The sequence below is a fragment of the Amblyomma maculatum genome, chromosome 9 (assembly GCF_055883805.1).
Source record: "Amblyomma maculatum isolate TAMU_Amacu chromosome 9, ASM5588380v1, whole genome shotgun sequence".
NCBI lineage: Eukaryota > Metazoa > Arthropoda > Arachnida > Ixodida > Ixodidae > Amblyomma > Amblyomma maculatum.
Genome location: NC_139352.1, coordinates 539,928 through 671,471, shown reverse-complemented (window position 1 = coordinate 671,471; position 131,544 = coordinate 539,928). Strand labels below are relative to the sequence as shown.

Here is a 131,544-nt window from a genome sequence, read left to right as displayed (position 1 = left end):
AATATACACGGTCAGCAGTAGGACGGTGTACATTGGACCTGTGTTGGCAGTCACTTTTCCAGAATTGCAGCGTTGGAACCAAGGACCATATGGCCTGCATGCATGACAACACAACAAAAACAGGACATAACTCCACCTAACAGACAGGATTAAAATCTCCATGCAGGCCTTGTGCTCAACACATCACTAAAGGCAACAAGCACTGTTTGCCATGTCAGTCACAGCAATGGTTCTAGCAAAACTACTTTCGCTGTGTAGTGTTTAATATTTTTAACAGTGCAAATTTACGCTGTTTTGTTACTCTTGCAATGATTTATGTCCATATACCTTTTTTATCCCATAGCTGCAGTTGGCTATCATGACATACGGAGTATTTTGTAACCACCCGAGGGTATTGTATGACCTGAAATCGAGATGCATGTGTGCATTTTGACACTACACAACTAATATGCAGTCAGCAATAAATGTTCCGTCTTGCGCTGGCAAGCAGACTGCTTAGATCTTTGAAGATGCAACACATCATTAGCATGATTGTGTGAAACAATATGAAGGGATATCAGTCCATATTGTTGCAGCTTTCACAGCTGGCCTGTTTTCCCTAAGGCAGAGTAAATAATTACTTGGCAAACTTTGTTTTTGGTGCATGCTGCAACTAGTCGCAAGGGCAATGACTGGACAAAGATGGAATCACGAACGCAGCACTGTTTATTTATTGTTTTAACACTAGTCTACATGCTTGTCTACAATGATAAGCACAACAGGGCAGGTAGAAATAACATCGATCGAATAGGACGTCATGGGATGTTTTCTGAGACAAAAAAAAAAAAAAAAATAAAAAAAAAATACAGGAATTAGATACAAGAACTGTCTAGAGCTAGAGCAGCTGGAAGATAAATACTGTGCAAAAATACCAGGACTTTCACTGCTTGCGCTTCGAGCCTTTAACTTTAGGAGCAAAACTAGAGGCAGGACTGCGTCGGGAGATGTCGAGAGCATTTTTTCTTTACGCGGGCGGTCTACCTCCTGGCACTCCTAAGCACAGAAGTTTACTTGAAAATATACCTGGATTCCACGGTTGCATGACTAGTCCAGTAGGCCGGCAGCAAGTCGCTTGAGAGCTGTGATGAATAGCTGGCCTTCCCGGTTGAGGTTCTATTTCCCGGTTAGTCCCGGGCTGGCTACCGCACCGGAGCTTCATAATAGATTAGCTGTGCCAAGCTGCCTGCATCAATTGGACACCGAGTTCCGTGTTTGTACATCCGATAAAGGCAACGAAAATGGCAAAACAATTGCCCTGCGGATACACTAACCGACCTCTTGAAATCCAGGATAGAGACGCAATTTCGTACAAATTACAGGCTCCAACCGGCCTTTTTATACTGGTATTTTCAGGTGATTAAAGTTTACCACTGCTACTAAATAGTGGTGTCGAAGTCGAGGACAACGATAAAAATGACAGCGAGATTCCATGTTTTTTCGCATCCCATGTGTTGCGTAACTTGCGCTGTACACCTCAGTCCGATTGTATACGTACTTTCGGATGATCCAAAGGCAGTGACTCGTATAAATTTCGAGAAATGCAAGTAAGTATATGGAATGCTGAATACACCAGTTACTTGCAACATACTGCAGGCATGTATCATCGACAAGGGCGGGCTGACACGCATTGCAGAACTAGCGTCGCAGAGTCCACAGGTCGGAGACGGTGCTATCTGTAAACTAATAGAACGCATGGGAATATCACAGCATGCCGCTTTACGAACAGCAGTACGCGAGGCCGAAGCTCAAGGAGTATTATAACAAGTGGAAAGGAACACCTGGGAACACGGCCACACACGGATTCAAACTACGATGCCAAGAAACCCGTCCGCCACCATCGCCACAGTCAAGTCCGGCTTGCGAGCGATCACGGACTCGGAGCCGGCGACACATGGCGACCATCTGTCGGCCTATCGCTAGAAACGGCGACGAGAAGCGGCAGACATTTTACAAACAAAACATAAAACAAGTTTTACGTCACGTCCGGCAAGTTATTCCTCCTCACTTCTTTCAGCTGGCGCATGCGCAGAAGCGACGGAGCATTCCAATAAAGATGGTCTGGTTCCCAGTATGTCTTGCGAAAGCACGTGACTTCCGACGCCTTACGCCATAGAGGGAAAGCTGAAGGCGCTGCTATAGTGCTCTAGAAGATTGGGCAGTGTGTCGACCGCGCCGCGAAATGCATGGGAGCGGGGGGCCGCTTTTGCGATGACGGAGGCGCCGCAGCGCAGAGGGCGCCACCAGCAACTGGTGTGTCAGCCGTCCGTGCGCACGCGTATGCGCGCTGTGCAGCAGGGTGGATACCGCGCGCACTGTACGTTCTTGTTTGCTTGTGCATCGTCTCGAGCTGTTCGCGACAAGATTTTATAAATATGCCGGTTAATGGGGCTCAGTACTGTTAGCAATCGCCTAATTTATTTTCCCTTTTGGCCGTCGACATCACCTCGCGGAAGCAACATGCACAGGAGCTGGGCTCCGAAGAAAACAGCTTGGAGAGGGCGTACAAATTCAGACTCGCACACCACGCTTCACTCGCCGTACAACTTGCTTTACCATTCCTGAAGCACCTAATTGACGTCCAGAAATGCACTCGTTTTGAAATGAGGGCAGTGTGGAGACAGGAGGTATGAAGAAGTCAAACATATGCAACATGTGCGTTCGAGCGCTGACTAAAGCTGGCCACAGTAACCCCATTATCAAAACAGTCAAAAATAGTATATTCCGTTGTTTCACGCGCAGACTATGCCGACTACAGTAAGTTACCTGAAGCCACAAGAAAAGTCGGCATTCAGTTCGAATGAATTAAATATGGACTACCCCGCAGAGAGACATGAAAAACGAACGACACTAGGTAAACGGCTACTAAATAACTAAACACAGTGGGTCAGGAAAGCTGGAAGAAGTGGGAAGTAAAGGATGCACAGAAAAAAAGAAAAGAAACGTGTCGCCTACAAGGGAGGGAGAAAGGAGGCACGCAGCGCCGTGAAAAGAGCGACCGCGAATGTGAACAAACGTTTGGAATTGTCGTGCGGCGCAGCAAACGCACGACGGAGAAGAAAGCAGGCAGCTAAAGACGAAGAAAAATGGAGAAATATGACAGCAATAAAAAAAGGGAAACAATCGAGCTTAAGAACCAAATGGAGGCCTGGGAATCAAGAAGAAAGCACACAAAAAGGCTGCAATCGAACGCGTAGAATTAAGCGTCGAAATTTAAGTCAACAGCTTCGTAAAACTGTACACTAACATAAGAACAAACCATTTCATTTTCTTTCCATAAATTGGAACATTGGTGTAACGGGTAGCTTTAAGTACCCAGAGATGCGCGCTATACTTAAGACATTTAATCTCAATGCATTATAGTTTGACAATGACCTAATTGTTCCAGAAAATGTTTTCATTCTAGGTAGCTTTTATTCTGCGTGCTCAAGCAACCGATAATATGTAAGTCATTGACCCCAGAAGATCGCTCTAGTCCTGTTTTGGTGCACATATAAAATGAAAAAAAAAAAAAAAGAATAGCTTTGAAAAAAAAAAAAAAAAAGAACGATGGAAAATAGAGGACGCAGAGGCTATAGTGTACGCCTAATTCGCTTCCGCTACATAATTCTTCAGCGAAAGAGCGGTTGTGAGGTCGGCACGGTTTTTCGCCACGAACATAAACTGCGCCATAGGCTCTAAGCTATAGTCGCAATTTACCCAAAAATTTGGCTCGGGTGTACAATCCTTTTGGACGCCTTTGCACTTGAGATTTTGCAACCTTCATCTAAAATGTGGAGGTTCAAAAATGTTACCTATTAGAGCACCAGAAAGCTCACACTTGAAATAATGAAAGTTCATGTGTTTTTGCGGCTTCGCTCTTTGCGAAGTAGCGAACCACGACAAGAGTTCTCAAAGGGAAAATAATTGAATTCCCTTGGAGTATTCCACGTGTAATATCAACCTTGTTAACAATTATAGCCTGATTAGTTTTGCAAAGAGTACCCGCGGCAAGTAGCCCGATTATAGTCCCGCAAGCAGTAGTTGGCGAGTTTATCCAGTCGATTACCCACATTTCATACCACACACTCGAAGAATAAACACGAATTAGTGTCCGCATCTGAATTCAGCCTTATACTAATTGCATGTGCATTTGGTGCCCGTCACCGTTTTCGCATTTTTCGTTTTCTTGAGGTGCGCGCCAAGAACTGCATCATATCTTCTAATACGACGCGCAATTATAAGTGTGTGTGTGTGTGTTCTTTTTTTTTTTTTTTTTTTGCTCTGTACCATTTGATGCCAATAAAGCGTCCGCTCTCAAGTGCCCACTATGAACGTATTCCCTCGTATACGTATGTGACAGGTTTAATTTTTCATATTTTGTCTGAAGTATTGTCCTAGCTGTACTTGACATTTTTTAAATCTAAACAGCTGGTTCACCCTTTGGTCAGCGGCACGTAAACAAATGTCCGCGATATATGTATTTGTTCATCACGAACAGAGAATAAATGCTTGAGTCATGTATATTTTCCTTTGTTTTCTTTTTGCCGCTAAATACCGCAGTGCTTTACATTAGAACGGTAATAAATAAATGTGTTTTGCTCGCACACTGTATTTGTAATTTCTATAAGCGGTGATTATAGGGCACATAAAGAACACCTATTAAAGAGATATATTACAAATTACTGACGATTTAAGATAAACGTTGTTATGTATTAATAAGCACAAACAGAAAAATGTAAGCAGGTGTTCGTAAATAAGGTTCGTAAAAAATAAGCTCGTCCTAAAAGACCTTACGAAGCACAAGAATTCGCATGTATACTGTTATTCTCCGCGTGTTAATAGCGCTCCTCGGCAGTAGCCTTTATTCCCTTACTGGAAGAACGAATGCAAAACATCACGCTTCGTTGAAAACATTAAGTACAAGCTCATCTGGACGATTTATGGCTGTCCGCAGGAAGAAATGTTGAAAGAGTTTGAAATAGCGATTAAAACATCGCGCGCTGCTCCGTAGGACTGCCCAAGCGAGCACGGCGTCTCCAGATTAACGTAATGGAATGGCAGGGATGAGTTTAAGACTTGCAATAAGTAGCCCCTTTATTAAATATCGCACCATTTGCGTAGCGTGTCAAAATAGCTCCAAAGAGAACTGCGCCCCTCCTCTGTACCCCCGCTATCCCCGCGTCCGCTACGCGCCGAGCGGCGAACGTGGCACCCCTGTTGCACGTCGCGCCCTCTCGCGGTAGTCGGTTCCTGTCATCGCAAAAGCGGCCCGCTCTCCGGCGCCGGTCGTCACACTGCCCGATATTCTAGAGCACTATAGCGCTGCTCTCCCAGATGTGGTTGTAGCAACAACATGGTAGCCATATGTAGCCAAATCGAAGTTGGTATGAGGTGTACGTGCGAGGTGCAAGATGTATGATGCTGCATGCGTGAAATGTGAAATTACAAAGAATAGTACAGTGGCAGGAATAGTGCCTAAATTGGGTGATATACTACGTGATGGCATGATGATAGGTTTACGTGAGTTGGACCGCGGCAGGGTGGCAAGCACGACTAGAGCGCAAGCGCATGTAATCGCGGTGTTGACGGCCAGCCCGCGGCCATTTGGTCCTCGTTATCATGTGGATTAACGTCTACGACGGTCGTTATGTAGTTATTTAGTTTTGATTCTTCAAAGTTTCCTCACTTCCATTTTTGATGAGATGCGTCACGTAACGCATCGCTTTCTGCTCGCATTGAGGTTTGTTGCTGCAAGTTCTACGTAGTACATATACAAGCGGCGCTGAAAAAGCCAACGTTTGAAAAAGCTGGGTGCCGCCGGCGTGTCTCTAGCCCAAGCATCGCGTCATTCGTGTTTGTTGGAGGTGTGGTTTGTGCTTACCGTGAGATGCTGTGATGTACGGATTACGTCCTACTAGAGTGCTGTGTGAGACTACGAAGAGTGCTGTGATGAGTGCGCCGATGTCCGGACGGACATCAGTGTGTCCGTTTATGATCGGCGATGTTGCACGTGCATGTCAGTGTTTATTAGGTGCAGTGGTAATTTATTTACACGCGCTGTGCAACAATCAGACGAAAATAAGTCATCGACAATTTGTTAGCCTGCACTACAGAGCTCAAAACTCGGAAAATGGGAATGCACATGATGCAGTTTTCGCATGTTGGAGTGGACCGAAAAATAAGTGCCCAGCCCACACCGCCGGGATGCGCATTACTACAGGTGAAATGGTTCAGGATTCTGTAAAATAGCTCCCTGGCACAGCACCTTCCTAAATGTTCAGGCTTTGTACTATTGTTGAAGGCCACTTTATCATAATAAAGGAACGAATATGCTTTATGTGTCAATGACTAGTGCTTTTTCAACATATGTTCATTTTTTTTTTTCGTTTTTCCTTAGTTTCCTTTGTTTTTCATGCTAGACAAACACAAATAGTACACTTTTAAACTTGTCAGTCCAAAGCTGAACATGAATATCTGCCATGCATGTGACAGCTTTAATGCTAGAAAGGTTGACGTGTATAGCATGCACGTAGACGCTGCGACATCTTAGTGGCAAGTTCGGCTACTTGCCCCAAGGTCGTGATGTTTAATGCCAGTGATGGCAGTTGCACTTTGGTGCAGGTGAAATGCAAATGCTTCTGTTTCCTGCAAGATATCAACGCAAAGTACAAAGCCCGGGCAGTCAAATTAGTCTGGAGCTCTCCACTACGGTATTTTTCATAGCTACATATGTCACTTTAGGATGTGAAACCCTACATGCCACAGGTAGGCTGCATTGTTCTTTAGATTTTGTAACCTCTCATCTATGTTTCGCAACATTTGGCTAATTTTAGTTCTCAAACAGTTGTTAAAGATGAAACCGAAGCAGTTCTTGGCATGGTTTCCTGCTTGGATTAATTTGCTAATTGCAGTTCCTTGAAACTTGCATCAATGCTGGACAGTTCAAATAGCAGGCAGTTGAATTACAGAAATGATGTGGATCGTGCATTTCAGTTCTGACAAATGGAAAGTAACGGTCCTCTCCTTGCATGCATAGGTGCCCTTAGACAAATACATACTCGGGTGTGTGATTGTGACGCATATCAAGGGTCAACAGAAGGCCATGTGGAGCCAGTGTGATATTCTTCATGAAGGCTAAAGTAAAATTGTACAACAGCTGCTGTACCATGCAGAAAAAAATTGATCATTTAGTGTATCATTAACTGACATAGCATCTTACTTGGAGTATGATGTGATATATATCTAGTTTAGCATCCCAAAATAACTACGGCTATGAGGAACACAATAGTTGAGGGCTCCGGTATAATTTCGACCACCTGGGGTTCTTTTACATGCACTGACACTGCACGGTGCATGACGGGCTATTGTTTCGCCTCTATTGAAATGCCCCTGCTGTGGCTGGAACCAAATCTGCACCTTTCGGTTCAGCAGCCAAGCACTCTAACTACTGAGCCAACACAACGGGGCCAAGTATCAAAATGCATGCTATTACATTTCCTTCTAGCCGGTGGTTTTCTTCACAGAACTAATGTTTACAATGAAAATTAAATAGCAAGAAAACACTAGTTTTATTGCACATTATATTCACATTTCAGCAAACATTCTCTAGGAAAAAAATTTCTCATAATGTTTGCATGGAAACCATGAATATCTTACAAAAACAAAACAATGCACTTACTCCACTCCAATTATTAATGGGCAAGGTCGCATCTATGCTACTACACTGCACTTATCACAAAACCACAAGCCCCATCTGCTTTGGCCAATCACTTGATAAAACTAATGGAGACAGATGTCGCACACCACAGACTGGTCGTCTCACAACATATCTCTGCATATGTTGCATTTCAATTTCATGCCTTTCCACTTAGCTTCAACTGTTGCCAGCATTACTAGTCACCCATCTTTTCTGAAGTTCCTTTTTACGCTGTTGGGATCAGCATCCTTGTTAACGATGGTCTCTGGAATTTTCGATGCTATCATTTTCACATCTTCCTCATCTGGAAGAACGGAGGAAATGACAAGCTTTCAGCAGAAAAAAAATTAGGGAGACTCCTAATCTCCACCTGTAAGGGGATGGTGCGCCAGCGTTAATGGTTCTTGTCTGCAGATCCCACTGTGGATTCCCGTTAATTTACATGCCCTTTGCTACAAACATAATTACTAATTCCTTAATTCATGTCTCTGTTATCTCAGATATACTCATTAGCATACGGTCGTAGGCTGCCCGGTTAGGTGATAGACAACCTGGCATAGACCTCTGTAAGCCTCAACCTTTCTTAATTGGAGCTGAAACCTCCCAGAACATATTTCAAATATAACTGTAAACTTGACTTAACAGCTCCTGCCATGTCGTGTGGCCTCATGACATTTGGCTCGTGGCACTTTTGGCTTGTACACAGGGGTCATCTGTTAAATACTGGTTAACATGCATGAAAAATACATTTTCACACAAATTGGTGGCAAATGGTCAAGTGGTGCACTGCAGATTCTGAAATGTATACCTATATGCATGCAAGAATCGCATCATCACATAACATGATCAAGAGTTCTATCAGTACCTGTAGTTACATAGCATTTCAATGCCCATTAAAGGACCACCTTAGACAATGGTTGTTGTTACCACAAGACCTGTTCTAACAGCGTACTGACACCATTCCACTGAGCGATGGACATGTATATGCATACCCTAGATAGCTCATGATTGTGGATCTCATTTATTTCTATGACTTCCAAGGAGTTCCTGTCGTCAGAAACCCTACACTTTATGAAATCGGGACAGTTGTCTTGAAAGGTGATGAAAAAAAAATAACCAGGTTACCTTGACGCAATGCTAAATTACAGAGGGTGAATATGCTGCATGAAGATACCAAGAAGCTTGTACAAAGAAAAGTGAGAGGGAAATGGCAGGATTTTTGAAACATTGAAATAAACTAGAAACTATACTTGTCAAACCTGTCATTAAGGAATGGAAATCATGCAGTAATCAAAAACGCAGCATGGAGGCCATTTTAGGTCATCTTCACGAAACACATACCCATACCTCACACACAGCTTCATACTTATGAAAGAGGACAAACCAATATGCAAGGAGTGTGGAGATGAACTAACAATAAACCATATCTTACACGTGCGCCAGAGTCGAGAAAATAAGAGGAAACATTTTGTACAATTTTGCAACAGATCCCTTTCCATCCCAGCATGATCCTAGGAGAGACGTGCAAATTTCCTGCATTCTTGTTTTCCTAAAATGTTCCTAAACAAGCTAAATCCTAAAGAACATTTTAGTCATTACACACAAAATAAATACATTAAACCTTGTTCTTGGCGCATGGCAGCATTAGTCGCTTATGCACCATAAAAATCAACACAATGCTGTAAGGTATACCTTGGTTAGCTATGTTATATGAGACAAGCTTTCGGTCTGGTGTGGTCCTTATTCACGTGACAGCGCTGTCATGAGGGTCTATGTCCCAGCGATCGGAAAGTGACCTATTCCAATAATTTTACAAACTGAAGGCGATTCTACAGACTTCTAAAGACTGGAGTGCTCAAATGTTTTATCAACGTCCGCCTGCTTTGACAGCCTGGAGTGAAACTGTTGAAGAGAATACATTTCTGAACATTTAATGCGTTTCTGAAGGTGTTGCTTTCAATTACGGGGCCCACAAAAAGCAGCTGAATGTCAAACGCCGCCTAGGTGGGCTTTCTAGCAAGACAGCGGTGTAGCGTGGAAAATCGCTCCTCCGGTCCATCGCTGGCGCCGCTGACTTGAAAGGCGAACTGTTCAAACTTATAGCTAGTGACCACACCTGAAACACTGAATTGTGCATGATCAAGGCAGAATTTTTCTAACACTGAGCACTGGTAGCTATCGATTTCGCGCCCAATATTGTGAAAATCCGTCCTCTCTTCGATTATTGATACATCCACGGTTGAACATTTATGCGCCTCGGGGTAGGCCAGCCGTGGGAACATAGATGCGTGGTTGTAGCAATGATCACTTGCATGGCACACTCTGCAAAATTCCAAGAGTCAGCTTCTGCAACGAAATGTGCAGCGCACATTTTCTACCGCGTACCTAAGTCCGGCCGGCGATGCATATGCATATCGACCCCGATCGTTTCAAAGCTGCGCGGCCGTTCAGTCGGGTCACGCTAACCTCGAGCATGCGGGGGTTTAAACTACATGTACGCAAAATTCAACGACAAGAAAAAGATGCAGGCTAAGCACTTTAGTCTAGTCTTCCCCTAAATACCAAAGAACATTGCCGTTCACAGGGAATTCGGATCATTCGCGCTTCCGGCTTTCCGGTTGTGCACTCTTGCGGTGCGGTGCAGTAGGTCTTCGCCTCGACGAGTCGATGTGCAGCTCGCCGCAGTAGCAGCGCAGGCCTCTAGTAGATTCGGCATGTCTTCTGCCACGGCTCTGAGGTAGAATTTAAACGAAGAATTTAGCTAGAAACATCCTGTTTCCTCGGTCTGGATGTGAGGAACGAGCATAATGCCATTTCACATACATACTTTGGACTGCCGAATGTTCTGCACGGCGAGGTGTGTGTGTGTGTTGTGCCGACGCTAGATCTTCGGAGGTCGATGCAGGACTTAAGACAGCGTAAATGCTAGGAATAGCTCGCTCGCATTACGGGCAGATCGAGGTGATAGTTTAGTGCGAAGCGAAAGCTGCTCGTGAATGTGCGTGAGCTTACGTAGCATCGCCTGCAGCTATATGCGTGACAGCGATGCTTGCCGTACACAACAGTGAAGACCGTGATTTATGTTAGAACGGATGCACTCTTCGTAGCACCTCATCGAGAGTCGCGGCTAGCTGATATCATAGAGGATAAGATTCATTCACGCGTAGCAAGCGGCGTTCGACGTGCATATAGCCATGAGCCTGTATATCGACGTCCGCCGTATCTTTACGAGAATCAAATGGATACGTCGGACGTACCTTTAGACACTTCGTTTAAAAATACTTTCACTATCTGTTCTAGGATGTTCATAGTTGCTTTGTACCAAATAACGACATCATAGGCGCTCTCTGAAATGAGAAAACTGAAATGAAATCTTTCGCTTCCATATACAGGGACTTGAATATTTGGGGGCTGGGATTTAAAAAATTTCTATGCAAAATCTACTAGCCCATTCCAGCTGAAATAACGTTCAAAAAGTAGCAAAATATCGTCTACGTTATCTGATAAGTGATTCAACATCGGCACTTGACTAGATTTTCCGAAATCGAGAAAAAACTGCTCTCGGCGGCGTGCAAAATTTTCGCAGAAGAGAGTCGAAAAGCTATTTTGACATGATGCGTCATCTGTTGGGCAGCGAGGCAAGCGCGCCAGCGGCCGGGATGGAGCTTGTCTCACTGCTCGACAGATGACGCATCATGTCAAAATAGCTTTTCAACTCTCTTCTGCGAAAATTTTGCAGGCCGCCGAGAGCAGTTCTTTCTCAATTTCGGAAAATCTAGTCAAGTGCCGATGTTGAATCACTTATCAGATAACGTAGACGATATTTTGCTACTTTGTGAACGTTATTTCAGCTGGAATGGGCTAGTAGATTTTGCATAGGAAGTTTTTAAATCCCAGCCCCCAAATATTCAAGTCCCTGTATTGCTATGGGCGCTAAGCCTATTTTTCACCCCCAGTCGGCTGCAACGCCGCGAGCGCCCCCTTTGTTTGTAAACACGGTGCTGGTCTATAAATGGTTTCTGTTTGCCGAAATGCCACTAAAACCTTCATTAAGTGATTGCATAACCATTAATATTTTTATAACGTTTTTATATTTCAAAGTTTGCCTATTAAGTGCGAAATATTGGTATTTGGGAGAAAGAGCCATCGCTTATATTGGATACATCTCACTCTGACATGCTGTTTCTCTCTCTTTTTGCAATTTATAGTCACAATATTCAATCTTAGGACATTATTTACGCTAAAACAACGTTTATCTTTGCATTAGTTTTGGCCAAAAGTTGTAGTTCTGCATTCGGTAGCTCTCCGGCCCATGATGCTTTGAGCGTCCATGGTGGCTGAACGGCTGAACCATGGTAGAAGCTGAACTGGCAACTGGCAGCACAGCCTTGCGCAGCACGTAAACATCGGACCATCGGACCACGGCGTGCATCGGACTGTGCTATAGCCGAATTGCTAGCGTGCCTTCCTTCACGTTGAATTTCTTGCGTGTGGAGCCCAGTATAGAAGCATACCAAGTGCCGCTGTACAGAACCTACGAGTCCGTGATGATGCATTTGCCCTCAGCAGCAAGCGAGTAATTACGGGAATCGCCTGATGCAGACTTCAATGACGGTAACAGCGGGCGTACTGCTGAACGCCGTCTCCTTGGCTCTTGCCACCTACGAGGCAAACTGCAGTGCACTCCTCATGGGGCAGTACTCCTGCGCGGCTCCCGAAATCGACCCGGCCACTCAGCAGCCCAAGACGTGCGGTCCTGACGACCAAGCCCGCGTCATTTGCACCGCAGCCGACGGCATTGTGTGCAAGAACGGCACCGGCGTAGGCCGGGACACCTTCGAGAGGACTATTCCATGCCGTTACACTAACGGCTACTCCTTTGAGACCGCGCTGCTGCTCTCCGTGTTTCTCGGCATGTTCGGAGCAGATCGCTTCTATCTAGGTTACCCCGCCATCGGCCTGGCCAAGTTCTGCACGCTGGGATTCATGTTCCTTGGTCAGTTGGTGGACATCATTTTGATTTCGATGCAGGTTGTGGGCCCCGCCGATGGTTCTCATTATGTGATAAGTTACTTTGGCCCCTGCCTTCAATTCCTGGGACTCGACAACGAGACCTACGTTTTACCGCAGGACGATTGGTGATTTTTGAACCACTACCACGGCGCGCGTATAACGGTTACAATGAACTGAAAAGTTACTAGCTTTTATATAGTGTTCCTATTGTTTCACTTACTGTGATGTGAAATGGGCGAGGTTCGTATTTTTTTTATTCATTTTGTTGACTATTCGCTGCCGGAAAGCAACGTAATGCAGACAACGGACATGCTACGCATGTTCAACACATCCAATTACACGTGGGATAACTGTGTTCCCCATGACTGACTGTTCAAATACATGAACACTGGATGATTTTGCTGAAGGCAGTACTGTAGAGAGTAATGACGAATATTTGCAAAATGTAAAATGGTGCCAGACAATGCCTTGAAGATACTGATACATATAAATGCACACACACAAAAAATAAAGCCATTGAAAAATTGCAGCTCGAAGCAGTCGTGCACAATGCAATTGCTTATGCCATGACCAAAGTTTCATTTCACATGTGATCCTTCTATTATTTGCTGTAATGAATGACGGTGAAAATATGTATGGAAAACATGTATATGTATGGACACAAGAAGCAGTTAAAACACACATTATAGGTTCCCAGCTTTTATTTTAATCAGAACTCGGAAATAAAATAGAAAACAAATGTCGAGCAGCTTGTATAAGGCCTCAATACACTGGAACATTTGTCATTTGGCACATGTTAAAACTTGAAATGTGCATCTATGGAGCAAAAGCTTTTACCAGCAATGCTTAATGTATGTGTGTATGTACACACACGCACACACAATATACAATGGTGGTTCCTTGCCAATCTCTCCAGTCAAGCCTGTCACCTGTACACAACATCTTGTCAGCAGACTGTTCACCACATATGAAGGAATAACAAAACCATTAGCTCCTACTTTTGAAAAACAGGGCCACAGTAACAGACTGAGCTAAATGCAAGACATCGCTCTAGATTCACAGGTGAGCACTCTGATGTTCAGTCATTATGCAGTGCATAAGAAAGATAAGATCGTAACATTACAATATTACACCAGCAAAAAAGTAATAAATTAATAAAAACAGTGATGTGAAGCCAACTGCGAAAGAATGCAGCAAAGGGATTAAGTGATGGACACTCTCGAGGCATCTGTGGATGGTTCATCTCCCATCCTACTGCTTAAGGATGATGATGTTTGGGATGGCAAGCTTTCGCTATGATTCGTTCCAGCTGACTCGGGCCAGAGGAAGGTGCTGAAGTTTAGCGCCTCTGAGGGCATGGGACAATTCATCTGGTACCTTGACAGGTGGCGGTCCTTCAATGCTGAAAATACATGAAAAGTCGATCAGACACTGTTCAGAACAAAGTCGATAAGACACTGCTCCTCAGGAAATGGCTGGAGGTGCTTGAATGATGCATTGTGGACTGTGATTACCGAGTCAGTCGCGCAATGAGGCATTATTCAATGTTAAAATACCTCTCCCCTATGGCAAGTATACCAATGCAGTAGGCAGCTTTAATAACTGCTCCAAGGCCATCAAGCATATGCAACTATGGTGAATTTGCAAGGCAACTAGATGCATTAAACAAAAGCTGCACGAGTCCATCAAGGGGTTCGATGTTTGCACTTGAAAAAGACTGTGAGGACAAATCGAAGCATCGACAGGCCACTACGTTCTGATCACGAAGTGACAACTGAAACCGAAAACTGAGCTCTGTATGGCCGAAAACTAAAATGTACGCGTTGCCATTACCAGCCCGCAAGTAAAATGCCTGCGTTGACACCAAATTCTGGGCGTGGAGTTTACGCTACACCGCCACTCACCTCGAAGTGCTAGCGACCAGTCTTTTTTAACTCGCAAGTTTGAATCGACTGGTGAAAGGATCATAAGTCCAATTTTCTTCACGACAACTATGTCATCTGCTGCTAGACTGCCAAAGACTCAATTTTCACTCTGAATAGCAAATGCATGGAGCTGTCCTCATTTGTAAATGCAATCTTGAGATAAAACAAATTGCTTTTATATATGGTTTAATATGACCCCTCCCCCCCACTTCCCACTGCTTTACATATGATAGTACAGCAAATGCTTAAATTTTTTTTTTATCTTGGTGGAAAGCTGGGCCAAGTAGAAAATATGCTACTCTCAACATAATAATCCTGCTATGTAGTACTGATGGTACTGATGAGAACTTAAGCTGCATCCATCAACACAAAACATTTTGAGTTAAATTGCAGTAAGCCAAGGTCATCCTCAGCAGCACAGTAAGGAACACCTGAACGATGCTTAATGACGATTTCCACTGTTTGCATAGGAGCAGGTTTCCTTGCTCCAGGATTATGAGTTTAAATTCCACTAGTCGACCTAGGTAGGTTGCATGTATTCCACTGGGAATTTGGAGCAACTTGGAGTGATTTTCTACGGAACTGAAGAGTGCAAACAGAAGACAGTCCACAGAGAAGAAAAAGAAAACACAAGGACAGGCGCTAATGGCTGAACTTGACCGTTGCCAAGTTTAGCGCCTGTCCTTGTGTTCTCTTTCTTTTCTGTCGATTGTCTTCTGTATGCGCTCTTCAGTTCTGTAGAAAATCATGAACCAACAAGGCCCAACTGAAGTTTTATTGAACTTGGAGTGCTCTAGCTCAATCTGCCGACCGGAGTCTGATTTCACCAGACGTTACAGTTATAAAACGTCATCACTTCCAGAGGTTGTGGGATTTTTCTAGCTGTCTTTAGCAGTTTCAGAAATATCGGCAGAAAACAGTAGGCACTGCCATTTTTCTTTCTGCACGTGTATATCAAAGTGCGTTTATTGAAAAATGCCTGCAGCATGCTTCTAAGCACACCAAAGCAAGTTGCAGACTGCACTCCTCTCCACTTATCAATCACAACACATTTTGGCGCCAGGACACGACCCCAACTTTCGGAACTGGTCTAGCATTACTTGAGCTGCGCGCTCCACATGTTCCGCTGGTCGGCCAAGGCTCTGTAGGGATTTGGGTCGCTCTGTTCCGATTCAGGCACCCAGATATAATCGAACAATGGAAATCGTAGTAGGTGAAATGTAGCCACATTTAAAAGCACCTTCTGCAGTGTCTGGAACTGCTGAGGCTCGATAGCAAAAGGCTGGCCTTAAGCGAAGCAAATGGGAGAGCAGGTGGTCAGTCGGTGAGTTGAAAATATGCAGAGAGGCAATGCCATGCACAAGCACAGGCGAAGCAAAACGAAAACAGAAGCAGATTGTGCTCGCGAAGAGAAATGCTCATAAGTTTGTACCTTGGGCTGCTCATGGCATCCGAGAGCCAGGCTGTGACATTCCACAGAGTGGTGTGCGTGTGTGCATATTTGATGAGGCAGCGGTGCAGATTTCATGGCGATTTTATTGTTTTTTGTTTGGTTTCCCAGCAGTTGCAGTCCGTGAGAGAGACGAGAGATAGATAGTGGGAAGAGGAAGAGAAAAAATAAAGAAAGCAGAAGAGAAGTGTACAGGAAGTGGCAGAAACAAAATGAAGCAACGCAAATATAAACAGTGTTACTGAGTGGGGTTAGACAGTATGAGCTGCTGGAACACACATGTACGCACAGAGCACTTGAGGGCCAACACAGAAATCTGACATGAGTGCAGCACAGTTTCGGACCTTACTTGCTGCATGCAACTTTAACAAGCGTTTCCGGAAAGCTATATCCATTGCAATCTGTGGCAACTTGCACGGTCAGAAATATTGCTGCAGTTGTGAGCAAAGCTGATCCTGAGTGCCTGCAGTGAACATTTTTGCAAGAGCTGCGAGCACCTGAAAACCCCCAGCAAAAGAAGTGAGCAATTCCACTATTTCTGGCACAGTAAAAAAACACCTTACAGCCCAGTTTAAAAAAGCAAGCAAGAAAATCAGAGGGACACTTAAGCTCCCCCTCTAGAGGTATGACGTGGTGGTGTCAAAGACTCCCATCTGCAACCTGCCTTTGTGTATCCTTGCTCATTGTGTGTGTCTTCAAGTGTACCGTCCTTTTTATGCTGTCCTTTCATCAAAACGATTCTCGTTTGTATACATGCATTTTGGCACTTGCCTAATCACTAATCACTTAAAATTGTGCCTATATTACCTGATGCACACTATTTAGAATACAGTCATAAGTGACCACACCATGTGACAGACCACCAGACATAGATATAAAGCCACACAAAAAGGCAAACAATGAGGAAGAGCGGAAAGGAACGTACACAGCAAACTGACGGTCAACTAACTAAAGCCTTGTATACACGAGCCCGACGCAAGCGGGTCAGGTAGGGGGGAGCCGGTTGTCGAGCTGAGCTAGCCCGACCCGTCCGGGTTTACATGAGCTCGTTTCTGTCGGGCAAAGATCGCTGCTACACCGTGCGTCGAGCAAGTGAACCAGGCGCAGGCCCGACGCGTCAGCGTATACATGCTGCTCCCCCATCGGCCAGGTTCGAGCCAACCCACCCCCTGCAGTCGGGCTGGCAGGACCCGACCAGACGGTCGTTTAGCTCGACCCTCTAGCGTATACATGAGCCCGATAGCCGGTTTTCAGCCTGACAGGCCTCCCCGATCGGACTTTGTCAGTCTCATGTAAACCCCCTGCAAGAAAGACCCCGAAAGAAGGGAACCGGGATTTCTGGGTGCAGCGGCAGCGCCGCAACGAGAGGCCGCAGTCGGGAAAACAGCAACATGTGGTCGCAATAAATTCTGCTGAACGTGAACAGAGAGGCCGGCAAAAGTGTAAGAAAGAAAGACAAAAGTGGGGGTGGGAACTGAGTTTTTCTATCCCAGAACACAAAGTGCGTTCCATGAAGCCGTTAACGCTTTTCGGTCAGGGTTAAGACACACTCGCGAAGTAGAGCGACAAAAGAAAGGCAACAAGCACACAACCAGGGCCGGGCGTTCAGTCCTGCATGGATGCCCTTCCTTCGCATGCTCCTGGTTTTCGTCACTGTTACGCTGCCGAACTGCCACATTTTGCACCCCAGGCGGTCCGCATGTTGGTTTTGCCTTGAGTCAACGATACGGCCTTGACAAGGTCCGAGCTCTTCCTAGTCGGCCTGCCGTCGTTCTAAACTGTACTTCAGCTTGCAGTGTTTGTTTCATAGGAACACATACAAACGACACAGGAAAGGGCTGCTCGATAACCCTCTGTATAGTAGCCTGCCAACTTAACTCCCTCGCTTCCTTACAGACACAGAAATAAGGCAAAAAAAGAGAGAATCAGAAGAACGGAAAGGCAGAGAGGTCATAGGCAAAAAGAGTGCAAAAAATCGGGAGCCTGTAACTCTCAACTTTAGTCTGACTTTTGGCATGGCGGGAGTTAAACACAAGAGAATGGAGCTGAACTTAGGCGCGAAGCGGGAAATCTGTGAATACAAGCGGCAAAAGCCATCTCAATCAATCCAAACCGTGAGGGACAGGACCCAAGTTCAACTAGGCCTCAGCCTCGCCAGGTCGACGGTAGCGTCTATACTACAGGACTCCTATAAATGACTCAACGTCAGCATCGCAGCGTCAGCCACAGTCCGACAGCGCCCAACACAGTTCGAAGAAATTGAGTCAGCCTTGTTGATGTGGTTCGGGAATGTGCGTGCGAATGGTGCCACCGTGACCGATGAAATGCTTCAAGAGGAGGCTCACTGACTCGGCAACATTATGGGTGTGTACCGTTCTTTCTCCTCCGTCTTGATAGGTTTTACCTGTGATGACTTACGGAATTTTTGTTTAGTAAAACAGGGTAATGTTTACTGAGAAATATTATTCTATGCTCTGTCTAGGCATTACTGACTTTAGCTACTCAAGAGGATAGCTGACAAGGTTTAAAAACAGACATGACGTTTCGGGTCGACGGATTCATGGAGAAGGGGTTAGCATCGACAGCGCGGCTGTTTTTAATTACAAATTTAATTAAAAAGCAGCCATTAATTACAAATGTTCTCTGAATTATATACTTTTCGTTTTAATCATGACTCGTTATTATAAATGACACGCTTTATGGACAGTTTTGGTCGGAAACCAAAGCGTCCATACTAACGAGGCACCACTATATTCCTATTTTTTCCTAATTTAATGTATTCGGTCGCAAGACAATGCACAGTGTATTAAAAAGAAAGCGTGGCAATCATCAATTTTTTTTCGAATTAGGAAAAAGCATATCGTCATTGTTGTCATCGTCAATAGGGTCAACAGCATTTGTCTTTTCAGTATGTAGTAAGAACTGGCTTGTTTTATTTCTAATATGAATATTATTCACGTGGGTCGAATGGGATAAACTCTTTGTAATTGCATTATGGGCCTATGCGTAGGAACGTGGAACCCATGTAGGCCTTAGAATGAAACCGACCACGAAAGGGTAGGCGAGGAGAGGGAGAGGATTGCCACTTTAGTGCAGAGTTGGACATGTAGTTACCCGAGTTTTTCTGCTTTTTTCCGGGATATTAATTGTTGTATAAAATTAAGAGTAAAATACAGCTTTCATATGACAAAATTCTGGCTTGCCTATATATCCCAGGATTGCCGAGAAATGTATATTTGCTTTAAGTTAGAGTTTAATTTAATGATTTTTTTTTTTTTGAGGTCGTGCGCCCGACCTCAACTTCACATTTTGAGTTTGAGGTGAGGTTGAGTGAGGTCGCCAAATATTTTTTGAGTTTGAGGTGAGGTCGAGGTTTTCGAGGTCAAATGCCCACCTCTTAGTGTGACAGATACTGTGCCTCTACCTTCTTGTGAACCAATTAAATTAAAAGGTATTATACTACAGTCTATATACATTTCAAATTATTGCATTTTTACTTTGTTCCTTTTAGATCACCTTGCAGATGTTACTATTAGCAGGCAGTAATGTGCCCACACTCAAGCCAGGTTTAGAGAAGAGAGTAACCAAAGCCTTACCTGTCTGTAGGGTGGCCACAATCTGGCGAAACTTGCCATGAACTGCAACAAATTTGCCAAAAGATGGGTGGGTCAGCTGGCTGCCAGCCTGTACGCGCCATGAGCATTTGGCAAGCTCGGATTGGAAGAACAGCATCGTTTTCAAGGCCTCGCGCAGCAGCTTGTAGACAGGCGTCGCCCTGCGGCCTAGCAGCAATCTGAGCACAATAACAAAAAACAACAATAATAAAAACAAATAATTGCAGGTGAAGTGGGATGAACCATTTTATGTATTGAAAGCATACTGATGGCAGACTGAAGTCTAGCTACAAAAATACTGACATGCGTCCTACTTTTGAGCACGAACTCATAGCCTGTAAATCCAGCCGTGCATGCTGACTTTACAGCTCACAGCCATCTGTCCTATTGTAATCTACACGCTTTCTTTATGTGATCAACTCTCTTGCTTCTACTGCATACTCCCAACATCTGCTACACTAAGAATTTCCATTTTCCTAGCAAAGTGAACCGTTGTTAATTTGAACTCGTCTGATTATTCAAACTGAATTTTGTTTCCATCAGTATAAAGCATATTAAGAAGGTCCCTGTACAGTCAGCTTGTTTGTCTGTTTTCACATACTGCAGCTAGACAATGGTGACAGCAGGCACAGAGGGAATTAAATACAGTTAAACCTCGTTATAATGAACAGTTAAAGAATCAGAAAATAGTTCGCTCTATCCATAATTCGTAATATAAAATTTCGTAGAAAATACATACAAGAGCAGCAAAATTCAATCAGAGAAGGCACAGCAACTCGGAGGGTGCCTACTTGGGTCACGTTCATTTATTTACGCGCAAAAAACTGCGTTATCGCGGCCTGCTTTTTTGTGTTGATCGCGTTCCCTATCACGACACGCCCTGTTCCACCGTTTGCAAACACTCAACAAGGGCAAACCCACTGCTCTCAATAGCACTGCAGTGGCGGCGCAGTATATCCAATGCAGCAAGCTGAAGTCGGAATGTTCTCATCGTCTGCAGGGTCAGCCTGAGCTTCGTCTGTGGGATGTTTAGAAACTTCCGCAGCGATTTCGGCGTCCGTTAGTACAGCCGTGGTCGCCGCAATGTCGTCGCCGCCTACAAAGTCCTCTACAGTCATTGTTGCGGGCATGTCACCAACAAAACGCGAAAAATCGTTCCAGGCTCATCGAGCTCGCGGAGCTCTGCTTCTGCTTCGTCGGGATCGTCCCCATCGTCACTTGATGCACGGGCCTCTGCTGGAACAAAACCTGCGTGCCGAAAGTAGTTGGCAATCGTTTCGCCTTTCACGCTGTCCGATGCCGCTTCAATGCTCCCAGCAAGTCGATCTTCAAGTCCTGCTTCATAAGAAGCTTCACGAGAAGTGTGTCAATCAGTCTCCTCTTGTAAACTGCCTTGAAGGCCCTGATTTTATCTTGAGCTTGGTCTTTAACGTCAGTGCTGCTCCTTTTTTTTTTCGCATTCAACGCCATCACAGCACTACGCACACCCGCGCACCACACTCGACACGATGACCGACGCAGCCTCCGCCGAACGGTACGACGGCCACGCCGCGACGCCGCTGCTAGCACTAAAAATGCGAAAGACGCAAAAACCAAAAAGGCAAAAGCAACCTTCGATCGCGCCGCTGCCGCCGCTGCTGAAGTGGCGCTGTCAGCGATTGTGAGATGCGAACGATTTCTTATGGCCTCCGAGATTACCCCCGCGCGCCTGTTTGTGCGCGCGGGGGTAATCTCGGAGGCCATAGATTTCTTTGGCTGTCAACTCCCAATGCTGTCGTGGAATCTGTGGCGCTGTCAGCGCCTGCGAGGTAATCCTGAACGTTTGCTGCGCCGCACAACACACATGTAGTGCAACGAAGCCTGCCTCCTGCTATTAAAGTAAGGTAGTGCTTGGTGTCGTAAAGTTCGTAATATCCGTTTTATGCCGAACCGCATTCGCTATGGGAAGTTAAAAATATATGTGTTTGACCAAATAATTTCGGAAGAGTTCGATATATTCAATAATTCGTAATATGCGTGTTCGTTATATCGAGGTTTGACTGTATAAGCAAAAAGCGTAAGCAGGAGATAAAACAAACAAACACATCAAACAGTTAAGTTCAAGAATCAACGCAAACTAGAAATGAAACAAATTTCTTGTTCTCCTCAAGTTTCGATTCTGTACCTCACCAGATCTCAGTTTCAACCAATGAATGGATCGAATAATATTACTCATCACTGCAATTAAACCCTGCCTGTAAGCTTTGGGCTCAGCTACGTTCTCCTTGAATGACGTCACTGCTTCGCATGACACCCTCCTTCACCAAGCAAACCCACTGTCCACTACAACACTTTTACTTTCAACACAAAACAGCCATCTTTATGACGCAACATATTTCTCCACCATAAAAATCCCCTTGTTCACAGCATAACAATGCAGTACTACAAATACCGTTGGCTGAGCCGCTTCAGGAATGCCAGGTGGACGTTGCGGAGGTCATCGACGGTCCGTGTCTTTCCCATGAGCTCGGTCTGCAACTCTGTGAGTGACGCCTGCATCACCTGACCACTCACGTACGACTGGACCAGGTTCACAAAGTGCAGCATCTCGTGCCTGCGTCAATAGAGGAGGACAGCTTTTCTCTCTACAAATGCGTCACCAGATCAGGGATTTCACAACTATCCTTCCTTACACCCGTATTTCCGAGACTGACCATGGTGCAATTGATAGAACCAGGTTATGCTTCACTCCACAGCCAGTCACTATTAATTGAACCTGACCATTTTATTGAGGGGCCAAGCATCTACCTGTTATGTTCCAACTCTCAACGTGAGGACCCTGTTCGTGTTGACCAGTTGTGTTATAATGATGATCCTTAAGCCCCAGCGTGGATGCGTTCTTTGCAGAAAGGCCCGCGTTAGGAGCCAGATCTTCGCCCAATAACATAACTGGATAGTGTCTCCTTGTTCTTCCCAGTCAGATGGGATTCCGTCCGAGCCTCGACATCATCTCTCTGGACTGGTGAGATTCTAGGCTCAAGTACTGAACCCAGTAGCTGGACAGTCTAGTAAAAGGATAACCATGCACCAGCCTGCCTGGTTTATTCCACCTATTCTCCAACAGCTGCAGTGCTATTAATGCTGAAGCTCTGCCCAAATTCGGCTTCCCATGGAACATAGCAATACGAGTGGCACAACAAAAGTACCATCCATGCCTTTCTGTGCAGTTTCGCCATCATTAAGGCCCCTAACCTTTGTTTAAATTCTTGTGAGCTTAGCCTCCGCAGGAGAGAGCAAGTAATTAGCTTTTTAAAACAGGCTTCGCATATTGCAAACATAGGTCCAATGAAACCAAAGGTGGCTGCTGCAGGTCAGCGTTAGGACCTTCTTTCCTCTTTATAAAAACAAAAAGAAAGCACTTGTTTGATATGCTTTTACTCCCAAACTTTTCCTGAAATTTGAGAGGTGTATATGCTCAGAAAAAACATGAAGCAGCAGAAATAGTACACAAAGCAAGTTGATCCAATGCAGCAGAACAGCGTTAATAATTTTCCGGTTCAAAGATTTCCCGTTTCATACACTCAAAATTGCGGGCAGAAAAACATCTCCCATATTGTTGCACTATTTTTCTTCTGGTTAACATGTTCCCGGATAACACGATTTCCCGGTTACTAAGTTTGAAATTTTGACAAACTGTGGTCGTATAACACGTTTTGCGATGAACTGGACGTGCGATGACGAGCGTTCGCAACATAAAAAACTGATCAGAGGCACTTGCCGCAGTTGCTTTCCTGCAGTGCCTAGGTGCAACGAAGCGAAGCAGCAAAAAAAAAAATAAAAAAGCCAATGGGCCAACTTACGAAGCGCGAGCACCTGTGGAAACATGAATTTGTGAGAAGAAATATAGTGGCTATTTTTTGCGATCATTAGGGGCATAGGAGCAAACCACTTCATAACTACAACTGTTCGCTTGAATACGAGCAGGCCGGGTTTGGGGGACGCAGCATAAGCAAAAGCACGGAGACTTTAAGCCATTGCGATTGCTTCTCCACATGCCACTGGTGTAAGAAGGCGAAGTATGTGGAAGCAACCAAGGAAGCAATCCCGACTTTTCAATTATAGCCTTCTATGATATGGAGATGTTGACCTCTTCCACACTTAGGACAACGTAAAAGCGGACTTAGTTCTGTGAGAGCTAAAAATGCAGCTGTGCATACTTGATGCCTATAAATGCTAATCTACACTTTTATGCAGTGAAAGTCTCAATTCTGAATACCTTTGCATCTCGTTCAAGAGTTATTTTCACAATCAGGCAACTCAGATCATACGTTTTCTCGGATAATACGATTAAGAAAGAACCTTGCATATATGCAGCAGGCATTCGAGGCTATCTGTGTAAAGGCCCAGCCAAAGATTCACCAAGTTCCAAATTCACTTTTTTGCTTTCTGCACTCGGTGCATCCTTTCAAGCTTGAATGTGAGCCAACTTAGAATCATTACGCAGGACGGTATCACTCACCTCATCAACTGCAGCTTTCGATACTCGGGTGATGAGTGTGGGTCTCTGGGGAGCGCTGTAAAAGCGGAGTTTGAGACAAGGTTATTGTGACATCGAGAACAACTTTCGTTTTTTTGGTCCACGTTTCTTACTGAAATATTTCTACAAAATGCTAAAATCGTGAAAATAAGCTTGGAAACCCAGAGCACAGCATGACAAATTAACTATGAGCCATTTTTAATTTTTGCTTTTGGTTGGCACCAGCACACCACATGCTGGCAAGTAAAACTGTCAGGTTCTGCACCGTCAATTTCCGACAGACAGACAAAGACATCACAATGACTCTTCAGCTCGAAATACATGTCACACAATGCCAATTTCTGCGCACAAGGAATGCTGTGTTTAAAATTACATTAACTGACATTCCATCCAATGCTTGCAGCTGAAACTTGCTAGATAACATTCCTACATGCTCAGGAAACAAAGTATCCTTTGTTCATCTTTAAAATTTATTCTCTGTACTTTCTCCAAATTCAAAATGTCCGAGGTGTTGACAGAAAATCACACATTTTGTCTATCAAACTCTCAAAAATCCTTCAGAAGGCGAGGTTCTAGACACCATGTATTGAGTAGACGGGCAATAGAGGAGAATCCCATCAAGCGCTAAGTCATGGAAAATTTGTTCACATATTGGAAGGTATCAACCAGACCATACTCCCTAGAACATACTCCCTCTCTAAACTTAAATAATTTCAGCCATATCACCCCCTTCAGTGAAACAAAACAAAAAAGAGAGACTGAATTTGCAAGCCCTTCAGTTAAACGCAGTTCTCCGTTTGCTGACCAGACGGCTTGAGGTGACTCCACATGTCCGACAGGGCCCACATGGACCGCCTAAGGTTGAGCAGGAAGCTGAAGATCCGGTTGTAACGAACGAGGCAGGCCTTGGTGATCACCACATTGAGCGGCCACTCCACCTGGTCAAGAAAAAGGAGGTTGCAAAAAAGAAAAATACACAATAGTTATAGACCAAAGTCAAGAAAAATCAACTGAAGTTTCAGGTCCCATATAGGAATCTCATTCTGCATAGAATTTTCTGAGCTAGTAAAATGAGCAATAAAATGTGTTATATATAGCCTCACGAAACTCAACAGTGACTTGACATAGACCTGTAAAAAGTAAAACTTTCTGATGAGCTAGTTAGTACATGATACTTAAGAATTGCTGCGTGCTTAAAGGCTGATCACCGAAAGGGATGCTAAAAATGACTTCGCAGATGGTCCCTTTGATTTCAGTATTCCTGATAAACCGCACACAAGTTGGAAACCTTTCTTAAACACTGCTGCAAAGGACTCTGCTGACCAGGGCAATATAAATCAGGCTGACTATTGTTTCACAGCAAGAGAGTCCTTCAAGAGGCAGAGGAAATGAAAGCTGTGCACTGAAAGCTTACCTGATAGTTCATTGAAAGGCAGTTTAAGATGTTTTGTCCTGTTTAGAGGCAAAGAAGAAGAAAAGCAGTTTAAGACAAAACGAACAGGCATAACAAGTACTAATTCCTCAGATGCCATGACAAAATCTTTATGCTGACAAGCAAAAACAGGCAAGAAGCTCATCAAGCAGCTCTCAGCAGCAGTTTTTGTTCCCATCTTGGCATTTATTCCGTCATAAATGAAACAATGCTGAACAGGGACTGATTATAAATGTCAATGCTGATTAAGGCACAATGCTGCTTGTGATAAGCTGAGGGCCTTTGCCTCCCCATTCAGGTGAATTTTCAGTTGTGTCCCATGCCCTGTAGTACTACCAACACTACAAAACTATCGAGAAACAATGCAAGCAAAGATAAGTCGTGACAGTATAGCCAAAGATAACAGAGGCGTTCTGGGTAAAAAAAAAAAAGACCATCATTGTCAAAGCATAGAAACGCTGTGCCTGTGTCTAACTGTATTCCACCTTTCTCAGTACCCAGCATTTGTCAGTTCTGCCACGTCTCACCAGGAAGGATGATGGAGGGGATGCGGCGAGCATCCAGGGTCAGGTTGGAAGCCTCCGGACGGTCTCCGTGCAGCGATGAGCTCAGGGCATGGGCGAGAACAGAGTTCAGAGTCCTCGGATTGAGAAACTCCAGAGGCGAACATGTGGGTGACTTCAGCTGCATACCCAGGAGAGGTCCACTTTGCACTCCACGTCACAATAGCCTCTCTTCAAGCACACCCACTCTGCCTTGCATCTTGACCTACCCCACTTCGCTAGTACTACAACTACTCTTCTGCATTTCTGATATCAGGTAGTATATAAAGACGAGGTCACATGATGAGATCATGTCATGATTGACAATGCCTGTGTTGTGTTATTCTCATTTAGCTGTTGCATGATTGTCACTTTCTTTATGTGTGTGCTGCAAAGGAAATGGCCCACAACCGATTAGGCCATCTGGTTCATCATGACTCACAAAGTGACACGAGCCCAACCAAAACCAGAGAGACTTTGATCAGAAAACTCGCCACAACCGCTGTACTAGACTAGCTCTTGCCAATAGTTCTACAATGATGGAAACACAGTGCAGCCAACTCAATGAAAAAAGTAAGGGCTCCTTCGAAGTGTTAAGCAGAACGAGGGGCGGAAGGGGAGCCTTGGGCTGTTGGCCAACGTCCCTGACCTCATCTGTCTATACCTCAGGTAACTCAACGAGGCGTGCAAGCCTACCTCGTGGCAGATGGCATCACACAGAGCCTGTCCAAACTCGCCATCCTGGAAGCAGTAGTAGCTGACGAGAGCCTCCAGGTGGTCGTAGAGTCGCAACTCGGTCACAAAATGTGACACGCAGACTTGATTCAGCAGCTTCATCCTGAAACGAAACAAGGAACAGGAAAGTGAGGATGAAATCTGCATGGCAACGAACAAGCTTAGGGCAGAGCCTCGTTCTTGGAATGTACGGCTGATAGCGATACGTGTGAAACAACACAGATATTGTGTGAAGTGCAAACCATGCAAAGCATCTGTGCATTCAAAGCAAAAAAAAAAAAAAAAAAATGTTGGCCTCTCACAGAAAAAGTGTTAGCAATACAGCTGGAGGAGCTCTAGGCTCTGCAGACTACTTTCGCGGAATTGCAGAGCAAACAACATGAGGGAACACTCACTGGGCTGTCAAGGGGGGCAGCAGAGAGCGCCGCAGGGCCACCTCGAGCGGAAGCCGACATAGTCCACCCTTAAGGCTCCAGTCCAAAGAGTCACAGCTGGCAGTGCCATCATCCGCATCACCGGATGAAAAATATGACAACCTGGTGAACTCCAGTGGCTCTTGAGCTGAGAAAAATTAACAATTTGAAATGGCCACACCCTTTTGGTGACGTTAGCCAAAGCAAAAAAAAAAAAAAAAAAAAAAAAAGTCAAATAAGTTCGGCAGATGCGTTTAAGACTGCCTATGAGAGAGAGAGTGCGAAAGCATTTTATGACGAGTCATGACTACGCACAGTGCTTGTATGTACTCTAAACCTTAACAATATGCTATTTGTGCCGAGTAATGGTACGTTGAACAATGTATATGGGTCATGACTATATAGAATGTTGCGTTCCATCATTCATGGCAATATATATGTCTTCTTACATATGTTGTAGAGGTGAAACGAAGAGGCGTCATGTGCTGTGCGATGCCAGCGCATGTTAAAGATCCCCAGGTGGTCGAAATTCGTCTCTCTTTCTCTCCCACCATCCTTCCTCCCTTTATGGCGCGGTTCAGGTGTCCACATAGCAAGTGTGACAGATACTTCACCTTTCCTTTCCTGTGAACCAATTATTATTATTATTATTTTTACATATGTCGTGGCATTGACATGGTGACGTCATCCAAATTTCGTGCCTTGGATGCTACTGAATTTCATACATGGATGCCACATCATTAGTTTGAGTGCTAATGGCATATGCAATGCTTTTGCATTGATATATACTACACCAGCTAGTTAGATGACAAACAGGGCACAACAAGCTCAAAAATAAAATGGTGGCTGGCTAGTCTCACCATAATCAGTTTGAGCTGAGAAGTTAAGAAAGTTATTCCTCTTCTGGGACTCTACTCTGGCTTGGCCTGTATTGCTCTCACACTGCGTTTCGCCTTCGTGTTACGCTTACCTATACGTAGCAACAACCAGCGACCAACTCGTATCACAAGTGCAATCATTACGTACACGCATACAACCCAACATTGCACAAGCATGGGCACCAGCAAGCAGACCTTTCCCATAGCAAGCAGGATGTTGGCAGGCTTCCTAATGATGACACCAGCCCTTATTTCTCCACCTCTGCATGCATAACAGTTCCACATTGTGTTATTCCATAAAACATATGTCACCCAGCATACAGCACTGAGAAATATAAATGTGCAATATAAGTAGAAACCTTGACTTGTCATATAACTTCAATTTCGTCTAAAATGAACCAGTCGAGACAACTGAGTTCTAAATATATCTAAAGACAGTCACTATACTCACACATAATCTTGGAATATGTGGAATATGATTTAGCAATACATTCAGGCACGTTTCCAAGGATGGTTGCGTGAGGTTCTGTATGGACTTCCAATATGCTCGTGTCTCCACAACCATTTTCAGTTGGTAGCGTGTCACAGAAACCGTGGTCAGCGAGCCAGTTCTCCAGTGTCTCAAATTGGTCTCCGCCAGCTACTTTTGGCTCTCTCTTGCAAGCCTCACTTTTGTGTCTGGTCTTGCACTCTTCTCCGCTGTCACTTTCCGAAGAATGTTTGGATACCAGTGGCAATAAAGCGGGGTTACTGGTTGGAGACGACATCAGCTCACCATCAATCCCATCATCCCCAGAAGGTACTTCAATGACCTCCCCATCAGAATCCAACGCCCCATCTGCCACCTCGAGTATTGAAGCGGGTTCGTTGGTACAAACAGCAGCTTCATTCCCGGACTTGGCTTCTGTGCTTTCTGCACTGCCGTCCTCTGCGGTACAATCACCTTCATTCGTGATTGTCGCAACAGTGTCAGGATAGAGGATGCTGCTCAGCTGGGAGTCGGAGGCATGACCAAAGACGTTGCGCTGCACACCTCTGCCGTATGTCCCGGAGGCCTCGCAGTAGAGGCCCGTGGCCTGTTTCGTTGGCTCTGCAACGTGGTCGCCAGACTTGCCAGTTACTCTCATGTGTGTGCCAGTGGTCACCGAGTAAAGCAGGTCTTCCTGTGGCTGGACGAATGGTGCTACATGCAGAGGGGTTGAAGCAGCCTCAGAGCTAGGCGAGAACAGCCTGGCGGTGTTTGCACTGGGGGATCTGCACAAACAGGAAAAATCGAAGCAGGCACATTTCGAATCACTAGTAATCGCAATAATCTATACACGCTTGCTTAGAAGCACTGTTAAAGACGCCAGGTTTGCCTCGGCTATCAGAGAGCCTTAGTCTGCAAGGTCTGGCGGTCAACAAACAAAATTTGGTCATAAAACTGCACCAAAGAAAAATCGTAAAAACAAATTGTTATAGCACTAACCGTTCTTGGTGCACAGGTTCCCATGGATATAAGCCACTTTGTGCTGCCTTTACTGGCAATAATTTTGTGAAATCTTCTTGCAACAGCTGAACATACAGTTCATTATTTCATCCATCTCTCTGCATAGCTGTGTAGACTAGTAGGAATTGCTTTGTAGCTTCCATAATTTTGTTGCGAAAGCAACACTACGCCAGCCAGCTCGGCTCGTCGCATACGCTCCTATGCCGTAGCTGCAAATGGCAAGGCTGCCAACTTGGGTCTCTCGTCTCACATGGGATGGTTGTCAGAATCAGCCTGCTAGGATCCTGGCATTTACGTTACCCCTATAGGCCACTAAGGCACGCTTATACGGCTTGGTTAAAGCGGGGTTTGATATGTGGGCTGGTAGCCTATGCTATCGCGTCATACCCTTAAAGGCGGGAGTTAAGTGTCCCCCATATTTAGGTGCAATAAACGCCTTTACCACTACCAACTAGAATGCCGGTGAAATTTGATGCGTTCAACGGAAAGCTGGTTGTGTTCGATGCAACGCTTGGTCGCCCGCAGCAAAAGCTTTCGATCCATACTCATATGCCGTATGGATGAAGAGCGCGCGCTGCAAATCTCAAGAAAATAAGAAAGAGGGCTTTGGACGGTTCGATCGTTGAGCCTGGAGACGTTGAAGGTGGTCGGTTCACAGACTTTGCACACAGAGTGGGCGAGCATGAGTCGGCCACGCGAGAGTTTCACCACCGCTTCATGAACAACCCCTTTGCAAGTGTGTGTTCTGTGTGCGACCAGCTGTGGCATAAAAATGATCTAACACCGGTGAGTGAGCTTATGCATCCAACTCTTCATTTGGCCACAAGCATAGCCATGCACCTGTTGCTTTCGCAATTCAACTAGGGTTAACCATAGCTAAACCACAGACAACTTTTTAATTTCATTGGTGCCAAGATTGAAGGCTATGTTTGCCTGACTGACTACATTGCCAGTTCAAATTACCTTAAACATTGAATAACTACTACTACTAGTTACTATACTTTGAAAAGTGGTAGATCGGCCCAGATGCCAACTCAAAGGTCATGTCAAGGTCATGTCCAAGATAGTGGGTAAGCTATGTACAGCCTTTGTCAAAAGTGTAGAGCCCAGGGGGTCTGCTTCCAAGCCGTGTAGTGGCGCTGATTTAGCATTAATAGAGGTCTTTCCTATTGGAGGGGGTAGGGCAAAAAATCTTCTAACCATAAAAATATTATGAAACACTGGAGATCCATTACAAGCTGCACGAAGTGGCCCAGAACCAGACCCCTTGGGCTCTACATTTTTGACTACACCAGATTATACCTTACTGTCACTTGGAGCTACTCTGCTCCTATGCTGTGCTTCTTAAGGTTGAATCAAGATCAAAGCAGACATCCCGGTGAGCTACCGTTTGTGTTAAGTAAAGCTATCGCTCTAAATATTCTCCTCAGAACCTGTTTCACGTGTCCTTTGGTTAAGACTAATATTTGGCAGCAGCCGCAATCCACAGTGGCCCCGTGCAACAGCACTCTCTGGGCATATGTGCGGCACTATCATCAAGGAAATAAAAAATATATAAAATGCTTCTATGGCAAGAAACCGCACTTCGACAAGATAACGTCCACATTCCACCACGTAAAACTTTCATGTAACATATATATAGACATACCTACCATGCTCACATAGTATCTTTTTTAGCAGCACTTCTGTTAAAACCAACTTCTGATAAAGCGTACAAATATTCTGGTCCCTTCAAGCTTGTCTACTGTGTATGGGTACTTGCTATTCAATTTGAAGTGCCCAATACCGCATGTGCCACCTAGAGATACCAGTACATATTAACCTTGCTTATGGATGACTGTAGGACAAGTAGGTTGCACACAGTATGAGGCAAGATGAAGGAAAAATGAAGCACAACACAAAGCAGTACATACAGAGTGCACAATCAGTACGTTTTAAATAGAGTGAAAACAATTTATTCAACACAAGCAGTCTGCAATGCTTGCCAAAGATACGTACCGAGGAATAACAAAAGGCAGGCGACTTTTAGCGCTGGCTTGCTCCTCTTGCGCTCTGATCCAGTCCTGTGGTACTAGAAAAAACAAAAACAAAGAGCCTCTCACACTGTGCAGCTACTGACAAATGCACGGTAAAATATATATATTTTTCTTTACCGGAGAAAATTATTTTGAACAATCAATTGCACAATTATTGGAAAATAATGCTGCATCATTGCCATTTGTTCCTTCCTGTGTCGCAAATGCACAGCGCGGACTTCTCTGAATACCTCGGAGACAGAACCCTTGAACAAGGCCGTGGAACTGGTTGGCCATCTTAAACCCTTTGAGTGGTTTTGCCGTATGGATACCTTGGCCGAATTCTGTACCACGGGGTTTTTGCCGTATGCGCTGAGCGTGCGTTTGAAATTAGAAGTATATTGACTATGCTAACATCTTGCGGAGGTAAAGAAAACTCATCGTGCCCGTCGTGTTGCGCTCTCTTTGCAGCGGTGCACCCTCGCGATTTCGGTTTCTCTGCACGATTGCAACAGACGTAAAAACTTTGATTTTGATCTTTGCTAGGATGCTAGTGGAAGCCCATGAAGACCTTCTAGGACTTGTGTTGTAAAATTTGTTTATGCTACCATCTTGCAACAGCAACAACAAAAAAAAAAAAAAAAACTAAAAAAACTAAAAACCAACTGTGATCTTCGGTGCTACATGTGGTTTGCGGCAACTCACCCCAATCGTTTCATTTTTGCGTGATCGCAACAGAAAAGCGAAAGCCGATCTCTATGCTTGTTGGGACGCTGGCGGAGGACCGTGAACGCTGACTTTTATCCCTGTTTGCTTTCTCGGCTTGTCGACACTCATGAGGTGCCATTGCTCTCCAATTTAGTTTCATTAATGCTATGACTAATACTTTTCCTCCATACTTTCCCCCCTATTTCTCTGGACTATCACAATTTCGTTTGTTTAAAATCAGCAATGAGAAAATTTGACACCGGGGGTAAATTTTTTTTTCAAAAATGATTGACACTCAAGAGATTAAATCACCTTCCACATGGGGGGAGATAAGGCCTAGGGAGGGCTCGGGCAGGGGTGCCAGGTTCAGCTCCCGCTCCAGAGCGAGGGTGTAGCGCTCGGCCGAGGCCTCAATCTCCTCCAACTGACGGCTGCCAAAGGCCAGTGTGAGCAGGGGGCGCCGGTGTTGGGTCCACAGGACAGGTGTCTGTGTCACCAAAGACATCTTGGATGTAATCAGCTGGTACGGTATGGTGTACATCACCTCACAGCACGGCGTCCATGTTTCCGGAGGCCGGTTTTCACACTTTTTCCCTCGAGGCATATACATAGCCCTGCTTTCAGAAAATCAGTGAAGGTACTTTACTGCACAATGTTTCACAGTCCTTCACTGCTCACGATGGCCAATGTGAAGTAATTTCAAGCACAAACAAGAATGGAGTAAAGTAAGCCAGACTGGCTGAATCTACCCAAGCCGCAGTGAAGAACAGCTTAAAACCGCAAGGTTAATGACATGGCAAGAACGGGTCCAAGGAGTTTAGGAGTAAAGTGTCTCTGTGTCCGTTTATAACTGGTTCAGACACTATGCTTTTCAAGGTTTCACAGCTGCCTCTCGTCTGAATGGAGACTACTCGTTACCTTAGGCTTGCAGACCTTAAGCAGCATAGCTGTCTTGGCACTGGTGAAGACGTCTTCAAGCAAGTGGGCAACAAACGGAGCCGCCGTGACCAAAAGCATGAATCCATTTTCCCAGAAGTGTTCATCTAGAAGAAAAGAAAAACAAGCACTAGTACCATAATATGGCAACCCCTAGCAGGGCCAGGTAGAACAGAGACAGCAGCCCTTTTTTTTCCCCCCTCGTGACGCCGACCAGGAAGCTCACCCCGCATTTCCACTTGCTCACGGTTGATCTGGATGGGGAACTCTCGGTGTGGGTCGTTGAAGCGTCCCTCGTACAGCCACTCCTTCAGAAACCTGAAAGACGGGAAAATGCCCATCAAAAAAGGCACCGCAGCCAGGCCCCGGGTAGAGCGTTCTATCAATGGGCCATTCCAGAGCACACTACGAACACAGGGCCCCGCTCTCGTTGTTGGTCATTGTTGTCTTCCCATATAGGGCGTAAAAAATTTGAATTTTTTTTCCCCTCGCATATCAACACACCACCAATATTACCACCGCGACAGTCGTCTGCTAGTAGTAGCAAGTGCCATCTTTGGAGCGCTGCTGAACCTAGCTGGCCTAGTTGTGTGCGCGCGCTACCAGGCAGCAATAGCGTGCTTGGGTAGATCATCATCATCATCATAGGTTATGCTAGTAGTCGTTGCCATGTTGAGAGGTGTCTCCGCGTCTTGTTGTCACTGTTCCTTCGTTATGTCCGTGTTACCTGCTTTGTTCCACTGTCTACCGTGTTCTTGGTGCCGCATCGTGATGGGGCATTACGCAAGCTGTACAGTTGCTTTTAAGCTGAAAGCTTTTGAGTATGGGCTACAGCATGGCAACCGCGCTGCCAGCAGGCACTTCGGCATCAACGAGTTCTGCATAGTACATTACTGGAGACCGATTGCAGGGTCAACACAGACTCAGATCAAGTCTCTGATCAAGAGTAGAACTGTACGGTCTGCTGTGAACATTATACCATGAAACGCGGGGAGTGATGATGAGGCTGCGTGCAGCAAATAAAGTGCTTTTGGTGACCCTGCACTTTTATAACAAAGGTGAATTCTGCTTGAAAGTAATGTTTTCGTTATATTGTTACGTGGCGGCAAGCGATGACAACAGGAGAACAGAGGACAGAGAGAAGATGCTCGATGGTCGTGAGATGACATTTTATGAACCTGTGTGCGGGCCTAGCGCGCGCGCTCCTGCCCGCGCCACAGCCCTCTTTTTCCTCCTTCGTCCGTAACATGACCCGAGGCCACCGAGCGATCATCCTGATTGTAGACGAGGAAGTTTACCGATGATAATTCCATGGCATGATGATGGGCGTGTCTGGATGCTTGAAGGAGAGGAAGAAGTAAGAATAGAAAGGCTTGCCGGATGTCTGATGCGTGGATGATCCGCCTCCCCTGAAGCTCTCAACCATCTGTCACCAGAGTCCATGGGACCGATGGCTCGAGGTCACGTCGGACGGCTTGGGCGGAGGTTGCGTGTTCGTGTTCATCGGTTCCTTCGGGTCGTTCGGGTTCTTCGTCTCGGTTCTGGTTGGTGTGTCTGTTCTTGTCTTCAGGTCCGGGCTGGGGGCTGGGCAGTGGTAGTTGGTCAGGTCTGGGCTTGAAGAGCTGGGGCGAAGCTGCTCAGCGATGTCCCTGGGCCCTCGGTCGATGGTCCCGGCTTACAGATGGCGTCGATGCTCCAAGGCGAGGATGGGGATGACGTACGCCGCACCTCCAAGTAAATGTTACGTGGCAGCAAGCGTTGACAACAGGAGAACAGAGGACAGAGAGAAGATGCTCGATGGCCGTGAGATGACGTTTTATGAACCTGTGTGCGGGCCTAGCGTGCGCGCTCCTGCCCGCGCCACAGCCCTCTTCTTCCTCCTTTATCCGTAACAATATTTACAAAAGCTGACCTAAGATTCCTGATTCACACCTATTTAAATTTGCTTTTAGCGCTCCAAAACATTTGCTCGAAAATTTTCCCTGCATAATTATCGCATCCCCCAACTTCGCATCAATTTTCCACGAAAAGAAGTGTGAGCATTACGCTAGTAAATACGGTAATAATAACAATAATAATAATAATTGGTTCACAGGAAGCAAAATGCACAGTATATGTTACACTTCCTCTGTGGACACCTAAACTGTGCCATAATGAAAGGGAGGGAAAGTGGAAAGAAAGAAAGAGGAGCCATAATGGAAGGCTACGGCTTCTCTTTCTCTCTTTACCCTTTCAAGCTAATGTCAGTTCTATAGTAGAGCCGTGCTTGGAAGTCTATGTGACTATAAGGACACTGCGGTGCCGCGTGAACACTTTTACGGCAGGCAAAAGACATGCTCACCTGAGGTAAGGTTGGCAGGTATGCCAAAGCAGGAAGGTTGCAGTAGATGCCTCCTCCTGACCCCAAGATCTCTCGGCATACCGCTGGAGAGTGTGCAGCAGTTCCATGCTCTGGGGTACACAAAGGAAAAGTGCACCCAGTTTGAAGCAGTTCCCCTCTGAAGCTTGTGACATGTGCCTCAAAAACCTCTCCCTTTGGAGGCGGGATCGGTGAACACACCGATCTTATCACCTGTTACTGAGCCCACACAACACTGGCCCAGAGGAAGCCAGTAGGTGCTGCGGACATCAGTCGACACCAAACGGCAACTGTGGCTAGAAATGCAGGCTTCAAAAGCAAACAACGGGTTTGGTGACCAAAGACAGCGCACATATATATAACCCCCTTCTTGAAGAAGTTTCACCTTGACCGGAAAAAACCTTGTGCAAGACTTGTCCTCCCATCTAGCTCCCGCAAAATACTCGCCAAATGTGACGCATTTGTAACTTACAGGGCAGTCTCTTGAGACTTGTGGCACAAAGAACATCTGGGAAGAGTGCTGACAAATTAAACTCTCCAATAAAACGAAGGGTTTCTCCTTATAAGCAGGCATCTGTGGCCCATGGCATCTGTCTAAAATTAGCCTCAAGCCTAAGTAAAAGACAGTGTACTTTATGATATTACAGTAAAACCTCATTTATCTGGATCTCTGTAACTCAGAAATTCGGTTAACTCGGACTCGCTGCGTGGTCCCGGCAAGACTATGCATAGTTCAATGGCGGAAGATGCTTATTATCTCGGAGGCATTTAGCCCGTACATCGGTTAACTCGGAGTAGGATGAGGGCTACCAACTTCCCTGCGTTACCGTGCGATACAGCATGGATGTGCATCCACAGCGGGTGGGCAATGGGAAACCTACGTGAGGCGAGTCGGTCTGCGCACTGTTTAATAAAAACGAAATACAGGGGGGGGAAAGGCTGAAGGGCACGAAATGTGGTGATGATGATAGCGGATTATATGAGCAGTGGCTAGGTGGCACCGGTGAGAGTGCGCTTCAAAGGGAGAAGCCTTATCATCATCGTCAGGGTGGCGAGACTCTGTATTTTGCTGCTAAATGACTGCCACTGCTGTCCCGTGGCTGCGATGGCTGCACTGACTGCACGTCTTGATTTCTTTGTCCCGATTGCTTGTGATATGATGGTGACGGTGCGCAAATCATGAAAATAAGCGCCTGTTGCTCTGTTCGACTATGTTTGGGGCCTATTGCCGTTGCGCTCCACAACGATGGCGACCGCCACTCCAGTGGAGAAACGACAATGTTGCCATCGTTGACATGTTGACCATGACGACACGTTATCGGAAGTTCTCGATGAAGACGGACATTGTTCAGGAGATGAAAGTCATGAGCAGCCGCTGCCGCGATGTCGCACTGTGCAAGAGGCCGCCGAGGCTCTCGCTGTACTGGGGGAGTTATGCGTCGGATCACGCGACAATGAGCGTGCGCACCACAACTTGATGGGACTGAAAAAAATTATCGCGCAAATTCCGATGAAGAAACAAACAAAAATAACGCAGTTTTTCATGAAATAAAGGTACAGTTGAAGCCGGATATATCGAACTCGAAGGGGATCGCGAAATAGTTCGTTATATCGATAATTCAATATACAGAAATCAGTTTGTGACGGCACTTACGATGCGGAAAAACGATACCGTATTTGTCGCGTAACCAACCCACTCGCATAATGAACCCACCCTCCACTTTTGCACCAGAGAATTTGAAAAAAAAAAATCGTTAAGGCCAGCTCGCCCACATGCAAGCGATTCAGCAATCTCAGCGATGAGCGGCAGCGACAGAGTGGCCGCTTGAGCCACCGCGACAGCTCAAAACGAGGTTTCTGTGTCGCCGCGGCAGAAATCGCGAGCGTTTTCGCTTGCATGTCGATGGCGCGCGTCACTCCATTTCGGTCGTCTCATCTACAGCTCATTTCTTGGCAGCGTGCCAAGATGCTGCGCAGCGATAACATCCGGGTGCGTTTATCTTTTGATAGCTCCTGCGGTGGCCAGGAGCGAACTTGGCAGAGTGCCCGTGATGGCTTGATTGCACAAGCCTGGTTCGATTTATCACATGCTTATCAGCGTGCTTACGTTGATTCATACATGCAAAGATAAACGACTCCCGCCAAAAAAAAAAAAAAGGAACCTGCCGCTTCTTAACGTCCGAACATCACAACGATAAGAAAGGATAACTCACAAAAAAAAAAAAAGAGAGAGAGCTGCCGCTTCTTAACGTCCGCGGGCGCCGTAGCCACGTCAGCCGCCGTGCGCAGAGGGTTCACAACAGACGCTGGAGAAAGCGTCCAACGTCTGTCTGATAACGGGCTGAGCTGGCCTGGCGTATGCGTAGCGCGTGCTGAAGGAGAGCTCGGCAAAAGAATGGGCACACCCACGCACATGGCTTGCAAACGTCATGTGTTGGCGCGCGGGAAACGACAAATGCAGATGTGCGCGCCTTTGGGGAATGGGCGCGGCGCTGCCCAGACCAGCCGTCGCCGAACTGTCCCCTCTCATTCCTTCCGTGCGTGGCTTGAAAATGTCACGCGGCAAACGGCCAAGGGTGATGCAATATCATCTTTGGGGAAGGCAAACTTTCCAGTGCGTGGTGCGGAGTTCGATATATCGAACGACCGGTAAAATTAAGTTCGATATATGAAACGGCTTTCCTATACTTTTACATGGGATTTTCAAGGGGATATTCCGTGAGTTCGATATAACCAAAATTCGATATATCCGGGTTCGACTGTATGTGCGTGCCCAGTAAATTGTTTTCATTGTAAATTCGATAATCCGGAATTCGGTTAACTCAGACATTTTTGCCGGTCCCTTGCGATCCGGATTAACGAGGTTTTATTGTATTTTGTCTTACGACCCAATGACTTTCATCTTGGTCGGATTGGGAGATCAATTACTACTTGAGATCAACTGCTCGTAGTCAACACAACAGGACATAAAATAAAGTCTACCACCACACATAAAACTTCAGCAAAAAGAATGCGGCCACCGCTGATAGGCATTGAAATGCAAGAGTGTAAGCTGTTATCCATCGTAATGTCATTCTGCATAGATCTTGCGAGACGAACCGTTTGATACCATCCGCACGTCTGTATCTAAGACCAGTGGTTTGCCAGATACGCGCTCCCCAGCAAACGCGAACTCTGACCGTTTTGGAGAGTCAAAGGTCAATGGTGCGACTCTCCCATCAAAAGGAGAATAGATTTATAATTGCAGTTTTAAGCGCACAAACCCTACTAATCGTTAGACACCACTCCGAAGTCTCTGCCACCATCCATAGGGCCATAATTTCAGCGTAATGACATATTTATATATAAATTTGAGCGCACCACCGATTGGCGTTTGATTGAAGAGCATTAGCTGTCCAAAGCGGTTTCCCACTCAGTGGTAGGCATGTTTGAATTTCACTCCTAGATTCCATATTCGGGTATGAACATGTTAAACACGTAATGACTATTTATATTGTACCACCCGCGTCCTCCTGCTGCTACTGATTCGCCCGCCACACCCGCCACGGTGGCTTAGTGGTTAAAGTGCCTGGCCCCTGAATCGAAGTACCTGGGTTCGATCCCGGCCGCAGTGGCTGCATTTTTATGGAGGCGAAATGCAAAGGCGTCCATGTTCTCTGCAATGTCAGCGCATGATAAAGACTCCCAGGTGGTCGAAATTGTTCTGAAGCCCTCCCATGCGGCACCTCTTCCTCTCTTTCTTATTTGATGCCCACCTTCCTGCCTTCCCTTACAGTGCAGTTCAGGTGTCCACAGAAACAAGTGTGACAGATACTGCGCCTTTCCCTTCCTGTGAATCAGTTTAACAATTTATCACTATGGCCTATGGAAGTTAGACCCCATTACAGTTGCAATGACCAGAGGTCGCCGGTATGACTACGTAAAACATTTTAAAGCTCGATTTGACTAACATTTTTGTGTGCATTGATCCAACGAACCGTTAGCTCTGGTCCGAACCTCAGACACTGGGCTGGACACCATCTTAGATTGCTAAGGTGGCACACCGCCATGATGAACACTGCTTCGGACTTGGAGAAAATTGAAGCCACGGACAAACCAACAGGAATCGGCAAATGTGAAAAGCAAGAGCTTACGCTCTTAAAGTGTTCCTTCAGATATAACGACGATTCCAGTGCAGAGGCCACAATACCTGCATTTCTTGTGAGGAACTGCTCTGAATCTTCACTGCACCCCGGCTAATGCTGGCAATGCACCTGCAGGGAGAGTGGCACAAAAAGAAAAGCTGAGTTAGCTAGGTAATCATGCACGCTACATCATCACTGCATGCTTCTCTTTTCTCATATGATCGACAGCTACGTACGACTCAAACATTCGTAAACCCTTGACTTTGCAAAAATGTGGTTTACCGAACGCTTGCCAATACTCTAACTGCACAAGAACATGGCCAACTAAAGTCAGATGATTTTTACTAACACATAATCCACTGACAAACCAGTGCCCGAAAGACCAATGTTTTAACAGCATTAATTCCTTCCGAAAAAAAAAAAAAAGAAAAGAAAAAAAAAACACGAACTGTAAAGCTAGAAAACATAGACATAACCAGGTGAGAAAACTGCCAATCCTGACCATATAGGGAAAAAGAAAATTTCGAGGACACTTTGGCGACTAAAGTGATGAAAGGCGAAAGACTGAGTGCTAAATTCTGCTACGCGACTGTTGCGCATGTAGCGATGAATGCTGTTACGAGTAAATCAAGCGACTACTCTTTCACATTCTGTGAGTGCATTTATTCAGTGAATTCTCCTTGGCATGCGACAAGATTGCACTCCTTGTATCTTCGCAATAGTTCTACGTTTACTGTTGTGTGGTTGATTTACTGGGTGTGTGACATTAATTAGCAATGAACTAATTATACAACTGACACTAATTAGTAATTATTAATTATTGGGGCATTGATTAGTAATCAGTAATAAGTCCTGAATTAGTAATTATATAGTAAACATTACTAATTTATTAGTCATTAGTAGTTAACTATTTATTTATTAAGGAATTAGTAATTGATCATTGATTGGCATATGGCCATATAAGGTACGCATTCGCGCATACTGTGGTAGTGCTCTGTGATTGGTCGAGACCTCCATGACGTCATCCCGTCTCGACCAATCAGAGCTGCCGCAAAAGGGTGACACTTTTGCTGACGAGGCAACAAAGGCTTTCGCCTTAAAAAAAAAAGGACCTGTGATAGTTTTTTAATATCCTATTAACCTCTCAATTATACTTTTTGGGGCATCGATTGAAGGTGGAAGCTTTTCTTTACAGCAGGACAGTGCAGCTCACCTCGCATGGTCCACGAGGTAGCTCACAGTGTGGGACAGCTCGAGCACGGAAAGTGTGTCAGCGCGACTCGCCGCGTGCACAACACAGCCGTAGAAGAAGTGCACGTAACGTCTCAGCCCGCCCACAAAGGCCTGCCATGTCAGGGCTGAAAAGATAACGTCATGACTGTTGACTTCTTTTTTTTTTTTTGATCATTTAGTTTCTCTCAACGATATTAAAAGCCGGCATTTTATCGGAGAACCCCCATGAATCATCCTGCTCTGGTTGCTCAAGGCACACCAGAGACGGCATCGCCATGGTTGAATGCACGCACATACATACTTCTGCAAATGACTTTCTAAAAATGAGATTTCACATGAGACTGAACAATGAGCAAGTGCGCACTAGTTAAACTTAGAGAAAACTCTTTCCTGAGCGAATGCTGAGTGTCCCAATATTTTTTGTGCAGCACGCCATCTACTTTCTCAATACACACGTAAACCAACGACTAGTCACAAAAGTGAAGAGAGCTTTCGTATCAACCGCAAATCATTCAATACTGCTACTCCTCAACCGGGGAACAAAACAGGCAGGCTGTCCAGAGCCTGACACTGTTCATGCTGACGAAAAAAAGACCCTCGTGCATATATGAATACACGTGATACAAGAAATTTCGTTTCAGAGTATTGTTAGCTTTGCATAAAAAAAGAAACATGGACTCATCTCGCCTCAATAGATCCTTTGCAATACTCTGGAAGTCAGCTTCTCTGCAGAATGAGAAAACCTCTCACAATGGTGGACAAACCCGGTTTTGGGAAACAAGTTTGCTGAAGTATTGGTTCTTTTGTGACAGTCATGGGCAGTATCGAAGATACATGTATCTTCGATACTATCTTTAGATACATTTTGTGTATCAGTATTAGGTATCGTGTGCTGAAAATGAAGATACAGCCGAACCCGGATATATCGAACTCGAAGGAGATCGCGAAATAGTTCGATATATCGATAATTCGATATACAGAAATCGGCTTGAGACGCCCCTTGGGATCGTGAAAAATGATACGGTATTTGTCGCGTAATCAACCCAGTCGCAATATGAACCCACCCCCCACTTTTGCCCCCGAGAATAGAAAAAAAAAAAGGGAACGCTCGAAGGCGTGTCCCTTCGTTTCGACCGTCGCATCCACAGCTCATTTATCGGCAGCACGCCAAGATGCTATGCAGCGATACCGTCACGGTGTGTTCATCTTTTGACTATACTTTTGATGGATCCTGCTGTGTCAGGGAGCGAACTTGGCAGAGTGCCCGTGATGGCTTGATTGCACAAGCCTGGTTCGATTTATCATGCTGCGCTTATCATGCCGCGCTGCCACTGGCTGAGCTGGATTGTCCGCGCATGTATAGTGCGTGCTGCTGCGAACGAAGACCGGGTAAGAGAGAGGAAGCGGAGAGATAAAGCTGGGCAGAAGAGTGGGCACATCCTTGCGCTTCGCTCTATCGCGTTTTTCCCCTCTCCTGAACACTACTGCATTGGCTCCCTCTCGTTCCTTCAGGCACATGTCTTGCAAACGTCACATGCTGGCGCGTAGCAGCGATCACCGCAGATGCGGGCGCCTTTGGGGAAAGGACGCGGCGCTGCCCTAGACCAGTCGTCGCCAAACTGTGCCCTCTCGTTGCTTCCGCGCGTGGCTTGAAAACGTCACGCGACAAACAGCCGATGATGCGATCGTCTTTGGGAAAAGAGCGCCGTTCAATGCGTGATGCGGAGTTCGATATATCGCACGACCGCTGAAATTGAGTTCGATATACAATGCAGCTTTCCTATACTTTTATATGGGATTTTCAAGGGGATATTCCGTGAGTTCGATATAACCAAAATTCGAAATATCTGGGTTCGACTGTATTGGAGTATCGGTATCGAAAACATTTTTAAAGTATCGTGTATTTTAAAGAAAGATGATATCAAAAAAAACTTCAAATATTGAAACCACTGTGAGACTTCGGGTTTACAGCGCTCGCTCAGACGAGTACAGGCCCTGAGACAGCTCGGCTTGTAGTACCACGTGAGTTCCCTACAAATGCCCCGACCCCTCAATGTTAACCACATTTCCAGATTCTCTTATCTTAAAAACTGAAGGGGGCAATGGTAAGTAGGTGCTAACGAGGTGCTTTACTTTTGAGCACAGAGTGCGTACCACGAAGTTGCGAAGCCGTTAACAGACACACAGAAAGATATGAACAAAGCAACGCAAGGAAGGCAAACGCAGTAGGGGTCATGCACACTGCTGTACCCCTGGCCGCTCTTCCACCCTTTGCCATCACCCTCCTCCCCCCTCTGTCCGTCCGTCTCTGCGGCATCTGGTTATCGTCAGGCAGCGTCCTCAGTGTGCTGTCGGACGCAGTAACTTATGCCCAACCCTTCCCCAAACCCCTGGGCTCCGTGTGCCGGCTCTGCTTGGCGCCAAGAACACAAGCTTCTAAGGCCTCAGTCTGCCATGATGCAGTCGGCTAACCACCGTTCTTGCAGTTACTGCGTTTGACTGAAAACAAATCCATCTTTTGTAACTGCGCAGGGAAGAGGCTTCCACTAGACTGTCTTTTGTGGAAAAAATATTACGTCATAATGTTTTGAAATGCACGACGTGAATGCTATGAATGCAATTTTTCAGCACAGTTTGAATAAGAAATTATATATTGTCAACCATTTCCTTGAATAAAACTTGTAAAGATACTACCTCTGTCTCAAAAAAAAAAAGAAAAAAAAAAGCCTTACTTTTTGAAATGCGAATTGATTGACACTATATTAGTCGCTTTCTGTTAAAAAAAAAAAAAAAAAAAAAAGACCTATTTTTTCTACAACCAGCAACAGTTCTCCAGCGACGCTAGTGAACCTCGAATTTCCTGACTACCTCCAGGATGCTTGAGTCAACACAGCTATGGTTCACTCTTACACGCTGATAAAAGGCATCTTCATCTAATCACTGCAGTGTGTTCGTGTGCATTTGTAGAGAGGGTTTTCTCATTTGCGTCACTTTTAGCACGCCCACATTGCGCTCTTCCAGGACTAAATAACGTTCAGCAATTTTATTTTTCTTGTTTTCTTTCTAGCTTTTAACAATATGCAGAGCTTCAAAAGTTTGTTATCGCACTAATGACGATATAACTGCTCAGTTCTGCAAACACAGGCAGGTTGCACGTTTTAGCACAGAAAATTTACGCAGGGGTCACCGTGTAAATAATGTGTAGTATGAAATGAAAAGCAACAGAATTAACAAAAAAAAAATTCAGATGTATTTGTATGTATAGCCAAGTGCTCACAGGTCGGTTCGCATCAACAGCATTAGTTCAAAGATATTTTTCGCTAGGTTGCTTATGGAAGCAATCGCTTCATTGCAACCATGGCTTCAATTCAATGTGAAGTTCTGACAAGGACAGCTGCCCAAACAGAGGAGCTTCACCAACTCCTAGCTGGCGTATTCGTTTAAACCCTTTCAGAAAAACTACGCTATAGCAGGGCTCTAAAAATTCCAGAAAGCATGGTACAATTTCCTGATGTCGCTAATCGTATTACCACTTTTATTATGTTGGGACTGTATCGAAGTATCGACGACACAGTACCGAGTATCTGTATCGAAACTTGATTTCGATTCTGTATCTTGTATCAGCATCAAAAATACAATTTTTCAGGGTATTGAGTATCTGTATCGAAGATACTTTTTACAAGTATCTTGCCCAGCCCTGTTTTGTGACAACAATGCCTTGTCCATGCCCTACTTTGCCTGTTCAGTCGAGCTGCAAGGAATGAAGACTCACTGGGCTTGATGTTCGTTGGGAGAGCATTGGAGACCAGGTCTTCTAAAAAGCGCATGTCACTGCCGCACTCCAGGAGGCGCGACAGCAACGCGGCGAGAGCCTCCGACGACATGCCTTTCAGCCGCGTCCCATCTCTGATGCTGAACTGCCGCGACACCTGAAAACGATTTTCATTTCATCCACTTGACCACACGTCACCATACTGGCGGATTGCACACACTACGAAACTATGCAGCTGCTCCCGTGACGACTATTCCCGCAGCACCAGAACAGAGTGATCACATGTGCTCACAGAGTGACCACATCCCCGGCACGACGTTCACATGTCCCTAACATGTCCTTTCCATGTCCCCAACTGTCAGTACTGGAGCTTACCTAAAGGGTAGGATTGTGCGAATATTTGAAATTTTGAATATGGATTGAATATCTTGTTATTCGAATCGTATTTGAAGAACTATTATTTGGAATTTTCAAATATTCCAAAATATTTCCGAATACACCGAAAAGTTTTTGAATTCACCGCAGTTGCACCGCGCTGCGCGTTCCGCCGCAACGCTTGAATGCATGGACTGTGCAGTGAAGCACCTTCAAAGCACAACGGGGCCATTTTGTGAGGAGGGAACTTCCCTTTTGTGGGGAGGGCCTTCCCGACAGTGTACGCAGACTGAAGCACTTGAAGAAACTGGGAAAGAATTGGCAGTGGTTCAGCTCCGGTTAAACCTAGTTGAGTTGTGAAAGCAACTGCTGCATGGTAACACTAGCTCTCTTACTCTCATTCCTTCTGTTATCGGCAGCCACCAACCAGGCAACCACCTCGGGATCGAATGAGTTTAACTTCTCTGCTCTTCTGCACCGCTGAACAGTGGCTGGGCTCTCCTCCATAGTTGGTCGATTCTGGCCGGGCGCTCCTAGCTATATATACACCACACACACCTCTCCTCTGCACAACAAACGGAGAGAGTGATGCGCAGCTGGCGCTGGCTGTGGTTATGACGTCACTTCTACGGCACCATTGAAGCGCGGCCGCGACGGCAGCTCCGACACACCAGCTGCTGCCTCTGATGTCATGCAGCTCCTTGCGCATGAGCAGCTTGGCCCACGCTGTGCCATGCGAAATGCCTCGACGACTAGCGTAGTGTTAAAAAACATCGCTCTCACTTGGATTTCATTCCAAATGCAGACGACCGTCGTGCAGGTGTTCATCACATAAAATTACTGAGATGCTAATGATTTTCAACAGATTTTTTTTCAAGCCCATTCGATAATTTGAGCTTTAAATTAATTGAAACGATTTTTCTGGTCCCTTGAATTAGTGAGGGTCTACTGTAATCAGCAGTAATCTGACAGTGCCCCCCGATTTCATGCAGGTCCATCCTATGCAGAAAGCCACTAAACGGAATCTTGTATGAAATGTATATACTGCATTTTTCAGTAGGGAGTATGCCGCTGTGCAATTCGTTTCATTTTGTTTCAAAATACTAAGTAAATTTTGAAATAAAAAATTAACAATGTTTGCTATTAATTTTCCATTCTTTTCAATTCAGTATTCGATTCGATATTCAAAAGCATTTTTTTGCCAAATTCGTATTCAATTCATATTTGAAAATTTCAATATTCACGCATCCCTACTAATGAGTAATACACACCCTGAGGTGCTTGCAAGAATATCCAGAGTCATAATCTAAACAAAATGCTGACTGAATAAAAAACGAGCTGCGATGAAAAGATAACAGTGGTACTACACTCGAACCCAGATAATTCGAATTTTGGTTATATAGAACTCGCGAAATATCCTCTCAAAAATCCCATGTAAAAGTATAGGAAAGCTGTGTCGTATATCGAACTCAATTTCACTGGTCGTTCGATATATCGGACTCCGTACCACGCATTAGATGGTGCACCTTCCCCAAAGGCGCCCACATCGGCCGTTTGCCGCATGACTTTTTCAAGCCACGCATGGAAGGAACGAGAGAGCACAGTTCGGCGACGGCTAGTGTAGGGCAGCACCATGCCCTTTCCCCAAAGGTGCCCACATCTGCCGTGATCGTTGCCGTGCGTCAGCACATAACATTCAGAAGCCAAGTGCGTGAAGGAACAAGAAGGAACCAATGCAGCCGTGGTGTTCGGGAGAGGAAAAAAATGCGATAGAGCGAAGCGCAAGGGTGTGCCCACTCTTCTGCCGAGCTTTATCTCTCCCGTTCCTTCCTCTCTCTTTCCTAAGTCTTCGTTCGCAGTAGCACGAACTACGCATGCGCGGACAAGCTAGCTCAGCCCGTGGCAGACTCTTTCTCCAGTGTTTGTTGTGAACGCTCGGTGCGCTGCGACTGACGTGCGATGCGCGGCTCATGTCGTTATGCTGCACGTGCGTAAGCTACGGCGGCTGCGGACGCTAAGCGGCAGTTTTTCGTTCTTTTTTGCAGGAGTCGTTTATTTCTACCGTCGTGCTGAACGTGCGGCGCAGCGTAAGCCATGCGGCTGGAAGTGGCAGGCTTTTTTTTTTGCGGGAGTCGTCCATTCTTACATCTATAAATCAACGAAAGCACGCAGTCAGCTGCAATCATGACACCGACTTTTAGCATTGTTCGCTTCAAACGGCATTTGCAGCTATCACGCTTTCAATGATTTTGTGGACTACGCCCGCCCCAAGCGCAACGTGATAAATCGAACCAGGCTTTTGCAATCAAGCCATCACGGGCACACTGCCAAGTTCGCTCCCTGCCACCGCAGGATTGCAAAAGCCGTGACGCTATCACTGTGTAGCATCTTAGCGCAATCAGCTGTGGATGTGAGGGTCGAAACGGAAGGACGCACCCCCGAATGCCTTTTTTTTTTTTTTTTCGAATTATTGTGTTCAAAAGTGGGGGGTGGTTCACTATGCGAGTGGGCTAATTACGCAACAAATATGGTATCATTTTTCACGATCGCAAATGGCGTCTCTAGCCGATTTATTTATATCGAATTATTGATACATATATCGAACTATTTTGCGATCTCTTTCGAGTTTGATATATGTATCCAGGTTCGACTGCTGTGGTTCAAAGGTTGAAGTTGGCTTTAAATAATGTGCAGCATGGCAACTAACACATGCAGGTTTTGTAAATACAGTCAAACCTCGATATAATGAACACGCATGTTATGAATTATTGAATATATCGAACTCTTCCGAAATTATTTTGTCAAACACATGTATTTTTAACTTCCCATAGCGAACGCAGTTCGGCATAAAACGGATATTACGAACTTCGCAACGCCAAGCACTACCTCACTTTAATAGCAGGAGGCAGGCTTCGTTGTATTATATGTGTGTTGTGCGGCGCAGCAAAGGTTCAGGACTACCTCACAGGCGCTGACAGCGCCACAGATGCCACGACGGCATTGGGAGTTGACAGCCAAAGAAATCTATGGCCTCCGAGATTACCCCCGCGCGCCTGTTTGTGCGCATGGAGGTGACCTCGAAGGCCATAAGAAATCGTTCGCATCTCACAATCGCTGGCAGCGGCGCTTCAGCAGCGGCGGCAGTGGCGCTATCGAAGGTTGCTTTTGCCTTTTTGGTTTTTGCATCTTTCGCGTTTTTAGTGTTAGTAGCGCTGTCGTGGTGTGGCCGTCGTAGCGTTCGGCGGAGGCTGCGTCGGTCGTCGTGTCGAGTGGGGTGCGCGGGTGTGCGTAGTGCTGTGATGGCAGTGAACATGAAAAAAAAAGAGCAGCACTGACGTTAAAGACCAAGCTCAAGATAAAATCACGGCCTTCAAGGCAGTTTACAAGAGGAGACTGATTGACACACTTCTCGTGAAGCTTCTTATGAAGCAGGACTTGGAGATCGACTTGCTGGGAGTATTGAAGCGGCATTGGACAGCGTGAAAGGCGAAACGATTGCCAACTACTTTCGGCACGCAGGTTTTGTTCCAGCAGAGGCCCGTGCATCAAGTGACGATGGGGACGATCCCGACGAAGCAGAAGCAGAGCTCCGTGAGCTCGATGAGCCTGGAACGATTTTTCGCGTTTTGTTGGTGACATGCCCGCAACAATGACTGTAGAGGACTTTGTAGGCGGCGACGACATCGCGGCGACCACGGCTGTACTGACGGACGCCGAAATCGCTGCGGAAGTTTCTGAACATCCCGCAGATGAAGCTCAGGCTGACCCTGCAGACGATGAGAACATTCCGACTTCAGCTTGCTGCGTTTGAATTTACTGCACCGCCACTGCAGTGCTATTGAGAGCAATGGGTTTGCCCTTGTTGAGAGTTTGCAAACGGTGGAACAGGGCGTGTCGTGATACGGAACGCGATCAACACAAAAAAGCAAGCCGCGATAACGCAGTTCTTTGCGTGTAAATAAATGGACGTGACCCAAGTAGGCACCCTCCGAGTTGCTGTGCCTTCTCTGATTGAATTTCGCTTCTCTTGCGTGTATTTTCTATAAAATTTTATATTACGAATTATGGATAGAGCGAACTATTTTCCGATTTTTTAACTGTTCGTTATAATGAGGTTTAACTGTATCAACCATTGTACAGCTCAATGGGTCACCAATGTATCTGGCAATTTTCTTTACTGCTTACAGATTTTATATTTTACAAGCTACGAGTGACACTTCGGTGCGGTCTGTGCAGCAAGCTGGACGTTATGCATGTCACAGAACCTAATGTACAAATGATTAATTAACTAAACACCTTTTATATCTTCTATGTTTAGGAGCAGTAATAATTATAAAACTGAAGGCCATCAACATAAAAGCTGATTTCACTTTTTATATTTTCTTAAACAGCAAAGTAAAAATAGAAAAGTTAAATAAGCTAATTTCAGGTAAATAATTGTTTAATTATAAAGCTCTATAACACACATAACGCCTACTTTGCTGCACAGCACATCTACACAGACCATACTGAAGTATATCTCCCGTAGTTCTCAAAACCTAAGTCTGCAAACAGTTAAAAAAAAAAAAAAATCACTTGGTATATACACCACCCTTCCACAGAAGACAGCAGAATAAACAGCAAAGCACGACAGCACGGCTCAGTCTAGGCAGAAATGTTTGGCAGCTAACTGCGGCCAGTCAAAACATGAGCGAAAAACTCAATTTTTTGCTAGCACACCTGATTATCTTCCATTTTATACGATAGTTACTGGCAAACATGAAAGAATGAATGCCACAAGTACAACAGCCAAAAATAACATTATGGTAGCTTCATCTTTCCACGTCTGCTTTGATTGACTTTTGTGGATGTTCGACCCGGTTAAAGTAAGTGTGGCCACTCCATTTTTACTGAACCGGGAAAACTTGACGCCAAGCATAACTGGATACTACAATCACAACAGTAGGCCTTGTTTTTCGGCCTTTTATCAAGTTGAAAAGTTCCGGATGAGGCAGCAGAGGAAGCGACCATAGCACTCACAATTACAGAGGAAAACACTGAAAGACAGGCCCTAACAATTCTCACAAACTCCAAGCAAGCATGTACAAATTACATGCGGAGAAGAGTTAGTAAACTCGCCAAGAGAATACCAGCATTTGTTGCGCACACCTCAGGTGCAATTAAGGTGAAGAATTTCTAGTTGCGTCCCACATTCCACATTTTCCTTTTAAATTGCTTGTTTTCCCCGAGTCTTCGTTAATTTGCCCAAAAACGCTTTTGTGAGTAGCACTGTCGAATGTTTCTGTCCAAAGGAACATAAACACTAATGAAACAAACACAAGAGAGCAGAATGCCTTACAAGTCCTCCACAGATGCTTTAGCTCTCCTTTCAGCCTTGCAGCTTATGGCAGGCATAGCTTGTTATGGGCCCAATACACATTCGCCGCAATACTAAATAAGCATCGGCTCAGCGTTAACAAGATGTGGGTCGATCAAACACATGCACAAGGTTTCTTTGTTCCCTGTCGGCAACATTCTATATATGAGGTCTGAAAGCAACTTACTGAATCATAAGGAAAGCAGTCCGATGGGACGCCAACCAGTAGCAGCAGCATCTTCCTCACCAGCTCCTTTTGCACGACAAACGAAGCAGCGGCTTGTTTGCCCCCCGTGAGACAAGTGAAGCTCTGAGTCCGGAGTTGGCACACAATTTCTGCTACATCTACGCCAGCCTCAGTCACGTACGGTTTCTCTTTCGGGCTCGAAACGCTGCATGTCAGAACACAGCCACAGAGTGGGAAACAAAGCTTGAGTTTGCACATATAAAAGCCACGAGAAATCCACGAGAAAGTTGTCCCTTTGAAGCACACATTTCAGACAGCTAAAGTTGTCAGTGATGAGATCCCAGATTTATTCACTTCTTTTTGATATCTATGCTGTCTAGGAGTCGCATAATTACTCAGGTGCAGCCAGTGCTAAGTATTAATTACTGCAATAAATAGTTATACTTATTTTAATCAGGTAGATCAATAATTAGCCTATATAGCTAATTGGTAGAGACAGCTAAAGTTGTCAGTGATGAGATCAGACAGTTTTATTCACTTCTTGGCGATATCTATGCTGTCTAGGAGTCACATAATTACTCTGGTGCAGCCAGCGCTAAGTATTAATTACTGCAATAAATAGTTATACTTATTTTAATCAGGTAGATCAATAATTAGGCTATATACTTAATTGGTAGAGACAGCTAAAGTTGTCAGTGATGAGATCAGACAGTTTTATTCACTTGTTGGCGATATCTATACTGACAAGGAGTCACAATTACTTTGGTGCAGCCACTAGTAAGTACTAATGATTGAAATAATTATTTTTATATTAATTTTAATTAGGTAAATCAAATAAATAGGCTATATAGTTAACAGAGTACAGACACGAACATTTTCTGTTTCGGGATTTTCGCTTTAAACAATCCACGATGGTTCAAAACAGAGGGACTGCGACCTAAAAAGCCCTAACACTCCTCAATTAATTAATTATCAGGGCATTTATCAGGACCAGTTTCGGTTTTGAGCTCTCCGAGGCCGAGCGCAATGACGTCAAAGATGCAAACGAGCGCCACACGAGCGCCTCCTGCTGGCAAGACTGGCGACACGTAAACACGCAATCTAATAACCCACATGAGTAGCGTTTTTCGTCTGCTTGCAATCACATGTGCAAGGAAATATAGTTGTCGAGTAGTGTTTCAGCGTAGCATAATTAGTTTTCCAATGTTGCTTCGCCCGAAGGCGCGGATGTTATTGACATTGCCGAGCACGTTGATTTCGACCCGCTCGCCAGCGACTCAAGTGAAAAAGCAGGAACCAACATCAGCTACGAAAGCTTGGGGGTTGGCGTGCTGGAAATGTGTGCTGGTTATACATGTTGAGCAAAGGTACTGGTTACTGTGAAGATGCTGCTCTCTCAGTCTAGTTTGCCAGCTCTGCGAGCTCCAATCTGGCGTCTTAAAGAAAAAATTGTTTTAGCAGTAAAAAAAGCATGGCCCGATCATACATCAGCCACCGTGACTAGCGCGACTCCCATGCTTCCCATGCTCACGCGATGATTGATCCCGACGCAGCAGGCCTTAGTGGTGCCGTCCAAGCATGTGGCGCCATCTGGCGCTGTAAAAGCAACCTGGACATGCAAAGCCGTGGCCGCCGCGACCGGCTCCGATAGCCTCCGCTATCGGTAATCTCTCGCGGATCACTGTTTATTCGCATGCATAACAGCTCCATACAAAAGACTATGAGTAACCAATGAACTGGGAGGATTGTTTGACCAATACTAAGGTACTGGTAGAGTGATTACAGCGATACAAGTGAGCTTTTTTTCTACATCCACTTTGCTGCTGCTGTCCGGTGCGACTTGCCTGGCGTCTGCTAGCTCCGCTGCTGAAGGTGTCTTGCGAATCAAGAATGCTGAAGGTGTCTTCCGAATCAAGAATGTATCTTTGTATAGGCTTCTTAGTAAAGCGGCACGAAAGTCATTTATTACAGCGTTAACCCATTCCAAAGCGCCGTCCACTGCCACTTCAACATGAAACCAGCTAGGCCAAGTGACGTCTAGGGCAGGCGGGGAGCGGCAACAGTTCACGTCTCCGGCGTGCTAGCGGGCGGCGCCGCTGCCGAAAGCTGTACACTTGTGCAGGAATGCTGGTGGGACCCGAGTACATCAGGCAGCTTTAATGTACGCCAGGTTCAAGTTGCACGAGTCGGCATCAATGAAGCAGGTAAATAAATTGTACTTCCCCTTTTCGGAGTTCGATCTATGTGTCCATGCAAGCGCACAAAGTATACCCAAGCATTGAAAAGCACGCCAACTGTGAAATCGATGCCAAGTGAAGTAATTGTAACATGCAGCAATAAAGACAGTGTGAAAAGCCATTGAGTCAAGCGAGCAGAAGCGCAGAGCTTTCCCCTGGGGTGCCCAGTCGATACGGACAGGGCAGACACGGTGAGCTATCCTGTGTCGTCACCGCTCTTTGCTCTGCTGACTCCACGTCACAGTTGTTTGATGACGTCATGTTGTTTACCTATGTACACGCTTTCGTCACGAAGGTGTCACTGTCACTGGGTTTTGAAAAATGGAGTCTCTGCCTAGCTAGTATTTAAAATCAAATTAAAGGTCCCCAGAAAGGGGTCACAAAGAAGAGTAAACAACGCCATAACACTGATAGTTATTGAACCACCCATCATTCTCCCGCAAAAATTTTCGATCTAGCTTCTGCAACACCAGAGATATCGGCGATTAAAAATGACCCTTCCAATTTTCCCTCTCAACTCGTATGCTGAAGGGAGCCATAAAAAAACAAAGAATACAAGCAAGTTCAAAGCTCCGCCCAGACATACGTCACTTCGACGAACTTCCGGTTGCCGCGCGCTCGCTCGCTGGCGTACTCGCGCCAACCCCCACCCGTCCTCCCTCGCACACGCCCGAGGAGTTCGCCAGTTCGCGCAGCGACAGTTAGTGTAACCGCGAACCCGTGGTTATCCTATGTTACACGGCGGACCAAACCATGGTTGCACCACTAACCGCGGTTACCGCGGTTAACCGAGGTTATGACGGCGTCTGTTGACGGAAGCTACTCGTCGGCGCCCGAGTGCGCGAAACGTACGAGCAGGTCTGCTTCACAAAGTTATTCATTTGCCCACTGTATCACTTTTAAAGATCGATGTATAGATTATGATGCCGCCCGACGTCTTCGATTACGGCCGACAGCGCAGCGACTGCGTACTGAAGCCTTGTCTTGCCTACAGTATCGTTTGAACGGCTTGTTGCTGAGCAGAACGTCAAAAAATACGCGGCCTTAGCTATGAAAGTACACGAGTTTGCAACGCTTGCAGCACGGGATGCCGCGAGCAGGCTGAGGTACGTTGCACAATTACCGCGGGGTGGAACGTGCGAGCGCGGCGAACGCCGGCGCCGTGCGTGACCGTCCCTAGTCGTCGCTAGGCCTACTGTTTCGCTTCGAAGCCGCGGCGGTCGACGCTTTGGAACATGATCAACGCTGTTGTAAATCGTCTACTTATGAAACTGCCTTATAGTCATTCCTATCCTGCCATAGTAAAATAATTATAGGATTAACTCTGCCGACGCATTAATCGCAGAGCTAGTACGAGCAGATTGGATCAGCCGAAATGCACCAGCGGCAGCTGGCTTGAGCAGAAACTAGCTTGTATCACGGCTATCGCTCTTACCAGCAATTTGCTGCTGGTCAGCGATCCTCACGAGGGCTTCATACTTGATATTCGGCTCAGTATTCCAGACGCCAACAAATTTTAGCACGCTTTATTTCGGACATCGGTGCTAACGATCCACCGTGGCGTTCGCGAACGGTATGTGGGAGGAGGGGCCACAACGGCGGTGTTTACGGCGGTCGAGGAGGTGCTGCCATCGTGCGGTGCTTGACCGTGCTGTTGACGCCTCGTCGGACGACACTCCGATACTCCTGAAACCACGTTATATAAATAAGATATTTGTAAATGCAGCTTCGTTCTGCCGATCCCTGCGTCGCTTCGGTTGTTGCACTTAATGGGCAATGGCCACCTAACCGATAAGGGCGGCGAGCTGTGTAACAGCCCGCACAGAGTTCGAGCAGCGCACGAGCAGACGACTTTCGCAGCTACCGGAAGTGCGTCCGTGACGTCATGGTTGCAGTGGCCGCAGCGAATGGCAGCTTCTAGCAAGCCTTGCCAGTCAACCGACCCGTGACGTCACGGGACTAGGAAATAGTTCCATGCGACACCGCCAAGCGACAATCTCTCTGCCCGCGAATTTCAAAAAACGCTGTTTTTAAAAATTAATAATAAATCGCTGGCTTTGTTCCAAGGAGTTATACTTTGCGTTTGCGTTAAAAAGGATGTGTTCTACACACTGAACACGTTTATCAGTGGTTTCTTGGGGGCAGTTTCCGTGGACCTTTAAAATATGTTCGCGGCAAACTGAGAGTTTGGGATTACTTGGGGAGCATCTCTGTATAGCCAGGAAAGCAACCATATTCCTTCCGACGCTTCGAAAATTGGTCTATACTCCTTTAATTGGTAGACAACCTGTTGTCAGGAGGCTTGTGAAAGGGCCACTGATTTGTTCATAGGCAAATTTACTTCTCTCACTCCTCCTCTCTGCGGACGACGTCACGTCAACGCCGAGACTCAAGGCACTAACAGCTGTCGCTGTACGACCAGCACACAGGGGAATCCCTCAATGTAAAGCTAAAAGAAGTCAGCAGGAGGATGTCAAGCTGAATCCAGCGAGAATGCGAGCTGAAAAACGGGTGGAGAAAAGACAGCACTCACCGGCCAATGCTCTCCCAGGTGAAATACCTCCTCTTGTCTGCATGTATGGCATGCAGCCAATCATCCAAAGTTGGTGCGTTAGGAAGCGCAGTGCTCTGAGATAGCTGCTGAGCAGGCTGGGATTTGACCTGCTTGGATGTTCGAGCAGTCACGGACAAGGGCTGCAAAGCGTTAGCCAAATAGCTTCAGGCCCTACCCCCAACACAAGGCAGGAGAAAGGTGCATTAGGCACAATGAAATGCACATTTCTTTTTTCTTTTTTTCTCTCCAGCTACAAAATTTGCTCTGAATAAGCAAGGTGCTGCAAATGCAGTAGCCATTAAAGCCAGTACAACATTTTGAATTTGTTCCGGAGGAGCCAATGTTAATTCCTCATGAAGCAGTTTCACAGGCAAACATGAAGGGTATGTTGGGCCAAGCTATTACAAAAAAATGATATATGTATTTAAAAAAAAGAAGCTTTTTCGATAACCACCAACTTCTCGGAAATAGTCTTGACAAACCAGCAAGATTACATGTTTCACTATAGAGACTGCTCCTATTTCTGGTGTATATAATGATGCAGCATCGGATGACCTTAACCTGAGTCAGAGTTCATAAGACTTCCAACATAAACTATAACTGTTGCATTGCTCAAAGAAAAATGAAAAAAAAAAAAAAAGCCTCGGCCTAACCACTCACTTTTTGGGCCCAAATTTAACAACAGAGATAGTATTTAGTGGTGATACACCTGTTTTAAATTATGTTTGGTTGGGAGAGCAACTTGACTGATACGGTTAGAATCAATAAATAAACCTTCCGCAGCCCATGCGATAGCAGACCAAAGCGACAAACTTTTGCAGTAGTACTGATAATGTCATCTCGCACAGATAAAGAAAACAATTTCGTTTATTCGTAATGCAACAGAGAGGCCTGATCTTCCCGTCTTAGTACACACTCGGTCTCCACGGTGGACCACTAAGATTACAAATCTGCACACTTACAGGCACAGTCAACATGCGACACCCAGTAAAGTGCGCCTAATTAGAACAAAAGCTCTTTGAGAGGAAAGCTAGATGTCAAAGTTTCACTGGATCAGCTGAACCACACCGCAGTCAGGTCATGAGTAAGAGGAGAGAGAAACGGCCATTTAAATAGGAACAGAAAGGGAGGAAATGGGTTCAAAGAAGTACACAGCCTGGTGTCGGGCCTTAACTGTTTGCCCGCGCATGAGCTGCCAACTGTTGCCCAATCGCCTGCCAATGAACGGCTCTATGCCACTTGCCAGGCATTGGCAAACGTAGCAGTTGGCCTACCATGGCCCAGAGCTGGCCTGTATTAGTTTGGCCGAGCACGTCGGCTGCCGATTCAAAATCGGCGACTTGCCAGCCACCGGCCGTCGACCAATTCCCCTTGGGAAGGTGCGTACACCAGGAGCCTTCTGGCAAGCAACTCAGCTCTGAAGTACTGCCATGTTCACAACACCGTGGGAAGCTTTTCAATGAGCATGTCAGAGGAATGCTTACCTCAAGCTTGGCTGGGCCCCTGGACAGCTTGGTGAGGAGCCTGCACAGATAGGAGCAGATACCCCAAAACATGCCCATTCAAACCAACACGAAGAATGCACACATAATGCACTCGTGTACGCTTAACAGAGTGGATTCACAGTAAAGTGCAATCTCATTGATTCATTCTCGTTGGGCAAGTAAATATTAAGATGAATTATCTGAAAATCATATTATCCAAAACCGGCCCAAAAATGTCAATAATGAAACATACCCGGCACAGAACTTTCATCTACTAACGCGCTTTGAATAACCTGTCGTGTTGCTTTGGACATTTTGTTTGTCTGCAATGTCTGCTCTGAAACTAGTAGAAATGAGTTGAGTCGCAGTTTCATCGCTTAGTTCCACACCTCTGCCACTTGGCGCTCTGCCAACTTCACTGAGAGGGTCGCCCCCACGGGAGATCCTATCAAAAGATGCAGGCTGCCAAGGTCAGTTCTGCAGACTGCCACAGCGAGATTGCAAAAACTGAGGGACTCGGTACGAAAATTTAAAAAAGAAAAGTAAATTCTCAACGACACAAGTGGGAGGGTTCAGTAAGCGAGAATATAATACTGAAACATCAGCCACAGGAGTTGGTGTAACTGCAGCGACTTCATTTGAGTAACCTGGGCACAGACTTCAACGTACAATATCGCGAGAGAAGCCAAGCAACTGAGTCCTGACCTGTCCCTCGTGAATGCATTCAGTGAAGGCACTTTTGGTGGACCACCGTCCGAGAGTGGCCGGGGACGGGAAGGTCCAGGTGGACTTCTCTGGCCACCAAGGCTGAACAGGGGGTTCCCATTGAGGTCGAATCCCGGTTCAGCTTTGTATGACTGCGAGAAGCAAATAGCATTCACATTCGCAGGTTAGGAAATGGGAACTTACAATGTTTGGCACGGTCTCCCAATGAATAAGAAACCATCCCTGACATACTATGACTCCGTTTTGCCTTAAAAGTCTGCTTAGCTAAATATTTAAGGCAGCACCAAGTGGTGACAAAATGTAAAAGAGCAGATGACATGGAACAGTTGAAGCACTAACCAACAGGCACGTTTACTGCGGAACAAATATCAAATGAAAAAGAAAAAATTCCGCAGGGTGAAAACAAGCAAAGTAACCGACTAAGGGCAGTATGTACTAGTAGCTCACCAAAATTTGTGGTGATAGAATTTAAACCTCAGAGAGAATGAAACATACACTTTTCAATCAAACCATACAACTGCTTTTAACTACACAGAAAAAATTCGACACAAAGTTTCTACTGCAAATAATAAGTCTGGCCCAGTTATGCTGGTTCACTTGTGCATGTGTGCACAAAAGTAACATGAAAAGAAAAAGGGCCATAAACTACAGCTACAGCTCTGTGCAAGCACTATGTCCTTTTATGTTTTGATGTGCATCCTTGTCCCATTCACTGAGAAAAACTGAAAACGCTGCAGTAGAGTACGAACAACTCTGCAATACTACCTGTCCTATAGATGAATCACAAACATAAACACCCCTAAAATAGCTTCAAGCAGGCAATGCACTCACTCCTAGCAGAGGATATGGGCTGCCTTGATCGTCCGAAGCCTCCAAGTCACTGTCTATGCACTCAAAGGACTCCCTGCAAGAGATAAATTAAATTTACAGCAACAACAGCATGCTGTTGAACACAGGTGGCTCTAAACCTGAGATGGAGGCAAATAAAGAAAAAAAAAAAACACTGCAGATGACGGCCTGAAGTGTGCTGGGATTGAGTGTGTCCACCGCATGCTGGTGTATAATTCTGAGAGATACACAAACTTTCCCAATCCTTAAGACCTCCGCACTGCAACACTTAGTGTAGATAAGCTTACACCTTTCCTCTCCAAGTTTTTCTCCACGAAGATGTCTGCCGCTATTCTCTCCCGAGACACCACTCTAACAACTATTTACCACTCCACTATAAGAAATCTTAAAATCTAATTTTGGCATTAAGAGCTCAAAGTCTTCACAAGGACATTAGAGTGGCTATGTCTGACCCAGGACAGGGATTACTGGGCGTGGCGACCTCGATAAACCACTGTTGCACAGCGACAATGTGGATTCTCGGGACGAATACCTGGTGCTTTTACTACTGGAAGGAAAGATGGACAAAACCCAATATCTTCCTAATAATGTGACTTCTTTTGACAGGGTTCATTCTCCCAGATCGCTGCTTCTGAGGCGAAAAATCCGAATGTCACCCTTTACTCCAGATCACAGAGCAAAGGAAAGTACCTAATTGCCCAAACTAAGAAAAATATATATATATCCTGAAAGAAAACCGTAAGCGAAGTCATGGATTATTGTAGGCTGGTAAAAGTATGCTAAGGACTCCGTTAAAAACGGGTTACTGAACACATAGTTTGTGCGACACTCTGTTCATACACTGTAAAATTTTAGGGGACATTTTTATCCCATTACGTGTTAGAAATGTGACAGCGGCTGAGTGTGAAGTCCGCTCAGCCTGCTTTTCCTTCTCAGTCGTTTGCTACTCGCTGAATATGCTGCTCGGCTGCCGATATTCCATCTTCAGTGACATGATTCCGTGGTGGCCCCTTTGCAAATTTTAAGACTACCTATGCTGCATTCCTTCTGTGATGAGGTATCTAATGCTGCAGCATCAAGGAGTGATTTCAATTCTGCTGCCCACAAATAAAGATATATAAGGTCTCTGATTTCTTTTGCTCCCACACTCCCCTACCCACCATATGGAAAATCAGTGTCTAAAAAAAAGGCACATGGGATCTTCTTGACTCTCGGTAAATTAGAGAAAAACTTGGCGAATTGAGCAAAAATAAAACTGTATGACCTCGCAAGCAGTTGGCGACACCATGTGCTGATACTATATTATGGATACACGGCTCTACAACAGTGTGCACCACACGTACCTTCCAAATTACAAGTTGCTATGCACAATCGTCATACTGGCTGTGTAGGCAGCATTCAAAGGCAGCAGCTCTTTAGACCACCATGTTCATCGGCACACAATACGCTTATCCTACCGCAGCAGAACTAACACGTCAAACCAGTGTTGCAAAGTGATTAACCAATCATGGCTGGAGAAGAATGCACACGAAAGAGCCCAATCACCCTCAATATGCATAGGGTGTCCCTGCAAGTCTCAGTCTTGTATGACTTCCTGGCTTAAAAAGGCTTTTTTCTAAGTAAAATTGACCTAGCTGCTATCTTGAAACAGTGATGTATTTCACTTGACTATGTATTCATACGTATAAACCCATCAGGCACTGGTGTTAGGCAGCAATGCTCTTGTCTTGTACTTTAAATTTTTTAAGAGAAGCAAATATCCTAAACAAACTGTAGATCGGAACAATTTCAACACATAAATACAAAAAAATAGATATTTCATCTCGTGTTTGGTGTACGATAGCCTCAGTTGCTTATGTGCCATTAAAACCAACACAACACATGTATAAAACATGTATCTTTTTAACAAACTGGCACCCAAACCTAGCCTGTCTGGCTCTTTTAACCTCGCGCAAACATGAAATGAGGCGGTTTGAAGCCCATGTTTACCGTTCACTAAGCAGGGCGCAAAGATAGCTCCTTCAAAAGCATGAGGCACGGCTGCTAGTGTAGACTTTCTCAGCTCACCTTGAGTATTCTGGAAAAGCAGGGACACCAGGAACTAGACATACTGGAATCAGGCCCTGGAGAAAGCAAAAAAAAGAAAAGAGAGAAAAACAAGAAAGCAACTGTCCCGATCAGACTCCAAACAACTTGAACAAGAGAACAAGAAAATTGTCTGGTTAGGTACAGAATTTAATTTCAGTCAGAAAATAAGGTCCAATCAGGGCCCCTTACAATTTCCAGTATCTCAACCGCAGCGGTGGCGCCAGAATATTTGCAGTGAGGTGGAGTGGACAACAGGGGGTCTGCTGCTCTCATTGTTTAAAATAGGTATGTTGTATTGCCCCCGATAAAGGTAAATGAAACAAAGTTTAAAATGTGGCAGTGAAAGCTTCACGTTGTTGTTCACAAGCAAAATCACCTAGTATAAGCCACACTATCAGAAAAAGTTTTTCTCTCAGTGTCAGAAATCAGCACATTGCATAAAACTGGCATCACTCAAACAATGTTTGTAGTGATGCCCTCCCCTTGTTCATCCCTACTTGCCAGTTGTTACAAACCAATGTTGCATTCACAGGCTGTTTAAGAATGCTAGGCAAGTCTCCTGTCCATTAATTTTCAAGCTTACCATGGTGCTTTGCCTCTTTAGATCCTAAATCACACTTTGCAGTTCACTTTCTCACTTATTTATCAGAATGGTACCATTTGAAAATTCAGTAGCCCCATGTTCGTTACCCTAATGGCCTAGTGGTTAGAGCGCCCATCTCGGCTGCAGGAGGTGGTTAGTTCGAAACTGACTACCAAACACCCACCGGTAAAAATGGGTACAAGCGTCCCCCTGCCTGGCGTCCGGCTCTCCTAGGGGTGTGCGCTTGGGAGGAGCTCCGTAAACTCCGCTGTGCCCCTCGCGGGCCAAACCCAGTTTCGAACACCTCGCAGCCCACAAAGGTGGCTCACGTTCGCCTTGGCTCTCCCTTTGAGCCTCGGTAATAGCAACAGCAGCAGTTCCAGAAAGAAAGGGCCACATAATGGGCATTTGCCATGCGGTTCGGGCTTATTGTTTTCTGATAGTGGAACGAATCACTGTTCCACTGGCGCAACTATTCGGTACCTGTAACCCCTTTCCCAAGCATTCACTCCAAAGAGCTGAGCACCAAGCCGGGGAAAATCTTGTACACAATGAAAAAGTCATGGTACCTTGTGGCACCAGGGATCAAACCTGGTACCTCCCGAATGCTGCTGAATGTGGCCACATGGGGCCCCATTCAGCAGCCCCACGTAGCCCTGTCCCTAGAGACCCTTTGCAACTTTACGCCCGGTTGCTTCTGCCATTTCTCATGAGCAAGGAGAGCCTGTGTTAAGAGCTTGGTCATCCAGCCGACTGTTCAATCAAGTATGTGCAACTCAGAACTGACAAGAATAATACAGTAAAAGCTCATTAATTCGAACTTCACGGGACAGAAGAAAAGTTCGAATTATTGAAAGGCCTCGAAAAACTTGACAAGAACCATTTGCACTACGGCAAATTTACTGCATTCACTTGCGTAATGAACCCAAGCGCATAAACTCAACCCCACTTTTGCCGCTAAGAATTAAAGAAAAAAAAATATGGCCGATTTGCATATGTTACCAAATGCGAAATAGGTGGGTAGGACTGCTCATTTCCGCTATAACTTTCCATCGCTTGCAGTCGCGCAGCCCGTTGTCCTGGAGTTTCTACCGCACGTTTGTTCCTCTTCGCATACTCGGCATGTTCCCTCATTCTTCGTGCTTCTAGATTCTTGCACCGTTTAGCTGCAATATCAGAATCAGTAGACTCATGATCCCGCTGCCTTCGTAACAGTTGTACTTCAGCCCGCCGAGCACGGCGAAGCTGCACCGCAGTGCCAAACGGTCCGGCTTTATCCATTGCGACGCGAAGTAAACGCAAGGCACACGTCCTCAGCTTTCCTTACACCATCATCAGAAATGAGCGAAAACAGCCACAATGTACCCCTTTACAATGCACTGCTCTGCGGAGGTCTGGGGTGGGATCATAGGGGGAGAAAAAGAGAGGAGAGAAAGGGAAATGCACCTTAAAGGCAAGCGCCAGTTAAGTCGTGAAGGTGAGCACAAGCTGCTTCACGACGCGGCGAGCAGCTCGAAGCCGAGATCGAGGGAGCACCGAGCGTGAACGCCTGCTGTCCGTGAAGGCTGAGGTGTGACTGATGCGAGGGAAGAGATACCGAAGTTGAGGCGCGCAAGCGACACACGACTGCTCAGTCCAGAGTAACACACGCTTGTGCAATGCTGCTCAGTGACAGCCGCCATGCCTGCAATAGACAAGCCCCTCTCTCAGTGTGTTACTCTCTCACTGGGAGCATCTATGCAGCCGCTCCGCGCCCTCAATGTTAAGTCGTGTGATGTGGGCGTCGAAACTTTCCCTTCCTCCTCTTCAGGTTCACGGAGGGAAGGATGGACAGAGAGAAAGAGAGTGGCTTCTGCTGCAGCAGTGCGGCCGCTCTGCCTCCTCAATGCTGAGCCAGGCGACGTGTGTGTGCCGCCATCTTCTCTTTCTTCACTTCAAGTTCACAAAAAGAGAGAGAGTGAGCGACTTTGGACAGACATCGGCGAAATCCGTGATTGCGGCTAGTAGTGCTACGCACTAAAAAAACTAAGCGTTAGTCATTAGTGCGTCTCTCTGTTTCATGTCATCGCTGCCTATAGCTCAATTCTTGTCACCGCGGCAAGGTGCTGCACAGCGATATCATCACAGAGCGTGTATCTTTTGACGGTAGCTCTCGCGGTTGTGTGTATATGTACGTGTGTCTTCACTGCACGACGCGCTGTGAATGGCACTTGACGAGCGCACATTTTGGAGCAGCAGAAGAACCACGATAGAGGCGCATAGAAAACCTGCTATCTGAAATGCCGAGCAACTACGATCGGTTAGCTGGCTGGTGCGCTGTTACTGCGGGCTGGCACAGACGTCGCGAAGCTTGTAAAAGCGAAATTGAAACGCAGTCGACCTATTAAGGTAGTGTTCGATGAGGCCGTTTGTATTTCGTTATACAGTACAACCTCGATAATTCGAACTCAGTTAATTCGAAATCCCGGATAATTCGAAGGTTTTCTGCGGTCCCGTATTTTCCAATGTAAATTTGGCCGGATAATTCGAACAGGCGGCCTGCGCCAGCCCGGTTAATTCGAAAATTTGGACTGCTATGCGGCAATGCCTGATCCATGTTTCGCCGCAAACCCGGCGAAACGGAGCCGCGAGGCAAAGCCACATAGTAATGGTGATGATTTATAGGCGAAGCGCCCCAGCCGGAGCACTCTCTGCACAAAAATCGGTCCACAGTGTGCCTCGCACACCGCCGAAACACGCGCCTGCAGAGGAGAAGACGTGCTTCACTGCAACACGGCGGGCATACCGGTTTATCACGTGACCTCGTCCCCACTCCATCCCTTGGTGTGCTTCGCCCACTCTTCCCCCGTGCCTCCGACGCTGCAAGTACGCCACCACCACCGCCGCGCCGGTCTCGCCTGCGCCATTTCTTTGTGTTGTGCGCTGTGGTTAGGGGTCGGCTACTGTGCCGTTTTTTTGGGCGGGACTGTGCAGAAGTGCTAGCTTTGTGACCGTAGCAGTGCAGTAAACACAAGCTGCCGCTACTGGTCGTCGGGAAGACGGGGAAGCCTCGCTGCTTCAAAAATGCGCGGCTGCCGCCAAAGGATGAACTCGTCTAGAGGCACAATAAGAAAGCCTGGATGACAGGTGCAATATTTGAAGAGTACGTGCCGCAACTTGACCGCAAGTTCGCGGCCACGGGCAGGAATGTCCTATTTGTCGTCGACAACTGCCCGGCACATGGCGACATCCCACATCTCCAGGCCATCAGGATGGTATTTTTACCTCCGAACACCACTTCCATCTCACAGCCGATGGACCAAGGCGTCATTCACCACACTAGGAAGATTTATCGGTACCACCTGCTCAAGCGCATGCTCCTTTGCTACGACAATGGCAAGGAGTACTCCATCGACCTCCTCGGAGCCATATGTCTCATGGTGTACGCTTGGAAACAAGTGGAGCCCACATTGATCAGGCGGTGTTTTGAACACGCTGGTTTTTCCAGTGAAAGCACTGTTGATGCCGATGCAGACCACCCATGTACTACTACTCTTGACGAAGAAGGAGCAGAGTATTGCGACCGCATCAATGCGCTCTGCGCAGAGGATGAGTCCAACGCAGTCGGCTTCGCCGAGTATATCAACATTGAGAGCGAAGAGCAGACTGGCTACTCTGACTTGGAGAGTGAGATCACTGCTGGTACGAACATGCGCGATGACAGCGACGATAGCGACGACGACACCGACGAGCGTCCCCGAGCACCTGCTCTTGGTGAAGTTATCGGATCGCTGAACGTTATCCGCAGTTTTGTTGAGTGCCGCGGTGGAAGTTCAGAAATGTTTCGTCTATTTGACCAACTCGAGAGCATGACCTTAGGAGCCGCAAACTACCGGACGCGGCAAACCAGCATCTCTGATTACTTTCAGTAGTAATTCAAAATATGCCGAATAAAGGTAACACGTTTCTGCAACGAATTTTTTTGCCTAAGTCTTATTTCTTGGTGTGTTCGGTTAATTCGAAAACCCGCTTATATAGAAGATTTCTCGCGGTCCCGATGACTTCGAATTAACGAGGTTGTACTGTACTTGCCACTGCAAGCATGTCACGCTTCAGGAGTGCTAGTTTGACTATAGCTTACAGTACCATGCAATTGTAACCGGACGTGACAGACATACTTATCTGTATTTCCGAATTAACGAGGGTCAAATAATGAGCATTGATTTGCAAGTTTCGGAGGTCAAGTGATACAGACAGCTAGCAGCTACTGCCACGGCCGTCATCCCCCTACCCTTCGCCGCCGCGCCGGTCATGGGTTAGGCTTTACCCACTCTTCTATAGTTTTACCTGGTTGTATGTTTGTCCCCGTTTCGGACGCGCGCAGTCACTTAATTATGCCCCCTTATTGCGGAGATGTTTCTTTGGCTACGTGCTGTGCCGCTGTGCTGCGTAGTTCAAATTATCTGTAATGGAACCAACTTGCTTTCGAATTAATGAGCTTTTTTGTACACAGACGTCTACAGAACTTGGCTGGACCAAGCAGTGTAGTCTGAATTATCCAAAAATTCGAATGATCGAGGTTCGGATTCACGAGCTTTCACTGTAGTTAATTTCAATGATTATCACAAGAAACCTCCACATAGGTGTCCCATGTCTTCATGAAGATGCACATACAGACACCAGAATCACGAAGATATACTCACCTGTGTGCTTCCAGAGTGGATGGGAGGCAGCTCAAAGAGGCGACGTTTCGCTTCACGCCTGCCGGGGCCAGAATCAGCCATGTGAAGGAGGAACTCGAGGCAAGCTTGAACATCCACTGAGAAAAAGGAAACATGAGTGACCCAGCCGCCTTGTGTCACACTCCGCTAGTACACTATACTAACATATGAAAAACTGGGCTGCTTTCTATGTTTTGGGAGCAAGGAACAAGAGCCGATGAAAGCTATGAGGGACGCATTCAATGCCATGCCGCTACACTCACAGTCAAAGGAATAGATGAAAATACCAGTGCCCAAATATACTTAGTACAGTTGAACCCGGATATATATAACTCGAAGCGAATCATCAAGTGGTTCGATATATTGATAATTTGATATACAGAAATTGGCTCTAGACCTCTCACGATCGTGACAAATACCATATTTACTCGTGTAATAGATCCACTCGCATAACGAACCCATTCCCCTTTTTTGCCCGAGAATTGGAGAAAAAAACAAAAAAGCTAAACATTACTTGAGCGTCCCTCTGTTTCGCGCCGTCATCACAATCAACAGCACATACCCTGGCAGTGCGCCAAGATGCTGTGTGGCGATAACATACGCGCGTTTTAGCTCCTGTGGTGTTTGTGTAGAGGGTGGGGGGATGAGAGGGGAAGAGACGAACTTGGCAGAGTGCCAGTGTCCTTGATATGAGTACTCGTGGTGGCTTGCTTGGCTTGTCCAGTCCAGTCGCACAAGCCTGGTTTTGAGTATGTTCTCATTATCATGCTGCGATTTGGGCGGGCACAACATACGCTCCCTTTCTCTATGCACTAGAGAAAGCATCCTATGTTCTGTCTGCTACATGCCGAGCTGGCTTTTCGGCACAGGAGCAGCGCGTGCTGCTGCTTGCGAAGGCAGGAAAAGAGGGAGGAAGGGGGGAGAGTTATGCACATGGCTTGCAAACGTTATCTTTGGTGCCGCACGCCAAATGAATACGGCAGAGGCACACGTCTTTGGAGAAAGCATACTTACCAAGGTGCAGCGCTAGCGGTGCTGCTCTAGGCCAGCCATCACCGAACCGATTTTCTCTCATTCCTTCCGCACGCGGCTTGAAAGCGTCATGCGATGCCACGCGACAAACGACCAAGGTTGACGCAATCACCATTGGGGAAGGTGCATTTTCCAGTGCGGGGTCCGGAGTTCGATATATCGAACGACTAGTGACATTGGAGTTCAATATACGACACAACTTTCTTATACATTTACACGGGGGAATTTTCAGGCTCAATTCGATATAACCAAAATTCGAAATAACCGGGTTCGACTGTATTCAGGTCAGCATGCGAAGGCTCATCACTATCACCAGCCCGACAGCATTCACTGAAGGACAAATGCCTCTTCTACCACGCTCCAATTAGTAACCCTGCACTATGCCAGATGCTACCACCAGCAGGAAATTTACAAGTCTCACTTTCCCACCTGGCTCTCTGTGAACCCTTGCAATACTTGACTTCTCTCGGAATCCAGTTCCCTCTACTAGCCCTGCCCAATGGGAAGACCAGCTACTAAAAAGGGACGCGTCTTTCAGCAAAAGATTTACAGTGAAGCTTTTAGCCACCAATTTGTGGCTTGAGCAGCGTTGCTGATGGCATAATCTATAGGGTGTCAGAGGGGTGCAATATTCTGCACGGACTTCCAGAACCTGCCATTGCTATCTGGAACACAGACGCCTGGACAGCCTGGTGAATGCCAGCATGGGATCCTGACGGGCCCCTTAACACAATAGCTATTGTGTCTGTAGTGTGTCTAGTGAAAACTTCAAAGTGGAAAAAAAACATTCTCAAGCAAATGAGTGGCAGAAAGCAAAACACACACCAAATGCACAGCTATTACACTCACTGGAGCAGCGTGGATGATTTCCCCTGAGCTCATCGAGGCAAGCCCTGAGTCGCAGTGCATCCTGGTGTCTCGCCTGCAGCTGCATCTCAAAGGCCTTGGCCACAATGCGATCTTCCACGGCAGCGTTCCAAACATCACTCCCTGAAGCCAAAACATAGCAGATATGGGTTTTCAAGGAATCTTTAGCACAAGTGTCAGAGCAGGTCCAGAGATTGAGGAGACCTGGCAACCAGAATGGGGAGGGTGTTTATTAGAATACATATCCTCGTCAGACCCTGAATAAAGTGAAAAACACATTAGTGCGAAGTGTCAGTGGAAGTTTGAAAGTACTCATTATGCTCGTTGTTGTCAAGAGCTGCGCGGAATGTAGGGGTACTCTGAGCAGCCAACCAAGTTTGTTGCTTAATTTAAATCAGTTTCCTAATGCCAGGGGCCAGAAAGCTCCCAAATTTCTTGCTCTGCAACATGAACTTATTTGCAATTGTTATTTAAAATATCTATTCTGCTGTCTATGATTAACAAAATATGCACCACAAAAAGCTGCTGCATGTTTCTGGAGTCATGGAGAGCCATAATAGCAGAAGACAGTATGGGGAATGGTCTCTGAGAAAGAACTGTTGAAATCCCAAGTACAAAATGTTTTTTCTTATCAGATAAAAAGATAAACCATTGATAATGATTTTTTTTTATAACCACTGACAAAATGAGCTTTTGCTCAGTTCCAAAGAGGATACATGAGAAGCAAGCATCACCGAAGGGCAATACTATTAATGTGAAAGCATTACTTCACAATGTTCACAGATTTCTGTCCGCAGATCACGCCTGCAGGCGCGTCCGCAGACTGTGTCAGCAAAATTGTGTCCGCAGCAGTTGTGAGTAATTGAGAAGTGATAGAGGTTAATGAGTGGTCTCAGTCGACAGAGGGTGACGTAATGTTGTTGACAAAAAAATAATTAGGCTAATAACTTAATTAGGTAATTAATTACAGAATAAAAAAGTTTTAAGTTATCTACAGCAGTTGTGAGTAATTGAGAAGTGGTAGAGGTTAATGAGTGGTGTTAATCAATAGAGAGTGACGTAATGATGTGTCGGAAAAAATAATTAGGCCAATACATTAAATGGGTAATAATTAGAGGCAAAAAATTTAAAAGTAAAGGCAAAAATGGTCTCATTAGCCAATGGCTTGGCACCACATTTGAATGTATCAAATATTAAAATAGTTAATTACCAAGGATGTGGCGTCACACAACCTGAAAGTACCAAAGACTAAAGTAGTTAACAAAGGCAGTCAATTAAGAGTGACGTCAAGGATGTGATGTCACGCAACCGGAAGTAGAGCCAAAAAAGGGCATAGGAAGGGATTGGCACACATTTTGAAAGTACCGAAGACTAAAATAGGTAAACAATAAGTGAATTAATGTGACGTCAAGGATGTAATGTCACGCAATCGGAGGCAGAGCCGAAAAAGGGCATAGGAAGGGATTGGCGCAATTTGAAAGTACCAAAGACTGAAATGAGTAAACAAAAAATGAATTAATGAGACGTCAAGGATGTGACACCACAGAATTGGAAGTAGAGCTGAAAAAGGGCACAAGAAGGGATTGGCGTGCAATTTGAAAGTACCAAAGACTAAAATGGGTAAACAAGAAGTGAATTAAGCAACTAGAAGCAATCAAAAGCAACTAATAGCAGCACCCATGCTTTTGCATTACTCTAATGCAGATCCTGCAGTGCTCTTTTTACTATTACTTTACACGTTAACTTTAAAATCCCCATTATTATGGGGAGTCTCTGGCATTGGCAGCATTGTTTATTTTTTATTTTCAGTACACCCTGCAGCGCCGATGCATTATAGCAGGGGAGTGGGTACAACATTAAAGTGACGAGCAGATAAACAAAAGTAATCACACGAGAGAAAGAACAAAAAAAAAGGGGGGGGGGTGTAGACAAAGGAGTAATGAATAAAAAAAAAATACAAGAGGAACAACAGAGCATTTGGTCGACAATAATAGTTTGAAGGAACTGTAAAATCACAAATAATTGAATATCCGTAAAAATACATCTCGATCTACACTCACAACATCAGCTGGCAACTTGTTCCATTCAGAAATAGTACATGGGAAAAATGAGTTCTCTTTGTAGTTCATTTTACACGCCATTTCCCGTATTTTAAAACTGTAGTCTGTCCTGGTAGAAATATAGTGGGCTGTTTTAAGGTACTTTTCCTTATCAATGCCTGTTGTGTCGGTGTATATTGAGTGCACAAGTTCGAGCCTTTGCTTCTGGTGCCTTATCTGTAGCAGTTCCAGTTCTATGTGTTTCTTTATGTGTGTTATGCTGGCATGTCTGGAATACTGCCTTGATATAAATCTGGTTGCGCGGTTTTGTATAGCTTCTAATTTATCAATCAGGTACCGCTGATGCGGATCCCAAACTGCAGACGCATTATCTAGTTGAGGCCTTACCAGTGACTTGTAGGCAGTACTTTTAAGAATCTGAAGAGCAGTTCCAAGGGTCCGTATAAGTAGGTTGAGCATTTCTCCAGATTTTTTGACGGTCATATCAATATGATTTGAAAAGGACAGATCAGCAGTTAGTAGAACTCCTAGATATTTCACTTCATTTGTCGCGATGAGAGTGGTATCACCTAGTTTGTAGGTAGGTTATTAGGAATCGTAGACTTGGTAAATGTTACCTGGTAACATTTGCTGGTGTTCAGGCCAAGTTGCCAGGTTTGGCACCAGGAGGCTATGCTGTTCAGGTCCTGCTGCAGGGCATCTACATCTTGCACATTACGGATCGGTATATAAACAATGCAGTCGTCTGTGAATATTCTTATTTGTGAAGATACGTTTCAAAGGATATCATTGATATAGATTAGGAAGAGTAGTGGTCCCAGCACCGAGCCCTGCGGCACCCTAGAAGTGACATCAACAAAGCTAGAATTTTAGCCTCCAATTACCACACATTGCATTATTTCACTCAAGTAGTCTTTTATTACTCTCATAACTTTATCGTCCAGGTTAAAAGTTCTCATTTTATACTTTAGTAGTTCATGTGAGACAGAATAAAATGCTTTGCGATAGTCGAGAAAAATTGCATCGGTACGGAACCTTTTTGAGCAGTATCCGCTAGCTCATAAAAAAAGTTCAACCAGCTGACTGCTGCAAGACACGCCTTTGCGGAAACCACGACTGGCTTTATTACTTGGCGACCTGTTCACCGCCGCCGCCTCCTCCATAGCCCCCGATTTGTTGTTGCTTGTCTAGTTCACCCGAGCACCGCTGCCCTTCGTGGCGCCACAACTTAACCCCACCTACGGTGCCTCGATGTGCACGCTCCCATCGAGGCACCCCACCCCTCGCCATCGTCGATCACGTGTTATTATGCTGCTGTTGCAATAGTGCCTATTCTTGTGTGTGCATGTGTGCCTTCGCAACATGTTTTTGGCTAATAGCCTAAAAAAAAAAGGCAAAAGCCTTTCTACAGCTCATGGAATGAAATCCAGTGCGCGAGAGCTGTGCGCTGATGTGTCGCTTATCGATCATCCTGATGACATTATCAGAAAAACAAAAATCCTGTCTCCACCCTTTAAGAGAACACTGTAGAATATGCATTGGAGAAATGCATAAGCCTGCACTGTCCACGAAATGTGTCAGCGGGATTCCCCGTGCGACAGATACTGCGCCTTTCACTTCCTATTAATGTGGCACTTTGGGCTTGTTGGTAACACGTCAACAAAAATAGCGCAAGGGTAGAAGGGGTTGTTGTGGCTGTGGGAAGAAGGAAAAAAAAATGCACGGGCCTGCTTCTGGCTCTGTAACTGAGCCACCTCCGCTGCCTCGTGTGTACAGAACAGAGAAAGTAGAAAAGAAAGAAAAAGAAGAAGGAGAGAAAGACGCGCGCCGCAACTGCCGTCGTCCACCACCTAAGTGGTGGCGGGTGTAATGACGGTCTACAACACATAAAAATTCGGTGGCAGGCTAGCCCCCGCCGCAAGCGGCGTTGACCTACCAGTCCCAGCCCCATAGGGCCAGGAAATGCCACCCTTCACCATCTCCTCCTCGGTAGAAGGGCGCAAGCAATTATAAAGAAATTATAGAGCTTCCCTGTAAAGCAATTCCTTTCCTGTAAAGCAATTAATTATAGAACGCCGGTGAACTCTGATGCATTCAACGGAATGCTGGTTGTGTTCGACAAGCGGCACGCGATGTACTGCATGTGTGCTACAGCAGCAACCTCAGGCTTTCGCATTTCTCCTTGACAGATTCTGCAGTGCTCTCAGAAATTTTTTTGCGTGGTGCCAGAATAAGAGTTGGAAATTTTATGACTGCAAACAGCATTTAATTTTCATGGGGCACCAATACACCAAGGACACAACCGAGCCTCACAGAATGGTGCTACTGGCTGCTTATCCAGGAATTCATGAGGCCATTTTTGGGGAATATTTCACCTCCGACCTTGCAGAGCAGCATGCAAAACAGAAGGTCATAAACCCTAAACCAAAATCACACAAGGTATTTAAAGTGCGAGAACTTTCCCGCTGGCATAAAAAAAAAGTCTGGCCATCGCTTATTATTATTTTTCTTTTTTGAAATTTCGTTTCTAACGACTAACAGTCGTGCGAACCCTCCTGATTACAAAATAGGAGGTATTGAAGGTGTGCTTTTTGTTTTATATAGGCAGAAAGCGGCGCGGCTTTACCCCAGCTGCGATGTTGCATAGCACAAGCAGAATTCAGTTTAGCGGCTGTGCAGGAAGCAAAAATGGCTAAGCAAATAGCACCGCAGCCGCACCTACCAATACAGCTGCTTTCTCAGCTTGTTTAAGATTGAAAGAACTGCAGCTCTGGAAAAAGTAATATCACGCTAAATGGTCTATGAGGACAGCTAGCTACGAGCTCAAGACGCTGGCTCACGCAAACGCACGTTCTCGGGCACGAGCGAGTCCAGGACAGGCCTGTAAGCTGGCGGCACACACTCGAAGCATTTATTGCATGGCCACAGAAAGCTAATATATGCCTATAACGCCAAGTGGTTTTGCCCAGCAGCGGCTATCAAGCGAGACACTGCCAGATTGTAGTTATCCATACTGTAGCGGCAGCGACGGCGCGCGCCGAAATGAGGGGAAGTTGTGGCGCCACCTGGCGCGGCGCACCGTCCCTACTGAAGAATCGAGTGATATTTTCGTGGACATGCACTGCCGTAGGAGGCAGCGGGATGAGCAGGTCGCCAAGCAATAAAGCTGGTCGTGGCGGAAACAAAATCCTCCTCCCCCCCGTACATCCGGGAGGAGGGGGTGGTACCGGGGATGATGTATGAATGATGACGGGCAGATAGGTTATGTGAGACCTTGAGGTGCGGCGCCTTCTGGAGCCAAACCTCCTCCCATCTGACAACGGTACCATGCTGGTTGGGAAAGAAAAAGCTGCTTTGTTCCAAGTGTCTAATTATATTGCTGTATAGTAAGTGCTTGAACACTTTACAACATATGGAGCACAGTGAGATTGGTCTATAGTTGTTTACAGAGAATTTGGAACCGCTTTTAAAATCTGGTACGACATAAGCTTTTTTCCAGTCTTTGGGTATTAGGCTGCATTCGAGTGTTTTGCAGAAAATTACTTTGTACCAGGCTTTGAGTACTCTAGGAGAGATTCCATCTGGACCAGTTGCTTTGGTTAGGCACTGGAGTTTAGGCACTTCCTGATACCCTCAACTGTGATTGTTATTGAAGGCATTACGTTTTGCACCCTAGCAGTAGTGCTAGGTAAAGTATCTATTTTGTTTCTTTTTAGAAATACTGACTTAAAGTAATTATTAAAACAGTCAGCTTTAGCACTATTCTCAGATATCTGGTTTCCATCGTGAAGAATACACGGAATACCTGTTCTCTCCTTGCCTCTCTTTCTTAGGTAGCTCCAAAATGCCTTGGGATTGGTGTTGATAGATTCAGCTAGTCCGGAGAAGTAAATCTGCTTGGCTTTAGGGGCAAAGAGGAAGAGTAGAGGTGAAAGGACCTCTCTACTTTCATGGAAGATGAGAAAGAGTGGGAGAGTGGCAAAGGGGAAATTGTATTTTCCAAAGAGATTCAAGGACGGCAGGAGTATAGCATGGCTCCACGACTATTGGTAGATTGGATCATGCCACCCGCTTGCACAGTCTGAGCTTGGCAGCATCTGCTTCATACGTCCAGACGCTAACACACACTTGGCCACATGAATCACAGTGATGATATCTGAGAATTATTTTGCTGATTAGAGGGCGAAATCAACTGCGCTCTGATCAACTTAGACGAGAAATAATTTTGCACAAAGTATAAGAGGAGAACCTCACGGCACCAGTGAGCTCCGAACACACCCCAGCTTCTGCTTTCAAAGTTCATCCAGAGTTTAGGGGAAACTAGGGGGAACCACCATGGTGAGGTAGATTTGTAATAAGGTTAGTAATGAGTAATTGTTTTGTTATTGGTTTCAAAGTTATGCCATGCATTCTGTGTAACATTAGAAGTGTTTGCCACGGTAGGAAAATGCTGCTGCTTTGCTTCTACTCGTTCAGGTTTCCTTTCGTAGACTGCACCAAATGCTACTGAAACGAGAGAAGTGAACCTTTATCACATCAGCTATCGATGGTCTCCTCTTTACACACACATACACATTTACACCCACGATATGCCTCGGTGGCACTTGGTTCTGAAAAAAGAGCTTGCCAGTTCCACGATACACACACAACATCAGATGCCGCAGCAATATTAAAATGAAAAAAAAAAAAAAAAAATGCTGAGAATCGAATTACTGGACCACCTTATAAAAAAAACCTGCTGACCAAAGGTTCACAGTTCTGTGCCACAGCAGGTTTTTTTTATCTTTTTTTTACCCGGCATCATTTTTTTTAAACTTCTCACTTGAAGGAGCTTCGTTCAATTGTAGTGCAAAAGAATTGAAGCTATCACTGAAAAGGAAATCTAATGTTTTGTGTCATAAAATTTCCCGATTGTTTGAGAGGGTCTTGACGCAACAACTAAATGGCCTAACACGCAGGTCAGTCAAGCGCCCCACAATAATCCACATTAATACAGTGACGACGTCACTACACAGTTCTTTATTGGTCAACAGAATTGCAACATCATTCCAAACCTTAACTTCAGTAATTAAAAAAGCTCAGTATTTGATTTTAGATAATTAGGTGCCTGATGCTGACAATTATGATCTCACTTTGTGCACCCTGGCCCAACAATTGATGTGCAAAAGGTGGATTTCATATACCTCTCAATCCCCATTTCCAAGAAACTTGTAAAGCTTAATTTAAATCACTCTTGCATAAACTAGGTTGCACCAAGCAACTGTTCACTACAGCTCGTTTTCTTTCATTTATTACCATATTTTCGTAATAACGCCATTTTCATACAAAGCATTTTATGTCTGTATTAAGCACAAGTTTCAGAAACACATCTTTCAATAGAACCGAAATAGGAAAGTGTGCCTTCTTCTGGCACACCTATAACAGAGTAAGGATATGCTTCGACAGAGTAAGGATATGCTGCTTTTCTCCCCAATGCCACCTCCATTGTCCAGCCTCTGGCCCAGGGGATTATTAACAGTGATAACTGTGCCTACAAGCACATGGTGATAGACAAACTGGTGCCCAACTTGCAGCTGAAGCGGGAGATGATGACTGATATTTTTATAGTGATCGATATGATGGCAGCAATGCAGAAGGTAACAAGGTGCTCAGTAAATCTCGATTGCTTCAGATATGCCTAATTCGAAGTACCACTGCCAAAGATGCGTTGTGCTTTGGGGGCCCTCAACACGCTTACGAGGAGGCTGCAGACTTAAGCTTCAAAGACATTATTTGTACTGATGCAGGCAGGGGCCCAATGGAGGCCTCAGAGGATGAAGATAGCATTCATTTCATTATTGTGTCACCAGAGCAGTAGGAACATGTGACCACATGGAAGACACCGAAGCCCCTGTAGCCTTGTCCGAGCCATGTGATGGTTGCATCGATCTCTAGGTGGTTTGCTGGGCCCCCGAGGGGACCGCAGACACACTGAGAATGCTTGCGGGCTGTGAGAAATGCGTATGCCCGCTGCTGGTGAAGCACACAGAGGCGGAGGTCAAACGTTTCCTCACTGCAGAATAAATTCACAGCTCTCCAGAACACTGAGGTGAGTTATTCTTTTTTCCTCTCGGTTCCACGCAAAGGCGATTCAGGTCACCTTCGCAGACATTTCTCTTGCGCAGGTGCGGGTTAGCGACAAATACGACGGCGCAGTAGCTTGAGCGCCGCTACGTTACAAAATTTTAGATTTCGAAGGACCGAAATATCCCTTTTTTCTCGATTTTACGACCTTCCCAATTAGCCGAAATAATTCTAGCCGGCTCATGACTTCGTTAATTTGAGCTTTAACTGTATCACGTCAACAATTAACTCTAGCATCAAATAACAGTCCGCAGTTGGTGACAAGACGGCGCAGTCCGCGCCGCCTTGTCGCTTCGCTCACTTTTTCGCTCACATGCGTTTCCCGCTTTATAAGCATGACGGAAAACAGCGCGCAAAAACAGTTTCAGTATTCCGTCCGTCTGTAAATCGACTAGGTGCGCAGGTTTCGGCCCAATGAGCACTTACCGCAAGGCTTTCCCGGCAGGTTATCGAGCTTCAGCAGCATGGAAAAGGCAAGCTTCTTCAGTTCTTTGATGGGCACGTCAGATTTCGCGCCGCTGGCCATCAGAGCGCACAGTCTAGTAACGAGTGTCGGGACATCGACATCGTCGACAACTTCCATTGCGAATACACAGGTGGCCGCACTACGACAGCCCCTTCGCGAACTCTCTTCAAGGCAAATAACGGAAGCACACGGCGTAGATCTCAAGTACAGTAGGTCGTGATCTCAAGACGACGTAGACACCAGGGACGGGGCGCGAGGAAAGGTCGCCGATGCTGCGTCAGTTGCGTGTTCGGCGTAACCATGACCTACATCGCAGAAGTACAGAAGCCACGGCCAGCACTCCATGACGGCCAGAGCCCTCTCTGACCACGCGAAAATTTCGATCATGGCCAGGCTTGATCAGGATTCGTGGAAGCACGCCGCACGACGCGGTCACCGACAGGGCATCGATTTTTTACTCCGCGCATCACCGCTCACACGTCACGCAGTTCGATTTGTTTTCGTTGGCACGGTCAGCAACTACCGCCGTACTCAACTTGAAAGATTTTTTGTCATCTTCATGCTTTTTCGGGGAAAACAAGAACTTGGTCAACTCGGTATTCATACCGCGACTCCCGCCCTTCCGAGCAGCGAGTGCCTTAGACGCTTATAACAGCAACGTTTCCACACTACGTCACAAAAACAATTAATTCTACGCTGAATCGCATGCACACGAAAACTCATGCGAACGCGACGGCGGCACGCGTCGCGCGAAACTTGGCTCGTCACTCGGACTCGGATCAAGATCTGCCGAAATAGAAAACTTCGCTCGTTCACCCGGAAGTAACCATACGTCACTGCCGCTCCTTTCGCATGCTTTCTTTATTTTGTTGTGTTGCATTGTGGTCGTGCATTACCGCGTATATATTTCGCTTTGTACGAACTATGGTGGATAGCCAAGGATTCAAAGAGCGTTTAATCGCAACCGAAACAATAAAAACAAGGGGTCACGTGACTATTCGTACCGACTACAGTGCAAGTTCACACACATTCGATACGGTTTGCTGTAAATACATTTTGTTTTGCCTGCCATGTTGTCGCAAAATAACTTGCAATCGTGATGACTGTTGTTACATTTGGCAGTAGTTTTGCGGCGCGAAAGCATAGAGCGGCCAGCACACACTGACCTTGCAGCACACGCGTAGCTTTTGTATGCTGCCGTTGCACTGTGCATGGCTGCAGTATAATTATAGTGTCGCGAGTACGGGTACCCGCGGAGATGTCCTGAGGAAAGTTTACGACTCAGTAGACTGCGTTTTGTAGCGCAAGCTGCTCCCGATCCCGACAAAGCTACTGGTCGATGTCGTGGCTAGGGCTACGAGACTTAGGACAGCGAGGAGCTGTCACTGGCGTCTGCAGCAGCGACTCCGACGACGAGACTTGGGACAGCGGGGAGCTGTCGCTGGCGTCTTCGCCGACGGCTCGTTCGGACGCTTCGGGAGGAGGTCAGGGTCAAACCAAGACTCTCGCTCTCGAACGCTCCCGGACGAGGCTGCTCTGGGGCCAGATCCCGCGACGGTTCCGTTCGGGAACTGTACGTCACGGAGCGGCACGGGGCGGGGCCACCGCTCCGAAAGGAACCGTTTTGCCGGCCGGCGCAGGAACCGCGACGAGTTGGTCTGCTTCGAGATTGAACCGCTCTGCGCTCGCTGTGGCGCCTCATGGCCGTAGTCGAGCGACGGCGCGCGCCGCGCAGCTGCTTGAGTACGGCCGTGGTATCCTTTTTTTTTTGTGTGTGTGTGTGTGTTTTTTTTTTGGGGGGCAGCGCTTTGCGGGTTTAGTAAACTGACGCAGTAAAAAAAAAAAAAAAAAGAAAAACGAGACAACGCCTTCTACATGTCTCAGGAGGTTTTGCGGCAACACTGGCTAAGGCTGCATGCCGATCGCGAAGCAAAGTGGGGACGAAGGGGTATGCCGGGCTGCCGTCAGAAGCAAAGGTGCTCTACGCGCTTCGATCGCTACTTTGCGATCGGGAGCTCTCAGCCAACAGCAGTGCGACTATTTGAATCCGGCAGTCGTAGAGACAAATAATTCGCGTCCGTAAGTGCGGGCTGAGTTTTCCCTCCTTTACATCAGCGGAAGGGGAGCAGACGGTGGCTGACACATTGACATTGCGACATTCACGGAAAGGTCGCGCATACGGCGCTTGAGCGGCCGATAAGGCTACGGACGCTGCCCCGCTACATAGGCAGGCGCGGACGCGCCGGCGCGGTGCCGGTATCAAGCAGCTCGTTCGTACTCGCAACGGCGGCAGCAACTCCTCCGTCAAAGAGCTAGCGTGATTCGGACTGCACACTACGGGCGTTGTAGACATCGTTATTAGGATATTTGCCACTCTGTGCGAAAGGCAGAACTTACAAAAACTTCACAGCGAGCGAGAAAGCAGACGATGCCGCCACGCGCGCAACACCATCTAGCGGCGAATAAAGGTACTCATGAGCCAAGATAATTGCTTGGCAGTTGTTAACAGGATTCTTCTAAGATTATTTCAGTCTATTATTCACTAGTTTGCATTACTATGTAATTATTAGATTTATTTCGTGCTTAACACCACTTTGATACAAGTATTTGGTACCAGTATAATAGTACCAGAAAAAGCCACATGCTCAGAAGCGTTTAGGCATCGTTTAGGGGTAGATCGGCTGGAAACGCTGATTGGTGGACACGCCGCGGCCTGGCGTGACGTTTTTTGCGTCGGGCTCAATGCTTAACCGGACGTGACGTAGTCAAAAACTGGGTTTGCTTGTTTTTTTTCGTCCCTAGACGCTCTAGGGAATCGCTAGGAGCCCCCGCTCTGGCAACGCGCGCGATTCCGGCATTCGGTTCGTGGATCTCGCTGCTGCATGACACCGGCGCGTTCGGTCACCGAGGTGCTCGACGATGGCGGGCCTGCGCGTTTACGTCAATGCGCTTTCGGCACGCCGATCCGTGCTGTACGTTGGGCGGAATGACGTTGATAATGGCGATGACCTGCGGGAGATCGCAACCACCGTCAAGGTAAGTATAAATTGCGCAAAATTGTCTCTCATTTTGCTTATTTATAAGTGCTGTGTCACTTGTCTCTCCCCACGTGCTTCCAGGACCTCGTGCAGCAGCAGCTCGTGGCATGGACGCTCCTCGTGTTAAAAAAAAAAAAATCTGCCACGGCTATGGAGACCTCTACGAAAACATCCGCCGTCGGCAACTAAGCGCTGCCTGACTGCTATGCTGAGGCGCACGTCTGCCGTGCGCATTCTCAACCCTGATTGAGGTACAAGAACGCAGATTTCTTTGTCGAAGGTTTTGTAATATGTTGCGCATTCATCAAATCGCTATGTTCATAATGCAACTTTTTCTACTCTTTTACAGCACCGTTTCCTGTATGCTGCGAAGAGGCCGAGGATTTTCTTTGTACGCAGCAGCCCATGTCAGGGATCGCGGCATCGATCAGCTCTCCAAGATCATCGCCGCAACCCTCGTAAATGTCTACAGTAGAAGCATCGCGACAGCATCCAGGGCAGCATATAACCATGGCACTGTGTACGACGTAGTGCACCGCTGTTGACGGTGCACGGCAAAGGGCCACGGACGAGTGCAGGGCGTTGTGTTCGCCACGCCGTCACGTCGCTGCGCATCCAAACGGCCCTTTTCAGGGCCGCCCCAATGTTTCCTGGCAGACCGCAGACCTGCACCTCCCGTACTCCTCTTCCCTCTCTACGTTGCACGTGGCTTCGTATCAATCGTCGCGGCCACCAAAATAACTTGCGCGCTAGGCCTCTTTACCTGGCTATACGTAAATACACGCATGCTTAATCGTGTCAAATTTGATTTAATAAAGTGCTACAGTGCTTATTACCTGCTTCCCTCACGCATTCTTCCGAGTCTTCGTACAGCAGCTGCAGAACACGTGGCAAGCGTCACTCTACTGCCGCGACGAACGCTAACTAAGCCCACACAACAGGCTTAACAGCTAGAGTATTCTGCGGCTTTGTTCAGCGATGTTAATGGAAGTATCGACATTTTATATAACAACTGCATAATCGTCTTGAATATTGCTTCATAAAGTACTGTACTGCTTAATTCTCACTTACCTCGTGCATTCCACAGCTGCTGCAGCTAGCACTTGGCCAGCGTCGTTCTCTCCAGTGCTGCAGAGACGACAAACTAGGCCTCGCGATAGGCTACAATATACACCGCGGCTTTGTGCCGCTGTGTATTTTTTTTTTTATAAATGCATCACATTTCGAAGGTTATAGTCGCCATCCAAGGATCACTTAACTCGAGAGCACGGGAAAAGGCAGAAGTGTACGCACCTGGATTCGATGCCATGTACAACGCCGTTTTTTTTCTTTTTTTTTTTTTTTTTTTTTTTTTTCACGAAAGCATCCTACGCGCTAGGCGTCCTAGACAAGGTTCAAGTGCAGTGTGCCTTTGTATAGTAACCATGTATGGGGTGAGCAGTTGCCATGTTTTCAGTTCACTTTTGTTGGCTGTTTCTTAAATAAAAATGGTCTCTGTGTCTGTCACTGTGTCTAAAGAGCTGCTCTAGCCGAACCACGTACGTAGCGATGGATTGCACCGCGGCAGTATGGCTTTGTTCCAAGTTTAACAAATCAGTTGAGGCCAAATCAAAATCGGAAATGACCATTTCCAACTGGATATTGGCCCTCAGTCAACAATTTGGATCCAATTCAATGGCAACAGTTCAGCTCTGTGCCAACATTTCGTACAATTAAGGGAGTCGAAATTATGGAAATGGCATGCATTTGTGAACATCAAACATGCTTCACATCCAATTAACATGTCATGCAATGCTAATATAAAAGCTCAATATTCTATCGGGGAACTCTATGAAATCTGCTAGAGCATGGAGCACACGTTCGTAGAGATATTTTTTTTTAATTACCAGCACTCGCAAAGGTATTGGAAATAATTGAATCAAGTCCCATTCAAGGAATCAGATGAACAGTAACAAATCATCCTTTATATATTTTGTTTAGTACCTCAATGAAGAGTATTAGGCACACTTTTGCTGAATTTGTACATAAATGACATAATTCATATTGACAACAGTGCTCAGCTCATCATGTATGCTGATAATAGTGTGTTTATTACTGGCTTTGATCTCAATGAGACTGTTTTACATTGAAATTATTTACTTGAAAAATCGTTTGCCTGGTCCAATTTCATGAAGAAATAAACACAGAAAAACTATTTTATTTTGAGTATGAAATAAGAAAATGATGTAAGAGATGGCTACCGATCTATAATAAAAATATTGACCTTGTAGAAACTCGCATAAGTCTTGTGTGATTTTTTTTTCATTTGAGATAGGAAATTCATATAAACAACACTGCAAAAAAAAAAAGATTTCTTCAATGAGTGAGCTTTACCTTGATGTGGTACTGTCCTTGCCTTTAATTATGCAAGTCCCCACAGATAAGGTATTGCAGTTTTATGTGGGCAAGCACCACAAGAGCATATATCAATAAAATGATAATTCTCAGTAAATTAAATGTGTGTTTCTTACATAACAGATATTGACTGCCGGTTTACGACATGACACCTCCGTGCAGAATACAGTATAATTATCTTTAACTATGAATGCCACTTGTTGCATGTTTCCTATTTTTCTTGGCGGGACAATAAAAGCTTTCTTTTCTCGATGACACTGCTGCAATTTACAGCCACTCCGTTTTTAACTCAAAACTCCAACCTCTGGTTTCTCCCGCACTTTCACACTTGGTGCAACCTGCAATCAATAAAACACAATCTAGTGGTCTCACTGAATGAACTTAAACAGGTATTGCTGAAATTGTGAAAACAGCTATGAATACACTTTTTATGGTTGTAAAATCAGAAATGTTGCAAAGTTAAAGAGCACTGCAGAATCTGCATTGGAGCAATGCAAAAGAACGGATGCTACTGCAACATTACATCACCCTCCGTCGATTGACACCACTCATTAACCTCCACCACTTCTCAATTACTCACAACTGCTGCGGACATGATTTTGCAGACACGTTCTGCGGACGTGGTCTGCGGACAGAAATCTGTGAAATCTGTGCGTTTGCCAGCGCTGTGTTAATGTATTTTATGTTATCACTTATACTACTTGAGAATTCATTTAGTGTTCTATCAGTGTGTTGTGTTACCTTGCTAACAAGTTTCCTTATATCTTCTTTGCATGTGTTATTGTATGTAGTTGTATCCCCCCTACAATAATGCCTCATGGGCGCTGTAGGTACTTACAATAAATAAACATAGCGAAGTAATACTTTCGCATTAATAGATCTTCTAGACATAGGGTCTAATTCTCGCACTTTTTTTTAAATAATGTGTAAATTTTTTTATCCTACTCTGCAGCTACTCCTTTGTAAATGGGTCCAGGACCTAAGTGCATGAGTTGCTCTCTGAAACATTTAATTTAGCTCTCGAGGCTATCTAATATGCTCGAATTGAAATCATTGACTCCAGATTGGACATTGAAATTAGTTGCAAAATTTTTAACTGCAAAGCCTATTGAAATCTAATATGTTTGGGTGTATTTTTACTAGGGACCAAAATGCACCAGCTTCCTTTAACATCTTAGCCAGCGCACACACAATGCATCATTGAAATGTAGTTTGAATTCCAGTTTCACCATGCATAACAATTGTCCATTCAGTTTGGATGTTCATTAGGAATATCAATTCTAATCCGTAAGATGACCATAACTTAGCAGCCCATAATAAAAATAAATGGCTTCTTTATAGAGAGTTAAAACTATGCAGTTGGGACTAAGTACTTATTCCAGCTGGGAGGTCATCTGGAAACTGGAAGACATTTGATTATGGAAATTCAATTAGGACTAAAAATTCTAATTGGAAAGAATGAAAAGATGCCTAAATGGAATGAGGGCTTCTAGAGAAAGTGTAAATTCTGGAAACTCAATTGGATAATACAAGACTATTTAGCAGGATCTAGAACACATCTTTTACAAATGAACACTTGAAACTTAGAGCACTGGCTGATGCTCACCGCCGCAGCTCTCAGAATAACTGACAGCATGGGCAAAACTACAGTAGGTGTTAGTGCAGTATACACCAGTGTTGTCACTGCGAAGTGAAGAGCCACAAAGCAGAGGACTGCCATCCTTACTACTGCCAATATAAAAGTCCTTCTCAGAGCCACCCCATTGTTTCCTGGCAGATCATGGGCCTTCAACTTCATTGTCATGTTTCCTCGTTTTTAGTCTTTTGTAGGATGTATTGGGCCTTCAGTGGTCTGTCATGCAACACTGCATGACTAATCCACTGAGTGCAAAGCCGTTAACCAACAGAGATATCTTTTCACTTCATGTGCGGCACACAAACATTATGCATAAAACAGGCCACATGTCACTATTCCATCTTTCTTTACACTTTCTTTCTTTAGCACACTCTAAAACCATTCCTGTAAAAAGCTAGAGCTTCTTTTACGCAAAGTGACATGGCAAGTATTGTAGCTTGAAACATTTTCAAAACGGAAAAATAAATGCATGAGGTGGCTCACAACCATTGTTTTTTTGTAAAATTGTGTTGCTTCATAGGCAGTAACTTGAACAACACTGACAACATTTCTACATTACTTTGAAACAACCCAGGCAAAAATCCTAACTGATGTAAATGGTTTAAGGAACAAACTTCCAGTTCATACCAGTTGGATAACAATGGATCCCTAACTGGAATTCAACTGGGATCAACATTCATGCGTATAAGGTACCCGTTGCATGCGAGCCTTGCTACCTGTTGATGGTTTACAACTCCGAAAGAACACAAAAACGAGGGCACAAGTGCAGATAAGGCGCATGTTTGCAGTCTCCATGACCGGTTGTATTCGTTCCTCTGTATCCCATGAAAGCACTCCATTTCTAACCCCCAATGGCGTAGGTCTGCGACATACGGTGCAATAATGCGGGGCAACCGCCCCCCCCCCCTCCTTCTTCATGAACACACCTGAGCGCAATACCATCAACTACTTTGTCGTCAAGGCTTTCTTCGATTGGGGAAGTTCGTTTTTTGTATCGCACAACATTGTGCAAGCCGAGGCATTTTTTTTCCTTCATTTCTTAAGACTTCAACGTAACAAGCATACCCCACAACTGATAATAGCTATATTACGAGGGGCATATGTCATATTTTTTCTTTTCTTAAGAAAGGTGCATTTGTGAAGAATTAAGTAGAGGTTTTTGACAGATGAATTTCTAGATTGGGACCACTCAAATAAAAGGGCATATAAAAACCACAAGAATTGCAAACTTTGGGCATGTAGAAATACTTGGTAACACGTACAGTAACTAAAAAGTGGCAAACTGGCAGATGCGACCAGGATTATAACACGGTGCCATTGTGAACAATTCCGTTTACATCAGGCATAGCGCAGTGCCAGCAAAAGCCTTGAGAACTGGCCAATGTGCTGTATTGTAGTTCATATTTTTTATGCTTCCACAAACTCTCCATAAGGACTGTTGAAAGCTTTGAACATGCACAAGACAACTGCAATTACATCGGCCACAGTGACAAAGAATAAAGTAAATACGAACCAGCTAGAATGTTAGACTGAGCGTTCACATGCAAATATGGGCGTAGAAATGTCATTTGAGAAGTAAGCATGCTAATAGTGAAAGGACAACTCGAACACACAGAAGAGAACTGAAGTTACAAAAACAAACAAGCAGTCATAATTGAGGCCTTCAACAACTGCGCTGTAAAAGACAAATTTTGCAGAGGGACAAGTGCATAATTAATCCTGCCGCACAAATGAAATAAGCATACCCCTCGATCAATTATAGAAATCGCTTGTGTACAAAAAGTGGGAAACACTGAAGTCATCTTGCTTTGAGCAACTAATTTCAGATATTATAAATCTTGTTTTGAAAGCTGGTATTGATCTAAAGAGCATAAAGCAAAAAAAAAAAAAAAACCGACATGCCAACATTTTCATTTTCCGGTCTTTAAGGCTTCAAAGCTGCTACTCGATTTGTCAAAATCAATGTTTTTTGCCAGCTCACCTACGAGAGATGATAATGCCAGATCTGAAAGCGTCCACTGACCCATCATAGGTCCTCTTCCTCATAGGACACAACCTCCTCCTCTCACAGGATACAACAGACACTCATATATTAGGAATAGTTGCAGGCTGGGAGAGGCTCTAGAAAATCTCAATCTGGGGGAACTCCAATGCTGCCCAACCGTTGGCCTCTTCGAGTCCAATGCTTGCCACTTTAATTTGAGGTGTCTCCTCAGCCAAGGCATTTTGATGAAATGTGTTCTATCAGACAGCTTGTTGTAGAAGGATGTAAGCTTCGGAATACATACTTTAAGGCTTGAGAGGTCCCTCAGTAGAATAAAGAAATCTCTTCACTTCAGGACCAGATATGTTCTGCGGCTTCTAAAATCGCTTTTGATTTAATGCAGAGCTCGGCATAAAATCTACCAGTGCAGTCAAGCATCGCCCCTTTTATTTTCTTCCTGCAATGAAAACCCTCAACCTCAGACACATTCTCCTACCATACTCTTTTTGAACTTCTGGTGCCTGTCTACTGATATTCTGAGCTCATTTGATTTTATGAATTTCTGCTCAATAGCCTTGCACACTGTGGCCACACATCATCTTTGAGAAAGAGCTTTAAATCATCCATCTTTGCCACTACTTTGTCAAGGTATAGGTGCTTTGTCTGCAAATGAAATTGTGCAGCATTTACTACTTCAGGTACTGCATGCTATAGGTGCAAGCAACATAAAAAAGCAATGGCACAGACTACCATAGCCTCCTTGCAAATAAAAAAGGTACCAATGAGCAGTGATGCCTTGCTAACAGAATACATTTAGTCTCAAAGTGGTCTTCAGCAGCAGAGTGATAGTGGGGGTCGTCAGGTTTGATTTCATGATGGACTGACGTGTATCTCTCATTTTAACAATAACCTTCTCTTACAGCAACAAAAGAGAGAAAGCATTCTCTTGAGGAAAAAAACTTAAGGCCCACAGTATTGCAGCATGTGAATTGCCTTGCATATATTTCTCTAACTGCACTCTTTGCATTACCACCCTCTCCCCCCCCCCCCCCCCCCATTCCCAGCCACACTTTCCTGAGCACTGCACCCAGTGCAGTCCTCACACCCCTATAGGGCCCGCAAGGTTTCTAACCCCTCCTTTATGCTAAAAAAATGCCTTTTTATATCCTGAAAAGCAATCCCACAATGTCTGGACAGCCCGAAATTCAGCAAATACTCGTTTTACTCATCTTTGCACCTTAGTAATGTATAAGAAAGGTTTTTTTTTTTTTTTTTTTTTTTTGCTGTTGACATATTAGATGCATAAAAGGTGGCATATGCCCAGAAAATTTTTTTAAAAATTGCCTATAGTGCATGCTACCTTTCTCTTTCATAAGTTTTTTGCAAACTGAAGTGGTGGACCACATTAACTTATTCTTCATTGCATTATGCCATCATTGTGCAATTAAAAAGTGTCCACTTAGATATATTCACAAGTGCTGTTTGATAAATAATTGTCTTTAAACTCTGAGGTTGTGTGAAAGAGATACTAAATGGAAGGAAAAATAGTGTAGCACATATATAACTTTAAATGTGTTTATAAGTGTAAGGTATAGCCAAATAAGAATGTAAAGAATTTCTGGACTGCAAGCAATCAATGTAACGAATGACAAACATTTACTCAAGGCAATGAAAGTTATTAAAGCATTTCAATGTTTTTATGAACAAAAATAAATGTAGTGTTTGAATATATAACAAACAAATTTGTGATGGCAGTCAGCAGTCTGTTTCAGGCTACAGGTCCAGTTAAAAATCACAATTGACACATATGACGGATGCAAAACTTGTTGCTGTGAAAGAAATGCAGAAGACGTAAGATGCTGCTTATTACATATTAGACATGCGAAGGCATGACAAGCTGAAATGGTCCATGCGTTGCATTAGAACAAGCACTAAGTCATTAAAAGATGCATGCATCACATGGATCTCAATTTGACAGCAAACATATGCTGACACTTAGAAAACATACAATGCCATTACTCTTCATGTGATATATACGCTGTAATATTTTCATGTTTTCTAAAGGCTACGCACAGTTCTGTACTACTTAAAAAAACACATCTTATAATACTCCTATAGTTACCCATATATAACATGACCTCCTTAGTAACAATGTAGTACAACATTTCTTCTTGTTGGCCTGAAATCCTGAGGCTGAATGATCTGAAATCCGGTTGTAATAATTGCGACTTTATGATATGCTCCATCAACTTTATTTGAGGTATGAAGGCATTATGCTCCAAGTGCAAGATGGGGATTTGCTTTATTAAACTTAATCTAAAACAAGCCCTGATCAATGTGAAATGACTTACATAGTTTTATAATAATCATAGCCCAAATGAGAATAGGGTATTCATTAGGCGCCTAATTGTTTTCAACAACAGGGTAACCAAAACAGTGAGACGTCATCCTTTAATACTACAGCTTATTTAGTTTTTTTTTTTTTCCTAATCAACATATCACCCCCAGCACCACAATTCTGACCTAAAAAATTTGTAGAGTCGAATGACCTAGTACGCATCTCTATTCCCTTTGTCCTCAAAGCTTTTTCTTTTTTTTTTTGCCCCCTACAGTCATCGACTAGCTAGTTATTGCAGCTAGGATGTGCTTATAATAGCGCCGGCGCCGCGGTGTTGCCGGCCCGCATCATTTGCATTCGCCGGCGCATTAGTTTGGAGTGAGGAAATTAGCCCCTTTTTAGCCAATAAGAGCGGTCACCGAGCGCATTTCTGGTTAAAACAATTCATAATGAACTATTTCGCTTAGAAAAAGACCGAATTATATCGGGACGCGTGGCAACGGGACGGACGACCGTTGCCGACAGCCTGCGCGCCTGAAAGACATCGCACCGAGAAAGCTATTTTGCAAGGAAACGTGTTGCAAATATACGAAATGTGCAGAAGAGCGGAATCACCGCAAACATGGTGTGCAGTTGTCACTGGAAAATTCGCCCGGCCGGCCTACGAACAGGTCACACTGCGTTGGCGAATCTCGATTGTTTTTGTCGCCGAAAGGTCTCACACAGATCTAGATAAAGGAAAACCAATTAAACTGTGATTTCCCCGGCAATTCGTGTGGTGCGACAAGCTGGTTCGGAAACCTCTTCGCGGCTCGAAGCGTGCATATGTTATTTGACGTCGCTGCCGTTTCCACAGTGTCCGCACTGCATGCAAGCTAGGCCTCGTGCCTCTCCGCCGACGGCCGACACCGTGTCACCGTCGGCCATGCTGCCGCGCCCGGGCGCTCTGAAAAGCATGGGGAATCCAGGGACAGTCTAGGGAAAACACGTGCGCCCTACATCCGGACATGACATCATAAAATATCACGTGACCCATGACGTTGTTTGTGACGTACATTTTGGGCCAATCAGCGTTTCCAGCCGATCTACCCCTAAACGCTTGTCATGCTCGTGATGGACGTTGGATGGACACGCCTACGATCTGGGGCCATCGCTGATTGGCCGCTGTCTTTCCCGTCTTCGCCGTGAGGTGGCGCCCGCTGCCTTGCTGACGTCAAATTGACGTCATCTTGAAAGAGAACGGTTCCCGAAAGAAACCTCCGCTGGATACGTTCTGGTTCTCTTTATACCCCCTTCAGTGCCGAGGGCGTGGGGAGGGGTACTCCCTGCAAAGCGAGGGATGCTGCTTCCTTGCGTAACCTTTCGTCCTTTCTACATTTTTGCTTCCCTTTCGACTGTCCTTGCCTCCTCTGTCGGGATGAGCAGCAAGCGCGTTTCTTTATTTCTTTCCACGACTCCCAGGTGGCGTGCGCCACGTTACAATCCTTCCCGGTGGAAAAAGATGGGTGAGTGTCCTCACTCACCTTACAACAATTTTCATATCACATTTCAACAGTACAGAAAGTCACATACCACAATGTCGTTAGTCACACACCACAATGTAGCTAGAGTCGCACACTACAATGTTGCACAGAGGTAAATCACCTGTGCGAGAGTTTGGAGTTCGTAAAAATGTTCTGATGTCCACTCAATCTTGTCGCTGTCACAATTAATGTCCTAGAGTCAGTGGATAATTTAGTCACAGCACACTGTCGCCGCGGTCTGAGAGTTTTTGTCCCTGGCTCGCACTGTGGCAGTCTGAGTCACGCACACACACATATACCCGCGCACACTTCTGTCGGGGAGCGAGTCTCGCTGGTCCTGATGATGAAAAAAAAATAAACAATAAATGGTACACATGCGCACACACGCACAACACTGTCGAATCCAGCCTGCACGGCTAGTAATAGACGAAGTCGTCTCGTCGGGGTGGCACTGCACTGCGGCGTGATCTTGTCCGAAGGGTTGGCTGTTGGGGTGATTCTTCACTGTCACACGGCACTGTATCTAGTGCATCGAAGAACTCGTCGTCGCTATCCGAGTCGGGTGTAGCAGGGTCCTGTCCGGCCGAGCACTGGGCTTCGGGGCAGGAGACAACTTGCTTGGTCACCTCGGTCTCGGTCTTCTCGCCGCGGTCAACGTAAGGTTTAAGCCGGCTTACGTTTATCACATCACGGCGTCCACGACGATTCTCAACTTCCCAGTCGTTTTCTGCGGTTTGTCTCACCAACCGGTACGGTCCATGGTATGGATGAAGGAACTTTGAAGTTCGCCCCCGCTTTGCCACTGGTTTTCGCACATAAACGAGATCACCTGCCGTGAGTTGCTGCGTCCGGCGCGTCTTGTCATAGAGCTCTTTGTTCGTCTCCTGTGCTCTCATTTCGCGTTCTAGCACCAGCTCCCTTGCAGTGTTCCATCGGCGCAGAACCTCTTCGTTCGAAGGTGCCATGATACCCTCAGGATTTATCTGGAGCGCTGCGTCGATTGGCAGCGTCGGCTCGCGCCCATATAGCAGAAAGAACGGGGAATAGCCTGTTGTCTCATGTACCGAGGAGTTATAAGCAAACGTCGCGAACGGGAGGAATTGGTCCCAGTCACGGTGGTCGGAGGAGACGTACTGGCTTATGATTTCCGCTATAGTTCGATTAAAACGCTCGCAGAGGCCATTTGTTTGGGGGTGGTAGGCAGTTGTCCGGGTGTGATTCGTTTCGGTCAAGCGAAAGAGTTCCTCCATCATATCGGCTGCGAAGTGGCGTCCCCTATCCGTGATAACCTGTTCCGGAGCCCCGTGCCGGAGAACTATCGCCTCCAGGAAAGCTTTGGCTGCACACGCTGCAGTGGCTTCTGGCGTAGCGACGGCTTCCACCCACTTGGTGTGGTAGTCGATCATGACGATCACATGCCGATTACCGCCTGACGATGCTCTAAGTGGACCCAAGAAATCCATTCCGATGCGCTGAAACGGCCGTTGGGCTGGTGGCACGGGCTGTAGCAACCCCGATGGTCTGGTGGGCGGGGTCTTCCGCGTCTGACAGTCTGTACACGAAGAGACGTACCTCGTGATATCGGAGAACATCTTCGGCCAATAGTAGCGCTGGCGAATCTTGTCGAGGGTCCTTTTCATGCCCAAGTGGCCTGCCGTTATGTCATCGTGACAGGACACTAGGATTTCGTGTCGAAGTGACCGAGGTACAACCAGGGCCAATCTTTCTTCCTGGAAGCCTTTTGCTCTCCTGAGCAGCACCCCGTTTTCCAAGCAGAAGGCCCTTGCGGCGCGGCGTATTTTTCTTGAAGCCGGTTCGTCCTGGTGAGTCAGATGTCGGATGATTGGTTTCAGGAAGGGGTCGTCTTGTTGGAGGCTGGCTATGTTAGCTCTTTGCTCCTCAGCAATGAAGAGCGGCATCCGTTCTTCGTCAAAGGGGGCTTCGTCATGGGGAAGTCGTGACAGGGCATCGGCGTTTGAGTTCTTGCTTCCCGGTCTGTGCCGCAGGCTAATGTTGTACTCTTGGAGGAGGAGACTCCACCGTGTGAGGCGCCCGCTAGGGTTCTTGGTAGTCATAAGCCATGTGAGACTGGCCTGATCTGTGACTACGGTGAACGGGATTCCAAAAAGATAGGGACGGAATTGTCTTGCTGCAAATACTACCACGAGGCATTCCTGCTCCGTGGCACTGTAGTTTTGCTCAGCTTTGTTCAGATGCCGACTGGCGTAGCTGACGACATGTTCGTGGCTTCCATTCTTCTGTATCAGTACTGCACCGGTGCCATATCCGCATGCATCGGTGTGAACCTCTACGGGTAAGCTTGGGTTAAACAACTGCAGCACCGGTGCACTGGTTAGGTGCTGCTTGAGCTGCTCAAACGCCGACTGGCATTCGTCATTCCATTCCCAGTTTTTCTCCGTCTTGGTAAGTTCAGTGAGTGGTCGGGCAATTCGGGAAAAATTTTTGACGAAGCGTCGGTAGTAATTGCATAGGCCCAGAAAGCTGCGAACTTGTTTCACATTCTTGGGTGCCGCCGCCTGAGCGACTGCACGTATGCTTTCCGGGTCTGGCCTCACCGTTCTTCCGTCGATGATGTGCCCCAGATACTTTATACTGTCGGCAGCTACGTGGCATTTCTTCGGCTGCAAGCGTAAGCCAGCTGAACTAAGGACATTGAAAACGCACTGCAGATCTCTGAAATGATCGTCGGCGCTCTTGGAAAATACGATGATGTCATCCAGATAAGCAAGGCATACTCTCCATAGCTGACTTGTCAAGACTTTGTTGATCATGCGTTGGAAAGTAGCCGGGGCATTACATAGTCCAAAGGGCAGCACGTTGAACTCATAGAGCCCTGATCCCGTCGAGAAGGCTGTTTTCTCTTTGTCTGCTTCTCGTATGGGCACCTGCCAGTATCCCGAGGCCATGTCGAGCGTTGTGAAGAAGCGAGAGCCCTGTAGCCTGTCCAAGACGTCGTCTACTCGAGGTAGCGGATGTACATCCTTCTTCGTTATCGAATTGATTTTTCGGTAATCCACGCAGAAGCGCCACGCCCCGTCACGCTTTCGGACGAGTACTACTGGTGACGACCACGGGCTTGTCGACTCTCTGATGACCCCCTTCTCCAACATTTCGCCGACCTGTTCCTCAATGATCCGTCTCTCCATTGCAGAGTTGCGGTACGGGTTCTGTCGCACAGGTTTCGAACCGTTAGTGTCAATCTCGTGTTCGACTATTTCCGTGCGTCCCAAGTTTTGACCGGCGCTGGGGAAAAGGTGGTCATATTCCCTGAGTAGTGCTTCAAATTTTTGTGCCAAACTAGGATCTAGGTTCTCTCCGTATGTAACCTCGCCTACCCCGCCTTTAGGAGCGCTAGGTGGCCCCACGGAGATTTCAACGTTCCGGAGGGGAGTCACTTGAGCTATGGCAGTCCCCTTCACGACAGTCATATTGCTGGCTGTGGGGTTTGCGACACGTATCTGCGTGGTCTGCTCACTTCTAACGTCGGTCAGCATTCGTGCTACGCTTGGACGTATCTTTTCTGATAGTTGTTTTAATGGCTCGACGAAGCCTACACCCACTTCTGCGATCGTTACCGGCAATGTAACCTCCGAGAAAGGTGGGACTTGGGTGTCCGCTTGGCAGTACGCCGTGGTCCTGTTCTTCATGAGGAGATCTGAATCGTCCAAATTAAGTTTTAGGTTCTGTCCGCAAAAAGTGACCGTCCTCTTGGGGAAACTAATCACCATCTCCGAATGTCTGCAAAGAGGGAGGCCGCCAAGGATGTCGTACGGAAATGCCTCAAGAACGAGTAGTTGCTCTCGTATCTCTTCCCGACCCACTCTAATGATAAGCTCCACCTCACCAGCAGCGCTGACTAATTTGCCGTTCACGTCCTTGATGAGTGCCGTACTGGGGCGCATTGCAGCGCCAATTCTTGACACAAAGCTGCGTGAGGCAATATTCACAGATGCTCCGGTATCAATTATCATTACTACGTCCCTGCCGTTGACAGACACTGGGATTGAAATTAGGTGGGAGGGGTGATAGGTCGCGCAGATGGAGTTCTCTTGGGCTTCCCGGGGCGTAACTCCTAAGCCCCGACTCGTTAGTTTCTCTGGTATTGAGTTGGGCCGGTTCCCTCTGCTGGTTGCCTGCACTGCCGCATGATGTGGCCGGGCCGCTTGCACCGAAAACATACCACTTGGTCGGAGAGATTTCTGTTTTGGCGAGACGGGAATCTCCGTGGCGCCGGCAGGGCCATTTTTTCGACAGCCCATGTGAGAGCTTTCACGCTCTCTTGAAGCGCCGCAAGCACTTGGGACGCGTCTGCTGATGCTATCTGTTGCGCGGGGCGGCTTTCCCTACCCCCGCTGCCAACGGGCCCACCCGCTGAGCCGGCCGTTCCCTCTCCGATCTCGGGGTGAGATAGGAGCGGTGTTGTTGCGACCAGCCCCGGCAACGCATGCGCGGGCGCGGCTGCCATTGCGTGGGCCATAGTGGTTACGTGGGTTAGGCGCTGCAGATGCTGCAGGAAATTCATCGTCTTTTTCGGGTTGGAAATGGCCATTTTCTCCATCATATCGGCCGGTAGACCCCGCAGTAGGCATCGTACCTTTTCTGCTTCCGTCATCGATGTGTTGGCCCGGGAGCAGAGCTGCAATATGCTGGATACGTACTGCCTCGGTGTTTCCTCTGGGAGTTTTCGTCTCTCCTGCAGCTGCATGTAAGCCCAATCTTGCACGTGTTCCCCGGCAAAGTCCCGTCGAAGGGTCTCCTGCCATTGCTGCCAATTCTCTAGTTGTCGCGTGCCTGACTCCTCCCGTAGGACGGCGCTATACCATCGCTGGGCCTCTCCCGCGAACGCAAATATGATATTATCCGCCTTCTGTGCCTCCGACCAACCGAGCGCCTTCGCGTACCGTTCGTACAGGCGGATCCAATCCTCCACGTCCTCGTCTGCTTTACCCTGGAAGCAGGGGGGTGGGCCGTAGGGTCGCGCCCCGCTTTCTTGTGTGCTATGAGAGTTCATTGTCAGAACTGTTGGGCTCCTTAATATCCTTTCCGTGCTCATTGATTTACTGGTGAAAAGGTTTTGGACGCAATTCTGAAAATGTCGGCAAAGCGGTCATTAATGCTCCGGGGCGTTTCTTCAGAATCCCTGTCGCACCATTTCTCTGCCGGGTCGATTCGTTCATCGTGAGTTTTAGCGCGTGCGCGTCGGGCGCGACGTTTCTGTCCGGAAGATAGCCGGTCCATATTTGTAATGTAGGTGATTACTACCCCGCACCTCCACCACTTGTCGCGAGTACGGGTACCCGCGGAGATGTCCTGAGGAAAGTTTACGACTCAGTAGACTGCGTTTTGTAGCGCAAGCTGCTCCCGATCCCGACAAAGCTACTGGTCGATGTCGTGGCTAGGGCTACGAGACTTAGGACAGCGAGGAGCTGTCACTGGCGTCTGCAGCAGCGACTCCGACGACGAGACTTGGGACAGCGGGGAGCTGTCGCTGGCGTCTTCGCCGACGGCTCGTTCGGGCGCTTCGGGAGGAGGTCAGGGTCAAACCAAGACTCTCGCTCTCGAACGCTCCCGGACGAGGTTGCTCTGGCCTCGTTTTCTGGTTCTCTTTATACCCCCTTCAGTGCCGAGGGCGTGGGGAGGGGTACACCCTGCAAAGCGAGGGACGCTGCTTCCTTGCGTAACCTTTCGTCCTTTCTACATTTTTGCTTCCCTTTCGACTGTCCTTGCCCCCTCTGTCGGGATGAGCAGCAAGCGCGTTTCTTTATTTCTTTCCACGACTCCCAGGTGGCGTGCGCCATGTTACAATAGGTACTGACTACAGCTTTGGCTTCGAACGGACGCATTACCTTGGAGAACGCGTTTTTGTTATGCGAAATTGACTTATTAATGGTGTGAAACAAGTGTGAGCGCCGTCGGCTTGCTCACAGCCTCTGTTTCTTGCATTACTCCCTGGTCTGTGTTTTGTATAGCATGTTAATTCTTTCAGGACATAGATCCTGTCATGCAAGCAAATCAGTCAAATTTTTAGTGCATAGGAGCACTCTAACCTTAAAAGGTAACGCAGTGGGTGTCACGTTTACTATACTGCGCTGTGCAGATTGCCTCAGAAGACATCTGCTAGCTTGGACAGCCGGTTTATGCAGTGCATGAAGTCTGGCTGCTCACGGCCTCCGTCGTCGCCTAATCAGAACCGCTTTCTTAATATCTCACTTTCGAAGTATGACGTGGAACATAGTTCCTGATCGGCACTCGCGCACTCCCGTATACAGCAATTTGTACAAAAAAAAATTCTCATTTGTCCTATAAAGCAACGTCAGATGTGAAGAGTTATTTAATGAGTTTACTAAAAGAATCAGTGGGAATGGGTGTGTGCACTGCGAAAGGAAATGACTGAAAGCGCATGAGTCTATTCAAAAAACTTATATTGCGAGTAAAGAAGTTTCGCCCTTGATAGATAATTCCCTCCTCCTTAGCTCCCACACACACAGACAAGAAAAACGACATAATTTTATTGCTTGTAAGGGAAGTTAATGTAATTTCAATCTAGCACTGGACTGTAAATGAGCGTTAACGTTCCTAACTTCCCCTGAACATCTTTTTTTTTTTTTAGCCTGTGATTTTGTATTGCTTCAACAGCAAAAACTATATTTGCAGCGAATTCACATCAATGCATGCATTAAGGAGCTCGTATGCTTGGTTGGTAGCATATCTAGAGCTCATTCAGAAGCTTATAAGCCTTTGTGCTTGGCCGCCTCACAAAAATGCAGCTGCGAAGCCGTTCGACATATCATATACCTCAGTCCAGGCAGGAGCTTGATACCATGTCATTGCAAGTCTGGAAGGCTTGGCTTGTAGAAGCCGATCTAGATCCTCTTCTGAGCTTTTTAGATGCTTATCTTTTAACAACGAGAAATAGCTTGAAGAACCGTGAAGAAGCGATGAGCTACGCTGCCATCCCTCCTAACTCCCTAATTACCCAAACAGCGGCCGAGAGCCATCCCTTCAATCAAATAAAGGCTTTTCATTCATTATCTTTTTCTTGCCAGCTGCCGCAGCTCGCTGTCCTAACACAAGGGGCAGCGCGATTATTAGGGTGCTTTCTCTTCGGTATATATAATGCCTTTTGCGTTCGAAATATATGTGCCAGAAAACAAACAAAAAAAGAAAAAGAACCTTGCTACACGAAGTATCACGAGAGTGTTTGAACGTAGTTCTTTTTCTAAATGCAGATCAGAAATCGTTAACTTCGAAGTAAACTACCTCTTTTGTGCAAGCTTGTGTCCACCTTTTAACCTCGAGGAAGTTTATCAGTGACACGAAAAAAATGACGGACTTCCAAGTAATCGTTTCAGTAGCCTTCGTTGCTCCCGGTGCAAAGCATGCAGACCAGCATGAGAAGGTCACACACACACACACACACACACACACACACACACACACACACACACACACACACACACACACACACACACACACACACACACACACACACACACACACACACACACACACACACACACACACACACACACACACACACACACACACACACACACACACACACACACACACACACACACACACACACACACACACACACACACACACACACACACACACACACACACACACACACACACACACACACACACACACACACACACACACACACACACACACACACACACACACACACACACACACACACACACACACACACACACACACACACACACACACACACACACACACACACACACACACACACACACACACACACACACACACACACACACACACACACACACACACACACACACACACACACACACACACACACACACACACACACACACACACACACACACACACACACACACACACACACACACACACACACACACACACACACACACACACACACACACACACACACACACACACACACACACACACACACACACACACACACACACACACATATATATATATATATATATATATATATATATATATATATATATATATATAGCAGAAAGTTTCGTCTTAAGTTAGAGGACGCGACAGCGCCTTTAACAGGGTCTCTTTATTCCGCCAATTTTCGGCATCTAGAGGCTGGCACGTAATTGGCAAAGCGTATGTCTATTTGTTTTTTGTTTTATTTTAAGGGAAATACGAAGCATCTTCTCGACGCACACCCTACGTTTACAGTGAACGGCAAAGAATTGGAGGCACACATGTCGGCGGCTTGAATCCCAGTCACAAATTCGACTGAAACTGGAAAAGAAGGTGGATGCTAAATAAGAAGCGAATAATTACATGAGAGCAAGCTGAACGCCGCGCAATGAATGGCTACATCATAATTTAATGCGAAATTGTTGTTGTTGTGGCTGTATAGGAAGAAGGAAAAGAAAATACACGGGCCTGCTACTGGCTCTATAGCTGAGCCACCTCCGCTGCCTCGTGCGGACAGAAGAGAAAAAAAAGCTGATTTATTTATAGGAAAGGAAAGGCGCGGTAACTGTCTCACTTGTTTTTCTGTGGACACCGCAACCGCGCCGTAAGGGAAGGTAGGAATATGGGGGGGGGGGGGAAAGTGGAAAGAGAGAAAGAGGAGCCGTAGTGGAGGGCTAAGGAGTAATTTCGACCACCTGGGGATCTTTAACGTGCGCTGACTTCGCACAGCATTGATTGCTTTATGGGAAGGGAAAGGCGCGGTACCTGTCTCACTTGTTTTTTGTGGACACCGCAAAACAAAATAGGCAAGAAAGAAAAGAAGAGGGAGAGAAAGACGCCTGATTTATTTATAGGAAGGGAAAGGCGCGGTAACTGTCTCACTTGTACACCGCAAAACAAAATAGGCAAGAAAGAAAAGAAGAGGGAGAGAAAGACGCCTGATTTATTTATAGGAAGGGAAAGGCGCGGTAACTGTCTCACTTGTTTTCTGTGGACACCGCAAAACAAAATAGGCAAGAAAGAAAATAAGAGGGAGAGAAAGACGCCTGATTTATTTATAGGAAGGGAAAGGCGTGGTAACTGTCTCACTTGTTTTCTGTGGACACCGCAAAACAAAATAGGCAAGAAAGAAAAGAAGAGGGAGAGAAAGACGCCTGATTTATTTGATTGATTGATTGAATGTCCTTTATTGAATGGGAAGGCTCATGGCCATGGATGGGGATAAAGGGGAGTAGACATAATCTTCATTGTTTATTTAGGTCGTCACTCGAATCACATTGCTCTAACCAGGCCACTAAGCGAGCCATACTTGGCAAATATCATCTGTGTGTTTGCATCAGTTTCTAGAAGGGAACGGTAGTTCAGGCGGTAGGGTTCGATCTCGGGGCGTCCAGTAGAAAAAGCAGGGCATTCCCAAAGTAAATGAGATATGCCGCCGCAGGTTAGAGTCGTACAGTGGGGGCACGTAATCATTTTCTCTTTATACTGACGCCAGCGGGCCATAATACGTGGCGTGTAAGCCGCATGGGCGATGAGCTTATTCAAAAAGACTTCTTGACTTCGGGTGAGGTGAGTTCTTCTCGTAAAAGGTGGGTCTGGTGTGGCCACCTGCATGCGATGCGGACTGAGGCTACGAAGACTGGTCCGAGTATAGTGCATAAGGGCAAGAGAAGGGGTGAGTTGCCCGCCCAAGGTCGAATAAGGATGAAGCAAGGGGGGTGGGGAAGTAAATGTGGACATCCCACCTGCCAAGGCAGCCGCGGCGTGTGCCGCCGCATTGCCCCCTGATTCGTCCGAGTGACCTGGGGTCCAGTGAATAGCGACAGTTCTGGTCGCGAGTTGGTGGCGTTTAAGGAGGCGCTGTATAGCCGTAGCTGTTGCATCTTGTGAACCCGGAGTAGCGATTTCCTTGTAAGCTTCAAAGGAATCAGTAAGAATACGTAGTGACCCAGTTCCGGTGCCAGGCACTCCTGACAAGGCTCCCCAAATCGCGAGGAGTTCAGCGTGAAGAGGGGTACCCTGAGGTAGATGGCAGGCATAAGCGCCTGAAAGGGAAGGGTTGTCATCGCATACCCAGGCCATAGATGCGAATTCGCTTGTAATGGATGCGTCGGTGTATATGTCAGTCGTATCGGGGATTCGCTCTTGTCGGTGATGGGCAGCTAGGAGCTCCCGGGGAATGACAAAATCGCGGTTTATAGGTCGGCGATGGACGCGTGTGACTACTGGCATCTCCCAAGGGGGAAGTGATGCATATAGGGCTGGTGTTTTGTCGTTACGCTGTTCATCCCAGGCCAGCAGGCGACGCCCCTGGACAGTGTTCTCTAGACGTATTCGATGACGCGTCTGTGACTCGGTAACGATGGTAGTGAGCGGTGGAAGAGCGGCCAAACGCTCAAGTTCGGCTATAGGAGTGTGCTTAGGTAGACCGGTAATAGTGCGTAGTGTAGCGCGATGAAGGCGTTCGACCTTAGCGAAGTCAGTCTTCGACAGTTGGAGGACCGGTGTACCATAGAGGATTTTTCCAACCTCGCTGCTCTGGCCATCGCACGGCAGGCATGCTGCCGCGCACCGCCGTGCCGGTTGGACAGGCGACGAATAGTATGTAGCAGTGCTGGCCAAAGGCGTTGTAACTGACGAACCCATTTCTGGGGTTCTGATATGGGCAGGCCAAGAATGCGGATTTGCCCATTTGAGGAGGTGATGGTGTTGCCTCCGATGTGAAGATGGATCTGCATACTGGGGTTGGTTTTATGTTTTCCGTCGATACTAATCAATTCTGTTTTATGTGGTGCGAGTTCGAGGCCAATTTTGGTTAATGTATCTTCAAGACAAAGAAGGGCCGCCTGAAGTTCAGTCTCCATAGAATATTTGTCTACGTAATCCGCTGCCTCAGTCCAGACGGTAATATCATCGGCATATATAGCGAATCTTGCGCTTGTGCTGATTTCCAGATTCTCGGCGACGCGTGTCATGGCCAAGTTGAACAATATGGGTCCGAGAATAGAGCCCTGAGGTACACCCCTATCCAAGTAATAGGTTTTGGGCACCCATCCCGGAGCTTTGCAATGTAGCTGAATGGGTCTAGATGTCAAAAAATTGCGGATCCAGATTTGGGCACGATTACTAGGAAAGCGTTTGGCGAGTTCCTCCAGGATAACCTCATGGCGAACATTGTCAAAAGCTTTGTGTATATCGACAGCCAGGAGATAGTCAGGTAGCGTTTTACGATGAGCTCTATTCAGAACTCTTCGCAAAAGCCAAAGGCAGTCATGCGTTCCAAGGTTAGGGCGGAAGCCGGCTTGAGCTGGATGAAATCCAGGACTGACGTATTCAATGTAGTGACTAATCCGGGTATGCAGCAGGCGCTCGATGAGTTTACAGAGATGTGAAGTCAGTGCAATTGGACGCAAATTACTAGGAAGTCGAGGGTTTTTGCCAGGTTTAGGGATAGGAAGAATAAGAGAAAGCTTGAGGTTATCCGGTACCGTTCCGGTCTCCCAGTAAGAATTAATGATGTCGAGAAGGGCATCCTGGGCTGCCGAGTCGAGATTGCTAAGCTCCTGCCAACTAACTCGGTCGTGCCCGGGTGTGGCGCGAGCTCGGCCTCTTCCGAGGGCTGCTTGCAGTTCTCCCTTTGAGAATGGGCGATCCAGGTCTGGATCAGGGTTTCCGACTGGGAAAATGGAAACTGCTGGTGGAGGCATTAGGCTGGCGTGTGGGAAAAAGGTGCGTATAACTTCATCTTCAACATCAGCCGGGTTGCCATTGAGAAGGAGATCGGCGAGAGGTGGTGCCCCGCGTGCCTTGCCATTTAGGCCACGAAAGATGCGCCAAAGTTGTGATAGGCCCGGTACTTGTCCAAGACGGTCGCATGTAGAGTGCCAAGCCTCACTTTGCAGGTGAAGCTGGTATGCCCGGATAAGCTTGAATTGTCGTCGAAGAAGCACGAGATCTTTTTATAGCACGAGATTTATTTATAGCTTTTATTTATAGATTTATTTATAGATTTTATAGCACGAGATTTATTTATAGGAAGGGAAAGGTGCGGTGACTGTCTCACTTGTTTTCCGTGGACACCGCAACCGCGCCGTGAGGGAAGGTAGGAAGATGGGAGTGAAAGTGGAAAGAGGAGCCGTAGTGGAGGGCTACGGAGTAATTTCGACCACCTGGGGATCTTTAACGTGCGCTGACATCGCACAGCATTGATTGCTTTATGGGAAGGGAAAGGCGCGGTAACTGTCTCACTATTTTCTGTGGACACCGCAAAACAAAATAGGCAAGAAAGAAAATAAGAGGGAGAGAAAGACGCCTGATTTATTTATAGGAAGGGAAAGGCGCGGTAACTGTCTCACTTGTTTTCTGTGGACACCGCAAAACAAAATAGGCAAGAAAGAAAAGAAGAGGGAGAGAAAGACGCCTGATTTATTTATAGGAAGGGAAAGGCGCGGTAACTGTCTCACTTGTTTTCTGTGGACACCGCAAAACAAAATAGGCAAGAAAGAAAATAAGAGGGAGAGAAAGACGCCTGATTTATTTATAGGAAGGGAAAAGCGCGGTAACTGTCTCACTTGTTTTCTGTGGACACCGCAAAACAAAATAGGCAAGAAAGAAAAGAAGAGGGAGAGAAAGACGCCTGATTTATTTATAGGAAGGGAAAGGCGCGGTAACTCTCTCACTTGTTTTCTGTGGACACCGCAACCGCGTCGTAAGGGAAGGGAGGAAGGTGGGAGTGAAAGTGGAAAGAGAGAAAGAGGAGCCGTAGTGGAGGGCTACGGAGTAATTAATTTCGACCACCTGGGGATCTTTAACGTGAGGAAGACGCCTGATTTATTATTTATTTATAGGAAGGGAAAGGCGCGGTAACTGTCTCACTTGTTTTCTGTGGACACCGCAACCGCGCCGTAAGGGAAGGGAGGAGGTGGGAGTGAAGGTGGAAAGAGAAAGAGGAGCCGTAGTGGAGGGCTACGGTGTAATTTCGACCACCTGGGGATCTTTAACGTGCGCTGACATCGCACAGCACACGGACGCCTCTTCGTTTCACCTCCATCGAAACGCAGCCGCCGAGGTCAGGTTTGAACCCGGGTACTCCGGCACAGTAGTCGGGCGTCTTACCACTGCACCACCCCGGCGCCTCGTGCAGACAGAAGAGAAAATAGAGAAGAAAGAAAAGGAAGAGGGAGAGAAAGACGTGCGCCGCAACAACAGCCGTCGTCCACCACCGAAGAGGTGGCGGGTGCAATGACGGCCTACAACAGGTACGAATTCGAACAGGCTAGCCCCCGCCGCAAGCGGCAGTGACGATAGCGCGTAATAAAAAGTAATGCAACCGAAGAGGAGAACGTTACTAGAACCAACGACTAGAACGCTGGTTCTGGCGAGAAAGTCGACAACGCTGTCACACTTGTTTCACGGCATTACATTTCGCGTCACAAAAATCCATTCACTGAGGTATTGCATGCTTTCGAAGCCAAAACTGTCATAATCTAATCATAACTCCACTGCAGCCGTGTAGAGTGCAACAGCAGCACGTAACAGCTACGTGTATTCCGGCCGCTCCATGCTTCCGCGCCGCGTGTAGCAGACGACTCGCCCGGCAAGGAGCAAGAGTCAACTGCAGCCACGGCCGGTCTCGAGCATAGAGTTAATACATCTATGGTCTCGAGGGCCTCGAGACCGGCCGTGCTGCAGCGCCATTAGTTCATGCGACCACCACCGGGGACATCTCTCCGGGTGGAGCTGAGTTTGTTCTAGCACGGCCGGTCTCGAGGGAGCGCGCTCTCTCCCTCGAGACCGGCCGTGGTTCCTACACAGAGCGTCGCCGTTTCGCTCGGTTCGCGCTGTCGCGTGCATGCGTCTTCCCGACGGAGCGAACCATGACAAGTTGACCATGATCGCTTTCGCCGCGCCGCCTTGTCGTGTCGCTCACTTTTTCGTTTACATGTGCCGTTGTCAGATGGAAGGAGGTTTGGCACCAGAGGGCGCCGCACCTCAAGGTCTCACATATCTGCCCGTCATCATTCATACATCATCCCCGGCACTTCCCCCCCCCCCCCCCTCCCGGATGTCCGGGGGGCGGAGGTATTTGTTTCGGGATGACGGCCGTATGTTCTAGCCTCTGTAGCCGTACTCTGGCAAGGGGGCAGTCGTGTGGTGACACGCAAACTGCAGTCACCGAACACTAAACCGGACCTTCTTTGGACCTCGGATGTCCTGAAGGACAACTGTAACCTTAAAGTGCTTCATATTGACACTGTTATGGTACGCGCAGAAACCTCGCAAGGCTGAGGTGACGCTGCTCACGGCTTAGGTGAAACCAGACCTCCCTGCGGACTCCCCCGCTTGATTTAACGTGGCCGCATGCGACTGCCGGCTGCCGGTCGCGCGTCCTTCGAGAGGCTGCATTTCGGTACAAGTGCAGCAGTGCAAGCCTTGTCGTCTGCTGGGTCCGAGTCAAACGCCGGTGCGCCGGCGCCGTGCCACTCTCCGTTGCATCGGATTTTGCGTTTGCGACTTGCGTGGTTTGTGGATGAACATGGGTGACGTTGTTCAGATAGCCATGGAAATTGTGCAGGACGACGAGAGTGACGACGAGTTCGACGCCGAGTTCGAAGCTGCATTTGCCCTCGCGGCGTGCAAGCTTCTGCGTGTGGACCGCAACCGCATCAGTGGTTATTTCGAAAGCATTACCTCGAGGTACTTCGAGTTCAAAAAACTCTTTAGGTTGTCCGGAGAGACGGCGCTCTTGCTCATTTCCTAAGGCTGTGAGCGTTGGGAGCATGAACTCCGTGGCAGATCGATTTGACGTTACAGCTAGAGTCGACTGTTTGTGCTGTGTCTCCGGAGAGTGCTGGACTTCGTTTTCGAAATCGGCGACGATGTGATCGCTTGGCCAGACGATGCTGAGATGGCTCGTAGCAAGGCATGTTTCCTGGCTAAGAGTGGCGGGAAAGGCCCTCATAACATCGGCTGTATTGATGGGAGCCATGTGACCTGAAGAATCCACTAGCTGCTTCCTATACCAATAGGAAAAAATGGCCATCGATTATTCTGTAGGGAATCTGCAACGAGAAGAACAAATTCCTTGACGTGTTCATAGAGTTTCCGGGCTCTGCGCACGACGCGCCCCGCCTGCTGAAGGAAAGCCCCTTCTTCTCAGAGGCCGCCGGTGCATGCATACCCACATCTTCCGTGGCTGCTGACGAGATAACGGAGCAAGCTTTCCACCGTGGAAGAAGAAGTATAACAAAATAGCCAGTAGAGGGTATCAATAGAGAACACGCTCGGGCTTGTGAAACAGCGCTTCACGCGCGGCTCTATTTTGTCGACGCAAAAACCATCCTCCTGTGCTGCAAGATTGTGCTGGGCGCCTGCGTGCTGCACAATTTGTGCAATGCGGAAAGAGATTTCATGGCCAAATTTGCCGATCTTCATCTTGACGACGTACGTGGGCAATGACAATGAAGCTGTCGGGATAATTTCGCCAGTGTGCTGCGACAGCTGAAGGCAAATGATTGCTCGTCACCAGTGCTGAAAACAGCCTAGTTGCGCAATGAAGCAGTAGCCATAGTAGTAATTGTTTACGCCTTCTCTTTATTGTCGCGAACGGCAGCTATTAGCTCCCGCAGCAGGGCCATTCTGTCTTGGTAGGGTCTCTCCCTTGCAGTCTCTGAGTCTCTCGATTATTATCGATCTGAAGTAACTCCACTGGAGTGTCCTTGCGGCGGCGCCTTTTGCTGACGCTTGGCAGTGGCTGAGGATCAGCAGGCTCCTCCTGCATGTCTTCTTTAATGAAAATTTCATTAGAATGAGCTTCTGTTATGCTATAGCAAATAAAAGCAACTCACCCTGAGCCAGCGTCCTCTTGTTCCGGAGCTTGCTGACTTACGACTTTTCCCTGCGTCAGCAGCACAGTCGGGGTGATGTGGTGCTGCTTTTCAAGCACCTCCGACAGCTCGCTGGAAAGTTTAACCCAGGTGTTACAAGTTATAAGCTACAGGCGAAGAAGACATTGAATATGCTACTTCTCATAATCGCAGTTCGCTCTCGAGTGCCCCGATGAATTGTTCTTTATTTATGTTTTCTTGTATCATCGCTCTAGCGACTTCCACTTATTTCCCACTTGCAGATAAGTCAGACTGCCCCCAAATTCCGCATTAATTAGTGCGACAAGTTTGGCCCACATCATCTTCGTTCTGTATGGGTTGGAACAGAGAGTATAAACAATACAGTTTCCGTAGCTTGGGTAATGAACGTGCATATGTAAGGGCGCAAGCAATTTAAAGTGCAACACCGATGTTTGGGCCCGCTGGTATTAATCAGTCTTGCAAAACGCTAGCAGCACGTAAAAAAAAAAAACGCAGAATGCAGCATTCTTCTTCTACTGTTCAAAATGGCACGTATCGTCCTGTCGTGTGTGTTTCTTCGTCCCGCTTCCCCCGCTTTTTTTTTTTTTTTGTGCTGCGAAAGTTTTAGTTAAGGTAATTTAGTTTTCTTGGTTAAAATAAATTTATGGCCAAGTTTAACATGTGGGTGCTATTGCAAATAAGTTTTTGTTCAGCGTTCACTACAAAAGCTTACCTGAAGCTGGACCTTTTCCCACAAGCTAATTTAATTATTTATACTTTGAAATTAGATAAAGCGTTTTGCGCTTCTCCCACGCTTCCCGCTCATTATCGGGCGTCAACTGTGCGTTGGCGCTTGCCCCCGGGCACTCGGGGTCTGGCTGCTTCGGATGACCGCCTTCCGGAACCGCAGCCTATATTACTTCGCTGCCGTTGTCATCCTCCGCGAAGATGATGCTAACGCGAATGCCGTCTATGTAGAAAACAAAAGTTAAATGGATCAGCAAGTAATTACTGAACGGGCCGCATGCCTGCGCTGTCAATCCGCAAAACACGTGTCACTAACCTTCCGTCTCATACAGCAACCCTCCTTGCTCTCCGATGGCGTGGAAGCCGATATCATCAAACACGGGGAAAACCTCCCGCTCTTCACCATTTGCGTGCAGGTATGCGCATGTCGTCTGCTGCAGATCTCGTGTACTACATGAACTGACTACGGCGCGCGTGCAAGCGTGCAAAGAACTCGTGCACTAAAAGGCCTGCACGATGTCAAATCAAGTGCTTGGTTGGTTGTAAAACTTTTAATTCCATCGGAAACGGGGAGTCGGGCGCCCGCGGATTAGAGGCTGGCAGGTAGCCCTTGGCTTCTTGCGGCCTCTTCCGCCAGATGGACGGTGCGGTGCTGGATCGCAGGGTCCGCGATTCGCAGCAGGGTATCCCAGGCTTCTCTACTTGTAATATTTTGCCCTATCCCTGGAGATTGTGGGCACTCCCAAATTATGTGGTCGAGGGTCCCTCTCGCCCCACAGTGTTCGCAGAGATCATTGTCCCTAAAGTCTGGTAGCGCGTGAAACGCCCAGACCGGGTTCATGAACGTATTAGTTTGTAGCCGCCTCCACTCGACAGCTTCTCTATTATTAAGTCTAACATCTGGCTGGGGTACCAGTCTACGTCCCAATTTATAATGGTCGATGATTTCCCCGTAATTTTGCAGACGCTCGTCGTGTGCCCAGTGTTTGGGGGGCTCGACGGCTACCCGGAAGTAGAGAGCTCGGTAGCTCGTGAGCCGCCTCGTTACCAGGGACGGCAGCGTGAGCGGGTGTCCAAATCAACTGAATTTTCCTATTTAGTGTTCTTTGGGTGAGGATTTTGGCCGCCTCCGGCGATATCCTCCCCTTCCCAAAATTTTGAATGGCAGTTTTGCTGTCGCTAATTATGAACTTGGCTTCTGTTCCTACGCAAGCTAGCGCTATCGCAACTTCCTCCGCAGTCTCTATGTTGCGGCCTCTGATGGCCGCCGCGGATACCGGTGCCCCTCGGCCATCGACTACCGAAGCTACCGCCGCACCTGTTCTGCCACTTGCCGCATCAACATAGACTACATCCTTTGCTCCCATGTTCTTGAACCGTCGCTCTAGGGCTTCAGCTCGTTTGGCCCTTCTTTCGACATTAAATTCTGGATGCATATTCCTAGGGAAGGGGGGGACTACCAAGGCATCCCTGATTTCACTATTGGTTGGTTGGTTGGTTCATAGGAAGGGAAAGGCGCAGTATCTGTCACACTTGCTCTGTGGACACCTGAACCGCGCCGTAAGGGAAGGGAGGAAGGTGGGAGTGAAAGTGGATAGCTCTCTACAATTTTTTTTGATTTCACTATTAATTGTGACTTTTTTTTGAACTCCCCTGTCTGGGTTGAGGCCTACTTTTGCAAGGATTACCCTGCCCGTCTCGGTCGTGCTTAGTCTCTCTAATTGGGAGACTCGCACTGCCTCCGCCAATTCTGCCCACGTGTTATGCACCCCGAGTTCGAGCAGTCGTTCGCTCGAGGTACCCATGGGCAGTCCTAGCGCCTTCTTAACGCATCTTCGAATCAGGCAGTCTAACTTCTCTTTTTCGCCGGCCTTGATGTCCAGGTAGGGCGTGGCGTAACTGATTCTGCTTATTACGCATGCCTGGATTAGTTTTAGTAAATTTCTCTCCTTGAGGCCTCTTCCTTTAGTGGCGACCCTCCTCAAGAGCCCGAGGGTTTGCATCGCGTAACTTTCTAATTTTTTTCAGGACCTCTCCGTTGTGACCGTGGGATTGAATGACCATCTTGGCACCGGTTTGCCCTCCACCTGAATATGAAACTCCCCGCTATTCTTCACATGTGGGACGCTAAACAAAGCATGGAACGCAGGCTGAAGAAACAAAAGTGGAACAAGAATCTTAGAAGACGAATCGCGAGGCATAACAAGGAAATTGAAAGCTACGCGATCAAACTGTGCGAACAAAACTGGCCCAGCAGATGCGACGAAATGGAGGGAGGCATGAATCTCTCCAAAACGTGGGGCATGCTCCGGCATCTGCTGGACCCAACAAATTCAAAAACTCAATCGGGAATAAGATTGGCAAAAGTCAGGCACGCCTTTGAAGGAGACGATGCGGCGTTTATGAATAAGTTAGTAAAAACGTATGTTGCAGACAACCAGCGTTCCCCACTCCCGAGCTACGGTGGCACACCCAATGAGGCGCTTAACGCCCCCATCACGGAGGCCGAGGTAAGGGCGGAAATTGTAAGACTAAAGACTAAATCAGCCCCGGGCCCCGATGGGATCACTAATAAAATGCTAAGGAATCTAGACGATGACTCTATTAGTCTACTAACGGAATTCATTGGAAAAGTTTGGGAAACGAGCCAGTTGCCAGATCAGTGGAAAACGGCAAACATAATACTAATACCCAAACCGGGAAAACCCCCGCAATTGGAAAATTTGAGACCGATTTCCCTAACCTCATGTGTAGGGAAGTTGCTGGAGCACGTAATACAGACAAGATTAACGTGCTTTATGGAGCAAAACAACCTGTGGCCGCACGAAATGGTCGGTTTCCGACCACACTTGTGCACGCAGGACGTAATGCTCCGACTAAAGCATGATATCATAGACTCGCGATCGAGAGACGCCAAAGTGATCCTGGGCCTAGGCCTCACCAAGGTCTTCGACAATGTCAGGCACGAGGCTATTCTCGAAGGGCTCGAAGTGCTCGGAGTAGGGGAGAGAACGTACAACTACATAAAAGACTTCTTATCGGGCAGACAAGCCTGCATGATATTTCAAAATTTAGAATCTCCTACGATAGAGTTAGGAAGCAAAGGCACACCGCAGGGCTCAGTGCTATCGCCTTTTCTATTCAACGTGGCAATGAGAGGCCTCCCGGGTAAACTTAACCAAATCAAGGGGCTAAATTTTAGCATGTATGCGGACGATATTAACCTCTGGATTAACCATGGGAGCGATGCGAGTACGGAGGAACGCCTGCAAGCAGCGACCGACATCATTGTCGATTACGCGGCTAAAAGGGGACTTTCGTGCTCCCCGCATAAATCTGAGTTGTTCGTTTATAACCCGAAGTACCTCCGCTGCAAAAATCAAGTGCGACGATGCTTTTTGTGACGTAGTGTGGGAACGTTCCTGTTAAAAGCGTCTTGCACATTACGGAGGCGAGACGCTCCACGCTCGAATTCGAAACGCTGCTCCGAATGGCGGGAGTCGCACGTAGCATATTTCTGCGTGCGGTTTCGTTTTCAGCTCGCATCATGACGTCACACAAAAGTCCACTGCACGTGGTCCACTGTGAGCAATCAAAGCAATCTGTTGCACAACCCGAAAGCGATTTCATAACCACATTTGCAATAAATATAATGATTTATGCAGCCACATCAGCATTATAAATTGTAGCCACACAAAGTGCCACACATACCATACACAAGAAAAAAATGAATACGATCCAAGCAAGCCAGCTGAGACAGCCCGCGCACGGTTGCGCATGCGCTAGCTGACCTGCTGCGCAAGCTGAGCTTCGAAGCGCTATGGTGTACTAATATTGTAGTTCACTGTACAATCGCACGATTCATCGACTTCGACGTTTTCTTGTGCTGGCTTGCAAACTCAGGTTTGTTTTTGTGTGCTACAGTACAACATTTTTGGTGGGGTGTGTCCTGCAGAGCGCATCTTCGGTCCTCGTCGGCTTTAAGGTCTATTCACACTTGCGACTAGATGAGGTCGCGCGACCAGAGGAGAGGAGCTATGTTCACACTTGCGACTGTCGCCTTCTCGAAAAACGAGTTGGGAGTAGGAAAGCTGCAGGGCGATGACAGCGAACGTCGGCAGTAGCCGCTTGCCAGACACTTCAGCTTTTTCAGGCGAGAACGCCGACGACGAATAGACGGTGTCAATATAAAATGTTGCGCCTGCGTGAAAAACCCATTTCTCAAAAGTTCATAGTACTTATCGGATAGTCCGAATATCTTTCCAATCTCCTCCCAGGCCATATCCTTCTCCCTGCCTTTAAATTCCGGAGGCCGTAAATTTGTTGAAAAGGTGGGGGTATTCTTTAATTGCATTAAGAAGGTGCTCTATCGAGCACTCCGGGACCTCGCTGATTGGTGAAATGGTTTGCGACTAGTAGTCGCGCGACTGGAAATTCGAGCAGTGCCTGATCGGCCCGCGGCAGTCGCTTTTCGACCGATGCGACCATTTGCGACTGTCGCTTTTCGACCAAAACGGTCGCGCGACCGCTGCTAGACGCAAGTGTGAACGGGCCTTTTCACTGCCAGAGCAAATCCCTTCAGGCCCGTTCACACTTGCGACTAGCAGCGGTCGCGCGACCGTTTTGGTCGAAAAGCGACAGTCGCAAATGGTCGCATCGGTCGAAAAGCGACTGCCGCGGGCCGATCGGGCACTGCTCGAATTTCCAGTCGCGCGACTACTAGTCGCAAACCATTTCACCAATCAGCGAGGTCCCGGAGTACTCGATCGAGCACCTTCTCAATGCAATTAAAGAATACCCCTACCTTCTCAACAAACGGCACCCGGAATTCAAAGGCAGGGAGGAGGATATGGCCTGGGAGGAGATTGGAAAGATATTCGGACTATCCGGTAAGTACTATGAACTTTTGAGAAATGAGTTTTTCACGCAGGCGCAACATTTTAACTGACACCGTCTATTTGTCGTCGGCGTTCTCGCCTGAAAAAGCTGAAGTGGCTGGCAAGCGGCTGCTACCGACGTTCGCTGTCATCGCCCTGCAGCTCTCCTACTCCCAACTCGTTTTTCGAGAAGGCGACAGTCGCAAGTGTGAACACGGTAGTGGCGAGCTCCTCTCCTCTGGTCGCGCGACTGGTAGTCGCGCGTCCTCATCTAGTCGCAAGTGTGAATAGACCTTTCGCAAATCCCTTCGTTGCAAATCCCTTTCGAGCTTTGCCCTTTTCCTTCGTTTTTAAAGACACCAACAAACCAACCGAATTCAAGCTGACCTGCCACAGAATGTGCGCTGTTGTTTACCTCGTTTACATCTCTGTAACATATCGGCATACGGACGCCAGCAAAGAAAGTTGTCGACGGCACGAAATGCGCCTGTGCTTGAAGAGCACTTTCTGAGCTTTCGTTTTTGAATACAATGTCACGGTCTGTTTCTTGGTCAAGCTTCCTTAGCATTTCACTTTTGAGGCCCGCAACTGCACCACTATCAGCTGGCCACGTCTGGTTACCCTGTCCTTTCTCCCTATCGCTCACCTCTTTGGTTTCCTCCAGCCCTTCCTCGCTATCCCTTTATTTCCGCCGCCCCAGTTGAGGTGCTTCAGGTATCAGATAGCAGATACCGGGGCTGGAAAAGATTTTTTACTTCCTTTTGTATATAAAAATAACCACTACAACTACAACAACCTCTCATACTTAGCGGCAACCGGTTAGCAAGCGGGTCGTTGCGTGTGCTGCTCACTTTTATTTCCTTCGTAGGTACACCGTTGAGTCCTCAAGGTGTTGCGGCGCTAAGTCGGGTGGCACAATTCCCCGGCGTCCCAAGAGAGGCGGCAATGAAGCCGGAAAGTGCGACCACGGCAGCTGCCGCTCTTATTCGCCCGGCCAAAGAGCGGCTGGTAGCAAGGCAGGATACGCGAACGAAGCCGCCTAGGGTTCGGCCAGAGCGTCTACCAGGCATGTCACGGCGCGCGTCCGCCGTGGTGCGTGCCGCCATGAGAACAGGGGTACCGGAGGCGGCAGCAGCGGCAGTTGCAGATTTGGCACCGGGTGTCAGCTACCCGAGGCTAAAACGTTACGCACGCTACACACTATACGCACGCAGCACTGGGGCTTCTTCGTATCGGCACAGCAATGAGAGGGGCCAATTGTCGAAGCGTAGTGCAAGCACGTGGACGGTACAGATGGGAGAGATGCCGGTCTCGTTCGTGTCGCACGAAAGCTGGTATAAGCAGCCGCGGCCTGAACGTGGCCAGCCTCTTGCCTCCGTGGAAGAGCCGTTTCGTGGTTGTACTCTCGAAGAACGTCACCCCAATGAGCCAAAGGCGACCTACTCGCAGGTAGAGCTAAATTCCCTCTGCCCAACCTGTGGCACCCTAGTCATTCACTGGAAAACTCATGTGGCCGGCCAGCTGCATTACGACAACACCCACCTAAGGGAAAAAGTGATTGGAGCGCAGGACAAGGATGGTGCTACAGCCTCCGGTAACTCGGCCGTGCCAACGCAGACCGATGTTGTTGCTGCCTTGAGAGTCCTACAGGCAACTCGGCCAGACATCATTGCCGCTTCTCTGCGGCTCGCACTGCCACAGCAAGCTGTGCAATCATCCGTCACCCGGCATGTGGGCCCAACAATGCTTCCAATACCCCGGCACAGTCTGTGGGATCCCATAGACAACAATGGGACTGCTTGTCTACCTGGGAGCAGCAGCAGCAGTCGCATGCAAAGTCGCCCTTTTGTGTGAGTATGGCATGGTGTTTTTGTAATTGTATATTTGTCGTCATGGGCTTTGTTGCGCCGCATTGACATGAAGCTTCTAGGAAGCAGTGACACGAAGGATGAGCATGTGTCCATCTCTATGCTCTGCAAATAACCTCCATCTTTGTTGATGACAGATCATAAACGTTGATAATGACTTGTGGTTGAGTGTGGCAGCATGTCATCTAATGAAGTGTATTACAAGCAAGCATGAGTATAGCAGGTTTGAAGACAAAGGCAGGGAAATTTGTGTTGGGGGAGCAGCTTTCTATTGGCTTTATACTGTGAGGGGAACAGCCAACAAGGAATCAAAATGGGTGCTCTTGGGCATTCTTTTGTGATTGTCAATTCCGGTAGTGCAACCTCTAAAATTACATGTTTTTGGTGATAGAACAGCGCCAGGGACGGGGCACATGGAATACTAGCCCGCCAACTCGCTCGTCTAAATTACATGTTTATGTTCACACACACGACTGCATTCATGCTTCCTCACAGGAGGCTTGGTGAGGTTGCATACCTGCATGTATAAGGGCAACGGCAGACTCACAGTAGAAGTGGAATATAGTAGGTTGTCCAGTGTTTAGGAGGGAAAGCTGAAGAGCTTTCTTATGCAACTTTTTGTGGGTGCTAGCAGTTAACTACTCTGTTAATACAGTTTGAGGCATTACATTTTACATAGTTTTTATTACATAGTGGTATCCATTTTTATTCTCAGAGTCTGTGTCGAACGTCACTTCTGTAGCTGTGGCGCGGGGTGCGGGAAATTTCGACTGAAAGCGCGTAATTCAAATTTCCCGCACCCCATGCCACAGCTACAGAGGAGGAAAGCGGAGGGAGAAACCTCGCTTCTCCGTCCATTGTGACGTCACCGCGAGGAGCCGGAGGCATTCAGAGCCAACTAAGGGGGTTTTCGGCGTGCGCTGTTCCTCGTTTTGCGTGCGTTGCGGACGTACAAAGCACGTCAACTTAGTGTTGTGCATCTCATACAACACAGCTCTGCATGTGCTCGGATGCACGAACAGCTGTGGACGCGACGATGTGTTCTTCCATTGTATTAAAAACACGCGGTGCAATGCGGCGTTGCTGAGAAGAGAGATAAATTCAAGCCGACCAAAGGAAACATTCTACTCGAAGCATTTTCGTAACTGTGAATACATGCAGTTTGTTTCTAATGCGATTTCTATAGGGCTTTGACAAAAAGGCATGGCTGAACCATGACGCGGTTCCTTCTGTTTCCTTGTACAAAACAATCGGGACCATCATCTGCGATCCGTTCACTGACTGTAATCTCATGATGGCACGGTCAGACAGCATCGGCGCATGGTTGTATTCGCGTGTCTCGTCTTTTTTTTTTTTTTTTGCGCAAGAGCTTCGCGCAACGGCTTCTGTGCTAAACATTGGCAACTCATCAGTAGCACACGCTGATGATTTTTGCGAACTAGCACTGCTGTGTCGAAGCTAGGTTGTGAAGACTGCGAGATCTTTTCCAGCATGGCACGTGCCTGATATGTTCATGGAGCACTTACGGGAGCATTATTAGAAGATAAGGAGTGTACTGCTTAGCTGGATATAGGCACATTCATGTAAGGAGCGCAAAGAGCAAGGTTTCCTTCGGTGCGTCCAAGCAATCATTCATCGAAGTTGTTCATATGCATGGCCTTGCGAATTTGCACCTGTTGCTGCCTCCTCATTTTACATAGCCCTGTCTTGTTTGGGGATGCACATTAAGTTGGAAATGAAAACGTCGAAGCTCTTGTAAGAAAACGCATTTCGGAACACGGTTTTCTCATGAAGGTATGGGTGCGGAGGAGCTGCAGCTTGGCTTTCAACATACATCAGCCGTCATTCACTAAATATGTATTGGGACAGTACGATAAAAAGGAAAGGCTTTCAACGTCTGGTAAATGTCGTATGACTCAAGCAGCATTCTGCGCGCATTTGACTTGGTCTCCAGCACAATGGCCCCGTCAATGCCTCGTATGCATTGCAGAGCTCCGCAACCGCGCTTCACTTATTGTTCATTTGTCTGGTGGTAGTTGTGTACTGTTTCACCCTTTCTATATCATTCTTCGTTTCCTCAAGGTACCACAACTGGCATCCAGAGCAGGATTTGGTACACCAAGCTTTGGGTTCATTTTTCACAATGACCTTTCGGGTGGGGCGAGATGCCTGAGACGGAGGTAGTCGGCTAGGGCATTGTTCGCTGCCCTTCCTTCCCAGGAAGATGCGGGCCGAGGTTTCGCTGAAGGCCATGTAGTTTGTTTACACTACTTTTCAAAATGCCTCACTGTAACCAAAGCAAGTTTTCATGCCAAATATACGCTCCCCACAACGGAAGTGCTGCATCGTTTGTGGGTGTATCTGGTACAGATACATGCGGTAAAAACCCCGATGGTCATTTGTGTGGAAATGGCATGCCATAATGACATTTACAAAGCCGCAGAGAGCTGCGATCAGCGCAGCGCAGCGAAGGAGCCGCATCGGCAGCTTCCCCGGTCCTCAGAATGTCGTCAAGCGACGTCTTGGCCAATCACAGGCGGCGGCGCGCCCCGCTGTGAGCCTCGTCGCGCGGACTGCATATTTCTGCTGAAAAAAGTCTATTTCTGCTTTCTTCTGCCTAATTTTAATCTGATATTCGAGTTCGCAGCACGACAAACTATGGCTTTCTGCTGAAAGCCCAACTTTTGCAAAAAGTGCTGCAGTGTCCCTTTAAGGCATATTTCTAACCCATCTGTCAACTTTCAACATTAGAAACTCAAGAAAGAAGCACTTTCCTTGATTGTAACAAATTCATTATGCATGTATTGTTACAAAAAGCGTCCAGAGATGGCGACACCACCAAAGACAGAGATCACGGGAAGAGCAACGCGCGAGGCAGACAGGCGAATGCGGCCATACCATTTGCTGGAGTGGCACAGTCACTCACGCTTTGCCTCTGTGCCTTTCCTTTATGCACAAGGAAAGCCTTTTTTCAATATGATCATCGTATCACCGTACACCTCTAGCTTGTACAAGAGAGCAACCTGCTCAAAAGCAGATGCACTATTGGACCGGGTTCACTCACTTTTACTTGTTTCTTAGTTTAAAAAGTAATTGATTACCAGTAATCAATTACATAGAAAGTAATTGAATTAGTCAAAACTTTAGTTTAAAAAGTAATCGATTAATTATAAAATTACATAAAATCGCAGTTGATTACAAGTAATCAATTACGTGTAACACGTTGCATACAAGTCTGTTGTGAAGGCAACCTTGTATCATTGTTAAGACTATCATTCACCCCGACCGACATGTGAGACCGCTTGTTTTTTGGCTGTACCTCCAAAATCTCACTCTGAGAGCTTATAAGGTTGCAATCTGCGTGTGAAGGGAAGCATGCCTTATCCACTGTGCTGCCACAAGTGTTGTTCATACACTTTTCAGTGGCCTATTGATGAGCATAACTTTTTTTTTCCTTGCAGCAAAAAAGAAGAATCTGCAGGCAGTTTGCCTCGTACCCGTGGTTTGGGGTCAACAGGTATTTGTCTTGGTTGTCTTGTGTGTGGCACAAGTTCCCACTTAGCTGAAGGTTCTGCAACACAAGTCTGGTCAGGCATGTTAACTGAAAAAAGCTTAAGGCATCAAATTGTAGATTGTAGTTACTGCACAAAAACAAAGCATATGAGACGCTTCAAAACCTTTGTGGGTTTCTTTTAGGAATGCCAGGGTGACGTCAAGCAAACTCGGTGGCGATGTACAGTAAAACTTTGTTAATTCAAACTTGCTGTATTCGAAATCCTGCATAATTCGAAGGTTTTTACCCAACCTTTGCCACACAAATTTTGCTGGATAATTTGAACAGCCAACATGGGGCTTACTTAGATCATTCATCAGTTTTGACTGTGGCCTCCGAGATTTCGGATCCCTTCATTATCTGCGTTTGATAGATTAGTCTCCGAGGTCAGTTTTAGTTGCCAGAGCAAAAACGAGGCATCATCCAAAGTCAACGCTACCACCATTGTCTCATGATTCTAGTGCTTTGTTGTGCCTCAGTGATCCACAAACAGCACAGCAGTCGTGGAAGCTACCTTTATTTCGTAGAGCGACAACCATTTGCCATTAGGTGAAAATTTTTCTGGTTCCGTTTCTGGTTTTTCGTCCTCATAGCTACCGTGGCATTTGCTCATTCTGTCACTTATGCTTTTGTGCCTCGACGAGATGCGTGTGTTCCGTGCTCTACTGGTGACTTTATCTCTGGCCAGGTGCGTGTAGTTCGTAATAAGATGTTGAAGTGCAGAACTCTGACTCTGCCAGAAAGTGTGCCTAATTGAGGAGGCTGAAAAGTGTACAGGCTCAAAAACGGATGTGGTGGAAAAGTACAAGGCGCCTTTATCAACTCTTTCTTCAATATTGAAAAACAAGGCAAAGATTAGATTATCGAGGCCTACAGGAAGACTCGTTTGACGAAACGGACAGGGATTCATTTTCCTGCTTATCTGGACGTTGAAGACGCCTTGATAGAGTGGCTTCAGCATACAAATGCAGCACACCTGCCTGTGAATGGCATGCTACAGTGCAAAAAAGGTCGACAACCTTGTACTGTGGCTGGGTTATGAAGAATTTAAATGCCGCAACAGCTGGTTGTCCTGGTTCAAAGATTGCAGTAACCTCTCATTCGTGACGGTGTTCGGCGAAAGTGGGAGTGTCGACAGCAGTGCCGCTGAGCGCTGGAAGCAGCATACATGGGCTCTGCTGCGTTACCACTGTGCGGAGGACGATGTTTAGAACTTCGTTGAGGCTGCATATTTTATAAAATGCTGCCAACAAAGACATTTGCCCTAAAGGCCGCGGTTGTCACAGGAAGAAAAGCAGAGTACAGAATGACCATTTTCTTTGGCGTGACTATGTCCGGCAGTCCCAAGCTCCCACTGCTGCTATTTGGAAAGGTGAAGAAGCCTCGCTGCTTCAAGAATGCGTAACTCTCTTCTTAGGGTGACATGCTATGTATGAGTAACAAAAGGGCACTGATGACAGCAGTGCTGTTCGAGGAGTACGTGGGACACCTTGCCCGTAAGTTTTCTATCGTGGGGAGAGAAATTGTTTTCTTGATTGACAACTGCCCAGCCCACACAGACATCTAGAACTTGAAAGCAATTAAGCTTGTCTTCCTGCTGCCAAATGTCGTGCATGTCGTGCAGCCTAATTGAGGAGGCTGAAAAATGAACAGGCTCAAAAACGGATATGGTGGAAAAGCGCAAAGCACTTTTATCAACTCTTTCTTCAATATTGAAAAACAAGGCAAAGATTATCGAGGCCTACAGGAGGACGCGTTTGACGAAATGGACAGGAATTTGTTTTCCTGCTTATCTGGACATTGATGGCGCCTTGATAGAGTGGCGTCAGCATAGAAATGCAGCACACCTGGCTGTGAATGGCATGCTGCTATGCAAAAAAGGTCCATTTTACGCCGACTTGGAAGGGGAAGTTTGCGATGGTGGGCTTTCTGACCAAGATGAGGGTGACACACTGTTTTGTGGAAACTAGTGGAAATAGCGAAATGCTACTCATTGTCAGCAAACTGGAGGACACGACCTACAGTGCCGTTATTTACTGTGCCAGGCACTCACGCATTGACAACTTCATGCAAATGTTTGAATGTTTTTTAGGCAAAATAAAGGTACATTTTTGATGTAGCCAAGTTTTGCATTTATATTTATTTTTTTTCGTCCATTTTTGATAATTCGAAAACCTGGTTAATTCGAAGCTTTTTCATGGGATGTGGGACTATGAATTAACGAGGTTTTACTGTGGCTACTGACCACGTGCACTACCATAATTACTGGGTTGGGAGGGAGAAGGCAGCCAGATTTGCAAAAGATAATAATCTAGATACCAGAATTTTTGTTCACTGGCACTTGTCTAATGTACTGGCCACAATGCATTAGTAGACATGCTGCTTGGCTGCTTTCAGGGTCATTGGGTTAAATCTTGGTTGTTTCAGGGGTAGAACATAAAAACGGAGTGCACCATAGCTTTATAGCTTTAGCACACTTCGGCAAACCTCAGGTGTTTGAAATTACTGCAGAACTACTGTGCCTTTCATATCTGGTGTGCAGCTACAGGAGGCTAAAACCCAACATCACTACATGCCCACCTGTGGCCTATGCTAAGTATGCACTATCTCTCTGCCACTTTTCATATTTAAGCAGCTTGATTTTTTCACCACGTAGGGATTGAGGAACTTTTATGGATTTAGAAATGCTGGAGGTTCATTCTCTCGGCATTGTTAGTGAGTGCGCCCTCGCACATTTGAAAACTTATACACTGTGTGGCAAAGCTGCACATTGGTTAGGAGCTCAACTGAGCACACTTTTTCTTTCTTCTGATGCAGGTTGCTCGTCGCGTCCCAGTCAACGTCCTGGCCACTGGCGATAGGCGTTCTGCAGCATAACTGTGTGCCTTTATTGCAGAGCTACATCCACAATGATCGGGCAGTTATCCATAGGACGTCATGTGCAGTCTGAACCGGTGGCATCATTGTTACCAAAAAAGTTTACAGCTCCCTTTCGTTTGGCAGTAGTCATAGTCATTTTGCACTCAAAGATGGGGTAAGCCAGAGCACTCTGCACTAGCAGTTGTTTCTTCACAAAATACCTGTCATTAGTGTGGTGGGTGTGGCGAGAATCTCTTGAGGCAGATCGTTTGCCAGCAGGCCGGTCATTTGGGTCCTTGGAAGATGCAAGGCCGCTTGGCTGCCACCTTTCCAACCATGCCATGGGGAAACCAGAATGCCTTCTAACAGTGGTGGTCATGTGTAGTTATATTGCGTTATAGATAAGGTGAGAGGGCCTCGCGGTTGCTTTGTTACAGCTGTAGCTGATTTTGGCAGCAACTGCCACATGCATACAGACGTGTGTTATCATGCAGACTGAGGGTGATCTTGATAGCATTCAGTATACTGCCAACGTGTATTGAGGAAGCCTAAGTGTGTGCACTGAACGTCAAAAACAGAATGCATACACGAACCGGATGTGTCAGTCTCAGTAGCCTGCTCCAGTTTCTCCTGTGCGGCCTGCACTGACTGGTTCCCATGCCTTAAAAACAAGGTTCGGAGGAATCGTTTCGTTCACACTGGTTAAGAATATTTTGTACCGTTTTCTAGGCACTGGAACAGATGCAGGCGGTTGTGAAGAAAACGCATGGTGGCAAGTTTTGTGTGAGCTCTCGTTTTTGGTTGGCTGATAGCATGGCAGCAACGCCTTGTAGAGAATGAGTAAGCCAGGCTGACGAGTAATGAAAAGCTATTTGAAAAGGGAAAAGTGCTTCAAACACGAAGGCTATGCCTCCTTTTTCTTACTACAGTGGACAGAGTGCTCAGGACTTCGTTTAAGCATGACATTTTTTTCAGCCTTTGCAGCTTCTTCAATTATGGCCACCTTGGACTTAATAGTTATAAATTAGCTATTTGTAATTAGTCTTGTGCTCTTACACATCTTGTGATGCGCTATATCACCGATGGTGCTTTGAGCTCAAAAGACATATTCATATATTTAGAAATTGCTATCAGTGTTGGGTGAAGCGCCATGCATATGCTACACACAGCACCTGCCTTGTGCTGCGAAGAGCCTCTGGGGCTGCAATGATCTTGGCAAATCTCTAGGCACAGTTCAGCGAGCCCCATGAACTGCTTTGCATGACGTTCAGTGGGCTGCGTGCAAGATATGAAGGAAATGTTCACACCTTTGTTATGAGCTTTAAGACATGCCTACTAAGCACACAATGAAATGGACTAAGCGAGTCCTAGCAAAAGCAGGGAAGCTTTTCTTGGCATCGGGCCCGTCTTATAATTTCACGAGTCTTCAAAATTTTGACTTGACATTTTTATTTGCAAAATAAATTTTGACTAAAATTGTATTGTAGTAAAATTATTACACAGCAGCAGCTACAATCGCCGCTGCAAGCCTGTTGCAGCGTTGGCATTGATGCTAGTATCATTCAGGCGGCACGGGTCATTGGTCGCTCCTGGTTTATGACTGGCATCAGAGAAGCCAGGTGTACACACTATATCTGTTGCCTTTTCTAGGCCTTATAGATCTCGGGTTTGGTGTTTCGTGTTGGCCTCCCCTTTTTTTTAATGTGGTAGCGTTTAAGGCCTCATTCTGCAGAAAATCCGAAGATACTGTCGTCGTGGGCAAAAATTATGGGCATTGCTCTTGCAGGTTGGCATGCCATGTACTGATTGGTTGGTGGGTTGTATTACTGAACAAGACCACATGACATAGAAGGCGCTGTCAACTTTGGCTTAAGAAGGGATTTGTACTTTACATGGCACTTCTGTGGCGATTTAGAGGCTGCTCCTAGGCCGGGCACACACGTCCGTATGACTCGGAAGCGAGGTTTTATAGATATTTATGTCATATGATCTTGAGTCATCACGTATGGCTGCATGCATGCTGATGAAAATTATGGGGGGGGGGGGGGGGACAAGCTCCGATTTTAAGGGTGTGGAGGTCAGCGTACAGAGGCGACCCAGTCCACATTTATTGAGGAGCTGGAAGAGCGGCAGGGGCAGCGTCCGGCAGAGGCTGAAGTCTGTTCTAAAGCGCTCGTGCTGGCGCTGCCTCTTCGGCATACAGCCAATGGGGGCCACGCGGTACACGACAAGCCATACGAATGTAGAGCCCTATGAATGTGCCTGCATTACCTAGGGTTGACGTGAAAAAGTATTCTGGCAGGCTGATTCTGATATTACTCTCCTAAATGAAAGGAAGGACCCGAGCTGGCAGCTCCTGCAGTCGTAACGTAGGGCAACCATGTGTCCAATCAGTGTGCGGCCGTGACAGCTACCAGGTACTCTCTTGTTTTTTAATTTGAAGGCTTGCCATGGTGGCATAGAATGAGGCTTTTAACTTGCAGAAAGTCGTGCAGTGTCTTTTCTTCAAGAAACCAGAGAAAACTCCGGCCCTTAATATTGTCGATTAGCCGCACATGTAGGTCCCCCTCCAGTGTCGCCGACAGTCCAACTTCTATGTAGTCATCTTATTCGGGATGGCTGCTTCCTGGGCATGTCCATAAAAGGTGGCGAAGGTCCACCTTGGCGGCTGGCCTTGAACACTTAGGACAAGTGCTCTGCTTTGCATCTTCTTCAGAGCCCCATCAGCATGTCACTGGTGGGGGTAAGGGTCACCCCAGCCCTAATTCCTGTAAGGGATACCTCCTCCTTTCTTGTTAGGTTATGAGGGAGGGGGTACTTGCACGGGGGAATAAGGTGCACTTGCAACAGATACCAAGTTTGGGAAAGCGGAGTGAGGATCAAATGGGAGGCTTGTGGTTGAGGCACTCAACTCAGGGGCTTGGTTTGTGTGTGTTTTTTAATGATCAATGTTATCAGCGTTTTCTTGTGTCCAATGTATCTGAATGCGTTTTGTTATTTTATTTAGAGTATGTATCTCCTGGGGGTAACACTTGGGGTTTTTGTAACTCTCTTGAGCTTTTAATAGCCGCTAGAGAGTCGGTGCAAATGCGAGCTTCGCTTATAGACGGTATGGCATTTATAACCTCCATCGCATCGCAGATAGCGTACAGCTCCATTACAAGCGAGTCCGGGTGGTCCGTTACATACTTTCTATGTGTGAATAACTCTGCATCTGTGGGGCTGGTAGTTGTCGTTCTTCCACCACTTTGAATCACTGATGCGTCTGTATAAGCCATACATATTCCGGGACTTATGTGATCCACTGGATGTGTTGTCAGCTGTTCTTGACAATGGAGCTTAGTAATCTTGTTAGTCATTGTTATGTGGGCCCAGAGAGGCGGGGCTGGTCTGTTATTTTTGTTGGCTGTGCTGTTTCCTCATTGTATACAGCTGCAACAGGCTCAACGTACTTTCTCTAAATTTCTTATTCCTCTCTCTGCTGAATAATTTCAGTCATTGTGTTCAACTGTGTATATTCCTAAAGTATAGGGATGGGTGTAAGTTTTGGCAAACCTGTGATGGTGCACATTGCATTTCTAGTTTTTTGTTTCTAGCTCCGCCCACTGTCATTTTGTCAATCTATGGAACTTAGCTTGTTACACTATCCTTGAAGTACTGAACGAGCAAGACGTCTAGCTATATCTGTTTGAGCCCCTCCTCCTCTAGATGAGGTTAAATATAGCATAGTCACTGCTGCCTTATTTGATTATGCAGCCATTGAGTTTCTTTGCCCGACTTGTATATGTCTAGCCCAAGGACCCTCATCTCGACCACTGCATGTAGTGTGTGGTTACTATTCTTCAAAGTGAAGTTACTATATTGCAATTTCTTCCGTTCGTGTTTCCCATATGTATGTAACTGGATTTTTAAGGCGACAGTTCTAGTTCTGCTTCTCATACGTACCCATTCAAAGTGTTAAAAGCTTCTTGTAATTAAAGGTTCTGCATGTGTAGATGTTTGAGTTGACCATATTGTGACGTTATAAGCATTCCAAGGCAATGGTATGAAAGCTATATTAAACAGTAAAGGGGCTAAGATCGAACCTTGTAGTACTCCACAGTTCCACTGAGCCTGATAGAGAATGTCGGTCTTGAAGCAGGTTATATACAACTCTTGTAACCTGCGAAGGAATTTGCAAATCTTCAATGCTCTTAATTATCTTAGAGCGTGACAGTTGTCATGTGCCTTTTTTACGTCTGTAGCCACCACCGTGCGCAGAAGATGGCTGAGGTGACGCCTGTAGAACCTCTTCAGCCAGTATTGCCAGTCCTGTTTTTGTGCCGAGGTTTGATCTAAATCCAATTTGTTGTAGGTCTTTCTTTTTTTCTGTCTACTTTTGTTCCCAGCTACTACCTGCCAGCGCCACGCTCGTGAGAAACGCCGGATTTTCTGATGGATTGGGCGTTTAACGCTGTTGCATTAATGTGTGCGAGATAAGAATAAAAAAAGGGTTAGTGATTACGCCAGTAGAAAAGTGCATCTACGCCTAGGGGGTTGTGTATAGAAGTTCTATATATAACCTACTCAGCCTACGCGAACGATGGTTCCCAAAAGGAACCGCAAATGAGAGCCATCAACCGTGTCATAACAAAGGGGATTTACTTATGAACCTCCGAAGAGATTAAACTCTATTTTCGTGAGGTCTCGTCACCCGAGCCTATTCCGAGTGTTTTCGGGCGTCGGACATGTTCAACGACCCGCATGAGGCCCCGAATGCAAGAATTTCACCCTGCCGGCTCCTAAAACTTCTCCTGGGGCGCGTGCTCGTCTGCACGATGCGTCCCGCGTCCTTTGCCGGTTCGGAGTTTTTCTGCCACCTCCATCGGCTTCAACCTCTCATCACCGGTCTCCCTCGTTGCCTTCTTATATGGGCCCCTGCTCATCAGGGTTTGGCAGGAAACGAGGCAGCAGCCGCCCGCGCGCTCTCTCACCGGGCTGTTTTCTCCTCCCTACCCGATCAGGAACCCGATTTTAATCCGGCCTACACCTTCAAAGATATCACGACGTACTATCAAAATTGTCATCGCCTTTATCCCAGCCCATGTAAAGGTCTCAAAAAGGCGGATGAGCGGCTCCTTCTCCGCCTTTTCACCAATACATTGCTGTGCCCGGCAGCCCTAAAATATTTTGACCCCTCCTTTAGTGGCAGCTGCACACACTGTGGAGCGGTGTCTTCTGACATCTATTACATGGTGTGGGCCTGCCCCTCTAACCCGGTTATTCCCCCATCCCCAACCCAACCCGGGAGAACTGGGAGGCGGTCCTGCTCGGCTGCCACGACTTACAGGCCCAACAAGCCTTAGTCGGACGCGCCCGAGCGGCGGCAACCGCCACTGGGGTCCCCAACTAGGGACCTCCACCTAGTGATTGTAAGGATCGGTCCCTTATGGGCCGATCCAAACATACCTCCTGGCCCTTGTGTAAATAAATGTTCTTACCACCACCACCATCATGTTTGCAGTAATGATATCAGATCCTGACTTCCATGGCTGGATTAAGGTAGACAAATCGAATCCCACCCTCCCCCTTTCCGGCATCATGCAGCAAAGATCGAGCCGCAAGCCTTAATTGGACGTCAGGAGGGAAAAAAACTCCCGCCCCATTCAGACCCGCCGAGGTTATTCTTGCTGCACTCACCATTGCTAATCTTCCCGCTGCCGAGTACCAGCTACAGCCACGTGAGACTGCTACACCTGGAGCCTAGCTGTTTTCTCAGCTTTGAGACCATCTGCCATTCGAAAACTAGCCAATTAACCTACAATTCATCGAACTAAACGGAACTGAACTATATTCTCGTAACAAGCTACATGGTCAGTCCCGCTCATTCCTTGCCGCAGAGCGATATAGGCGGCACTGATCGAGGCAAACACCTTATTTGACCATCTTATTAATCACGCTTGGCCTTGTCTGCAATGCATTTCATTCTTATATGTACTCTTTGCTATGATTTGCTTGCGGCGTAACACTACTAGCCGCAATCATGGATTTCGCCGATGTCTGTCCGAATCCGCTCCCTCTCTTTTCGTGAACTTGAAGTGGAGAAAGAGAAGGTGGCTACGCGCGCGTTGCGCGGCTCAACATTGAGAAGACGGAGCGGCTGCACAGCTGTAGCTGAAGCCGTTCTCTCTCTCTGTCAATTCGTCTTTCCGTGAACTTGAATGGGAGGAAGGGAAAATGGCGACGCCCGCATCACACGACTTAACACTGAGTGTGTGGAGCGACCGCATAGATTCACCCAGTTAGACGGTGAGAGAGGGGCGTGTCAGTTGCGGACGTGGCGGCCGTCACTGGGCAGCGTTGCACATCGCGCTAAGTCGTGTGTCGCTCGCGCGTCTTCAACTTCGGCATCTCTCCCTTCGCATCAGACTTCTCAGCCTTCACGGACAGCAGACATGCACGCGCGGTGCTCCCTAGACCTCTGCTCCGAACCGCCCGCCGCGTCGTGAATCCCTTAAAGCGCGTTTCCTTCTCTCTTCTCTCCCCCTATGATCCCACCCCAGATCTTTCGGCCCCAGAGGTGTTGGGCTCGACTTGCCTGGAATTTAAACAGTTGGCGCCAAACTGACTGAATTATGGAAAGAGCGGCCGGTTGGTGCAGGACAGTGTGTGCGCGTGCTTACAAGTCGGCATCCCTTGTTTGTAGGGGACGAGGTCCAGTCAAGCTGCGAAAAGTGGCTTTTTGCCTTGTCTCCACCATGTTCAATGGAAATAAATTTTATCTTATCTTTATCTTATCTAAATGTCTCGGTCGCGCGAACGTGTTCCCGGCGACGGCCCGTTGCCCCTTCCTTTGCGGTCCAGGTACCGCCTGCGCAACTCCCTGCGGTCCGGAAGCGGCCGGCGCCCCTTTTGCGGTCGCGCAACCGCCACCGCCCGCTTCGGTCAGGCGACACTGCGGCTACGTCAAAAGAAGTGGGGCGATAGAACCGGGGAGCCAGAGGCCCATAAATCGGCGGAGACGGGGCTGTTTGGACGCTCAAGTTCACGCAAGGCTGACACCGGACGAGCATAGATCACCTTCGTTGGCTCCGAAGAATTCCCATCCCAAGGAGGGATGATACGTCAATCGACCAGTGTCGTGGTGGGAGGACCGGCGAGAGTGAAGGCACCACCTTATCGTGGGCGGGTTTTCGTCAACAAATGTGATTGGGAAACAGCAAACTTTCTCCTCGCAGTTTGGAAGACTTGAAATGTAACCTCAAGGAATACTTGAATCATCTTGATCCTGAGTCGTAAATATGTGAATAAATTGTGTCAATCTCGTAAACTTCGGTGAAGCGGCTGTATCTTATTCTGCACTTCGTTGGGGAACCGAGAAACTTAGGAGACCATCACAAAGTACGAACCATCCTCCTAACTGCGTTTAATATCAAAGCAAAACGGAACATAACAAAGTGTAAAATGCATGAAAGGTATAGCGGGGATAAGCGGTGCTACGCACCTACTTCGCATTTGATTAACTATGCAAATCTGCCGCAACTTTTTTTTCAGAGCGTCGAATGGGTGGGGGGGGGGGGGGGGTATGGAATTGGTGAGTTATGTATCGCAATTCAATATAATAATTCAATAATTTTTATTTGTATCAAGTACAACACACAGGATGCAGGAGGTCTGCAAAAGCTGTCATAAAGACTGTTTGACGAGGCCGCAGGCCTCCTTATACACTGGTCATTTCACGGCGTCGCCAAAACAAGGCCACAAAAGAATCTAAAGCCATATTAATAAACACTGAAGCATACAAAGAAAACTCATAAAAAAGGTGGCAAACTGCACAGCACATCAATCAACATGCAAAATCAAAGCTACGCAACAACCTGATACAAAAATCAAATCTGCAAGTAAGAAGGAAAACATGCACTACCGTCACTTGGGCACGAGGCAAGTAAGCAGGAAACACTGAGAAAATAAGTGTCATATTATAAAGTGCATCTTTAAGTCCTTGAAATAGATTTTTTGGAGGGAGATTTGGTCATCCTGCAATTCGTTCTGCGTCCTAGGTAGTTTGGTTATGAAGTGTCTGCATTCCGTTCATTGCCTATATATATTTAGTTTACATTCGTTGTCATGACCAGGTTATGTGCCTTAATATTTTATCCCAGGTTTGATAGATATCACATAAAAGCAGTTTCCCTTTTTAATTCTTGTTTAATGGTTCTACACAACCTAGCTGTAGTCATAAATCCTTCGCATTGATATTACTTTTTCCAACGGCGGATGCCGCTTTTCGTTGGAGGTGAAATGATAGGCGCCTCAATGCTGAGCAATGGCACTGCACGTTAAAGAACCCCGGGAGGTCGAAATTACTCCGTAGCCCTCCACTACGGCATCCCTCGTAGCCTTTGTCGCTTGGAGACGTTACATCCTAGCGAAAAATGGCCACTAAGATGCACTTGACTTGTTTATTTCCTCTTTGTGGTCTTATATGAGCGCTTCCGATGAATGGTAGGAAGAAACAGCTCAAACGGACTGTCTCGCCTTTCTACACGTCCCATCCGTTTGAACTGTTTCTTCCTTCCATTCAACATGAACCAACCAGTCCAACAAAGCCTCCTTTTTGCTTCCGATGAGTATGGCCAGTCTTTCGCAATATATGTATTATTGTTATATACAGCTTTGTTCTAGCGAGGTCTAACTATATTCGGGCGCCTCTCTGCTACATAGGATCGACAAGCCTAAAAGGGCTGAAAAACGCCTTGCTTGAAGCGCCCATGCATGAACGCTAAAGGGCACGAGGAAGTGCACTGCGATGCAAGACCTGGGTTGCCGAAGTGCTGTGCTTGAAGATGGTGATGCAGAGGAGCAAGCCTTCACGCAAATAATGTTGCAGGGACTCTTATCTGAGAGTGACAGAGTTGTCGACGACAGAGGGTCGCTTTTATCTGTATTTGATCGCGCCTAACAAACGAGTGATGTGCCGAATTCTCTACTCTGCATGGCATTTTTTTTTGAAGAACAAGGTGAGGAGTAGGATCCCTTAATGTGTGCACTGCAGGATTATATACTGCCTCCAAAATGACATGATGGGTTTATCGCCCAAAGCACTGCGATTGATAGTTGGCGTATAGCATGTCGTGGAAGTGACTTTTTCCCAGATGTGAGCTTTAATCGTGCGGGTTAAATTCGCACAAAGCCAAGGCCGCCTCGGCGACCGGTCGGCGGGGAGGCCGAGAAGGGCTGCGATATTGTCGCCACCTTGCGGCGCCTGGTGGCTTCATTGGTTGCATCGCCGTCGATGTGGGCCGCCGTAGCCTGTACCGTGATTCCGCCCGACTCTTTATCGCATGAAGGATACGGCGGCCTGAGCTCGCGGACGTCTATGGCATCACTTAGTAGTGTGGCGACCACTTGATTGTCGCTGATCTCGTCTGCTGCACTGTGCGGCTTAGTTGCATCAGTCAGAAGCAACCCAGTACAACGCTGGGCAACCCTGGCACCGCCTCCTGCGTCAGGTGGCCAACCGAGGCTCAGGGTTTAAAAGTTTCTTGTTTTGTAAGGTTTAATGCCCCAAAGCGGCTCAGGCTATGTGAGACGCTGCAGTGAAGGACTCCAGAAATTTAGACTACCTAGGGTGCTTTAAAATACACGGACATCGCCGGGATTCGATCCTGCATTCTTGGGAACAGTAGTCGAGCGCCGTAACCACTGCGCTACCCCGGCGGAGGGCCCCATTCTGTTATATACTTAAAAATGATTATGCGCTTCTTCGTGGTAGTGATAATGTTTCTCCACAGTAAGACGCTTGTTGCTGAAAAGTTTGCATTTAAAAATCAAAGATTCCCGCCACTCGATGCAAATTGGTGACGTCAATACCGAAAAGGACTCCGTGATCACCGTTTTCGTGTGCATGTACCTTTGTGATTGGGCTTCTTGCGCTGCAATTGTTTCAAGAGTGGCGGTGCAGCTTTAGGATACCATAAGCGAAAATTCCTTGACTCCACTAAATACCCTCCATAGTGTTTCTGCCAAAGAGCGTTGTCGAGGGGCTTATTCAGACGCCACCACAGTGTGCTTACGAAAGCAGCTGGTAACGGGTGATGTTTGCATTCCATTCCTTTGTCCTTTCTAGCATGTAACAGTTCCGTTTTCAGCGAAAGTATGTTTTCTTTCACAATAACGAGATAGCCCAGCGATACAGGCCTACCTCAATTTGTCCTTATAGCCTATACAATAAACGAAGTATAAGGGGATGTTATTTTCTGTTCGCAGTTATCATCAGCCGTATTATACCCACATGCAGGGCGAAGGCCTCTCCCATTTTCTGCCATCCACTTGACTCCTGCGAATTTCTTAATCTCATCCATCCACCTAATCTTCTGCCGCCCCCTGCTACAATACCTTCCCTTGAAATACAATTGGTTACTCTTAGAGACCATCGGTTATCCTCAACTACATGCCCTGCCCATGCCCATTTCTTCTTAATTTTGACTAGAATATGAGTAAGTTGAGTTATTTCTGACCCACTCTGCATGCTTCATATCTCGTAACGTCGCACCTACCATTTTCCGTTCCATGGCCCTCTGCGTTGTCCTCAGTTAAGTAGAACTCTTTTCTTTAAACTCCATGTTTCAGCCCATTGGTCAGAGCCGGTAGGATGCAACTGTTATACTCATTCCTCTTGAGTGATACCGGTAAGCTGCTTGTCATAATGTTTGATTACCTTCCAAATGCGCTCTATCCCAATCTTATTTTAATTATTTCTCTTACTTGGTCCAGATCTGCTGTTACTACCTGTCCTAAGTAGACATATCCGCCTACCACTTCCAACGCTTGGCTACGAATTTTAAACTGCTGTTCCTTTCCCAGGCTGTTAGCAGGCTGTTCACACTTGTGTCGATCAGATAAAATTAGCACCCAAAGCAGATATATTTACTGAAAGTGGAAGAAAAGACAACCGTTAACCGCATCCACGGCCTTCGCATGTTGCCTCCTAAGTGATTGGTCATTTACCATCGCTTACCAATATCATAAAAAATTCTTAGTTACCTTGTGTTTTTTTAGCTTTAAACGTGTATGTTTACTAACTCATCTACCGTAATCTTGTTTCTTGATTCTATGCTAACAACTGAAGAAAGTGTGGAAGCAGCAGCAGCGGGGAACGACAATTTTTTTGCAATGCAGAGGAGAGCGTCTCACTTTCAAGGGACATTTTATAATTATACCTGCTTAAAAGGTACACATTTTCTGCTCATCCAGGTACGTCGAGGAGTGCCTTTGTTCTGGTATAACTGCTTAAAAGGTACGCATTTTCCGTGCATCTGGATTCGTCCGGATGTACAGTCGTGAGCAAAAGTGGTATACAACACTGTCTCTGTCGGAGCTCAAGAAAACTGCGTGCTAACTTCATCTACCAACAGCTATCTGATATCGAGACAATAGTGGCGGTGCCCCATTTTATCCACATGCATGTGTCACTGTCGCTGTCCCTTACGCTCTCGCTAGATGGCATTTCGATGCAATTTTCTCTATCAAGGGGCTTTAATTTTCTCGAGCTCTGTCACTGGTTCAGTGTTGTATACCACTTTTGCTCACGACTGTACTTCGCATCGTATATACTTGCTTAAAAGGTGCGCACCTTCCATGCATCCCTGAATGTCGAAGAGTGCCTGCCATTCTGGTATACTTGCTTAAAATCTACGCACCTTCCATGCATCCAGGTAGGTCGAGAACATCCTCCCATTTTATATGCTTGCATAAAAAGTGCGCACCTTCAATGCATCCATGAACGTCGAGGAGTGCCTCTAGTTCTTGTGTACTTGCTTAAAACGTACGCACCTTCCGTGCATCCAGGTACGCCAAGAACTGCCTATATATTTGCTTGTAATGTGTGCGCCTTCCACGCATCCATGAAAATCGAGGATTGCTTCTTGCTTTGGTATGCTTGCTTAAAAGGTGCTCACCTTCCGAGCATCCAGATTCGTCCAGATATGCCTCGCATTCTGTATATTTGCTTTAAAGGTGCACACCTTTCATGTATCCATGAACGTCGAGGAGTGCCTCTCGTTCTTTTATACTTGCTTAAAAGGTACGCACCTTCCGTGCATCCAGGTACGTCGAGAAATGCCTCCCGTTCTGCGTCTCCCTGCTCTTTCTCGTATGCTTCGCTTTCCGCCGGTGAAGTATCCCTGTCGAAGGGGTCCGTGGCTGCACCGGACAACCGTATTAAGACCCAGCGCCGTTATTAATAACGCCTACGGTATCTTTTGTCTGGAATCAGGTTGCCTTGCTCCGCTTTTCTAAATCCCCACTAAACAGCGTAAGGGATGTTATTTGGACAGCGTTTCATCTGAAGCGCTTTGCGGATCTTTA

General features: G+C 46.6%; 2 protein-coding genes and 2 long non-coding RNA genes across 7 annotated transcripts; 3 read left to right on the top strand and 1 right to left on the bottom strand.

The window, feature by feature from the left end:
• Positions 1–12,038: 12,038 nt before the first annotated feature.
• On the top strand, positions 12,039–13,256 carry bisc (TM2 domain-containing protein 1 biscotti). The gene has a single exon (XM_084577922.1). It carries the CDS (start codon positions 12,311–12,313, stop codon positions 12,854–12,856), a length of 546 nt encoding a protein of 181 aa, XP_084434048.1. The 5' UTR covers positions 12,039–12,310; the 3' UTR covers positions 12,857–13,256.
• A 154-nt stretch (positions 13,257–13,410) lies between these two features.
• On the bottom strand, positions 13,411–77,360 carry Grip163 (gamma-tubulin complex component 6). Of its 2 annotated transcripts, XM_084577921.1 has the most exons (28): positions 76,516–77,360; positions 67,889–68,029; positions 65,990–66,105; positions 60,704–60,759; positions 58,619–58,691; positions 57,767–57,918; positions 57,062–57,101; positions 55,557–55,717; positions 50,787–50,991; positions 44,869–45,025; positions 41,077–41,221; positions 39,929–39,992; positions 35,722–35,831; positions 33,607–33,698; positions 33,363–33,487; positions 32,757–32,931; positions 31,720–31,792; positions 28,684–29,486; positions 27,337–27,502; positions 26,903–27,044; positions 26,192–26,348; positions 25,647–25,684; positions 25,038–25,170; positions 24,215–24,269; positions 22,148–22,309; positions 19,699–19,895; positions 16,085–16,115; positions 13,411–14,129 (listed from the first exon to the last, which is right to left on the bottom strand). In XM_084577921.1, exons 1-28 carry the CDS (start codon positions 76,670–76,672, stop codon positions 14,021–14,023), a joined length of 4,035 nt encoding a protein of 1,344 aa, XP_084434047.1. In that variant the 5' UTR covers positions 76,673–77,360; the 3' UTR covers positions 13,411–14,020. The 2 variants fall into 2 exon arrangements, with proteins under 2 accessions (XP_084434047.1, XP_084434046.1); XM_084577920.1 differs by lacking the exon at positions 16,085–16,115.
• A 1,878-nt stretch (positions 77,361–79,238) lies between these two features.
• Positions 79,239–80,948, top strand: LOC146178075 (uncharacterized). Of its 3 annotated transcripts, XR_014700554.1 has the most exons (3): positions 79,239–79,591; positions 79,675–79,844; positions 79,943–80,948. It is a non-coding gene; the product is annotated as an uncharacterized LOC146178075 (long non-coding RNA). The 3 variants fall into 3 exon arrangements; XR_014700555.1 differs by having other exon boundaries at positions 79,675–80,948; XR_014700553.1 differs by lacking the exon at positions 79,675–79,844 and having other exon boundaries at positions 79,252–79,591.
• Positions 80,949–109,819: 28,871 nt separating this feature from the next.
• Positions 109,820–118,439, top strand: LOC146178074 (uncharacterized). Its single transcript, XR_014700552.1, has 3 exons — positions 109,820–109,942; positions 111,785–112,766; positions 116,246–118,439. It is a non-coding gene; the product is annotated as an uncharacterized LOC146178074 (long non-coding RNA).
• The last annotated feature ends 13,105 nt before the right edge of the window (positions 118,440–131,544 follow it).

Bases quoted from the DNA above. Each gene is read 5' to 3' on its own strand.
- bisc (XM_084577922.1), top strand. From the start codon at position 12,311: ATGCAGACTTCAATGACGGTAACAGCGGGCGTACTGCTGAACGCCGTC.
- Grip163 (XM_084577920.1), bottom strand. From the start codon at position 76,672: ATGGAAGTTGTCGACGATGTCGATGTCCCGACACTCGTTACTAGACTG. The intron at 58,692-60,703 runs GTGAGCTGAGAA...TATCTCTTGCAG, and splicing joins GCTTTTCCAGAATACTCAAG to GGAGTCCTTTGAGTGCATAG. The intron at 45,026-50,786 runs GTAAGTTGCTTT...AATCGTTTTCAG, and splicing joins ACTGCTTTCCTTATGATTCA to GTGTCGCGGCAGTTCAGCAT.